The 144179-nt window shown below is 42.5% G+C and overlaps 4 protein-coding genes across 4 annotated transcripts; 2 read left to right on the top strand and 2 right to left on the bottom strand.

Annotated features, from left to right (window-relative positions):
• Window positions 1–43259: 43259 nt before the first annotated feature.
• socs6a (suppressor of cytokine signaling 6a) lies at window positions 43260–48782 on the bottom strand. The gene is made up of 3 exons (XM_076761755.1): window positions 48404–48782; window positions 47872–47941; window positions 43260–46676 (listed from the first exon to the last, which is right to left on the bottom strand). Exon 3 carries the CDS (start codon window positions 46548–46550, stop codon window positions 44940–44942), a length of 1611 nt encoding a protein of 536 aa, XP_076617870.1. The 5' UTR covers window positions 46551–46676; window positions 47872–47941; window positions 48404–48782; the 3' UTR covers window positions 43260–44939.
• Window positions 48783–54706: 5924 nt separating this feature from the next.
• Window positions 54707–84010, top strand: rttn (rotatin). Its single transcript, XM_076721539.1, has 49 exons — window positions 54707–54806; window positions 55140–55327; window positions 55668–55863; window positions 56061–56159; window positions 56245–56335; window positions 56515–56629; window positions 58027–58177; window positions 58610–58775; window positions 59416–59606; window positions 59858–59973; window positions 60900–61067; window positions 61164–61376; window positions 61574–61686; window positions 61799–61925; window positions 62260–62385; window positions 62602–62718; window positions 63266–63405; window positions 64066–64237; window positions 64325–64424; window positions 65099–65184; window positions 65796–65913; window positions 66303–66399; window positions 66490–66555; window positions 66650–66841; window positions 67686–67928; window positions 68484–68640; window positions 69718–69884; window positions 70569–70788; window positions 71788–71916; window positions 72007–72117; window positions 72654–72812; window positions 73096–73173; window positions 73866–74064; window positions 74150–74247; window positions 74331–74418; window positions 74771–74972; window positions 75347–75437; window positions 75808–75958; window positions 76197–76334; window positions 77163–77365; window positions 77487–77592; window positions 77812–77909; window positions 78126–78203; window positions 78646–78772; window positions 81441–81634; window positions 82019–82283; window positions 83355–83458; window positions 83665–83734; window positions 83845–84010. The coding sequence occupies exons 1-49, from the start codon at window positions 54776–54778 to the stop codon at window positions 83922–83924; spliced, it is 6735 nt and encodes a 2244-aa protein (XP_076577654.1). The 5' UTR covers window positions 54707–54775; the 3' UTR covers window positions 83925–84010.
• Window positions 84011–84787: 777 nt separating this feature from the next.
• On the top strand, window positions 84788–89889 carry cd226 (CD226 molecule). The gene is given in 9 exon segments (XM_076761504.1): window positions 84788–84947; window positions 85712–86035; window positions 86212–86595; window positions 87052–87154; window positions 88094–88148; window positions 88629–88734; window positions 89613–89713; window positions 89716–89761; window positions 89764–89889. Coding segments are annotated over 9 exon segments (1293 nt in total). The 5' UTR covers window positions 84788–84883; the 3' UTR covers window positions 89874–89889.
• Window positions 89890–91765: 1876 nt separating this feature from the next.
• On the bottom strand, window positions 91766–137835 carry dok6 (docking protein 6). Its single transcript, XM_076761466.1, has 8 exons — window positions 137476–137835; window positions 112901–113008; window positions 108268–108382; window positions 104764–104883; window positions 101970–102159; window positions 101429–101567; window positions 100245–100350; window positions 91766–93248 (listed from the first exon to the last, which is right to left on the bottom strand). Exons 1-8 carry the CDS (start codon window positions 137539–137541, stop codon window positions 93094–93096), a joined length of 999 nt encoding a protein of 332 aa, XP_076617581.1. The 5' UTR covers window positions 137542–137835; the 3' UTR covers window positions 91766–93093.
• Between the last annotated feature and the right edge of the window lie 6344 nt (window positions 137836–144179).

Below are 144179 nucleotides of genomic sequence, written 5' to 3'. Positions count from 1 at the left end.
AGATGATCTGTACCACCATAAAATGAAGCTAATGTTAGAAGGCTATTAACTTAGCTTGCCATAAGGACTGGAAGCGTGGCTGTACCAACACCTCTAAAACTCACCAACACATTAGAAATTGTTAGTTAAACCTCACAAATTTAGAAGTGAAAAAACAACAAGCTGTGTTTTTGACTTCTGGAGTCTCGTCACCTTAACTTTGCCAGATAACCAGCCAAGACTGAGGTCACTGCGCCCAGCTGCTGCGTGCCAACAACTAGCTACGCCATGCAAGTCCCAGTAAAAACACAACTTGTTGTTATTATGTTTCTATTTGTGTGCAGATTAAACAAGCAAGATGTGTGTTAATTAGTGAGGATTAGTGTGAACCGATATGAGATTGATATTGATACCCTCATCTAATTCCTGGCAGGAAACTGAATAAGCATATTTTCCCTAAATGTCAGACTATTCATTTAAGATAAGCAGCATAGACTGGGCGAGGAGACTGTGTGTGTTTTGCTTATTGTTTCCACGACCCCTGTGGTAGATTGGGTGCCAGGCGGTTGCAGATTGAGCGGCTGCGGTGCTGCTGCCTTTGCGGCCAGTCAAAGCAAGGTGGAGGTGATTCATCAAGGGCTCCGTGGGGCCATCTGTGGAACAGACTGACAAATGTCTCCCTCTTTTGTCATAAGGACACACGTCTCACAAAGCTGGCGATTAATGCTCCTTTTACAACACATTTATTTGTCACCCAGGTATTTATCCCTGTAGTGTCTTGCACTGTATTACCATGGCTGACAAGACCAGGAGCCATTTCCAGGCCGTCCTCCAAGGAGGGCAGTCCATGAGGGACTGTCCCGGACCATTCCTGCAGAATCTTGATGGGCTCTCCTCCTCCCCCCTCCTCTCTCTGGCGTGGGAGGGGGAAAACATCAGAGATGGAGATGAAAATGTTGCCCAAAGACTTCATTCACATTCAGGCATTCATGCATTTAACAAAAGGCAAGGAAGAGGAGGGGGAGGAAGAGGAAAGAGAAAAGGGTGCAACCTGTTGTTTAAACATTCACTCTGACTTGATCACGTGGGGGGAAATCAGAGTGTAGAACAAAGCGCCGGTGGTGCCCTTGCCCTGACAAAGGAGAGCGTGAGCTCGGCATGTCACTGATGAAATCCTTCTTGTTTGCCCTGCATTATGAGCAGGTTGTAGTCGGGATAAGCCGCCATGGGAGCACACACCCTTGTGGATCTGATTGGTTTGTTGTCAAACTATCCATCTCGTTGCAACGGTGGTGATTGCTCCAAATACCATTTGGTAAATATGACGGAGGTGCCATTAGACAAGGTCAGGGCCGCTAAGCTTGTTATCTCATCACATCGGTGTAGTGTTTTCAGTGTGCAGCGCACCAGTCCCTGGCCCCTTCACCTGCTGAAGGAATGATTACAATTTATTTTCAAGATGGACCGCTCCTGAGGGGATCTATGTCTTAACCATTACACCCAAGTAAAAATGACGCAGGAAACATTGCTTATTGTGCCACCAGTTTCTTTTTTTTTGCTGTTTATTCGCTGTATTTTTTTTTTTTTTTTAGTCGAAAAGTGCAAATACTTTGCCTCTGTAAATGTCACCCTGGCAGTTTTGATATCATTACCGTTTTGCCTCCATCTGCAAAACAGACCATCCTGCTGCTACTGTTTTGTGTGAGATGCAGAAAAACGACGTGCACAAAAAGAACAGAGTAAAAGACAGGTGCCTGAGTGTGTGTGTGTGTGTGTGTGTGTGTGTGTGTGTGTGTGTGTGTGTGTGTGCGTGCGTGCGTGCGTGTGCAACAGAGGAAATGAGACAGGGCGGAGGATAGAAAGAAACTAAAATACACACTCCAAAGGACGTCAAGCCTTGCTCACTTTCACAGACTCCGCAGACAGATGAGGGTGAAAATGAAGCTAAAACTCACACTCCAAAGGACTTGCCCTCTGGAGCTGAATATGCACACACCAATACAGAGTCACTTGTTGGTAATGAGGGCCTCAAATCAGAATCAATTATGAATGTTCCATCAGGAGGGTTTGGGGCCATATCAAGGGAGCCAGGTATTAGACAGTAATGAGAAATGGAACACAGAGAAGTACGGCCCTGCAGGCTCTGATGTCTCCAGGCGGCATGTGATCCAGCGGTTTAAATACATTTGCATTCATTCAATTCGCAAGAAGGCCATATTTTATTAAAGTAAAATGCCTTCCTTCATGTGCCTCGAACAATCATGCGGGTAGACAAAGCCTTTGATTCTTGGGTAGATGAAAACCGTGTCTTTTATGACCGATATGGGCTGGCACTGTAGTGCGTAAAGGAAGGAGGAGATAAGAGACAAGAGGGGAGTGAGTTAGTTCTGGCTGAGCTGATTTCAGCCAGTCAACTCACTCTCCGCTGGCCACAGCCTCCTTTGCTCCAGCCTGATGATTGATTCTTGTTTGAGGCTATGCCTATGGGCCTTATTAAATCAAAATGTAAACTCACTCTTATAACAAATTGCAGGGAAAATGCCAGTGGCCAGCTCCCCCTTAAGGGTGGACCTGAATTACTCTGACAAGTTAAGAACCCAATGAGCTTTCCAGAGCTCTCCTCACCTGCTCACACAGCTTATGCATTTCCTCTGAATCCCACGGAAATTGAGGATTTCTTCATCTCTCTTTTTATTTGTCTTCATAATGCCTTATATCATGTGTTCATCTCAGAAATTGATCGCTCCATCTCATCCAAATTGGATGAATTGATCCTCCTAGTAAGTATTATCTATCTAAGTCTTGTCTGTGTGGCCAAAGGCTGATGTACTGGAGTTTATTCCTCTGTGCCTTAAAGCTCCACCGTTGTCCAGAAACTGTTAAAGACACATTAATGAGCCACACTTTCATCACAATGAACATTGTCACTGTACTTTATTGTGAGTCAGTCCTCACTAGCACACCAAATGTGTATTATTGGACGAGAACAATGCTTTGTTAAAAACCTGCAAGGGGCCGCGTTGGTGGGAGTGTGTTGTTTTAAGTGCCAGTGAGACACGACACACAGTCCAGTTTGACTAACAGATCAATTAGTTTGAAGGCCAGATCAGATGCTACAAAACCCCACAGAGGTTTCAAACACTATGAGACAGGATTTTGCAACTTTGGAAAGTCATGACAATGACAGTAATGTTTGCTTTAATTGCGACGTGCATGTATTTGATTGGCAGCGTCTCGCCAGGTCACGCTGTCCTGGCAGAAGTTGACAGATTCTGCAGCCTTGTCTGACAACACTAGATGTTTTTGCAGGAGCACTTTGGTATCATTAAAATGCAGCATTTCTTCCAGCCCTGTCTCCTGGAAATTACATTCATATCGAACTAATTTGCAACAACAAACATGTTTTGAGGGAAACATGCTGACAGAATTACGTTTTCTATTAACATAATGAGGCAATGCTGTTAATTGACACACCTGGCAAGTTGCAAAAATGTAAATATTGAACTTATGTTGACTGATAACGTATTTAAATTGTTTCCTGCAAAACAGGCAATCTTGCAATGCATTATCCATGACTCAGAGTGACTACAGTATCATTGAACCTTTGTATCTTTACATTTAGGCACTGGCAGCGCTTGGATAGTGCCAGGGAAAGATTACAGTCTGTTTTAATACAGAAAAAGTCAGCAGCATTTCTCCAAAATCAGGATCTATCCATAACCTTCACCAAAGTGCTTTTGTTGTCTAAACCCAACCATAGACAGAAGGCAGGATGCAAACCCTGGATTCTGGTGTGACAGTCCTGCACTTTGTACATCCACCATCCATGCACGAAATGATGTCGTCTGCCTGTGAAAGAACAGTTCACATTCACCCATTTACTTTATTGCAAGAGTTAGAGGAAAAGAATGAAACCGCCCTCAATGTGAAGCTACAGCCTGCAGACCTTTAGCTTAGCTTAGCATAATGGCCGGAAACGGGGGGAAACAGCTAGCCAGTAAAGTACACACTTTACACTATTTAATCTCTTTTTGAGTAAAGTTTGCTGAAAAATTTATTTCTCTTTGCTCACTGAAAGTCAGATTTTAAGAGGCGGGTCTACCAGGCGTGACTTGTGACATCACAAGCAGTTTGGGAGATGCTGCTGTGGAAACCTGAAGAACTGACGGTGAGGATGGACTTTTTAGTGAAACAGGACACATCTTATGTCCAGCAGCTAAACTTGTGAAGGATTTTTAACATGGTGATTATGCTCTGTCTTTCTGGAAAAACCATGTCAGACACACAAGACATTTTTATGTATTCCTTAATACATGTGTGGATATATTTATATAATCATGCCTCGTGTCTTATCCTCTGAATAGTGAAGTGATGAGGCACAGTGTTTTGCTACTGTAGATAAAAAAAAAAAATCTACTTACATTTGTTAGAGTAGTTTGCACTCATGCATATGCAGTTGCACATGCAAATACACACACACACACACACACACACACACACACACATACGGGCTGTCACCATCCCTCACTGAGCATAGCAGGGTTCTGAAAGGGCAACTTGGCTGGCCATCTGGCCTGCATATCAGCAGAGGTTATTGTGTCGACATCATCATTACTGAACACATTGCTGTTTAGCAAAGGTTATCCAGAATCTGCACAATTATCTGTTGCAACACATGTAGAAAAAACAGACAACACCATGAAATTGAGATATCACTGAAGGAAAGTGGCCAGTTATTTTGATATTTCACTCACACAGGACTGAAAACAAATCTCATTTTAATGTGCACGGTATTATGTAAAAGCTGCAAGTGGGGTATTATTACAAGTATGAACAAGAAACGTTGTATTTTGTTGTGGGTTTTTTTTGCTGTATTTAGCAAATGGTTTAGACATCCTTATGGATATTTATGTATATCTGTATATTTGAAATAAGGAACCACAACATTCAAAATAGCTTAGCTTTTACATTTGCTAATAGGCAACAGGAAACTAAGATTTATCCCGCTATCTTAAATTCTATTTGCATCATCACACCAAGCTGAATTCAAAGTGACTTTGTCACTGGTGTCCACGCTTTCCACCATGTTCCCCAGGTTGTGATTCATAATTTGGACAATGACACAAATACAGATTTGTAAATGGGCTGTGTTGAGATCCATGGTTAATGATGATTAATGGAAGGAGCTAGATATAGTGTACTTGCTGAGGGGGAAAAACCCTTTTTAACACCAACCTAATTTCATTTCTCCAGCACAAGCATGGAATAATTGTTTGGTTGCTGCTCTCATTTTCAAACTGTCAAAACAACTGCAAACAGCTAATCGGAACATTTACATGATGAGCGACGATGCGTCTGAAGCTGTTTTGCACGCGCATGCACACACACACACACACTTAACAGTACGCACAAGTCCTTACCAGGCTCCACACCTGCCTGTCTTCTCATGGTACCATCATCAGAAATGAAAACCTTCAGGGTTAAACACAGAAGGGGTGATGAGAAGAAGAAGAAGAAGAAGGGAGAGACTCTTTGAGATGTGTTTGATATTCACACTCAGAGGCAGAGCTAAATGTGATTCCTCATTAGACAGCAGCCAAGGCTCTTTCCAGGTACAGGCATGCACTGTTGAGCTGTAGCCACTTAGCACCTGATTAAAACATGGAAACACTCCCTGTGGTGTTATAGGATCTGTGATAAAGCTACTCCCCCGTAATAGCATTAACCATGTTGTAGTGCAAAGTAAAATGTTTCTTGTCTTTGCTATGTTGTTTAATTATTTTATATGAACCAGTGGGGTATCCTTTGCCATATATTTAATTTCAGACTGGTGTAATTACACGTCCTCCATAGAAGAGTTTTTGTTTTCTGTTTGAAGTCTAGCTTTGAATAGGTTTGAAGTTAGGTGAAATGTTCAAGGTCTAACAGAAGCACCTGAATGTTGAAACACCCAAAGCTGAGAGGCCACATTTCTTCCAAATTTTAATAAGTGAGACAGCGAGTGTGCGAACACGACCATCGTGTGCTTCATCATCAGCTCATTGTGGAAGAGGTCATTCCCCTACAGCCCTTAGTGAGTGTGTCAGACCACATTTGGTCACTCTGAATAACACCACCACCAGTGAGAAAGTGCCAATTTTTCAAATGTCACTATGTCAGCCACCATTTCTTCTGCAGCTGTAGGTCCATCACAGTAATGTTCTATCATTGACATGGAGCACTTTTCTACTATACACCAATATTCGACTGAATTCCTGTCAAACCATATTTCTCTCCATGAGACTTATTTATGCCATCCTGCCATTCACTCCTCTCACGCACGCTCACTCATAATCTCCACTGCCACCAGTGTCTAGACTCCATGGGGGGATTTATCTTGCTGCTGCTTAGGGCAGACACCCTTCAATGACAAAATCTCCCTGTAAAGCTTTCTTTCTACACAGCTTAATTATCACATATCATCTGTTACAATAAACAATTCTCTTTACCTCATTCACGTGTCCCTCTTGATCAAACTATTAGTTGGGTTTTGTAGTGATGGCAGACATTCATGATCCTCAGAGGACAGATCCTACTGACCTGAGTCATCCTAGCAAAGGTTGACGTTTCTGGCTTTTAGTGAAATGTCAGAAGGCAGCTTGATGGATTGCGTGATATTTAGTACAGGTATTGTAATGTCCCTGCCTATTCATCCAGTGTGGTGCCATAATCAAAGTTACTAGTCCAGTACTTTGATTTTGAACTAAACACCTACAAAACTACATTCCCATCATACTCAGCTCTTGTTTGTGTTCATATCAAATCAACATTATAATCTGTACCTGGATGAAAAGAAACATATGCTTGTGCATTTGGGTTTTTTCCACTTTACGGAACTCGTATCAAACCATGACTCCTAAACCAGGTTAGGAACCGAACCGTAACATCTGTGCAGGCCATTACACCCCTACTGTAGAAAGGTAGAATGTTTCACATGCAATCACACAAATTCACAGTTAGTTTGTATCAGGACAACTGCACAATAACTTCTATTTTCCTTCTGTCGTTACCCTTCCATCAAAGCAGCCTCCCAGCACCAGCAAGGTGCCGATTTGGCAACACTTTCCCAAGTATAGTGCTAATTAGCTGCTCGGAAAGTTGCTAAAAGTCATGCTTTGCATATGGGAGGGTTGGTCCCCCCCACCACCACCACCTCTTTGGTAAACTTAGAAATTGGCATCAGGGAATGACTACAGTCAAACACAAACTGACCAGAAGGTGGTGCCCATTTGTTTAATCAGCATAAAACTCAGCTCAGCTGAAACCATTCAGTGAGCCTGCAGGGACGATTTCATAACAGCAGGGGGACCCCAAGAGGCCAGAACACTGAGTTCCAGTCCTGAGGATAAAAACTGGTCAATTTTGGTCATTATCATTGTTGGTCGTAAAATGAGCTGCTTTCTGAAAATCAGCACCGGGCATGGCAATAGCTTCTTGGAGCGCTTTTCAAACATGCCTGCCAAATCTTGTGCAGTTTGAACTGAGTGAGGAACTGTAATGACATTTCCAAAAAATTCAAAGACCATATTTAAGATGGTTTTAAGTTCAGTTCACAGTTCTTTTTTGTATTTATTTTCTTTTTGCAATCCTCTATAATGATCCAAAACTGTGGCTGGCAATCACTTGAACTTGAAAAATATTTATCAGTGCTACAAATGGCCCTTCACAATCTTAAACCCCTTTTTTTTTTTCTTTTTTTTTTTTTTTTGCTATTTGCTGTTAAATTCAATCAATGCTTTCACCTCCCTTATCCCAATATTCCCAGTGGACATAGGGATTCTCAGCAATCTGTTTGTTTATAATAGGCCTCTGTTTGGGATCACTGCCCCACTTTTTCCACCCTAAAGTCCCATTACATTGTGAGAGATCACTCTGTGACAGTTGGTGCACCTGCCTCATTTACCTCTCTTTGATTTTGAGAATTCCTACTTTTACCAAAATCCCTTTTGACTCTTAACCTGCGGCTTTCAAACCGATTTCTGATTCTTCTGCGGCAAAATTTTCCCTGTGTGACTGTTGAACATTGGTGTAGACAGAGAGCAAGGAAAGAACACCAGTGATGGTTGAGTTGAAGATTTGAAACCATCAGTGTTTGGCCAAGTATACGCACATTATTTTCATTGAAGTAGTCGTGGAACCAACGTGTGTATTTTTCCAGTGGTGAAGTAGTTATACTTCATCACGCCCACAAGGATCTTAATTAGACAGAACACAGACATAAACCCTGACCTTATCTTTTTGTGTTTGTTTGTTTATCTGATCAGTGACCCGTTTTGATCCTCCAGTGCTCTGAGAGAGAAATAACTACAGAATGGTGATTTCATACTTTAAGCGAACTACCTCAAACCCTGTTCTAGGACACAGCTCCACCTACAGCCACTCTAGGAACTGAGTGGGTAAAGACGTGCATTCATTTGAGTTACAGGAAGGAAATCATCACCGGCAGGTATTCATCGCCCTACACTCATAATATTAACAGGTCTCACTGATGCCCTGTTGCTTATGAACCACCAAACCAGCTTCTCGTGATGAGCAATGGGACCCAACGTTAACGCGGACGTTTTTGTCAAAGTTACACTAGTTTTGATCATTTCACATTCTGTAATTGAGTCTTTGTCCTAGGTTAAGACTTCCTTGTCATAACCAAGGGCCAACATTACCCACAATACAACTCAACCACCAGTCAGATATTCAGGGTTGTTATCCTAGTGGCAGATAATGTAGCCTGGAGTCACAAGCCTCAAACAGAGGTCTGGTAATGTCCCTTCTTTCTGACTATGCCCCTCCAGGTTTATTTCATTTTCAAACTTCAGCCTCAACCGATACTGACTCAAGTGACATCACCAGAGGCATTTTATCACATTTTGCACAGCTGCCTCTGGAGCCACAAAGGGCTTTAGACAACTTTTTTGACATATACAGCAGTACTTTGGTGTGTACAGTTGGTGGAGTTCTCCTTTAAGCTCCAATGCATCTGGTGTCTGGTGTCTGTTCTTCAGATTATCAACCGTTAGCATTGTTGTTGTGAGATTAGTGCATCCAATCTCATGCTGAATGTCCTATACTACCTTCAGTTCAGCATTGGACCATAGCCCTCACACACTTCTTTGCCAATCTGTTTGACCAGATCAAATTAAAAAATAAAAAATAAAAATAAAAAAAATCTTGCCCAGCACTCAAATACTCCAAAAGAAAATATCTAATTCTTATTTGATACACACCTGTACTATGGTCAGTCAATACAGTGTTCATTTTTTCATGTTTTCTGTTCTATATGATTTATGTCAGTCAGTGAAGTTCAGAAAAAGTTCCCTTATTCTGTCTTTATCCTTTAATTAGAGACCGGTGTGGTGATAAAAAATTGATTTAAATTCAACTTCCTGTCTTTTATTAGGAACACAAAGAAACTTGGAACACGAGGCAGATGGAAGTGGCTTATGTCTCCTTGGTTGCACGCTGAGATGAAACCCGGATGGCAGCCAAAACCCAACACACAGAGGCACACACACACAGACACTCACACACAAAATACATTTGCGCACACACATGCACACACATGCACACACGCACACAAACACAGTCAATATTTCACCCCTTGCATCTGCCAATTACGAACTAGATTCGTTTGTGGAGAAAACATACACAAGTCTAAACTTAGCAGTGTTCCATACACATACTGTGAGTCAGTAGTGCACAACACAACGGCAGAGGACCCCCCAGGTGAAATCCCAGAATATCGACTGGATGATTCAACTCTTCAGAGTCGTTAGGCTTTTTCTTTTTTCCATATCTTTTGTAAACACCCAGCGAAAAGCCTTCACTCATACATGCTCCCTTTCTCAGTTGAAATAATCCTCTCTATGATAGCACAAATTCATTGTGCATGGATGATAACAGTCCAGAGTCAATTGAGAAAACCTCAATATCTGATTCCCATCTAGCAAACAGCTTGAGGGTGGCATGGCCTCGAGGCTTTCCTCTGTCCTTCTGTCCAGGTTTGGAGACAGCCTTTTGATCTGAGGAGGGAAGCTACCACATGCTAAGAATGACTCACGCTACGCTAGGTGTACGTTCCTTTCATGCCGGACCAGAGGGAAATTTGATTAGCACTGAATTGTGAGTCTTGGCGCGACCCTGATGTGCTCACTATCCATGTCAGACCATATCCATGTGAGCCTTGTTTTCTTTAAGACTGCAGTGCATTAGATGAAAAACTTTGGGCAGGAAAGACAATGTTTGAGCTGTCATGCCCTCTCCGCTGCCTCAAAGCTGTTTGCTGCCTTTGTTCTTTCCCTTCTGCAGTGAAACACCCAGCAGTTCAAACTTTGCTGAATTCTTGTTTATATTAGAGGCTGCAATATCTTACCCCACTCTGAGAATACATTTGCAGGAAATAATCCAATCATGTTCCATTTCCGTGGTACGTTTTATTGTTATCTTTTGTTTCCTTGTATACAAAACCCATTAATTTCATTTTTTTTCCCTTCCAAGATGATGTCTGGCTTTATTAAAATGATTTTATGAAACTAAGCTGGGGAAGAGGGACAGAGACACTGCTGAAACAGCTTATAAATATGACAATGTGCTCACTGTGATCTTAAAGTTGCACAGTTAGAGGATCTGGTGAAGAGAGACGTTGACAGTGAATGCAATGTGTCACAAAGATGGAGAGGGAGAGGGAATAATGAGGGGCTAAAGAAGTTCAACATAGAGGAGGGGAGAGGGAGTCCAGGGGCTCCAGACAAACTGCTTTCATTAATTCCATTTGTTTCTGTAAAAGGGTGTGATTGTGTGACCTTTGCAGGATCCAACCCAGCTCCATCATTTTTACTCATTATGCATGAGCCGATAAGATCCAGGGTGACACCTGTCTCCTCAGGGAGCGATTAAACAATAAATGAATCCTCTGAAACTTTGCAAACTTGCTATCTGTGTCTTGGTAAGTGAAGAGCAAAAATAAACCAATGGATGGGGGGGTGGGGACTGAAAAGCTAATAGAACTTGAGGGCATTTCAAGAACCCATAAAAGCTGCCATTAGCCTCAATCGTCTGAGCTTCAATTAAGGCAAAAGCAGTACTGTTTGGAGAGAAAAGGGTTTTATTCAGCATTAACCTGGGCTTCAATCCTGCTGTTTTAATAAGGAAAGATGCAGTACATATTATTAAGAGAAGCATTTCCTGAAACTCAGCAGAGCGTATCAGTCCAGTCATTAAGCTTTAACAAAGCCTCTGAGATCTCTGTCTCTGATTGGCAGCTCTTAGGACCAATAGAATTTCGCAAATACGAGCAAAGTCCGTGTGCGAAAAGTTAGCATACGTGTTACATCCCTTTCAAGTCGGAATGGTGCAATGCCTCTTTAAAGATATTTTTCGGCTCACTTCATTAATTCAAGCACTACAGTTAATTAGGCAATAGATTTTTATATGAGAGAGTTTCATGCTGCTGCTGCATGATGCACAAATATTCTGCCATCACTGGTGAATTTTAATCAGCTACGATGCAGCTGTTTTAATACAATTGGCAAACTGAAAGGCTGGATGGTATATAGTGCATGTGATATTTACAGAACCCTTACATCAAACTCATGGCAACCCCACGTGCAGACTTTCCCAATGGGAGAAAAATGAAAGATGTGGCCAGAAAACCCCAGCAAGCCAATTTATATGCTTGAAAGTGAAAGTGAAAAGGCCTGATAGTTTTAAATTATTCTGCCCATTTTGGTAAAATATTCTTTCATGCTTTCTTGCCACGATCATATCTCTCCGGTAAATGTGAAGCTAATAGCTCGAATTAGCCAAAAGAGGAACTGGGAGAAACAATTAGCCTGGCTCTGTCCAAAGGGAACAAAACCCTCTGAAGCTCATGAATTAACATGTTATATCTTGTTTGATTCATAAAAAAGTGCAAAAATGACAACTTATGTCTGTTGCCTATATGCCTGTTTCCTCTGCTTCTTTGTACAAAGCTAAGCTAACCACCTGCAAACTCTTAATTAATATGTAGCTCTATTTTAATATTTATTTCCATAAAAGCGGTCTGTATCAATGTTTTCAACTAACACTCAACAAGAAAGAAAATAAGCTTATTACCCAAAATATCTTGACTCTTTCCAGCTCTGTGTTGCAGAATACTTCAATCGATTTCCTGTTAACTTCTTTGTCTCTGTGAGCTGTTGCTCTGAATTAAAACTAAGGAGTGGAAGCAATGTTCGTACCACTTACACACGGCCCCGCGGGGCTCCCACCCTGTCAGGGCCATCGGAGGCCATGCCACAGCCCTCCTCCAGGCGTCTTGGGCACCACCTTGAAACACATTAACTTTCACATTAGAGCCTAATAAGGGAGAGCAGCGCCAGCGTCTGCACCCTGCCAGTATCTTTCATGTGCCCAATTACTGACAGATCCCCAAAATCATATTCACCTTTTACCACCTTTAATTAGTTCTTTATCACTACTGCTTTTCCTGGATGTCGTCTCCGGGCCCAATATACTCCTGTCAGCGTGCTGCGAGACGACTGCATTAATCAGACGCTGATATCCCTCAAAGATGCATAAGCACTTACAATCTGTGTGGATTCCAGGGGTTTCTGTCACTGTGGGTTATCTGCACTCAGCATTGTCATCACGGGCAAAAGTGCAGTAGATACTGAGGAGTTGAATGGAATAAAGAAACAGACAACAACAGTGAGAACAAGCAATGAATAGCAGAAGAAGAGGTGAATGTCAATAAAAGTCTGTGGAAGGTTGTTTGTTGTGCAAAAGAAGAGCGTCAGGAGGCATCGCGTTTGCTTTCAAATGCATAGTTTGCTACTGTAAAGCAGAATTATCCCAACGTTTAACCCGCTGTGTTTCTTCAGTCGGCATTTGTATGATTTCACATATAATTTTTCCAAAATATTTACAAGAAGGATGATTTATAAAACTCCCTTTTGAATTGTTTACAGCACATCACTTAACACCGCTGCTGAGCATGTTTATTAGAGCGAATCCTGACAGCCGATATGGATTTAAAGGGAGGGGAAACAAGAACATGTGATAGGTCTGACATGTTTTTAATTCCACATTAACGTCCTCCTGGCGGAGCCAAACAGGCTTGCCATTAGACATTCATTATATTGATCGTGCAGCAGCGTCGGGTCTCGTAGGAAAATGAGGTTTCTCTCCTTTTTGTCTGTCAGCTAATTATTGAAAACAAGATTTGCTTCTGATTAAGGGAGCAGATCGTTGTCGCTGCAGACACATTGACATGCACAAAACACCTGAGGTTAGTGGAGGGAGGTGGGTGGATATGGTTGGGGCAAGGTCTTTCCTCCTTAAGCCTATTAAAGAAACAGATGCCAGATTTTACAAGGTTTGCTATAACAAGATGGATTAAATAGCACCATATGTCTGGATTACTTGTCTCCCATTTTAGATGCCGAATTCGTGCAAACATTTATGTAACATTATGGCTTTTTTGCGTTTCCAGCTCTAACCAACAGACAAAGAGCTTGTCTTTGCTTTCTGGGCTTGTTTTGGTGAGAGGAGTTAGAGCTGCAGACACGTATTCCAGCACCAGCCTCTTCTTCACAAACAAAACAATACCATGCAGTACAGACAGCACAGCCCTTTAAAAGAGCCTGATTTGAAAATTCATTAGTTGAATTAAAGAGTGGATGAGGGTCTTTGTGATCTAAAATCAGCCTCACCTTCATTCCTGTGACCTGTCCGGATGTAAATGTCATTCCTCTCCATCAACTCCACTCACCAGAGAAAAACAAGTGACCTTTTCCGGCTCCTACCTGTAATCAGTTGTGTTGTGTGTCAAAATAAAAGAGGAGGGGTAAAAGAAAACAAGAGGGGAGGAAGATCTGGGGCGCACGTTGTAAAAGGATAACCTCCTTCAGAAAATTAAAAATGAAACATTACTAGACATCGAGGGTCAATCAAGTTCATAACCAGGAAACAAGTCCTGGATATATCATGAAGAGCGTTAGCTCTCGGTGGACTAGTCCATATAGTCTTATGATGAATGCCCATGGCCATGTGTAATAACATCACACTGTTCATACAAAGGATTCCCCATCTCATATCAGCCCAAGCTCTATATGATAAATCAGTAATGGAGAGGTTTGATGCTAGTTTACCCTGTGGAGCTTGTCTTCCCCTTTGACCCAGTGTCATAAACGGCCGGCTGTCCCAGGAGGAAGAAAGTAATTGCTCATTTTGTAGATACAGCATCTTGTGACCAAGTCACTGCTTAATTATTTATATGTCATCCTGGTGGGCCTTTCCAATGAATCGTGCAGCGATATTGAAATATGACAGAGAGGTTGAAAAACTCTCCTCTCTACCCCTCCCTGGAAATGCGCAGGAATTTATTTTCCTTTGCATTTTTAAGACAATGAGAGTGAGTAAAGTGGATCCGGGCAGAATGCATATTTTTGTTGCCTGTTGTCGAGAGTGACGGGGTGATTTTGCCGTGATGTAGTGAGGGTAAAGCCCGTAGCTGCAGGTAGAATGCCAGAATGTACAATGTGGAGCTGTGGAGTAATTGATCTGCACTGCTGTCTATTCTCGGTTCCGCTGCAATATTTCTGGATCACGTAGTGTTGTACGAACCCTTGATCAACATGCTGAATCATTACATGTAATTCTCCGGCTGAGTCATAAATCATATTGGGATGGAAGGAGGAGGTGATGTTTTTTTTCTTTCATTTCTCCACACTCCATTTTTAAATTTGACTCCTCGTTGTCGTCATTTCTCCCTCATTGTTATTCAAGTGCATCCTTTTAAAAAGAAAAGGTGGAAAAACATTGGCTGCCTAAGTCAGGCTTTTGGACTTGCTACACATAACTTATTTTGGAAGCGGAAAAAATAGATTCTGGGTACAATATAGTTGCAGACATCCTCACCCAACCCAGAAAAGAGAAAATCAATAAAGCTGATAATAAATTGTTTAGGCGTGCTTTGTCTTCCTTTGCCTTTTTGTGCACGGATGAGCCATCCTGGCACCGCAACCACACTCTTAGATGGCTTTGTGGGGAATATGAATAATGTATTTTTCATTAACATTCCCCCTCATCCTACAGTATGTTAGGGGCATTAAGAGATGGTGGGATGCACAAACACAGAGGTTAGAAATTAGATGATTCCAGAAGGACTGTGCGAAAATGCGGTGCATCTGTTGTTTCTATCAGGCTATATTCTTCTTCAGGCACTAATTCAATCTGTGTGAACGTGGGGATGATTTCAAATGTGAGCAAATGTTCTCATGCCGTGCCGTTCAGGCAGCTAACAAGCGAGGCAATGCAAGGTAGAGAGAGGAGGTGAGTGTGAGAGACAATCCTCGCAGTGTTTATCAAAGTGGTCTAATCAGGTCAGTCGCTCATCTCTGACGTCACCTAATCTCACACTTGTGCGTCCCTCCCGCAGACTGATGACACTTTATGAGCCATTCCTCACTGATAATATTTACCCGGGTGCATTGTTAAATGCATTATGTCATCCGGTAATATTAAATCACATACGGCTGCATCATAAACTAAGTTTGTACCCAAATGTCAGGGGAGATTGGATTCAAAAACAAAGCCTAAATTGCAGGGTGAACGTCTGTGCGGATGAATACGATGGGACAGATAAGGAAACGGAGACTAAGCCAGATGTTGTATTCCTGGGTGTGTCTACGGAGTCTCGGCTCGGTTTCTCCTGGTTGCTGAGCTAAGCTGTTTGAGCAAAGCATCGTGGGAACTGTCATCTCCGCTGAGCAGACAGATGAAATCAGGTGGTCATCGCACAGAGGGGAGGCGAGACTGAAGCGGAGTTTGCCCTAAACACTGAAAACTTTTGTTCTCGTGAACAAAAAAAAAATACCTTGAATAATCTTGCGTGTAAATGCTTCATTTTCTTGCAAAATTAAGACAGTTTTTTTTCTCCCCCTCACTGTTTTTTGTGCAGCCTCGGCAGAATCTCTCTAAACTGAATTATGTAGCAATTTGCTGTGTCTTTGATGTGATAAATTTGAAGCCCTACTGAAATGTACACAGACTAGAGGGTCTGTGAGGAACCATCAATGCTGTTGTGCTATACGAGTGTCCCCCCCCCCCTTCCGTCCTGAAAACAGAAAGATGAGACTGTAGCTGTTGGGCTTTTCTGCTTAAAAGTGCTTCGTTCAGAGTCCGGGGGCTTCCTGATCGGGGCCGATTATACCGCTGTGGCTACAAAAATGATGACTATTCAGGAGCAGAGAAGGATGCTGACTGGTAGTAACCTCAGGAAAAGGACAGTGAAATGAAGGCCGGGGGGGGGGGTCATATTCATTATAATGAGAGGCTGAAATTAATAACATTTATCTGGGATGATGTTTCCTTCGTGAAACGTGAAAAGCAAGTTGTGCCAATTCCCCACTCAGATGTAACACTGTGCTCCAAATCCCAATCTGTTTTTTAGCTCAGTGCAAAGATTGCAAGGATGTAAGGCTTTTGTCCCCCCCCCCCCCCCCCCCCCTCTCATTCCGCCAGAAAAAATGCACAAGGTTCTGTGGTGTTTGTGGATCAATAGTGTTGCTCCATTGGTGAGTTCTTTGGTATGGGTGACACAGCTTCGCAGTTATTTGGAATTGAATTAGGGGGGTTGGGGAGGGAGGCAGAGATGATGAAGAGTATCAATCATTCTGTCTCTTGTGTGAAGTTATTCGTGGGTCGACAGAATCGGCAATAATGAAAGTTCACTTGTTCACCACTGAGGGTTTGTGGGTAAATTTACTTTCCCCGTGACACCAGACCTGGAACAAAGGGAGCGAACCCTCGGCAGAGGAAGCAATGTCACTACAGCCTGAGTGACTGAACAAGTGCTTGTCCTCACTATGTTTCTTATGACATGAGCCTGAGGGGTTTCACCGTGCCACATTGCTGTGTCTGTTCAGTTTTATCTCCTCTATTAACAGCATCATAGTTGCTGTTATGAGTTTTTCTTCATACCTAACTGATGGCTGACACTGTACCTGCTGCATCACCACTTCTCCATGATTGCTGTAACCAAAAACCAAAATAAAAAGCACAGTTCCCTTCGTCTTCTCTTCCCCCCTCACATACAAATCCTCTTTCCCCTCCACTTCCTCTTTATTCTGCAGGAGCGATCACCCCTTCCCCCCCAGAAAAAAGATTTGATAACATTACAGAGGAACTGCCCTCTGTGCAGTCTCAGTATTAGAGCACGTGGTTGCAGTGGAGAACAGTTTAAGTGAGATTGATTGAACCCAGCTGGTCTGGATTCCTAGTGTGTCAGAGTCATTTATGCAGGGATTGGCTCATAACCTGTCAATCAGATGGATGGATGGACAAGGCGGTGTAGCAGAGGGTGGGACTGAGAATGCGGGAGAAGTCGAGTCAGATGACTGAGGCGCTGCAGGACCACCCTGAGCCTGTGTAGCTGCAGGGTCCTTCTGTTTCCTGTTTCTGTCACTGAACATAGAGGAGCTTAGCAGCATTAAGTCCAGTTTCACCTAATTAACATTACTTCTGCATTGAACAAACATGCAAATCCAAGTGTAACCGCATCATATCACCTATATATACTTATAACACCACGTGTGGAGGACAGTAGAGAATAATGAATGTAATCAACTCAGCAGCTACGGTCAATTCACATGAATAAAAGAGTAATTCATTCACACTGAATGGACATTCTGCAGGAAACAGCTATTATGTGAAAAGCAGGTGCCCATAATTGGTCAGTTTTTCAGATACAGAGAAGGATTAAATGCCTGGTTATGGGTTGAAAAGGTTCTCCTATATTCATGAAACTCAACCCCATTTTTTAACTATTTATGGTAGCCATTTGATTTATTTACGTTCAGTGAATGCTTCTATATGTAGTAGTTTTCTTTGTTAGTGGTGGAGTCCGTCTGTTCTGGATACTCGTAGATGGAAAACAGAAGGTAACACATACTCACAGTCAGCAGCACAGTTTTCAAGATAAATGGTAAATAAATCTCATTTTAAAGGGACAGCAGCTCACTTTTATGCATGCATGTATGTGTACAGTATGCATGTTAAACCATGAGTGAGAAGACTGGGCTATGTCTACATAGTTATTCTTAATGCCTGTCTCCAGGTCTGATTAGACAACATGATTTAAGTAGATCGTTAGAGCCTCTGTTTACATTTGCCAGGGCAAAGTTTCACAGTGGGCAGTAAATTGACCAGTTAAAAGGAAGCAGGAGGTCATTTAATGGATGGAGAGAGTTGCAGGATTCAACCCTGATCCAGAACTGTCCCTCTTCCTCCTAGACACTGTGTAAAATGGGGAATGTTGGGAACCAAATCTGTGAGTTGTAGTCGTACAGGTAACCTTGGTGCATGAACGGTACTGAAACAAAGTTTACTTTGCAGAAACAAGGTCCCTGTTCAGATGAGTAATTTGCAGATCCTGCTGTGAACAGTTTTAATTGGATCTATGTCCTATCAGAGATATAGTCCACTGGATTGCAGCAGATGTTTGAGAGGTGGATACCTCAAAAAAGCTCAGCACGTGAAAACTGAAATTATCAGCTAAGGCAATCTGACAAAATAATATTGCACTAACTTTTTTGTGATTTAGGTGAACTGGCCCTTTAGTGTATGATGCCTCATACACCTGAACGTCCTGGGATCCATCTGTGATCCAGTGAAAACAGTTCAAGTAAGGCTATGTTCCTGTAGTGGAACGTGATTTTTCATGCATGATAATTCAAGTAATCTTTCAATAAAGTTTGAATGATGAAACATCATGAGACACAAACTCAGCTCATCAAAAGGGACAAAGATGGAGAAATCCATTCCTTTGAAAAAATAAAAGCATTTTGAAGACAGCAAATGCAGCGAAAATGTTCAGTGGAGACCAAAGTTGTGTGAATATGTACCTCTGCCCATTTAGCCACAAATTAGAGGTTGATTTGCACGGCATACATTATCCGTGCACGTATCGTTGCCGGTAATTGCAGAGCCACCCAACTTCATTATTCTATAGAGGGAAATATCAGAAACAACTAGGTGTTCTTCACGCAGGTAACGCTCTTTACAAAAGAGGTGACAGTAATGACAACATGGGTCCTCAGAACCGAAAGATTTGCATACTGATAGAATGCCGTAAGAACACCTCCAGCGAGGGCTGGACGGTGAAATTTCCCTAATAACTGCCTTTATTTGAATATCAAGAGAATATTGGGAGGGAGGGAGCAGAAATTAGATTATTTGATTTCCCGGCATCCTTTTGTTTTCCACCCATGTTTTCCACCTTTCCTCTCGCTTTCAAATCACAATATCAAAAGCGAAGTGAAGCATTAACATTTCTTAGTAGTATGGATAAAATGCACTGGCGAATCACTTTGAATACTGATGTACACGCGTGAACGACTTCAGACAAATTCGTTTTTTGCCTAAAACGTGCAGAACATCTTGCAGCTGAGTCACACTTATGAATGGGTTTAAAAAAATCTTTGTGTTTATATGTTTATTTAACAGCCAAAGATTTTTTTTGTTTTGTGATAAATTGTGATGACTTTCCAGCAGATTTCATATCCTCATTTGTGTGCTCTGACCAAGTAGCCTGTTGCCAAAAGCCTGTTGCAGGATTGCTGTGGCTTTTCAGAGAATAACTCGAGTACGAGCTGATAAATGAGGTGTCTGACTGTCCGGGCCTCCGTGTTATCTTGGTGCTGCTATGTACAGCCGACTGCTGTGTAGGCGGTGAAGGCAGGTGACAAGAAGGGAGGGAGGAAAAGGAAGGAAGACGGGGGTTTGGAGGGGAGAAAGTGAGCGACAGAGTGACAGACACAGAGACATACAGAGGGTGGAGAAGACAAGAAAAAAACGGCGGTAGGGGTGGAAGCTTATGGGTGCCTGGTCTGTCAGGCATGTGATGTGGCTCTTTTTTTCACCCCCTCCACCCCAGCATACAGTGAGGATGGTATTGTGTCTGTGATGGTGCCACACCCCCATCAGAGGGGAGCGCAGCTGGGTTTGAAGCTAATTAGGTGAACTTTGCTCCTCTGTGAGGTGAAGGAAGGCTTTAAGCGAGCATGTAGTACAGCAGCAGGCTGATTTTAGGATGGATGCATGGACAGAGGTATGAAATAATTATACTTTAGTCAGCTGACTGCTAATAGATAAGTAAACATTTACTGTGTGTTGGAATATAGCTTTACTTCTTTCCTTGCAAGATGCACCGTTATGCAGGATTTCAATAAAGCATGGGCCATCAACTGCCATCTAATGCTTCAGCAATATGGTTTCATTTGGTATGAAAATAGTCTGAGGATGTGGCAGATTCACCCCATTTTCTGTGTTAGTGTGTAGCTGTCAAATAGATTATAATTCATGAGAAGGAAAGATGTGCTACACGTTGCCCACCCCTCACTCATCACAGAATAGCATGGAAAAGAAGAATGAAACTCTCAGGATTCTTGTGAATGAGCCTCTGGCTTCCATTTTCAATTATATTTATGCCTGACTGGGGTTGCCAATCGTTTATTGTGTCTGCAACATGCAAACATAGTGTTGTTCTTGATGCATTGTCTTTCAATAATGCAAATTTTATCATATCATTTACAATGCCGTTCCTGTTTCCTGGAAAGAATTGAAGGGTAGCTTTGAACCGGTGTGTAATAAAAGGAGACGTCTCTCTTTGAAATGTCACCTTTGAATTAAAAATTTAAAAAAAGCAGCCTCTCAGTACAGATCTGAAGTTTGTATAAGTCACACAATCGGGCCAGGATTTACAGACTATTAGGCACAGGCATCTGCTAAGGCATTAAGGGCTTTCATAAAGATATATCACCATAGTGTTTTCCAAACTGTAAATTTTTACCCCAGTGTTTTATTCCCTTTTCACCATTTGTTCTCGGGCTGACAACTACAAATCAGTCAACCATGGAACTCCTGGGTAAACTCTTGAGAATAGCGCATATAGCTGTGAACTAAACACTACTCAGCCTGCTCATTATGAAATGTTATGTAGCCCAGTGATGAAAACCCTAATACTAAAAGGTTCTTCAGTGCATTCAGCTCTCTGTATAAGTGTGGTTTAATAAGGGCTTACTTATTCTATACAATACTGTGTTATATTAATAACTGCAGTGCATCACTTTACTATGCACCGACAAAGAAATATATGTAGGTAAGTGCAGGGAATTTTTCAGCGGCTGCTTACGTCTTATCTGTGATGTATTTTCCTTTCATATTTCTACACAGAACTAGCTCCTTGAGTGTGTGCCAGATTATGTGCGAGATATTAGATGTGGCAAGGGAGGGAGAAAAATAGAAAGGAGCCACGAGAAGCGAATGAAAGGAAGTAAAGCTGGGGGGGGGGGGGTGGATGGTTGTTGCTAGGTAATGAAGACACGCTAAAAGATGAAAAAGAGGAAACGATGAGACAAACCCAGAGTGATATGAGAATGATAGGGACAGTGAGAGAGAAGCAGAGGAAGGTGAGCTGAGGGAGAAAGAGTGTGAGGGTGCAGTGGTTTAACGCACTTCCACTAGCCGATCGCCAGAGAAGCCAATAATCAAATACAGGTAATTGAGTGCAGTGTAAACTAGTCAGTGCTCCTCAAGAGCTTCTTTGTGTTTGAGGAGACCCACTGACCTCTTTCCTCTCTCTTGTCTCCTCTGTGTGTGTGCGTACAGCAGCCTGGATGTGTGTGTTTGAAGTGTGATGCAGGGGGCTGGCAGAGCTCTGAGATACACTCAAGGAGAGAGTGAGTGGGGCGATTCAGGGGCACGCCTGACGCAAGTGAAGGGGCCGATGAGTGGGGAGTCGGGAGCGGCGGTGGGGGGTCAGCTTGCAGATGGGCTCAACAGAGGTGTGTGTGTGTGTGTGTGTGTGTGTGTGTGTGTGTGTGTGTGTGTGTGTGTGTGTGTGTGTGTGTGTGTGTGTGAGAGCCGTGGGAGAGCGGAGCACTCTGAAGCACGGCTCCAGTGTGCCTCAGAGGTAGGGGGCCCACTCACTAGTTGAAATATCAGCGCCCGATGTGCAAATGAGCTTTAGTGAGCAGGCGACGCGGGGAACCAGGCCGCCGCCGCCGCTGTGTGAGAGTGTGGGTGAATGCTCTCGTCAGTGTTTTAAAGAAATAGTGCGACACGGATGAGGACACATGTGTGTGTGTGTGTTGAATATGAAGCTGCAGCCAGCGGCCCATTCGTTTAGCTTAGCTTAGCATAAAGACTGGAAAGGGGGGAAAACAGCTAGCCTTGTTCTGTTCAAAGGTTAAAATGTGCACCTTTAATCAGCACCTCCACAGCTCATTAATTCACACATTATCTCGTACAGATCCATGCTGAAAATGAAGTGTACCACTTCATTGGTTTACACAAAGTAAAATAAATGAAGTCCCCCACGTAACTCCTATAAAACCGTTTTTGTGTGGATTAAACAAAGAATATATAGTGTGTTAATGAGTGAGCGTTATAGGTGCTGGTTTGCACCTTTGGACAGACTCAGGTGAGCTGTTCCCCCCGCTCTCCAGGCTAGTTTAACTACATTTCTCAGTAGCGTAGCAGTAGTATCACTGTTTCCTGAATCAAATGGCATTTCAGTAGCTTCGCTCTTTTAGCGATCATGCGGTGTAGCAGCGTCCAAACAAGCTTCATTTTCCCAAGCAAACTGCTGCAGTCTGAAATAAAACTGCCGAGGATCACTAAGTGCTCGACCGCATAACAGGGACGTGTATGTGTAGCCGAGAGAAGCGCTTCCATGTGACAGTGGCATCACGTAGCAATCCTTGGGCTGATGCCTTCAGCGTCCCTGCTGCAGGGGAACACGGACACGCAAGCTTGAGTTTACTTGATGGAAATAAGGCAGAGCGTGAGGATGGAGAGGAACTGATCCCGAGGGAGTCAGGATTTTTAGTCCTCTTTCTACCGTGGTTTGAGATGAGTTCTTAAATTCTGAGTTAACAGTTTGTCCTGCAAATGTGGCAAAGTCTAAATTGAACATACCTATGCAAGAACAGACACACACACACACACGAACACAGACGAACATACACACACTCTCAGCACCTGCTTTTTGTTATTATGTGCAGCACATTTTTTTTGTTTGTTTTCTTGTTTGTTTTTGTTGCCAAATTGGTTTTGGAGCCGTGAGAGCAGAAAACACAGCTTATTGTTTAATTAGTAATTGCACCTAACATTTTTTGCCTGCCAGTCTCTTTGATTGACAGTGAGAGAGCACGATCTTCATTGTAGTGAGCTGCTTTCGCCATGCCGTCATAGCTTAGCGTGCTACATGTCTCTGAGCGCAGCTTCAGCGTCGTCAAAACCTAATTTACTGTGCTTAGCTCATGACACTTTCCAAGTAGTTTGTCCAACACTGTCTTGATGCTAAGCTATGCTAACCATCATCATAATGAAGACATGAGAGTGGTTCTGATCTTCTTATCTAATGTGCCACAAGTCAGCGATTTAGCGTATTTCTCAAAAAGTACTGCTCAACGTGATTTATTCTGTTAATATTTTGTACGGCATGACTGATAAAATAAGCTACAAATACTTGACATGTATCAGACTACAGATTTAATGGTTGAAGCAGAATCCTCAGACACTGTCAAAAGCATCCACTGCCGCTGGCAACATAATATAACACACGAATTTTCAAGACAACCATTTTGTTTGTGTAAATCTGTGCGTGCTTAGCGTTTAGACTCTCATCGCACGTCCAGTGTTTGTTTGTGTGCATCAGTATGTCCTCATACCACTCTGCCTACAGTACATGTGGGGTAACATCAGTGTGGAGAAGTGGAAAATGTATGCTCTGACATGGTTAGCCTTTCTCCATGCCATCCTCGACCAGGAGGACATCCAGACCGTATTTGCTGTAATGCGAACGACATCTGTCCGTTTCCTTCCTTTGGAGATACAAATGAAGCGCTCAAGGCGAGGTCCCCATCTTTTTTGCTGGTAATAATATGAGACAGCAAAGGTAGGCTTGGCATGATGCCTCATATCTGCAAAGGATCAAGCAAATAATCTGTAAAAAGAGCAAGACAGGAGCAGTCAAAATGAAATGGATGAAGTCATGTAAGCTCAAAAGTGTTTGCACAAAACAAATTGCACAGACTCATCTTCACATTGCCTCGTAAATGTTGGACTCTGTAAAACTGTGTGCTACAAGAAGGAAGAGGATGTCCCTGATCTCTCTTGCTGATGTAGTGCATCTTCCTCCTCTGCTCTACCAACTATTATCTCTTTCATCCCACTCAAACAGATCTGACAAGAACTACATGTTTGTATGTAGTCTAACTGTGTCGCCAGTTTGCCGTCCTCCGCAGATGATCACAGCGGAGCTAGCCAAGGCCGCTTCGCCACGATCGCGACAATCAAACAGAGGCAAATGGTAGAGCCAGAGGAGGGGGGGGCACAGCTAATTGAAAGCCAAACACTCCACAGCCTTCTGGGATCGTCTTTTTGGTACATGGGACGTGCTGAGTGCTCTGTATTTATGGGGAAATATCAGATTCTACAAATGACATGGAGCCCCCTCCAATGGCGCTGAAGCCTCCTCATGCAGCACGGCGCGTGGTGCTGAATGCAGGAGGAACAGCTTGGCGGGTCCCTCAGGAACAGACCTGCCGACTATCTGCAGCTGTGCTGAGAATTGTCATTTTTAAATATTCACATATTTAATCAGCTGAAAGGGCTCTCACAACACACAGACCCGGCGCAAAAAACACACACGCACGCGCTCCTGCACGGACGCACATTACACCGGCAAGTCATCTTCATGGCAAGGCTGTGCTGCAGGGTTTGCTGTTTATATTGTGATTATGGTTTATGATTGTGCGATTTATGAGATTTTGTTAACTATTAGAGTCTTGTTGATCTTGGTCTGAGCAGCTTTTCATTACTTTGTGTAAACATATTTTTCTGCAATACGCACCACTCTGGAAGTGCATTTGGCAGGATTGTGAGCGATCGTGTTTTTATTTCTCTGTAACTGGTTTATCTTTAAAGTAGCAAGGCTATTGCCCGTCTCTTCTCCATTAGCAGTGTTGCCTCAGCGGCATGATCCTGCCATTCTCACGAATCATTAAAAAGGCCCCTTTGAACCTCGACTACAAATACCTTTTTAAAACAGACACCAACTTTTGCAAGCGAGGTTGACATAACTGAAGAACGGGCTGATGTCGACTGCACATACTGCCGCGAGCAAAACAAACTATCGGCTAAACTGGAAGGTTATCAGACATGACAGTGTCACCTAGAAATTAACACATAACACCGAACCTCTGCCGTTGTTTTAAGGCAGATGCTAAATGGAAGTAACTGCTTGACTAAAAGTATCACAACAGAAGTGAATTCTTGAGAATAGCTATGCATGCTAACAGTGTGAAACTGCCAAATGTTTCTGATACTGCGGTGAGATTGTGAGGCAGCATCAATTAGCTGTGTGCATTGCTTTGACCTGTCACTAGGATATCTGAGCACCTTTTATCATTGTGCACAGTGTGGAGTGTGAGAGGCATCATCTTTAATCATGTGTTGTTGTTTTTTTGTTTTTTTTTCTGAGGTAAAAATATGTCCCTACGCCACGCAGAGTCCCCAGACAGCCATGTTGTTTACTGCCGATTAACAAAGGGAAGGGAAGTCAAGACTGTGACACCAGGTAACGTGAATGAGGTGCCACAATACCACAGCAGGAGCACAGGAAGAATTCCAAAGCAGCGAGTGTGAGAGAGAAAGAGCAGGGCACAGAGGAGGTGAGAAAGACAAAGAGAAAGAAATATTGAGAGGGAGGGAGACAAAGAGAAAGCAGAGAAAGACAGAGAGAGAGTGACATACCTCGCTATCAATCTTCACTGCCAAATCCTTCCTAACAGAAACCAAAAAGGCGCGCTTGATGTCGTGCGTTCTTCAATACTGTACAAAATTAGCACATAGAAAAAGACTAGACTGTCAGGTGTTTTTCGCAGACAGGTTTCGATCCACGTCAGACTGCTTGCACTGAATAAACAGTTGCTAATGAACAAATTCAGGTCAAGTGCAAAGACGTGTCTGTTGGGTCAGGCCGCTCATTCAAAATAATTTCATATTCATGGGCTCCAAAAGCCAGATTCTATCCAATTTGATAGCCTCAACTCTATTCAGCTCATTCCATCTGCATTTGATGCATCGAGGCTGCATTCGGTGACTAACTTTTGTCAGGGTTTGCAGCGTTTCACCTGACACACCCCTTCGTTTGAATTAGAGAAGCTGCTGCTGCTACTGTTCTCGGCGGCGAGGATCTACTTTGCATTGGCACAATACAGCACATATCAAGGAAATCGTATCACACAGACAAGGAAGCTGTCAGTGCTGCGGCTAATTGATGCATTATTCAATTAAATCTTTTGTGAGTTTTTATTAAAGTAAGAGTCTATAGCCATGATAGCAGTCAGGTGAGGCTGTATTTAGGTACGGTGGTGCTTTCAGTGCCTTTTATGCAGGTGTAATGTTCATCGTCTTAGCTTAGTGTGTTAGCATGTTACCATTTGCAGTTTATTTAGTGTTAGGCAGAAGGATTGGGCAAAGTCATCCAGCTTCATTGTCTGGGAGCCACTTCCATATAGCCACACTGCTAGCATGACTAAAAAGGTTTCTCTCATCTGGTGTTTAAGAACATCATAAAACCCACAAATTCTTGCATATTTACAGGACAAACTAGCTCAACGTGTAGCCTCTTAATATTGGCCACCCACTGAGGGTGTAACCAGGAAGGTGCCGCACGCAAACAAACAACACAGCTTGACCAAGCAAATCCTTTCCTTGACCCCAAAGCATGTGTTTGACTCTGCAAACATTTTTGGGAGAAACTAATGAGAAGTGACATGACAACTAGCAGAAGCAAGATGACACATCTACCCAGCATTACTGTGGGCAACATCACTTCTACATTTTTCTAATATGCTAAAAATACACTTTAAACAGGATGGGGAGTCTGCCAAAGGATCAAACAGGCACAAGTGGTGCACCAGCTGGTACCGTGGAGAATACCTTGGATTCCTGCGGCACAGAGACTGACGTAGCTCTGCACAGGTCAAAGGATTAGCAGGTTTGTTAGTGACAAAGATGAGTAACAGGAAGGAAGAGGAAGGTAGAAAGTGGTTGCTTTTGTTTGAGGTGCTTTTAGCAGCTCTCCTGCTTGACGTCACAGCTTTCTGGAAACAACTGAAATATCCAGCGTGAAGAAAATAGCTTGTTTTACTGCCTTCTTGAATAAGTAGTAAGTAAATAGTTATTTTCCAACAAATTAAAGCCATACATGCAGTAAATATCCATTACCTAATTGGGTATTTGCTTGGAAGAGCTCTGTCCTAAATATACCTTTCTATAGAAATGAGCTTCCTCGTGAATCATTATTCAATGAGCTTACATATAATAACAGCGTGACATGCTACATCTTCTCCTATATTTAGGTTACTATTTCCTGTCCCCAAAAAGCCCAGTGTCAGTTAGATGAATATGGTTTATTATTTCCCTCCTCTGCTCTCCTCTCACTGGATGTCTATCACAACACCTGAGCAAATAAGAGCACAGCTCTGTGCATATCACTCCTGCCAGGAAACTTATACTGGCACAAAGACACAGTCAGTTGGCCGGGATTCTCCTTAAGCCCCAGTTTAAAATTGAATCGTCTATGTAAAATCCCAGTGTCACTGGGATTGGTCCAGAAAGGAATTCAGGGTGCACCAAAAAGCCAGGTTCATTAAGACGTATGCATGCTTCGAATGCTTCTGTTGTGTCTCTATATCATGACCTTGGAATTATGACGTCGTGTCACATTCTTAAAGGCCAAAGATATGTTTTTATTTTTTTCTTGTTCCTACAGTTCAATGTTTAAGCGTCACTGTGCAAAGTGATGTATGTGCGGAGTTTGACACTAGATGACTGTTTTCACCTTCATGTGCTGAAAGCGTCTCTATGCTCATCGACACTCCAGATTTATGGCATCGCAAAATAATTCCTGGTCTCATATTCAACTTACACAAGTGCGACGTGTAAACGAAGCCTTCAGTGTACAAACGCTGAGAATGGACTTTGAGTGAAACGGGAGACATCTCTGAAGTAGTGAAACCTCTGAAATGACAGATATTTGTATAATCACAGATTCAGGTAGAGGGAGTAGATGCAATTTTAAAGATCTTAACAAGATAATAGAACTTCTTTGTGAAAAAGCGTATCAGAAACAGTTAATTGGTCAAAGTATAGTGGTTTATCTACAACTTTAAACATGCCTGGAGGGGATCTTTGAATGTTTTTTATCAAGTATTTTGCAGAAACAACCTTCTAATACTAAGAACTAATTTTGGGAATTATAGGTTCCATCTGTTGGGAAATAATAAAAAGCAGTGTTTTTCTTATCAGGCAGTCTTTGTTCTAATGCACAAAACAATTAATGAGTTGTGTTTTAATATTTGGGCACAAAAAGAATTTAGGAACATGCTGACTGAAATATTTTCACTGACAGATTTCAACTGGCAACGCAATGAATAAAGTTTTATGATGAATACAACTGAATGCAATGCAAATAATTTTAAAAATGTCTCAACGAATGTCTGCTGATGTCTCTCCATGTTCTACTTTTCCCCCTCCATCTGGTGTTCTTTATTATCTTCCTCTGGTCTCTTTTATACTCCACTTCCATGTTTCAATGAGGCAAGCTGGCCATCATCGTCAGTGACTGAGCCATGGTCTTAGCTCTGTCACTGTCATCACTGTACTGTATGTCTGTGACAGACTGTTACGGCCATGGCTGTACCCCCAGAAGATTTCCTAGCTTTTTTTTAAGTACCCCCCCCCCCGTCTTCCCAGCGCTCCCCTGTCTGTCTCTCTATGTTTTGTTTGTGTGTGTGCTGGCGTAGGCGTGGTCTCCCTTCCTCGCTCTCCTGGCTCCCGGCTCTGCTCATCCTGCACACCTGCCTGCAATCGCCTCATCACCTCTCCCAGTCTGCTACCCTGCTTCTCATCAGCTCCCCCGCCTGCAGTATATTTACCCCGGCTCTCCAACCATTCTACGCCAGATTGTTGTTTCAACCTCAGTGGTAGTTACACTTCAAGTTACACTGACCCGCTTCTCATGTCCCGGGATGATCACCTGTCCGCCCGTCTTCCTGCTTGTCTCCCTGCCTACCAGCCAACTACCACAAGCCACCCCAGCCTGCTGCGCTTCTCCCTCATTCCACACTAAAGCCAACCCCGTCCTCAATTACCATCACTCTTCCCTGCTGCCACTGGATTCCCATTCCCTGCCGTCAGCGCTTCACCCAGATTCTCCTCTAGAATAAAACCTCTTTTCTTACCAACACTAGTCTGTGTCTGTTTTGCATTTGGGTCCCTCCTGTGTTTGTAATATAGACAAGTTAAAAAAACAGCCATGCACGGTAGAGTTAAGAAAATGTGAAGCAACTCGCCGCTGCAAACATGAATTTAGATTTCAAAACATGTAATGACCTTTTGGCTTCTTTAACCTGAGTGAAGGGACATCGCAGGGAGTTGTCTTCGCTTCCAAATTATTTTTGACTAAAAAAAGTCAAATAGAACCTCATAATTCTGATTTATATATAATTTTTATTTAAAAACGCTAATATGTCAGGCTCTCTGTTGTTATGCCAGCAAATACCACATTAACAGATAGCTAGTAGCAGTACACCTGAATTTATCTCAAAATACTGCAAACTAAAAAGTAGTCACAGTAATTCTACAATCTATAATCTAATAACAAGCATTAGCACAAGCTGGTAGCAAGCTAGCAGTGTAATGATAATGATAAAATTTTACATTTCACAAACTGAACAAGGTTTAATAAATGGCCTTTAACTAAGTTGGCACAGGCGATAGTGTCATTCACAGTGTCTCTGATGAAATCACAGATTTTAACCTTTCAAAACATCTAATTGGGCACTTTTGTCGCGCTCCTTTAGCCTCAGTTAGAGCAGCCGGGTGACACTGAACAGCCTGAATTTGATTCATTCTGAACACTGATTGGCTTTGCGTACATAAGCAGAACATTTAATTCTAATGTTTCTGGTAAGTATGCTGTCTCTTGCAGAAAGTAAAAGCATACCTAACACCTTTTGTGCCTGCACTACCATAGCAGGGTGACAGTGGATAGAGAAATGTCCTTAGGCTGGAGAGTCAAGGTTCATGCCCCGCTGTAACCCAAGTGCTGTTGAAGTGTCCCTGAGCAAGACTTTGAATCTTTGCCAGCTCCATGGGCACTGCTGTGTTGCTGACATCGCATTCTGCCCTGCTGTGAGGAAGTCGGCAACCAAAAAGAGAAGCTCCCTACGGGAGATATAGAGGAGACCACGGATGGTTGTAGCGCTGTCAGTTTGACCAGTCGGGAATGAACGATGGTGTTGTGATCAATATTTTACACGCCTGCTTTCTTCTGAAGCTAGCAGGCAAAGTTTGTGTGTACCACACTGAGACAAAAAAGTAGAGAGAAAAAAGATAAACAAGTACACAGTTTGAGGCAAGAAACTAAAATTGAATGTTACATTTGAGTTAAAATTAAATGATTTATATCCATCAATGACTGGTGCTGGTTAAATTTCACCTTGGTTTCAGAGTGTGGACCTTAATACAAATTTTTTTCTAATTGCTATATCACTCAACATTTACTTTTACAATTCTCTCGAGCAACAGGTTGGGTTTTGACAATAAAATAACGTATTGGGGCATAGCTCAGGTAATTGTGATTATTACAACTTTAAAACAGCAATAACTGATTGACCACTTCCATGTTCCATGTTATTTGTTACATATTTGCGGAATGTTACAGTGTATTTGTTATACTGTCGCAGAATGTTCCACATTATTTGTTACATTGTTGCAGAATGTTGCAGTCTATTTGTTACATTGTTGCAGAATGTTGCAGTCTATTTGTTACATTGTTGTGGAATGTTGAGTCTATTTGTTACATTGTTGTGGAATGTTGAGTCTATTTGTTACATTGTTGCAGAATGTTGAGTCTATTTGTTACATTGTTGTGGAATGTTGCAGTCTGTTTGTTACATTGTTGTGAGACAATCGCCTTTTGTGTCCCACACACTAGACCTTTCAAAGGTGACTAGTTGCAGTAGACAAATGAGAATAGCTTGAGTCAAAATTTAAGACATCTGTACAAAACAACTAGAGAATGGCGGATGTTAAAGCCAAACATGCTACACCCTCCTCTGTTTTCTCCCATATCCACTTCTCCATAAGACCACACCTCGTCCATTGGGGAAAATGATTTATGGGTGACTCACTGACGGATATGGAGGTGCGAGTGCGAACTGAGTGGAATGGTTGACACAGGAGGGAGGGGTGGAGGGTGATGGTGGATGAAAGGAGATCTAAGAACCCAGGGCTGGACAAGACTTTGGATGGAGGTGATGTCTGTGGAGCGAGCCATCGCTGCTCCTCCCTGTCCATCATGGCTTTGTAGGGAAGGTGGAGGGAGGAGGAGGAGGGAGAAAAATATCGGGGATGAAAGGGAGCTTGAACTCATACCTCTTTTTCTCCCACTTCTTACTCGTTTTAGCCATTACCCTGATATTTTTATAGTAGCTTTGCTGGAGCACATGGATTTTCTTGCTCAGGCAAGAGGAAGTAATAAGTTATTAAATTATCCTCATTGTTGCTGTATTGTGTCAGTGTCAGTCTTTCTCAGAGAGAATAAAACCTCACTCTGCTCAGTGATGAGGAGAGTGTTATTCTTTCACCAGCTTCTGTAACTACTGCGTTTCAGGACTGCACATTCACCTGAGCCGTACAAGTGAATACTAGGTTATGTTAGCCAGTTCTGAGGAAGAAAGTCTCTGTAACTGCTGCAAAATGAACAATGAAAAGGCTCTTTCCTGTCCTCGTAGGAGTGGCAGGCATTAGTAGTTTTGCAAATCCATACTTTTGGGGTCCTTTTATATTTTTGAAAGCTCAATTTGAATAAGAAGTTAAAAAGTGCTGTTTTCTGGCAGACATTCATAGTATCCATTCTCTCTAAAGTTATGAAGGAAAGGAAACTTAAATGCCTATTAAGGCGATACCACTTAAAACCACTCCTCTTTGCATGAATTAGACACACTGTACGTAAACATACTCCTCTATGAGTCACAGGTGCAGTCACGCTCAATGCAGTGATCATTCTGCGAGGTTAAAAACACGTAAACATGTGTGGAATAATAATCTATCGGTGCGGAGTGGAATCATGTACAGATTCAAGGCTAAACCAAGAAAATTAAGCAGCTTGTCCTCCATTTGCTCTATTTGGATTCATCTCGCAAGAGATAGCTATCAGCTCAGCGATGTAGGTAGGATTTATTTATTTATTTTCACCTTTTATTTATTTATATGTAGTTTTAAATACCACCCACGTCTGCTCCACATTCCTCTTGTCTCTTCACTCGTTAAGATCTAGGCACTGCAGCACCAGAGCTGACAGTCTTTTACCTTTGTGATTCATAGATCCAAAAGCCTTACATACTGCATATTTACTCCTCTAAATGTGGGCATAGACAGACATCATGTGTGTGTGTGTGTGTGTGTGTGTGTGTGTGTGTGTGTGAGAGAGTGAGGGTGAAATGGTTTCTAAATATCTGGGATAAAAACATCTGCAGTGATAAACAAATGGTGCCACAGGTTGTGATATCGTGATCCATGTCAAACCTCCATTTGGCCATTTTTCTTTTCTCATTAGAAACTATTTTTTTTGTCTTTTAGTAATGACTTTGGGCCATTCAAAAAAAACTACTAGAGGCTTGAAGACATTTCCATTTACTCACACCCAATAACACTTCCACAAAGTTTGAAACTGTTGAGAAAGTTCTATTAAAAGACCTCAACGGCACTTTGCTGAGCTGCAGTGAAAATAATGAATAATCATGATAGATAATCATACCTGCAAGTTAAGTCTGTTACAGACAGTCTGGCTTAAAACACAGATACCAGGGATTATGATTAAACATGGTTTTGTTTTCATAATGTGTGAATCAGAGTGAGACATTGACTGCGCTTTCTTGGATCAACTCGTGTCTCAGATGCTGAACCGCAGAAACCTCTGTAGAGGCTACACAGGTTTCTGTGGCTCAGCACTGCGGCTTCCAAAAAGGCTTCCCTCTACAGCTCATCCTTATTTAGACCTGCAAGAAATACACCTAACACAGGAGGAAATCTGGCTAAAGGGCTCACTAATCATATTCATCTAAAATCTTAGGTTTTGGAGAGGGAACAAAGAGAGTCATAAAGAGATGACAACCTTGAAGACATGCGAGTGATATTATGTCAGTAGAGTCTCTTACTGTAGGAAATTGATGTGTTATTTTCATTTGATTCTCTGAAACAGGGGGTAACTTATTTATAGAACAGGATTGGAGCAGAATGACTTGCTGAACAAGGACATCTATGGGTCATATAGGATAATGCAAAAGTCCTGACAGGCTTATTGTGCCTGCGTGTGCTTGATAAATTACTGAGAAAGAGGGATGTGATTTCACTCACACATAAATGCATAATAATATACATTTCTTGTCAATAATGAACACAGATGTAGTTACATTTGCAAAGCCTCTTAATACTATTTATTCATCACATCAATGACCTGGCTGTGACCATCTAATAATGCAAAGGCATGTTCATGATATGTATAATGAATTGTACCCGTCAGAGTAAAAGCTTCCAGGCATATAGGTCACGTCCAACTGTCCCTTCCACTCATGTCCTTATGGCTCACAGCTTGCATGATAGAAATGATTCACATCCTCCAATATAATCTTGCACAGAGTGGAGGAAGCGAGGATAGTGAACATTAACCTTACTTAAGCTGCTGTTTTTCTCGAGGGGATTTGGAAGGATTTTATTACATAAAATTGAATGGCACACTTCAGTAGGAGGAGCGGACATGCATGGGCTAAAGCTACTTAGTCAAACTGACACACTGAACTGAAAAATGCTTTTTGACGTCTTTCATGGAGTTAAGTCGCATAAAGAGCCGAGCGGCTCTGAATTTGCTCGTCTTTGTGCTTGTTTGTTTGTGTTTTGTTTTCCTTTTCTACTCAGAAGTTACATCACACACCACAAAGACCACTTCATGTCTCTGAAAGCTCTCACTCAAACAGGAAACACTGAGGCACCCTGTTCAGGAGCGCTCATTTTCATCATCACGTTCAATCAGTACAAGATTTAGTGGTTTTGATTTTGATTCAAGAGGCTGCTTTGACCTTTGAGACCCGAGCAGAGAGAGATGAAGGGCTTCTAAAGATAACAATATTAAATGTTGGATTAAAAGGTTCAACTTTTTGCCGTTGGGCCATGGAAATAAATTACCCTCTAATTTTTGACTCTAGCTGTATGTGTATTATAATGAAAGAATTTTATACTGAGGTTTTGTATAAGTGTTGAGACATAAATGCCAAAAATAATAAAAAACGCAGTCACTCAGTTTTTCCCTTTTTGCTCAATTATGTAGGTACATAAAAACTTCTGTGAGCTTGCCATTAGCAAATTATGTTTGCTATCAAACCTCACTCAAAGCATTTTCTCTTAATTTGCCCGCTGACGTTAAACAAACTACAAAGTCTTTAGAGCACTTGACAGTTTGTGAGATGAATAAATAAAGGAACATGTTCTTTTATCCGAGCACATCCCCGTAGATCTGTCTAATGACAGCTGTGGATATTCAGCTGTCCTCCTCAAACAGAATTATCTCAGTTCTGCTTGAGCCTGCTCCCAGTCTTCATTACTATTGCATGGCCCATGGCCACTTTTCCTCATCAAGACTGCGTTACATTATTTACAAACTGGAAACAATTGAAGGAGCGCTGTATTACAGGACAGGGAGTCACCCATTAAAACCTAATCCTGAATTATGAATGAGTATTTCATTTAGTATGCCAGGTTACATTAAGCATCTTTATATTGTGAAGGTGTATTTAAGGGACTTGCCTTTCTCTTGGGCGGCTGTTTGTTTTTTTGGAGGAAGAGAAAGGGACAGATTCAGGACAAGAATTCCCTGTTTGACTTGTACTGGGCAGACATCGGGCAAAGAAATACTCACAAAGCCTAATGGGATTGAAGGATTTCAAGCAGAGTCCACATGGCTGCAGGGAGCTCAGAGAAGCATGGATGGGCCGACAGACAGACGGACTCAATAAATGGCGGGCTGGGGACAACGTCAGTAAGATTATCTGATATAACCAGCGAAGAGATCGAGTTAACCCATGCCAAATGACCTGAGCCGTGGTTAGTATTCAGGTAATAAATAGGTCATACTCCACAATTTGATACTGCACAATAAAGCAAAATCCCATGATTTTGCTCTGATGAGCTTTTGTTTGAATCGTGCTGGTATCTGTCCATTAAAGTGCAAATTAATAACCAGATGTGAGATGGAAATAACAAGAAATCAGCTCATGCTGTATACTGTATCTACAAGTGGTAGGCACTGGCCAGTGGTCCTCACAATTCTTTCCGTTTAGATCTAATTTTAAAAGGCTTCCCTCCAGGCCCACTTTCAAGCCGGCTGCCCGTGTGTGCTGGTTCAGATTTACATCAGTGTGAGAGATAGAGGCCGCTCCTCTGATCTTCTCCATCAGAGGGGAGAAAACTGTGTATACAGAGGGTAAACACTGTATTTTACAGGTCTGGTGCAGCCAAGGAAAAAAAACATATTTTTCTCTTGTACCTCTAGTGGTATGTAGGGGATAATAGAACTCACTGTGCACAGTTTTCATTTCATCAAAATAGTAAGTTTAACAAGATTAACAGTCTCCAGCTGTGATAGCATTATGTATTATATATATTTCACACAGTGAGCAAAATGTTCACATCGGCATGCTAACATGCTCACGTAGACAATGCTTACACGCTGATGTTAAGAGAGTGTCATGTTTACCATTTCACCATCGTATCTCGGAGTGTTAGCATGCTAATTAATTTGTACTAAACACAAAGTTCAGCTGAGGCTTTTGGGAATGACACCAACGTGTTAGAAAAACTTACATTTTTACCAAATCATGGCATTAGATGAAAAGTCAGGAGATCGACGTGATTAGAATTCATCCTCTGGGGACAATGAATGTCCCAAATTGCACAGTAATATGTAATCAGAATACCGTCCAATATTTAGCCACGATATTTCCATAAAAAACAAAAATATCAGACTCATCGTGGCGCTAAAGAAAAAGTTGGCGCATCACCCACATCATCGTTTGGGAGCCAGGACTGTCTGTGCACATTTGTGTGCCACTCTGTCCGGTAGGTTTTGAGATACATCTCTGAATAAGTGAAAAGTTTGACCTGCTGCTGGTTCTAGAGTCATTTTAATTTATCCTCCAAGGACTCTGAATATCTGTAGAGTGGATTGCAATGGAATTCGCTACAAGAATTGAATAACTCGCTCTGAACCACAAATGTCAAACTCATGGTAGCATTAGAGGGAAAGATGGGGGAACCAAAGTGTGTCAACCTCTGGAGACCGTGAATGTCTGCATACAATTTCATGGCAATCTAACAATCAACTAGTTGTTGAGACGTTTGATTGACCAACAGACGGGCAATGTCATCTACTAACAGGCTTAAAATATTGTTTGAGTAAACAGTTGAAGTACTGAAATAGAGGTAGGATAGGCTGTTGTAGATATGTTTCAGTGTCGTCTTTCTAAAAGCAACATCAGTACACCAGTAACATCCTGTAGGTAACTGCAAATCGCCTTCACTGGAAACTCGGCCATTTTGGAAATTGTTTTAAAAAAATCTTCCTACTTTAATAGATGGTAGAAGTGAGGAGGGAACAGCAGCAGTACGTCAATTTCTCATCTGATTCAGTCTTTTACTTATCCAAGAAATGTTGCCTTTAACGTACTTGTATGTTGTTTTTCCTGGCACCAGAGATGTTTATGGTAAACAAGCTTGTCAGAATTTCAACCCTTCAGTTTTGGTGCGGTGTGAGAGGAGCTGTCAGTAAATGACACACAAGACGGGAGGGCATCGAACCATAAAGATATGAAAATCTGTACTCGAAGACGTTGTATACACATTTACATAGATTATGAGCAGTTTAGGACACTATAGAGAATGTTGTAATTAAAAGCAAACAACAAAAAATGTGTTCAAGATATAAAAAAAAAAACCTGACACACTCTTAAGAATTTATTTTGCGTCTGATATTTTGATGAATATCAACCACTGATGTAAAGCCGCACAATTAGCATACATCTCAGTGATTAGACTTCATGCAGCTGTCCTGAAGCTGTGACTGAGGAGCCTAAAAGTGAAGAGCAAAAATGATGGATGCCCATTGTACTTGAGCAAATATCATATCTGGCAAGAGAAATTACAGCTCTAGCTTAATTGTCTGGTAAATGTTATCAAATAAAGAACGGATGGCAGCGTGCAAAGGGAATTAAAATGCCTTTCTTGCCGCTACAATAGACTGAGGCTCAATTTGAAAGTCACAAAGCGACAGACAGGTGCCATGTACCAGAGGTGTGCTGGACTGAGAGATTGAGCTCATCATTGCACCAGAGGCTCATAAGACCCTGAGCTTCTGTAGCCGGCACATTAGGGCTGCAGCAGAAAGGCTGGGGGGGGCATATTAGCAGGATATGGCTGCAGAGGAGGGGGTGGGGCCCTGCTGAGTAATGCACACTCAGAGGTGGGGGGAGTTGTTAATTGCCATGCAACATCTCAGCTGAGGGAGCACTTGTGGGACAGTGGCAGTTCAAAGAGTGGGGAGTGTGACTGCAGTTCAATCAAAGCACGAAATGATGGCAGTTTGGCCCTTGACCAAAAGCAGATTGGAGGCAGGTATGTCATTAATTAGACATTCTTCTTCTGTCAGTGCACTTTTTGTTCTTAGCTAATAGCTGTTTCAACCAGCCCTGTACAGAGTGAGCTGTTTGTGGAGAGCTCTCCTGTTTTGGATACAGCGCGAAGCCGATCGAGAGCCGCGAACAGTAGGGCGGGGTTCCTGTTGTGTAGGCGTAGTCCATACCGCTCTATTGGCGGTGCTTTCGCGTGATCTACATTCCTCGTTAAACGACAAACCACCACCTGTTCTCATTTCATCTCTCCCGTCCTCGCTGTGCCTCTTGGACCACTGGTGAAGGGCAGACACCCAGGTACTCCGTGAGGGATGGAGGCAAGTTTCCCATTCAAAACATTCCCCATCCATTTCCTGATGGCCGCCACCTGTTCACCCTCCCCCCCTCCCACCACCACGGCCACATCCACACTCACACACACACACACACTCACACACAGACACGCCTTGCTTCCATGCAAGAGATAGGCAGATTGTTGGGGGATGAGAGTGGATTGTCACTGTCACAGGGGGCAAAGGAGGAAAGAAGGAGCGTATTCTGTGTTACTCGATGGTCCCCGAGTTCCAGATGTCACTCTTTTTAATGACATAATTATGGCCGTCTTACGACTCCCCTTGGCCTTCAGCCTGTACTGGAAGCTGTGCATGCAGCACAAGCACACACATACATAAGCGTACATAATTCCTGCATGTTATTACAATTCAGACGTTTGTATTTCTGAAAGGTAGTTTATAGCTAGCTCAGGTTTCTAATAATATAACAAAAAACAGCAAAATCGCAGAAAATGTGAAGCATGAATGACCCTCACAAAAGGAAGGATTTTCTTGACAGACTATCAATCAAAAATCAAACTGGCCGGCTTCTTCTTTGCTGACACCCTGGAGCTGAGGCCATCTGGATCGGCCATTTTCTGGTCATTAACCATGCTCGCTTCTGAGGAATCTTGAAGTGCTCACTCTTTCCTGAAAGAGCGACTGAGGCTGGCAACTCTGTGCTCACAGTTTGAGCCGCTTTGTTTGCTAAATTCTATCTTTGCTTGGTGTGGCAGAGATGTTGCTGTTGGAAGAGGACCGTGATGAAAGGCGTTTTGATCTGGAGGCGTACAGCACAACAGTGTGAGATGCACAGAGTGGTAGCTACCAAGCTGAACTTCAACAAACATACACTCCACGGATACATAGGAAACTGTGAAGAATGATCACAATGAATACCGCGATGAGCTGTTGTTTCAGTGGGGACCTGATAATGATGAAGGCAGTCCCCTCTCTAACAGGGCTAATTGGGGTTCAGAGGCATCTAATGCATGATAGATGGAGAAGGAGACGGTCTCAGTGGTGTACGGCACTGCTGGCACGAGATCACAAGCATTAATAGAGCTGAACCTTTCACTCTGGGCTGAAAGACATCTGTTGCCAGCAGGTAACCTCGGCTTTATCATTACCAGCTAGACCCACCGATGTTTTCCTGGCATGACAATTTAAAGCGATATATATGTTTGCTGGCTAATTCAAGCTGTCAACATCATCCCTGTTTGTAGGTGAAAAATGGGTGCACCACGCAGCGCACCAGATGGCAGGAATGGATCATCAATCTGAGACAGCAGACATGTGATGGATGGATTCTCCAGAGTAAACAGTTTCCAACTAAGAACCACACTGAGAAGAAATTTGCTCACAAATGAGCACTTTCGTGTCGACATTATGCGCTGAAAGGAATGCAAACGCCGTCTATGACTATTCATGTTTGTGACGTCAGATTTCCAGGCTCGGTGCATGATCCAGTTGGAATTAAAAAGGCCACCAAAAATCCTAGAATAGAATCCACTTTCACTTCTGGACTGAATATAATGAGCGACACAAGTCAGCAAGCAGGTCAATTGTCATCGGTAACATAGCCTTAAAGCAGCTATAATCAATGTCTTCATAACAACGCTTCAAATGACAGCATTAAAACAATCTGACAGGTCGTCAATAGATCGTCTTTGGTTGAGACCAAAGAAAATGCATTATGGTGGGTTTAAAGAAACAGTTTGGCAAATGAGCTTGATGGTTTCCTTTAAATTTTCTTGAAATACATAACGTAAACAGAGATTATGTGCTGGACTGTTTCTTAGTGACTGTGACTGCTCCTGCTCTCACCCAGTAAAATCACAACTTTTGTTATTTCTACACTTTGTTTTTCTATGGATTAAACAAGATATTAAGTGGTAATTAGTGAGCTTTAGAAAGGCTGATGGGAGGATGATGTTACCTTAAAATAGAGGCAGGCAAAATGTTCCCCCGTTTCCAGTCTTTATGCTAAGCTAAGCTAATTGGCTGCAGCTTCGTATCTATCAGACAGTAGCGTGGTATTGATCTTCTCATCTAAATCTCTGAAAGAAAGCCTTTAAGTGTTATTTCCCTGAACAATGACCTAGGATATTCCTGTAAAATCGCACTTCATCTAAAACATATGAACCCAAAACCTTGAGTATATACTTCTGCATATAGTAATCAATGAACATATGTACGTCACAATTAGCCCGAGTCCTTTTCTTGTGCATTTCCTATCTCATGCACATGAATTGTTAATAAGACTTTAACTGTGGGGACAAAAATCTGCTGAAATTTCTGTTGATTTTGTCAAGAATATTTCTTTTTTTTACTCATCATTTTAATGTTTGCTGAAACAGCAACAGATTTGACATCTTGTCAACTGACAGCTTCCCTTCAAAGACAAGAGGAGAACTCCGGGTAAGTATAGGCAACATACTGGATATGAGGTGGCGAAGTGAGCGGGCTGAGTATCACAATGTTTGCAGACAAATCCAAACCCGCTGAGATGGCGTGTCACACCGTGACAAGTTGCACTCTCCAAGCAGAGTAAAACCTCTCCCGCTAAATTCTGAATATAAAAAGCTGCAAATTAAAAAAAAAAAAAAAAAAAAAGTAACAGTAGAAGGCGGAGATGAGTCCTTTTATGATGGAGGCATCTCCATATGACATGTGACCACCAGTGTGTGCAATGAATAAATCATCCTTAAGCGGGCAGGGAGAGTAAACAGTTGTGTATCTTCACCTCAGATGCCTGGAGAGGCCTGTCAGACACAGCAGTTAACAAAGCCTACCTCCTCATCATCATGCAGACCGTGTTTCAGCACATCCAAGTCCAAACCTGACACCATTACCCCCCCCATCCCTCCCCCCCTCTACAATGCAAGAACTTGCTCAGTGTTTCTCTAGAGTCGACTTAAAGTGAAGTTAAAGCAAGGATGGTTGCAATGCTGCTAAGCTTTCCCAAGAGCCTCCGCTTCACTCGGCTGTATTTAAAGACCGCCTGGATTGTCTTTGTAAATTAGGCAACCAGAGCTCTGGGATTAACTGCCGATTTGTACCCAGCGTGAAAAGAAACTCCTCGAGACCTCCATGATTTCATCTATTAACACAACTTCAAGCACAATCGGGCTCTCGTCGAGTGCATCGCTGGCTCCGAGCTACGGTGCGAGTCAAACTCTGAATGCAAGGTGCTTAATGGAGCCGCGAGCCGATGTGAGAGACGCTCCTTTTATATCACTTCATATGAGAATAAGACGAAAAAAGTTAAAGATCTTCCTCTTTTTTTTTTTAGAATATAGTTTTTTATTTATAATTTATAATTGGCAGATACAAAAAACTCTTGAACTGTATCCAAAGTGTGCAATAAAATCACTGTTGATTTTTTTTTTTTTCTCCAAAAGAAAAATACAAAAAGACCATCTACTTTGGAAAGTTGACAGTTGACAACCAATGTAAACTGGAGTGAACTGGTAATTCTACAGAGGGTTTACTAATCGCTACTAATGCTCTTTTAACTGACTACAGTTTGTTAACAAGTTGCAAATCTGCTTTGCTCTCCCAAGATGATAACCAAAGTCATTATGTGTACATACATCTACATTGGTGACATTCTATTTCCCCATTGTTAAATACAAGAAAGGCAATCATATCCATAAGCAGCACAAATGTGTATAACACATTAAAATGAAATAAGAGTTTTCAAATTGTACCAAGATGTTCATGTGAGAGAGGGTAAACAAAAAAAGGTAAAGGGGGGCGCATTTCTAAACATAATGTTGTAAACAATCACCTTCACTCACCGAGATGCACAAAAAAAAAAAAAGAAAGAAAGAAAAACACGTTGGAGCTTGTTAAGTGCTAAACAGCTGTTATTAATTCAAAATGCTTCAGCAGTCTGAACAAGCATCAACCTCTGGAACCAAACGTTGAAGGCAATAATGCTTAATAATAAACTAAATAAGTATTTAGAAAACTCACAGCAGCAACACCACATAAATCTGGTTCCTGCTCGTCAAAGTCGGATGACAGATCGCAAATTTAAATGGAAATACAAGTGAAGGAACATTGTATTTAAAAAAAAAAAAAAAAAAAAAAAAAGACTAACAATTTACTTTCACATTTCAACTGAAACACATACACACACACCCCAAAAAGTAAAATCTAATTTACATCCACATTCTCGCCGTGATCCCATTCCTTGACAGCTCGTGAGCATTAGCGGAGGCTTTGATATGATGCTGGTGCCTTACCCTTTATATCCCACAGATATGACACAAACAATCTCGATTCAATCTAAACAGTTACATGAACACAGAAGGACAAATGTGTGACTACATTGCTTTTTTTTTTTTTTTTTTTAAACCGCCATCTAAAAAGGACAACTCTAGGCAAGAGAGGATCCAAAGCACGTCAATGGAGAATATTCAAGTGCAAAATGTGTCAATGTAGTTTTTATGACGCTCATGCTTTCTGAAACTGGTCCGCAGGCAGATAAAATGGGATACCTCAAACAAGCGTACATTCCTTTTGTACAGCCCCGTTCCCCAGATGGCAAATATCACAAAAAAAAAAAAAACTCACATCAGGATTCTAAAAAGAAAAATACATTTCTTGTACACAGAATGTCCAGCCAATGTTTGTGACAGAAAAAAAAAAAACCATCCCTCTACACTGCCAAACACAACCTAGAGCCTTCATTCCTATGCAACTCAAAGCTTTAAAACGCTAAGTCTTTAAACATGCAACACCATCCAAAGTTCCTATCTAATTTCTGCTGTGCTAGACTCACGGTAACTTCCTCAGACACCAACATTTCCAGCTAACTAAAACTAGAACTACGCGCTAACGACCTACCAAAGTTGTCCGAGAGATCATTTCCCAAATACTTTTAAGGACACTGATGTCAAAAAAGATGCTCATTCATCATGTGAAAACACAATTCCCTGTCAATGTATCCATATAAAGCACTTGCGTAGCATACTGTGTGCTCTTCCCTTTACTGTGGCACAAACAGCCAAGTAGAGACAATCTGTGGGGTAGTGCAGCTCTGGGGGGACAATGTGATGGCAAAAACTGTATATATATATATATATATATATATATATTTTTTTTTTTTTTTTTTTTTTAATGTCCTTGAAACCCATATGACATTAATGATGTAACCATGCTGCTGTGATTCTAGGTTTTGTCATATGCTGAAACCCTGGCATCACTCCAAGCTGGCAAGGAGGACTTAACCCTGGCTTTCCCAAGTCCTTTTTCCTAAGCTCACACCAGGTTTGGGACTTCTTTGATCTGGGTCCAGCTTGTTGCCGGAGTTAAGAGGCTAAAAAAATGGCCATCCCTACATACAGATTCAGGTCAGTTGACTAGAGGTCTGTTTTTCAGTTGGAGGTTAATTGAGGGCAACTTTCTTTACTTACAAACTGCGGAAAGTGAATGCAATTGTGCATCAAACAGCCTTTTACTCAGAGTTGCGCTTAAACAACACAGCCAAAATCTTTCACCCTTTTATCTCCTCTCATTTAGAGGAACTCTATAGTGCCATTAACTGACAGTCTTAAAGCCTTTACTACATGCAGATACAAGCATTACAGATAGTGACAAAGTTGTTAGGCCTGAGCGGCGGTGCAGCTTTTGTAACATTCCTAATGCAGAAAGATTTCACTTTTAATGTTAACATATTTCTAAAAGGTTTATACATCAACTTGAAGCTGTTTCTACAAACAGCGTTAAAATCCAGCATCGTCAGTACCTTTAGGCTTGCACATTATATAATGGCTGTATGCAGCCATACAACTTAAGGCTACTCTCTGACCAAACCATTCAAGGACTCTCACAGACCGGCAAATTTTAGACATCTTTTGCAACAATAAGTTGGAAAAACCTGGTAAACCCTTTTGAATCTGAAAGGGATTTTCATGTTTGTACAGTACAACTGAAAGTAACAAACATGACTAACTAAAAAAATGAAGCCAGCACCAGTCTAAGCATACTGAAGCACAACTGTATTTGTAGTATGTCAGCTAGTACCATGCTGTGACAGAGTTCAAAAATACTCGAGGAAGAAAGAGCATCCGCTGGACAAGTAGTCAAGTGTGAAAATGAGCAAAGATCTGGTTAACATGGAAATCACAGGCTGGCCATCTTCACTTGTTATACAATGAAGCCTTTCTATTTGACTAATTGCATAGTATAAAAGCAGAATGATGTTCTCATTTGCGGTCTGATCATGCTGAAAAAGAGGAGAGGAATGCACAAACTTGACAGGTAATAAAATGCAAAAGATGTTCAAAATTGGTCAGTCTGCAGAGAGCTTCGAATTTGATCTCAAAACTTCATTGTAGCAATACTTGTTCCATCTTTTAAATGTACAATTTAGTGGAGAGAAATTAAAGGAATTTTCTAATTCTGAGTGGAATTTTGTTTTTCTTAATCACAGATGGCAAATTTATGGAAATAAGCTCTACTTGCACAGCTGGATGTCACACTTGACCATACATCACCATGCATGTCTAATGTCTGCACGTCACGTATGCAACTAAGATAACTTGGCTGTATACCTCTGCTGTTTTTTTTTTTGCAGTAGATTATGTGCAGGCCTACGTTTCTGGAAGTGGAGCCTTCTAAGACCAGCGAAAAAACCCAGAACAGTGGAATGGAGGACTTAACAGTGACAGAGTCACCTGGACACAAATCAAGAGCCACCAGAACCAATCATCTCAAAACTGTGGTTGTCTGTAAACCTTGTTTAAATCTCTTAACTGAACACAAAAGTGCAAATTGCTACCACTGTCCTGTCTCTGTGTCCTCAGTAGTGCTTCTCCTGCAGATAATCTTTCATCTTGTTAGGTAAGGGCAGTTTCTGGATCAGGTCTATCCTTGTGTACTGTCTAATGACAAAGCGACAAAGATACTGCAGGGAGCGCACTTGCATAAACCGAGATACTGGGTTGGTTAGTCTGACAGGGTAGGTTGCAGACCCTGGTAAGCGAGACCTGGAATAGCAAAAAGCTCCATTCTCTGAGTCTTTGATAGAGTGTTCGATTAAGTCAACGATGGATGTGTGTCCCTCCACATCAGGCTGCTCATAGAAGCTGAAGCGTCCGTTGGAGTGTTCAATCCGGGTGTGGAGGGTTTTGCTCTGGGACCTGAAACTCAGGCTGAGAAGGTACCTGTCGTCTGAGCTGTCTCTGACCAGGAATGAACCATCAGCTAAGTTCACCAGCTTTTCCTCTGCCTCCCAGCGTGTGATGGGGCCCCAGTACCAGCCCTGCCGTGCCAGCTTCTTCAGCTCCTCTGTCAGACTGGTGACGACCATGGGCCCGCTGCTCTGGACCGAGTCGTAGACCCGACTGACCCCAGGAGCTGAATTCGGGTCAAAGTTGAGGTGGTGTCTTACCCTCTCAGCAACCTGGCTGTCTGAAGAGCTGAACCCTGAAAAAGTCCTGGGAATATGTCCATTACTTGTTATGGGCGGCAGGAGTGGAGAGAGGGGAGGTGGGACCTCTACTCGAGAGCTTTGGAGCATCACACCAGCAGAACCGATGAGAAGACTATTCACTGAGGTTTCCATGAAGAGATCCGGAGGCAGCCCACTAACCAGTTCATGTTCCTCCTGCCCCTGGTCTGTGTGGAGGGATCCATTGTCCGCTTCAGTCACCACCTCCATAGGAGAGGAGCTGTCCAGGCAGAAGGAGTGGGACCCTTCCGGGTACATTCCCTCATCTAAAGGCATTGTGTACTGGATGTAGTCCTGGGGAGTCAACCCCAGCACCACAGGCACGTCATTTTCATCAATATTTAGATGCAGCTCACCGTTTTGTGGCTGCTGGAGATTCTTTAAGGATTCTGCTTGGTCCTGAAAGAGCCCTTCCATCTGGTAATCATGAAATTCCTTCCGGACACCATTTAAGTTGGGACTTGGGCTGGGAGAGTGAACCATGGCTTTAACCTTTACCTCCATCTTGATACACGCCTCATCAGAGTTGACTGACCGCAGAGGCCATGGTGAGGGGCTATAATGGTGACTCCGTAGGGATGCAGATCTTAGGGGTCTCTGGGCTTTCACCTCATTGAAGCTGATGGGCACAGATGAGGATGAGAAGGTGTCGTCGTCATCCACTGAGCCTATGGCAGAGGAGCTGCCTTTCACTTTTGCCTTCTGCTTGGCAGACAGCCTCCTCTTTAGTGATCCCATCAGGCCCTCACTCTTTGAGCGGCCCTTATTCTGGCCTGCTTTGTCCTCTTCACCACCAAGGTCACAGCCAGAAAGCTCTTTGGTGTAGCAGCCCCCAAAAAGTGACTCTTCCTTAGAAAACTCTGTAGTCACCGAGGGCTGCTGGAGCATGACAAAGTCACCCTCCTCTTTGCCCTTTATGCTGAGGGACTTGCGGATGGTCTTAAGGCTTATCTTCTTCATTCTGACAGGCCCTCCAAAGTGGGGGCATGGGATGGCGCTCCTCGTATCCTGATGAAAGTACTATCCACAGTGTCCTCCCATCAGGCCACACGAAACAAGTCATGCATACAGTGGAGCCATCAAACCCTGCAGGGAGAAAAAAACATATTTTATGTTTAGTCTTGCAATGTTTCAGAAAGCAACACACATATCACAGCACACTGAAAATATTTAAACACAGAATACTTTTTGTTGTGTTAACTGTTGAGGCAGCAACTAACAATCCGTTTAGATACAATTAATAACAAAAATAATTTCTCAATTAAACATTTGATCTACAAAACAAGTCAGACATCAAAAACGCTACTTGTAATTTCTTAAAACCTGATATACAGTTATCAAATGTCTCATTTTCTCAGGCAAACAGTCAAAAAGCTCAAGACACAGACAGAGAGAGGCAGTGAATCCTCACGTGAGAAGCTGGACCCTGAAAATGTTCGACATTTTAGCTTGAAAAATGAATCAGATTAGTCAGTTATTAAAATAGATTATTTTTCTGTTGACTGAGTAATCGTTTCAGCTCTAAACTCTGTATTTTCAGCACCACAGATTTAAACAATAACTATGAGATCAAAGTGCTGACTTACAGATGAAATGTAATTTTTCCATCCATGCTGTGTGCAAATTGTGGCCCTTCTACATAACAGTCCCTGACCTTAAGGGGGACAATTTTAATGAGACCAATTACACAAATAAAACACAAAACCATTGGGTTTAATATCTTTTTGCAAATCCTTTGTTTCATTGACTGCTTTAAGTGTATGATCCCCAGTCATCAACAGATGCTTGGTATTTTCCAATGTCATGCTCTGTTAGGCCTGTGCTGCTGCTGCTGCTGCTGCTGCTGTTGTTTATCCTTTTAAACTCCTGGGTTTTTTCAGCCTGTGTGTTTAGGATCACTTTCCTGGTGCATTGTTTACTATGGACTATGTATAAAACTGGCTACAGTTCCTACACTGCTCCCCCAATACAGATGTAAACACCTTCAAAGAGCCATTTAATTGGTAGCCTGCATTTCTACCTCGCAGTCATTATTTCATTTTAAAAACAATGTGTCAAACAACAGAAAATGTGTCACTGCACAAATATTCACTGACCACACTGTATTACAGTCATGATCTTACGAAGTGAATAACAACTGCTGTTCCATCTGTTGGAAAAATAAATAAATAAATAAAGCTTTGGCTAATCAAGACTCTAACAGTATCTTAAGACATGTGCCACTTGAAGCACCTAAATAAAGCTGCTTGATAATCAAGACAGCTGCAATCTGATTACTCACCATTATGTGCAGGAAAATGGTGACTCAGTTGGATGGGTCAAGTTCCACTTCCACCACCTTTCATTTGATGCTATGAAAAACAAAGGCAGCTCGTTTGAGAAGTTCAACACTTCTGATTTGAACAGATGTTGTAAGGGAACAACACGTAGCATGTAGATGTATAATCACCACATGAAACAAACAGTATGTTAATAAAGCCAGCGTTAGCATGGCTTGTCCTGACCTGGCAAGGCCTACGGACACAACAGCATGCCTTTAGCTTAGCTGCGCTTGATAGTGTGTGACTTTGATGGCAATACTGTGAAACTGTCTGCCCCAACTACGATTCAGTTGGTACACTTATAATAATATGGTCATAAGAACCAAAATAAGGTTATTCGACATAAATCCCTCATTTAATAGATGCTGGGTTGCCTGCATGCTAACATGAAATGGCTAACAACCAGTTAGTTTGTTAGCACAGATCTTACTTTCAAAGTAAATCTGTATCTGCGAACATTTTTCTAAATATGCACATTATATTGTCTCTTACCCGGTCACTTCTGCTTGTCTTACTAGGCGAAATAACCCAGAGGTGTTGGCATTTGTCTTGGTCAACACGTTGATGAAACGCTCGCCCCTTAACGATTGTTGGCTAACGTTAGCTCGGCTAATGTTAGCTTACTACCTTAGCCAATCAGCTAGCTTTGTTAACGTTTGTAGAAAACATCACCGTTAGCTTCTCTTCAGTCAGCTTCTGCGCCCAAACCAAAGTACGAAGCGTCGATGTGGCCGGATTTGGTCCTTCTCTAACAGTGCGGGTGGACATTGCCGACTAGAATGACACAATAAGGTGGCATTTTTCTGTCTAGGTTAGCTAACACTTTGTAGCTTACGGCCTCTTCCTTTCTTCCTTTGTTGCCTGTTGAATTGTGCGAGCAGATTCAGATGCAGCGAAGCAGCCACACAGAGCAGCCACAGCAAGTTTTCACATCCCAGAGGCAGAGGCGACCCAAACACTCAGAGATCATGTGCACGTTTTCACGAAATCAATGAAAAAATAGAAACGTACAAAAAAACACACCTAATCTGTGACATATGTTTGCATTTAATGAAAATGAAAAGCATGTTTTGTATTTATTAAATTAGATTAGGAAAAAGGATTTGTTCATTTGGTCACCTTAAGAACAAAATTTTGGGCCAATGAAGTGAATAAATTAACTTAACTGACTCAAGAAATAAATAATGAATACATATATAATGGGACTAGATAATAAATAAAAACATATAGCGTGAGTCAGTGGTTGGTACTATAACACAGCATTTGTTGTATTTCTGTTGAAGCAAAGAGGATGTAAAACTGTTTCAGTGCATGCCAATGCATAAAAATTCAGTACACACAGGTCATTACAAAGGATATGCAGAAATAGACATGAGCGTGTTTCACCACAGAAAAAGAGATTGAACAAGAATAATAGCCAAACCAGGAGAAAGAACTGCAGAAATTTGCAAATTCAGTTCCCTCATAATAGCAGGGGCAAAAACCATCTCCCTGTGTCACATGAAATTATTAGATATGCAGTCCTTGAAATAATTTAGCATTTTTCCGAGTGACTGAGGATTATTTTGGTTATTTTGGCTGTTAAACTCCCCCCAGAGAGTGACTTTAAAATGCATGATCCAAGTTATTTGGAGTTTTCTTTTGGAGACTGTAACATGGGAAGATTGAGTGTGACACACATAATGAAAAGGATTTTTTTTTTTAATTGTCTCTTTCTTATATCCAAGGTGCCAGGTCTTGAATGCTTTTTGTGGAGAAATGTGACACTGAGTTGTGTAGTTCTGTAGCAGTCAGTGTATGAAGACAGCTGCTGCTTATGAAGCATAATTTTTTAGCTCTGGGTTAAAGCAAAGTTTCCTTTTCATTGTTTTCAGCTTGTTTCCGTATGATTCACACCATGCAGTTTAAAGTTTCAAATACAGAATATAACTATCCCTGTGTGCAATAATCAGGATTAAATTTTCCACTACAGATATCAGATCACTGTAGAACTATCAACCGCTACACCACTCCCACCCCCAAAAGCCGTCTGTGCTCAGCCTTTACGCAGGGAGGTCTTTCTAATTTGTATTCCAGAGACATCAAGTTGGCTCACCAAGTATTTTCATGTATTTGATGCGGCAACTAAAACTTGAACTCTGAAATGTTACATTGGTTGCCTAATTAGTGTCAGTATTGTTTTAAACTAGATTGTGTTTACCACTGCCAGGCTAATTTGGTCCATATACTGAACATTACATTGTTTTTTCCACACTGTCAAGTGTATGGCAGTCCTTCGCCAACCTGCTTAGGGCAGCTGTGTGCAGACAGGCTCTATGCAAAGACTCTAATTACCAGGCCCTATTAGGGTTGATCAGGCTGCCTTCACTTGATGTGTTGGCACAGGAGGGGAGGGCTGGTGGAGGGGGAGGGAGGAGGGGTGGCAGCTCTTAGATATAGCACCAAGGACACTGGGAAGCAAGGATGCAATGTTTCTACAAGCTAAATTAGATCTGACAAACAAACTTTAGTGTGGTTGATATTTGTTGCCAGACAGTAAAAACAAGTAAATATTCAGCTGTGGGCATAGCCCAGCCTGTTTTGTCATGCCAGGATAAACAGATCAAATAGTTACCATTAGCGGCCTGTTTAGATTTTACATAAATTAAACTCTAACAGTTTGATAGGAATGCAGTAGCGATCTGCATGATGTTGCCAAACATATGAGGGCATCTGGAACGTCCCTCTCTCTCTCTCTCTCTCAAGATCAATATTTCCAAAAGAATTTGAATTTATGTATAAGCACGACTCAAAGCGGCGAACCTGCAGTCGGGATGGAACATTGTACACACGGAGCGGGCCAAACACTTTAATGAGACGTCTCTACATGTAGCCCCTCATGTTTCATCTTAATTTCAAATGAACACTGAAATCAGCCATAAATTATTTGCACAATATGTCTTGCACTTGCGTCTGTTTGACTCGGTCCTTTGACTTGACTCCTCTGCCGATGGGGGATTGTCAGGGGGTGGGCCCCTCGGTGCCCACCCTCATGTCCTCAACACTTGCAGCGGAGCGGAAGACGGGTACAGCAGGCATGTCAGACAGTGACAGGACCAGTGGGACCACTTGGGTTTTGTTTCAGGAATGACTGTGTGGAATAACATCGCCTCATTTATGGTGAGGATGATGTCCACACCTCTGCCTCATTGTTTCTGCGTCTCACTGTGATTTCAGTGGATTCATTCATCTACTTCTTTTTTTTTTTTTTGCAGTCTTTAAAAATCAAAGAGTGCTCCGTAGCTGAATCAGTCCATCACAACACTTTTTCCCTCCTTACATAAGAGGTCTTCTAAGTTAGTGCATTAATTACTGCTACACCAGGTGCATCCACATACAATGTAATGACTCAGCGAGAGAGACTTGAGCTCCGTCCAAACGGCTGCCTGGTTAAAACAATGAATTAATCGTCTGTGCTTGCTTATGTTCATCAGCTCTGTTCTAACCTCACCCTTAATTTCACATTAGCAATTCCTGAAGTACCTCCTTGCATTTGTCGCCATATGGGGTGCTGAATTTTAGACAATTACAATAATGATATGATTAATTAGCTGATTTGACCTTGTTTTACGCATGAAATGCTATGAGGGCAACATCCCTTCGCCCAGCAGCCCTTCTGAAGCGTAGTGATAGACTCACTGAACATGGCTTAGTTTACTTCAGCTTCCTAATATTTCTTTTTACACTTACTTTTAAAGTCCTTGAATGTGCTGAGAGGGACTGTACGGAAGTTATTAGGGGAAGAGAGGAGGTTAGAAAGGGGGAGGGTTGTGTGTTTTTTCTTTTTATTGGCAGGTAGTTTGTCTTTTTTCGGAGAGCACAGGAGAGTCTTTTAATTTTTACTAAGTCCAAATTTATATTTTGGCCTTCACTTGTGAGGAGACAAAAAATTTTCCATTGTTTGATGGCTTACTTTTTTCATCCCGATTCAACTGGGTAAAAATATCAGTTATGAGAAACACACAATACACATGGTATTTTTATGCATATCAGTGATTAAATCTTATCTCTCTCATTATTACCTCCTTCACTTTAGTGCACATCATAACAGAAAGTTATATGTGCCAATATAATGTTCTTATAATATTCTACTTCTAACGTACACAGTGGCATCACTGGTAGGTATTATGAAAATTATTATTCCATTAATGCATATATTAAGGCTTAAATTACAGTACAACAATTTGTACTAACTGATTACTATTTGTTGAGATATCGTCAAGGCAAGGGTCTAAAGAAAACATTAGTAACACTATAGAGGGCAATGCATTTCAAAAAGAAAAATACAAAATTGAACAACCCCTCCCTATCCCAATATTTTCACACAGTCCCTAATTAGTTGTGATTTTGCTCCATGTTTTAAGCTTGTAGGTGAAAAACCATACAGTCACACTTCTTTTCCAGCTTCTGCATATACAGAATTTAGTCTCTACCAGCTACCTCCAAAATTGAATGTACATCAGCAGCGTAGTGACTTCTGTCCAGGTTGGCCAGTATGGTCAGAGGCAGACGACTCATGATCGGCATTAACCATGGTGAGCATCCAGAGACCGAGATGCTCCTTGAGTAAATCTGCCTTCAAAGTAGTTCAATTGGCATGATATCCACTCAGCGATTGAGCTTAAATTCATTAACAGCCCGAGGTGACATTTAGCATGTGGGTAAGTTAGCCTGATGTAAAGTACATGCATTTGACACAGACGGAAGGTGGAAAGTGCAGAGCGCAAAATACATCTTCAAACTAAATATGTGCTTCTATAGCTTAGAGTAACAAACATGTTTACAGGGAATATGAATGAAAGGATAAGTACAGTTTTTCAGGGAACCTTGTCCAAAACACCTGAAGAGACATCTGGGAGAAAAGCATGCATGTCTGATGGTCAGAAATACAGGGCTGAGTGACATACGCACTGTGTATCTCTTCATTTAAAGTGACATTTGCTTCTTGTCTGCAACCCATGCTAACAAATGATCCAAGACACACTGTGGCTGTCAAACAGAAATGATGTGATGTGGTGTTCAGAGCACACTCAAAAGCTATTGAGAACTCCTAGTCTGACCTAGAGCGATGTATTTCTCCACCAAGTAAAGAAGTCGCCCTCAGCTGTTTGGTTGTCTCTGTCTGTATTCTCATTTAGAATGTCAAACTCAGTCCTATATATGGTATCAGAGGCTGGGGGAACTGGAATACATCTTGTATCCTCCTCAGGTCAATGGACCCCCAATGTGACTCATGTTGTGCAGGCGAGCTCTGTTCCAACCCACAGAACATTATTTTAAATTGTGGTCAAGATGTGATGCAAAGGTTTCCAAACATCACCATGTTAGACACAATTACAGGGATGTGTGAATAAAATACTTTTTATAGTGCGATGGTGCAGGCATATAAAAACAGCATCCTGGATTTGAATATTTGGCTCAGTGTGCAGTAAATATGACATATGAAGCTCTGGGCGTATGATGTTTGCCTAAAAAGACTGTGGGAAAAATGTTGTACCTTAATTTGAAGTAACTTGAGCAGAAACCGGAGTGGAATATTTGTAAAATGTACGTATGTGCTGAAGTAAAACAGTAATGGATTATGAACGCACAAATTATCGTTTTCCTTGTACCCTCTCAAACTCTTCAAAGGTGACAGAATATACAGTATGCAGCCAAATTAATTATGGGCTTAAATCCCTCTTGAATTCTCAAAAGCTGTGTGATTATATTATTATCATATCAAATTATCGTTTGCTAAGTTTGTTAATTATCACCCTGTCTGCTGATCATAGCCACATCACATCTCAAGTGTGAGATCTTGTGCAATTGGATTAACTGACACAGAAAAGAATTCATGCTGCACTTGTGTTAAGAGGCGATGCATATCAACTTTGATTTGTTTGAGAACATCAGTGTTTGAGGAGATTATTTTAATGACAGGATAATGTGGCTGCTGTCAAAACTTCATTCAATATTTAAGCAAAAGCCTTCAGTGATTCTGAAACATGCCTTGAAACACTGATGATCCTGACGAGAAAAATTGCTTCAGCGTGTTTACATAACATTTCAAAAGATCAGGCAAGAGACATGGCACAAATTGAAGCATCGCATGTGTCGGGTCACGACCACGGTTGACGGAAAGGCCACCCACAGACAGGATTTCTCAGGACATCATCTGATCAGCTGCGATCTAAACTTAAGTCCTTGCCCTGAAAAGGTTAAACGGCAGCTGTCAGTGTCATTGTCAGAGGGGTAAAGGTGGGAGACAAAATAACAAACTCATGCAAAGTAACACACCTCAAGTTTTACATCTGGCACTGCTACAAAGGTGGATTGATGTACCAGGATCGGGTTTTCAATTACTTTAATGATCATATCCCTTTTGGCTGGTTTTGTAACTGCTGTTCAGCTTTGTTAGTGCAATTTGTCTGTGTTTGGCAGTTTTTTAATTATATATATAATTTGCAGTCTCTTTGGACCTTTATAGCTGCATGTCGATTTTTAAAATGCTGATTACCAGATTTCTCTGAGAAATATTATTAAGTTATACAAGAACAGTTTTCCTTTAGGTGCTTACATTATTGTATCGACATTATGTAAATGTTTTGTGGAAGCACATCATTATCTCTACAACGTCTCAAGTGATTTATCCTACACAGCTGTGTCCCGTGAACGCACCCCGGCTCTTCGACAGGAAGTGGAGTGACGCTGGCGCGTTTGTTGAAAACAGACGTTGTTGACATGACACTGGCAGACAATCACTCACAGAACTGACAAGCCTCGACCGCTGAGGAAGCCTTTTTACCTCTTTTTTTTTACACAGAGAGACGCAATACATTGAACATGGAGTTATCTCCACTTATAAAGAAAATAGGTAGGCTAACTTACTAGCTGAGCAAATGTAGCTGAGAAGGCTGACTTTACCTGAGCTGTTAACAAAACTCTCTAACTTGCCTAATATTAGCCGCTTGCATGCTAATGTTAGCTAACGATCGAAACCTCTCGCTGGACTCTACTTGTCCTGTAACTTAAGTATGCACAGTTGTAGGAGATAACGTTAGCAAAGTAACCAGAGTCAGTAAAACTTTTCTCCACTTTCACCCAGCGTTAGCTAGCTAGTTAGCAAGTTGCCGACTAGCTAAACAAAACGTCGCTAACTTTGCTGTAATGTCTTTTATCAACACATTGTTTTTCCTGGAAACCTCAGGTCACTCTCTGGTGGAGATAAGAGTTCGGGCTTTGAAGAGCATCATATGCAAGCTGGACCATTCCCTGATTTCCGTCTCTGACATTGTCCAAGAAAAGATGCTGTTTGTGTATCTTCTTGAATGGTTCAACTTCCCCGAGGTGCCAATGCAGGAAGAGGTCCTTGTATTGCTCTCATCGTTATCAAAGGTAACGTTAGATGCATGGCTAGATGGCAGATGCATTAGCGTTACCAGCACAGTCCTCCAGAGGACAGGAGCTAAAGAGGAGCAGTCTACCAACTGTCAAAATATACTGATAAACTTTAAATGTGATTTTGTAATTTCGAGGCTAACCAGAATTTAACCAGTTAATTGAAGTAGGATCAATATTTGCCTTAGCCAGTATATCATAGGATAAAGTTTCATGGCAGGCTTAAGTCTCCTCCACCACACAACGTACTGTATGAAAGAGTTTTTACACTCAACATTTCACCAAACTTTAGCCTTTCCATTTCATGACTGTTTATTTTGTCATTTTGTCTTCCAAGCATCCTAGTGCAGCGCAGATGCTGAGAGACGTTGGGGCGGTGGACTTCCTCACCCAGCTGTCTCCTAATGTGGAACCCAGGCTGCGAGCTGTCATCGATGGAACCCTGGACCAGCTGTTCCAGCTACCTGAGCTACTCCCCAGTCATGCGATGGGCTACTCATGTCTACATGGAGAACGCACCACAGCTCCAACAGGTGTTGCAAGTTAAAGCCAAATAATTGTTTGTTTTGATTCTGTCACCTGCAAACCACTGAATGTTCATAGTGTTATGCAGAGGAGAGGTGGGATGGCGTGGGTTGTTTGTTTACTTTACGCAGATCTTATAACAGGTTCATCAAATGCTTGCAGTATGTGAAGTGGTACTTTAACAAATCTAGTGTCTCTGCTGTAGCGCCTACAATCGTTCCACCTGAAGAGGATTTTCCTAAAATGGGCTATTTCCACAAGAGCATGCCAGACCGTACAGATGTACCACCTCAGAAGATAGCAGGTATCAGTTTTTGAATTACTCGATGTTCATGATTTTTTATAGAAATGACTCTTTTTACATGTTTTATCCCTCTTGTGTTGCACAGTGCATGAGTCTGTGAGGTGTCTGAAGTTTTCTGTGTTTCCATGGCTGACTTTGACAAACACAGACACACACATACTTTCATCCAATGAGAGGTGAGCGATGACACATGTACTGAATATAGAAAAATTCTATATGCCTAATTAAGTTGCAGTGTAAAATTAGCAAAATTATGATTTAATTGCAGGAAGCAATTTATCGAGGAACTCGTTGACCAGACTAAGAATCAGACAAAACAGTGATTATTAAACATATCTACTTTCATTTTAAACAGTTCTCTAAGGAGCAGCAACCCCAACTTGGTGCGGACCACATGTGAACTTCTATGTGATGTCATCATGCAGGACTTTCCCGCTGAAATCTTCCTGCAAAGGCCCAGTATTGTAAAGGTATCCTTGCTTTCAAGAATGTATGATGTTTGTCAGTCTCAATATTCAAAGCCTGTATTTGATGACAATTTACACTTGATTTCTACCCTAAAATCTCCATGCTTGATTCAATGTGGATGTCCAGAGACAATATTACAGAATTCCTGCTTTTCTGGTTCTCAGCCAACTTAGCATTCTTGTTTATTCACATCAGTTCGATGGTTTGTGTTGTTTTGAGTAGCCAGTGTGACCAACTCATAGTGGGATGTAAGGGATGGTCACTGTAGCTACTGTCAAAATAATAACCTGTCAAATAATGTCCTTGAACAAAACAGCAATTTATAATTCAGTGTCCCTGATCTTGGAGGAGGTTGTGGACGCCTCTGGAGGCTTACTTTGCTTGAGCAGGCACTAGATTGCTGTGAGGATGTAGTTTGGTCATGATGTGCGTCTTGAAGGGGTTGAAAGTCCTTGATGGAATGCTCTGCTTCCTTTCTCTGAAAGCATCGCTGAATATCAGAGATTTCTATAAAGCTGGTCCTAGTCTTTGGGGGAGTGTCACCCGTGTTATGTTGCAAATCAGAAGGTGCTTGTGTCAAGTTACTGTGTGCTGAACTGAAATCATATGTGGGCCAGCTGATGCATACGTTCGGTCATAATCCTGAAATCTTCAGTGAAACCCATCTTTATGTATTTATCTTACATTCAAAAGCTGTGCTGACTCCCATTTCTGTAAAAAAGAAAAGAAAGTGGACTGCACTTTTTGACGCGTCTATTGTGTCTGCAACAAAGTGCATCTTTTATCTGAGCTCCTCATTTCATTGGCATAGACAGAGTGTTGGAGGAGACATCATTTTGCCCTGATGAGCCACTGCGAGTGAACATTACTATTTTGTTAATAAAGTGGTGCATTGCATTACATCGGTCTCAAGGCTTGTATTAGCATACTGTCACCCAGCAGTCTCATCATCAAAAAGAAATCATTATGGGAAAGTACTTTTCTTCTTGTGGCTTTACTTGGCCCCCCGTTTGAGTTACTAGAGCTATTAAGCTAAATTAAAAGACTTGGATTTAGAGACATGACATCATTAGCTACAGAGGGCAGGGAATCTGAACTTGGAACAAATTGCTGCTTCAATAATTCAATTCCGCTTGCCCTTTTTATTTAGCAAAGTTTATTACAACTTTTCTATCACTGTCTGGGTTGAGCTCCTGTTTGCACACACAGCCTTTGCACGTTGTCTCAGCTTGGACTCAGTTTTGTCAGTTTGTAAACAGAGCCATAAATCAATATATTTGCTGACTTACAAGGATATCCTAATTGGATAATACTGGTTGTTAATTATGTCCTCAGAAAATATCTCCATGACTCAGCTTCACAGTAACAGCACTGCTCTGATATCCCCTTCTGTCGTCAGAACCTTCTGTCCCTGTTGCGGCTGGGTTCGGGTAAAGGTGAAGCGAGCTACCTGCACTTACAGGCTCTTTCCTGCCTGCGGCAGCTTTGCGTGGGGCTGAGGAGGAGACTGCGCTTTCATCAAGATCCAAGCTTCTACTCTACAAAGCAAGGTAGCATGTCTTAGGAGTTAGCGTGCTGTACAGATCTTTTCATGTGTTCTTAAATGCTGATAGTTTTCAGATGGGGATCAATATTTTCTGCGTGCTTCTTCTCTTTACACACACTCCTTCATTATAAAGCACATTATTAAACGCATATGTATTATGTGATTGTAATGAGGCACTACATCTTGAATAATATACTTCACATGACTGCATTCCTGAAGAGTACCACAGTGATTTATATTTTTCAAGTGTCGATATTCTGAACTATTTAAGTGTAGTTTCAAGAAAACCTTCAGTTTTACATTTTCTTCAAATTCTAATCCCACTGATTAATTTCTTACCACTTCCTTAATCTTCTCTTTGGTTTATCATACAGGGTCTACGTGCAACTAATGTACAAGTATGTTTTTTTTTTCCACTCTTTTTGTGGTCGTGCAGATCCAGTGTCTCAGAACTCGTCCTTTTCCTACTCCCAGGAGGTGCGGACACAGCGTTCCCAGGCCTCGTCCCCGAGGGCAGAGTGCTCTCCTCGTCCCTCTGTGGTGGGACGTACAGGCCAGAGAGCCAGGGGAGATGGCCAAGACGGAGATGCAGCTTCCAACAGGTGTGTGCACGTACGCTCCATATATGTGTTTCTGTGCATTTTATCCAAAGGCTAAATGAAATTATAGTTAGAAAAGAACCGCATCACTTTCAGAACATCAGCTCTTCCTGTCTAAGGTTTTGTTTCTTTGCATGTCTTTAGTGATTGTGCTGGCAGTGGGTGCAGAGCTTTTCTCAGTTTGTCTTCTGTCACGCTTCTGAGGCATAAATGGTATTATGTTAGTCTGTCTTCCTTGCTTGTAGAAATAACTTTTTGATATGATTCAGCATTGTCGTCAATTCTGCTCACCAGACCCTAGACGTAACAAGAGATTGTTATACTTTTCAGAAATTTGTGCACAGTAGGATTTTTTTGTTGTGGCTTTGATAATGACAAAATTGCTACTGACACCGGCAACCCACATATGAAGATAAAACGACGTGAACAAGACTGTGAAGGATTTTCTTCTTAAATATGAATAACACCAGGAGCCCTCTAGCGGCTGGTCTACAGTGCTTAGAAATCTGTTTCTGATTCCCGTGATGGCATGTTCAGTTTTTGTGAATCATCCCTATACAGCTCCTACGTCACTCTTTGTATTTGAGTGGTCCAGATGGTGAATTTACAGTTGTCCTCCGCTCTTTGTCTGTGATTCATTCAGTGGCAGCTCACACAGAGGTGGAGCATCAGTCCAGGCCCCCAGGCAGACACCCCAGTCGCCCGCAGATGTGACCCAGTTGGCACTTCCTGACATGGGTGCAGAAGATGTCCTGGAGCTGCAGTTACAGCAGCTCACTTTGGCTCAGTTCACTGTTGCCACCATGGAACATGCCATACCACTGCTTAAGACAGGTAGGAGTCATTTATGTTAAGGTGGATGGGAGAAAAGATGTTTAAAATTATACTAATCAAGTATCACCATCTGTTTTTCTGTTTGTTTCTCTCTGTTTTTTTTTCTTTTGCTTGAGTAAAGATCAGATATTGCAGATATCCCCTCACCTGTTTCACTGCACCGACTGTATTCTGTCATTGTTTGATCTTGTCAAAAAAAAAAACCTGGCCTTGCTCTCGCTCTGTTTCTCTCCTCCTCTCCTCTTTCTCAGAGGGTTCACATGTGTTCCATCGTGTTCTGGAGCTGCTGTGCGACGCCGTCCTCCTGCTCGGGGACAGTGTTTGTGAGCTGGTCTGGGACGATCGCAGCCTGGTGGGGATGGAGCTGGCAAGTCAAAACACAACTCATGACAGCCTCTTATGTAGATGAATGGATACACTTCACTGAAAAGGGGGGAACTGGGTTGGCCACCAGACAATTTGCCACAGACACACAGGCGTGCGGTACTCAACTGTCAAGGAGAACTGTAGGCATGTGATTGAGCTGAATGAATTATATAAGGTTACAAAGGCTTTCTGCTGGTTACAAAGAGCTCCTCACACATCCAGGCACACCTCTCGCCTGTACCCCTGGGTTTATCCAAGCACAGAATTGTTGTGTTAGTAAATGCCTTCATTTATTATCTGTATTAAGTCCAAACAATGGATTGTGTTAAAGCAGTATGTTTTTTTTTTTGTACTGTGCAGAATCATTTGTTATTCTCCTGACTGTTTAAAGGGTATGTTCCTATACAGGGGGACTTATACACTTGTCAAACCCAGGCCCCTCTGGCCCTCTGCTGTTTAATACATGCCCAGAGTCTTGCAGCCTGAGAACTGTTTTGTCATCTTTATGTGGAGAGCAGCTTTTGTGTGCCAGACCTCTAGGTTTTTCCTATGGGAACGGGCCGAACTGTTCATGCCAGCCCCGGCAATGCACAGGGCATCTACTGCCCCCTGCTGGTGTATGCGTCCTATTGTTCTATTTCTACTCCCAGAACAAAGTGGCTGAGAATAGATTGTTCCAATTTATTCATACTGAGATAGGGTGGATCTGTATCTCGTCCCAAAATAACCCTGAAATCTGATTACATTCAATTCCTAACCCCTGGAACGAACAATTTTTCTCTTGGCTTCCAGCCAGTAGCTGTGCGTCTGTGTGTGTTTGTGTGTGTGTGTGTGCGCGCGCGCCTGTGTGTGTGAACATGTACATGTGTTGCTGTGTTTGTGTGGCATGTGTGCTTTTGTCTACATTTCTGTCTGTGTGTATTTTAGAAGGAGAAGCTGCAAGCCTGCATGGAACAACTGGGGGATATCCTGAGCTACCATGAGGGCTATTCAGCAGACATTCCCCACAGCTCTCAGGTTCATCACAGAATGGCTTACACAGGCACTGCTATATTCACCATTAAACTCCTACAGACCATCCTCCCTCCTGAGAAGGTGTGTGTGCACATGTGTGACCAAATCCCAATCCCAAACTGTGATTACTTTATCTCCAAAACAAGCAATATATTAAGGCTTCTCAACCTCACACAGGCTAGTGACATTCTCCCAGAAAACACAGCAACAGCTATTTTCCACCTATGCTTGGATACGTCATTGGGAGGTTTATTACCCAGCATGCAAGAAACAGCAGTGGCCTACTTGGAGCAGGTAAACTCAGACAGCCATGAACTCTACAGGAGGGTGACCCGTGCAGCTCTCTGGATGGAATCCACTTGCAGCTTCCTCAAGGAAGCACACGCTGAGGTATGAGCCTCTTGTCACATGGTTATAACCAGTAATAGCTCTGCATTCTACAGAGAGGGGGCAGTCAGTTTTTACAGATTTGCATTTCTTCAGTTAAAAACCATGCAACTCATGCCCTCACGCTATAGTAAAGCCTGTTTAGCCTGTCACTCATATCATCATTTTGTGTCCATTCTTTCATTTATTTCTTCATTAAGGGAGAGAAGAACTGGTTGGAGTTGCTGGAGCTGGCAGACCAAGCCATAGACGGCCTCCCGTTTCACCAGCACTTACCCATCATCAAGGAATGTGTTCACATCTGCTCCTACCTGTACGACAAAAGTCATAGCTTCCTGCAATTCAAGCCAGTCATTTATTCTGCTGCGTTTATATATTAAGTGCTTTCACGCTAGTTTAAATTCCTTTTGGTTATCCATCACCAGGTGGAAGTTCGACCAGCCCAGTCCCCTCCTCCAGACAGAGAGCCAGAAACTTTTCCTGAAGCTGCTGTCTCATCCCTTACCGCATGTCAGGACGGAAACATACGAATGCTCTTTAAACCTGGTCAAGGTCAGAGCTTCCTCTGTACACACTCGCTCTTTAAGTGAGAGCGTGCAGGTTCAGGGCTAAAATTATGCCTACTAAAGCTTTAACGTGGGTCTGTTTGGTGGGCCATATGGGTATATGTAAATAAGTATGAAGATGAGATGAATCACAGATCTTTGGCAGTGTGCTGTTAAAAACCCCCGTGACATTTGAAATCTGTCTTCCTTTTCATTTTTGCTAACCACCATCTAGAATACATAGCTACACTTAAAGTGAATTGGAACTCTCGAATGCGCGCACAAGTGAGAGGAAAGTGATAATTTATGATGTGCTTCGGTGTGATTACATCCACCCCTAGGACTGCCTTGGCATCCAGAATGTGTCACGACAGGAACCGGGAGCCTGCGGTGGAGTCAACTTCCTTCTCCACCACAGGGTGCTCTATGAAATAAGCGCTTTTGGACTCCAGGATTCTGCAGAGAGGGTAGGCAAACATGTGTGTGCTTCCCTTATTTATACTAGATTTAGACCTTTGTAGCAAGGTTGTTCTGGCCACTGTTTGAATATAGTTTAGTTAAAGTCATGCTAATCTGTCAGGGCTCACAGGTTTCATGTCATTTCTACATTTAAAAGTCACCTGCTTGTAAATGTTTTTTCAGCAGTGCCTTTGTGAACTCAGCAGTTTACCTGTGATCTATAGGTGAATGTTGCTGCCAAGGATATTCTGCTATTCCTGCTCAAGGGACGATTGATGATGACAGCGTCAACCTGGGACAGATTCAATGACGCGCTTTACCCGGTCATGCCCGTTTTACAGGTGTTGTGCTCTGTGTAGGGGCTGCGTTGTGTTTGTGCTGTGGAGCTCATAAAGCAGCATCATGTGTGGAGCTTATTGCATTATATTTATTGAGCGTGGGGAAGTGGTGTGTGTTCTCCACAAGCAAAACAAGTGTGATCAAAAGTGCAATTTTAGTGCTCTTGGACCACAAAAGACTACATATTGAGCTGCCACTGAGAAAATGTAGTTATTCTCTCATTTACATAGTCTCTGCTATATTGTTTCCTTTTTGGGTGGGAAAAAAAACAGGCTTTTATTAATTGTTCAGTTTCAGGCAACAGAAGCCTGGAAATTCTTCATGAATATACATGAGATTTTGACTAGGCTGTCAAGTGTGATTTAATTCAAGGAGGCCATTCAGAGATGGGCCCGCCATGTCAACAGGAGATGAAATGAAACCACCCGTAATCAAAGCGATGCATATTTTATTTACTGTTTTGTTGCTTAGCTGGAATTCCCCATTGTTCGCTCCATTGTCTGCCAAGGCAGGCTGAGAATTGTGTGTGTGTCTGTGTGTCTGTGGCAGGGTTACGCCGGCACTGAGGAGTCACTGGGAAACTGTGTCCTGCTGATAAGTGACATGTCGGACGTGGCAAGAGACAAGGTGTTTCCAAGCACAGTCAAGCTAAAAGCAGCGCTCCGACTCCTTTTCACCAAACAGCCCACGTGAGTCTGGGCCGGGGTTCTTCCTTTTGTCAGTGTTTGCATTTGTGTGTCCTATGGGTGTTACGTGCCCGCCCAGATGTGTGCGCATATCCAAGATGTGCTTATGTGTGTACTGTATGTTTGTGATGCCCTGTTTCTCCTGTGTGCGTTTGTGTGAAGTTGTTTGCCGTTGGGTTTCAGGGTTTTTTGTGAACCACACAAACTGGAGTCTAAAATATTCCGCTCGTTCACTCATGATGTGACGGACATATTACCACTGCCTGTTGCTGTCAGCTGATGTGCTCATCAAGTCATGTAAATGCTCTGTGAGGCCTGTGTAAAACAACTATCCGGTCCCAGTCTATGAATATTGATAGAGATGGAAATTAACACCAGACACTGGCCAGGAGACAATTCCCTGGTAAATTTTGGCAACAGCTGATAAATTTGTCCACCATGCCAGCCATTTTTTGACAATCAACCATTTGGATGTCGTGTTAGAAAAAAACAAAACAAACATGTTAGGCAGGTAACATATTTAGTTGTGTATTAGTACTGTAATCCCAACAGAGGGCTTGCTTTATCATCGGAATAGAGCTTTTTCATGCAGTTTTCAAACTGTGTGATTCTGAATTAAATATTTAAATCCAAGTTTTGCATAAATTCTGCTCATTATTACAGAGTGAGAATCGCAGCCGTGCAACAAATCCTGCCCCACCTGTGCAGCGAAGACAACGCTAGCACAGCCAGACCTGACCTGGCTGGACAGGTGATCTCCTCGCTCCCCAACCTCTACTGCCTCCGAGCCCCTTTAGACATCACGCTGGACAGCAGCAACAAGTCCGTCCTTAAGGTATAAATCCACATACACAGACTGAAAACACACTCAGATACACCGATAAGATAGGAGCACTTACTGAATGGGCTTAATGGTGGCTAGGTGGAGTCGGTGGAGAAGCTGTTTTGCATCCTGTCCTCAGACACGGTTGACGTCTCCCTGAGAAGATCGGCAGCAGAGCAGCTGTCTGTGGTGCTACAAGGTGTGTGATACAGTATTTCTTCTAAACTATTGTGTTATACTTCCATGCTGAATCTTGACTTTGGTGGGATAATACTCTTAAATCAGCCTTTAAAAGTCTGATTCCGTGTATTAATCTCTGATGGCTGAGACCTTTCCTGTCAGAGTACTCATGTAGAGGCGTATTTTAATGACACACTGTTATATTTTGGGCCCCTTTGAACTCCTTTATTTCCTGTCCCAACGTGTCGCTGCATCAAATTCAGAATAAGCATATATTTCAACTGAGTATATGTCAAAAAGGATTAGACAGCATGCCAATTGCTTTAGCATCCGTGTTATATAAGCAGAATGCCGTTGCTATCCATTCACATCCCTCTAATAGGTGATTTGAGGATGATATAGAGTTTAATATTCCACAATTAAGTAGAAGATGTGCGTGAATTATCAACCACATAAAAACAAGGCTGAAAGGCCTGAACAGAGTTGGGGATGACATTTTGTGCACTTGATGAAAAGTTTGTGTGATAAGTGAGAGCTCTCCCCTTGTGAAAAGCACAATTGAAATGAGTGCAGCAGAGTTGGTGCCTTCCCACCACCATATGTTTTACACAAGCATGAAAAGCAAATAGTTGAGGTTTATGCAAATGTTTATTGTCAGCGTGTATATTGAATTGTTCTCTTACGTCCCTGCAGACACAACAATGCACCCAGTGCTGAAGAATCTTGGAATAACAGACAAAGTCATTTCTTTCATTATGGAGTGTGTAAACGGCAACAAGGTAAAAACAAACCTGCTTTGGCAAAGTGATAAATAGATGTGTGCTCAATGAATTGCTGCTGAAGCCAAATAAAGCAAACCCTGCATTTCGTAAACGCAGCTCCATGTGCTCCCATTCGTATACATGTCCTCATTTATATGTGCTCATATGTGAGTGCATGTATTGCCAGCGGATGTGGAGGAAACCCACTGAGGCGTGCATGATAGAAGGATGAAATGGCCTGTGTTAATAGTGGCAGACAGGGCCTGGTCAGCAGTGATTTTTGCCCTCTAGTTCCTGCAGTCTGCTGTTCATTCCCAGGCCTCGGATCAGAAGCTGCTAACGGGGATAATTGTCCAGCCGGTTTGGCTACATGGAGGTGGAGGAACACGGCCACAGTTAACAAGTGTGTATAAGAGGGATGCCTGCAGGTTGAATTTGTCCCAACGCTGCATTGCCTGCAACCTGTGCAGTCACACCATTTGGGCTTATCTTATGTGAAGAGACAGGAAAGAGGCCCCGTGCTTTTGTATGTGAGAGACACAGAAGCAGGAGGAGACAGAAAGAGAATATGTGTGTTTGTGTTTTCCCTGCAATTAAACACCGAGCGCGTATGTTGCTGTTCTCCCCAGAGCTTCGACTGCCTGCTGGAGCCTTGTGTATGTATCCTGAGGAAGCTGGCGTATGCAGATCCATCTCTGAGGCACAGCCTGGCGCAGCACAACCTCCTGCTCCTCACACTGCTCAGGGGTACGTTCACAAGACAACTCATTAAGTAACAGCTATGCACGTCGTGTTGTGTGGCTCGGGGGCACGTTCTCAAAAAAAAAAGGATGACAAGTCATCCGTTGATGCATAGCTTTTAACCATGTTGTCACACTGCAGTAAGTGGCATATTAGCATGATGCAACTTGTTGCTATAGAGCTCAGCTCAGCACCAGTACCTTGTTCAAAGCTTTATCTGCAATGCTCTTCTGTTTTTGTTGCCTAATTTGTAGCTAAAGTCACTCATTTTAAATCGGGGCAACAATTAATTTAAATTATGACTTCTTGATGTGATTACCTATGTATTTACTCCTGTTTTTGGCAGAACTGAAGGTTTTGGAGTGTAAATTCTGCATGTTGTGTCTACATTATAGCATCCTTGATTTTGAAGGAGAACAAAGGCAGTGGAAATGAGATCGCTGTCCTGATGAGTCTGTTGCTATTTGATGAGATTGCCAGCGTTGAAATATGGTGAGTTTATTGTTCCTCTCACAGAGCTTTCCAGAATAAATGTGCATCCTTTCAAAATTTGTTTGTGCTATCTGGTTTTTGTGTCACCAGGTCGGACAAATCGAACACAGACGTGACCCTCGCACCATTCTCCCTGCCGCTGTCAGTAATACGCAGGTAAACTGAACACTTCTGGTATCTTTAAAGATCCCTTCTCTCTTCCCTTTCACAAGCAACATTAACAACATTAACTCTCCAAATTTCCCCCCAGGTACAGCTTCCCGTTCCGGGCGGTGACCCATCATGCTGTTAGCCCGTACTGCTGTGTCCTGCCCCCATCCTCTGACCTGTTGACCGTGGCACCTGCCCGCCAAGCCCTGCAGGTGGCCTGGAACACTGCATGGCATTCTGGGATAGACAACCTCATTGAAGAGCTGCATGGCACCTCTACTGACATTACTAAGTAAGAACCTTAATCTGTCTCACTCCTGTGCATGCAGTGGGGTGTTAGCACAGTCTATTTGTAGTTGTTTGTTCACATACAGTACATTCATTTATTTATTAGTGTCATGTCTTTGCAAGAAATGAAATGATGCAGAAACTGACCAGAACAATAATTCTATAGGAGGATATTTTTATAATAGAAAACAAACAACAACCTGCTACTCATTCCTCTGTGTTCTCTCCAGTGGAGAATTGCTTAGAAGACGTAGCTTCAGAGGCTAGGCATCTTGTGTTTCATCTGTCTTCATTTACTTCTAACGTGACCTAATTCAAACAGATGAGAATGTCTCTCGCACAGTTTTAACCAGCTTGATTGCACCGCCACAGATGGATCAATCCACCAGAAACGAAATTCCTTACAGTGGTATGATTGAGAGAAGAGTACTTGTTTGGGATGGATTAGTCAATGAAAATTGAGAGGAATCTCAATCAAACTCCTTAACCTCTGATTATATTGTTGTGTCTTATTACAAAGTTCAGAATCTTTTTTTTTTTTTTTTTTCCATACTGTTTTGATGTAATTTTGACAGTTTCCTTGGGTATTGCCGGTGTGATGCTTGGCTCTGCTTCTGCTTGATTCAGTTGCAAGTAATTCTCAGACAGCATCTCTCTTTGGATGACTCATAAATGTCTCATCCCTCCAGATTGGTGATCAAATATGTTTGTTAATGCAGCCATTAGTATGCTTCTGAGGATGCTACTTATGCAACACACTTTTCAGCACATCAATAGTCATGTAATCTGATCTGGAATGGGTTTTTTTTTTTGTTTGTTTTTTAACCATTCGCATTTGTTCCCTGTAGATTTCATCCCAACTTAAAGCTGTCAGGGGCGCAGGTTCTGTCGCTCCGGGCAGTACACCTTCCCGCCGCGCTGCAGGACTGCATCCAGGCCATCGCCACAGCAGCAGGACACAGCTCGGTGACCTCTGCCCTCTCCAGGCTCAGCCTCTATCTACTGATTGACAGGCTGGCCCTCCCTCACATCCCCACCCACAGCTGCAGAGACACCCTTCGCTCCCTCAGTTGGCAGGCAGCAGTGTCCAGGTACATCGCATACAAATTAAAGTACAGATTCATGTACTTTAGGTTCACATGCTGATAAACAAGCCAGTAAATATGTCTCGTTAAGGTTTACGAATTAAGCAAATCATGGGAGGTGTTTTATGACATTTCCGCACAGTATGCCATTAGCATAACTGCTGCTGTTGAATAAGACACTTAATAAGATACTTGTTGTGAACCAAATGTTTTTCCACGGCTCAGTGAGCACAGGTTGGCTTTATCTTTTTCTCTTTGAAGAACTGACATGAATTAATAGTGTTGAATGCTGGCTGAGAGTGAAACATGATGATAAACTTATATCTCTGACAAAAAGTTGATCGTGTTTGTTTTGTTTTTCTGCTTGGCAGTGATTGTCCTCCATTTCTTCCCCCATATGCTGTGATAGCTTATGTCTAATGCTCGTTATTGGTTTGTGCAATTAATATTTCCACTGCACAGTGAAGTTTTTATTCTAGTAAGCGGCCAAACAATGAGCATTAATCAGCATCACTGAGTATTTTTCTTTTAACCACGTCCTCTGTCTCTTCCTCCCTGCAGGTTTCTCCAGGTGCGTCCAGCCAGTGTGGAGGATGAGAGGTTGCTGGTGGGCATTGTTGCATTTCTGAATGCCTACTTCAAACAGATACACACTGACTCTGCATCTGACCTGGAGGACAAGGACCTGCGCTGGATACTGGAGCTGCTTCTCAACCAGGTACGAACACTTTACCCCTTCTGGACAAGCAACAAAGTCAGACCCCACCACAATAGTTGTGTAAGGTTTTGGCTTAAAGGGATAGTTGAGAATGTTTGAACACAAACTGTTGTAAGTTGTCATGTAGTTGTGGTATGGATGCATGGACTCCTGTGTACGACTGTACTGGAGCTCGCCTTTAGCGTGCATCTGCGTGGTTGTAAAATACTGTATGTGTTTGTGCATCTCTGTTAGCTAATAATCTGGTTAGGCTCTCCCCTCGCCAACACAGAGGGTTATATACTCGTAATCAATGCTTGAATAAATCACACGTCATCCGACAAGCCGAACATATTACTCTCTCATAACGACAGGAAAATAGTATCACAGCGTACCACCTCAGACCCGCGGCAGAGATTATTTCCAGAGCTCTTAACACAAAGTTGGAGTCAGATTTGCTCCCGAGGAGAAGAATAACCACACTGTTTTATCGAGGAGAGCTACTTTTAGGATTTAATCAGTCTCACCTTGGCTTTCTCATTAATGTGTGTGTAAACAATAAGCCCTCCCCTGGCAGCCAAAGCAGACTCGGATTGAATGCCTGGTAGGGGTGAGCAGCTCTGCTCTGCTCCGACTTTTCTGTAATTACTGAGCTGTTTCAGGAACATCTGTCGCTCTCTACACTTTCATTAACTATCTACTCCGTGTGTGTGCACTGCTCAATAAGAAATTATGGATGTTTGGCTCGCTTAGATCTCAGTTTTGCAGGGAGAGACGGGTGGTGTTAAGAAGGAGGTGCTCACTCAAATACACCTGTCAGCCTCTTTTACATCTCATCAGTTTGTTTGAATTTGGAAAGGTCAGCAGATAAATCTTATTTTATCATTAATACTACATAATCCACTGAAGTTAATCACCCCCCTGAACAAGGAGATGTACTTTTAAGATGTGCACACAGTTTGGAGAGTGCAAGAAGGCATAAAAAGATATTCATAAATTATTTTCACATTTAAGTGGGGTGAATTCAAAATAATTACACGAAATCCTAAAACGAACCAATAAAAATTGTTGGTGTCAATTCATCCATGAATCATCCAGGAGACAGAATCCCTCCTTAATTTGCTGCTCGGTGTGGAGACCCAGACCTCGACTCAGAGCCCGGGGGAGCCGGAGGAACTCAAGAACCATGTCAGCCAGAGACTGCAGAGAGAGCTCACCAGCTTCTTTAACCTCTTACTCCTCCGACTGACACAAACCACTGACAGGTTGGATGATTTCACACAAAAATCTGTCACAGGACAGGCGATAGACACAGTCCTCTGTTTTTCAGTCTTTTATTTCAATTTAAATATGACATGGAAAGTTTTAAATTAACAAATGTTGTCTTAAGTTGTTTCTAATTATGAATTCCATTTCTTGCATTATAATACTAAAATAGTGAGGAAGTTGGTTACCTAACATACGGTGAAGCACAACTGACCTTGCCAAGACTGTTTTTCTGCTGGCGATGTTCAGCAGTGTTTTCGCATTGAAAATTCTTAATTATAGAATTATAGAATATAAAATTCTTAATGAAAAATAAATGAAAGAACTGTAATTGTTACTCTGTTAGTGCGTCTGAAAGGTGAATGCACTCTCATGTGATGCCGTTCAGCCTTCCTGTGGGGTTAGAAAATCGATTAAAATCACCAGGACGAAAAAAGATACTGAAGTGTTCTTCCACTGTAGGGGAAGTGTTTATTTCAGCTCATTTGTGATGAAAATACCTGCGAGCTTAGTCGTTCAGAACATGAAAATGAATGCCAAACATATAAAAAGCCACAGGCTCATGATAAAGAATCGGTATGCTAATTGTCAAGCTCATATTGTCTTTTTTCTCTGCCTCTTCTCTGCCGTCGTGTCGGCCCGTTTCTCGCTCTTTCTCACTCTGTCCTTTCCTGTCTGTCCAGGCTGTGTCTGGCATTAGCAGGCCCCTTCAAGAGCCAGCTGGCAGTCCGTTTGCTCCAGAGCCTGCGGGTGTCTGACGCCCCGCGTTTCTATGGCCTTCCCAGCCTGGAGAGGACACTGCAGGGCATGGTCAGCCTGACTGCCCAGCCCGGCTGGAGCTCCCACTGCCCTGACCTGGAGCCCGCCTCCCTCTGCTCCAAATATCTCAGTGGGCTATTAGAGGTGTGTGTGTTTGTGTGCGGCATGTGTGTGAAGTTCTGTGCTTGCATAGCTTGTGTGCATGTGTTACAAGAGCATATGCAAGCCTCCTACCCTCTCATCAGAGCTGAGACAGCCTACAGAAATGAATAAAATGAAAAGCTCAGTACTTTCTGAGGAATTAATTAAAATTAAGCAGAATATGGCTACGGGACATGAATTGCAAAAGGTAAAAATCTCATTGATTAGATATGCCACACTGGTAAGATGCTGATGAGATTAATCAACCTTGCCTATTCCATCTGTTCAGTTGTTCAACAGTCCATAAAACAATATTGTAACACAGTGTGGACCAGCTTGTGCAGCAGGCCTCAGCACAGAGGTGTCCAAACTTTTGTTTTTGATTGGGAATGGAGACCCCTGTGGAATAGACTGTTCTACTTACACAGGGCCTGTTCTTTTTCATTTGCTTTGTTTAAATGTGCAGCTTTCATGGACATGAATTAAGATCAGCTGAAGACTGAAGGCTCATCTCCTCTTTCAGCTAAGATCTCAGGTGGCTGCTGTCTCATTGCTACCAGTCAGAGCTCTAACTCGAAAGTCTTCTCAACCCCTCTGACCCACCTCTCACCTGATACTCCTGGCACTGTAGGGCCCTAAAGCTCAGCCGGCCTTGGGCTCCTCTCTCTTCATGTGCTCTTCAGTGCAGTCCCACACTCTGATGCCACATCAAAGCGAAATAATTAGTCTCAGCTGTATTTAGCTTTGGACGCAGTGAGTTGTATGACAAGCATACAGTAATCACCAACTCAGAAACAAGCGCTCTTTGTTTCTTTGCTTTTGGTGTTCACATGACAAATGAAGAGAAACAGAAATGTGATAACACCACTTACACTTAATCACACGCAGTTCTGTCAGCTATGACTTTGCAGGCTGAAAAACACTGGATGGGAGGCAATAAAACACCGATTGCACCGTAGCACTCTATTTCAATATACCAAATAAAATCTGTCCTCTGCGCAGGTGATCTCCTCATTTTATGTGGAGTGGGGAGGCAACTCTTTGTCTTTCATGGGGAAAGGTGTGACCAAGAATGCTATCATCTCGTTGCTTCACCTGTCCCATGAGATGATGGCGGAGAACAAGGACAAGGCAAGTGTCAACAGTGTTTCCACTGCTCTGCTGTGAGGACTTTAGAATGCAACCAAAAGCATGTTTTTCTTTCCATTTTGTCTGCATCAGGACTTTATATCCCAGTGGTCTCTGGGGAACGAGGCAGCTGCAGAGGAGGCTAGTGGCTCTCAGCTCGGTTTGGCGTGGCTCATCCCACTGTGGGTCGACAGAGATCAAGAAGTACGGACAGTCTGCAGCTTCTCGTTTTCTTGATTTCATGATAATTGAAACATATATTCCAACATATGTAAACTATATACAGTACATGACACTCCAGTCTTCAATATTTAGCTGTTCACTTTTCATTATTCAGCTCACACTTCATAAACTCTCTCTGTCATAAGATGAAGCGTCTAGATGCTTGACTTTTGGGACAACATGAAACCCATAAGAGTTGCGCAAGAACTCACAGACAAAAAGAAGCACATGACAGCCAGTCGCACTAAATTCTCTGTCTGTCTCCAAAAATAAAGTTCCCGCACAAGTAAGTCTAAGAAGCTCCCTTGACGAGGTAGACTCTGCCTTTGCCACCGTCAATTTAAATGCCAGTCAGCACGGCCACATTCCAGATTTGATATTACTATACATACTGTAGGTGACCTGAAACATTAACAGCATCCGGGATTTAGTCTGTGGATCTTTATACACCTACGACATCCATTTCTCTGTCTTTCCTCAAACATCGACCCAAATCCGTGTCTCCTCTCTCATGTCAGGTGAGGTTTGCCAGTTTGGGTTTAGGCGCAGCTCTGTCCTCGGTGCCCAGCGGGTGCCAGGCTCTGTGCGCCAGCTGTCAGAACATCAGCGGAGGTCTGTGGGGCACGTTGCTCAACTTCCTCCTGGATCAGCAGGAGAGCAGCATGGTCCGCAGAGAGGTACGATGGCAGAACTGCAACTCTGCTCCGCTGTCTGTACAACATGTTTTCTTTATTGCTGCACTGGAAATAAGTAACTCTCTGTGAGGGTCAAAACACGGAACAGTTCCACACACATATATTAACACAAGTGAGAGAAGAGTAAGGTCAGAAAATGTGGCTGGACTTCTATGTATTACTAGCCAAATACAGGCAGATGGCACTGTTGCTGATGCAGTCTTAACTTGACCCAGAGTGTGTGCGTCTCTCACTTTTTTTTTTTTTTTTTGGCTTGTGTGTCCAGGCTGCATTTATCCTGCAGAACTTGCTGGTGATGCCCATGCCTGCCAACGCAGAGGAGGCCAAGGACTCCCACTGGCAGGTCAGCAGCTCTGCCAGCCAGTTAAAACGCTTTTAGACCGTGAACTGTTTTCTCTCTCCGTCTCTTTCAGTTTCTCTTTGTTTCCATCCCCTCTCCGGTCCTCCCTCCCATTCCTGCCTCCCCTCTTCTTGAGCCCTGCAGGGTGCAGACCAGGGTTGTTGCCAGAATTCAAGCTCTGCTGGGGCACAGGCCTCCAGCACTTACATCCAAAATAATTAAGTTTAAATCTCTGTCAAAACACCCACAGCGTCTTAATTTGGGATGTCATGACGGGATGTCTCCCTTCAAGCTGAAGGGAGCTGTATGTCGGAGGTGAAAACGAAAAGTATTATTTCTTCTCATCTTTTGAAAGCGAGGCTTGTTGCTTACTAAATCTGGTCCTATTTGTAATTGCCAGAAAAATGTAAAACTTAAAAACAGGGCTTTTAGAAGAAAAATACTATGACAAGAAAAAGCTCATGTAAAATATATCACTGCCACAGCTGAATTTAAAGTTGTCTTCAATTTAATATAAAATGTGGAAAACACAGATCCAGTGACCTTCAGTCAAAGTTAAACCCACCTGGATTTTGCCTTCAATCCATCTATTTGCTCCTTTTTCTCACCTCTGTTCCCTTTACCTCGTTACTGATGATGTCTTAGTGCGCTCATCCCTCTGCAGCTGTTCCCACATCAACTCTCTCCTCTTGCAGCACCCGTGTGTCCATGATGAGGTGTCTGGTGTGTCTATGGTGGGTCTCCCGGCGCTCCAGGCTCTGCTTTACCACTGTCAGTACTTTCAGCATGTGGCTCTCTCTGCCTCCAACTGTTACCAAGGCAGGTACACATTCCACCTGCAGCCTCGTGCTGATGCCACCACCGGACCAAGTCCTCAGGAAAACAATTCACTCGGTGGGTTTTATTTTTGTGCGTTTGTGTTTTAGCACTGTTTTTCCAGTCTGAGTGAATGTGTCATCATGTGTGTGTGCTTGACTAGATTCTGAGAATTCTCTGTGGTTTTGGAGAGGCGAGCCACCGGCACCCACGATCAACTCAAGCAGACCTTCCAGCTCCCTCTCCACATCCAGCACCGTGGTCAGCAATGCACCCTCACACATGCACACACACCAAGATGTTGGAAATAAAGCGCTGCATTAAGTTCATGTTGTCCATTGCAGGTAAGAGGTTCAGGGTTGCACACCCCTAAGGGTTCCTCCCCACTGAACATCACCGAGGATACTCCTGCCAGCAGACTGATGGCTCAAGGTACTGTACAGAGGAATAGAGTGTGTGTGTGTCTGTGTCTGTGTGGGCACACGTGCATTCAGTGTAAAAGCAAGGCATCATGGTTCAGTTTTTCCATGCCTCATAAACCGTCACGTTATTTTCCTTTGAAACATCATTGTGGTCGGTGATACATATGAACTAAAGCCATTCCCCATGTTTGTGTATTTGTGTTTTTGTCTTATATATACAAATTAAGAAGTGGAACACTGTCCGCTGGTGTTTTACTCAGTTTGGTGTTTTTGATTATGTGGTCACAGCATCTCTCGCCCCAGACAGTGTGTGAGCCACTGGGGAGGCGTCTCTATTAGCTCTGTATTGATGTGTCTCACAGGCCAGAGTGACACAGACACCAGCGACTCCGTTACCTCCCAACACTCCCGACAGGGCGAGCCCTCGGCAGTGGAGCCCGTTGTCATGGTAACGCCCGACCTCATGACGGCCCACTGTGGCCTGCTGGCTAACCTGCTGGCCATCCTGCCAGATTTCACCCTCACCGCCATCCGACACAACCAGCTCCTCCAAGCACTCGCCGGGTAAGAGGTTCGCACGCCGCATGTCAACACCGCCTCCTTTTATGTGTTAATCATGACTAAAACTGGGAGAGATCGTCGTGCTGTAATCTTTTTTGAAAATATTAAAATGTACATCCAGGAGAAAGTCCTCGCTTGTTATATTCAGCCTGGTGCTGAAGTGTTTCGAGGTAAGTTGATTAAGTGAATCGATTGATGGAAAAGTCATAAAATCAACATATTTTTGTCATTTTTTTTTATCACCATTAAAGATGATCTGAATAAATATGTGTGTATTTCATTCAGTGGAGAATTAATGTTAATTGTAGCCCTCATCCCCTCCAGCTCGTTTCTTCCAAAAACACACACTTCACACCATCTTTTCTATTCCTCCTCAGTCTGGTGGATATTGGGCCCATTGAGAAATGTCTGACTGAGCTGAAGAGACCCAACATCTTACCAGGGGAGAGAGAAGACATCAAGGGGCAGGTGAGGAACACTGTGATCGACAGTTCTGAAGAGTTTTTCAACTTTTTCTTAGTTATTATGACTTACCAAAAAAAAAAGAAAAGAAAAGAAAAACGTGGGTTGTTACAGTACAGTGCCAGCTTCAGTGCAGCGCTGGGTTGTCTGAGGGCACCTCCAGATTTTTAGTGTGGGTGGAATACTCAACAAGCTCAAACTCAAAAAAACATCATTGTTTTTATGGCTCGGAAAATTAGCTTTTAAAAAAGAATAACTTATTCTTAGTACACATGCGTTTCCATCTTCTCCCTAACCTTAGCTGCTCAGTACATTCGTGCAATCTGTTTGTGTGGTTAATCCTCCTTCCTGTATGTGTGTGTGTGCATGTTTCTAGTCTGTCACTCTACTTCAGTTCCTGTCCAGCTTCTGCAAACTGCTGCAGTCGTGTGTCACGGCGAGCCAGGAGCCGATTGGCCAGATGGACTTCCTGAAACAGCTGTTGACTACTCTGGTGGCCGTGCTCACGCTGGACACCAAAGGATTAGGTCAGAGCCTTGTGCTAAATCCAAATGGAAGTCATCGTTCTTAGCAAGTAAAGTTGATAATGATAATCCAAAAAATGCTTCATGTATGTCACCATTATTGATCCGTCTTTGAGAAACCATCAACGACGTTCCAAAGTCTATCCGGCCCTGCCTGCAGTGTGTTCTGCACTGTGATCCGTGTGTGGCTTTGTGGCCGTCTCGTGTCATTAAATTTGTGAGTCACTCTTTCCCTCTTCAGACGCAGGTACCCGAGACGCGGTTTGTGTGTGCTGGGCAGACGTGTTTATGCTCCTGGCTACTCTGGTGAGGAGGGACAGCTCAGCAACGTACCCATCTGTCTCTGCTGCGCTGGGGAGACGCTGGCGGACGTTTGCAGGTACACAGATACTCTGCTCTGTTTGTGTGTGTGTGTGTGTGTGTGCGTGCATTTGCTAAAGTCAGTAAAAGTGACAAAATTAATTCTGGTTTAGGCTGCAGAATCGGTCCTCCAGTCATCTGTTGTGGATCATTTCTCACAATTCACAATCGTAGATTATAGTGTTTTTTGGAAACATTTAGCTGTTTGGTTTGATTTGAATAACCCTCTGAGGTTTACAAGTCAAACCCTTGATTCATGATGAAATTGGGCTGTAAAAGCATTTTTTTCATAATCATAAAAACTGATAATCATGATTAGGGTAATTATGCTCATTGTAGTAACTCACTAAATAATCAGGATTAGCATTTTAGGTCTAATTGTGCCGCTTTAATTCTGGTTCCAAAAAAGAGAAATTGTATCGTATTAACACATTCTTTGCGTCATTACAGAGCGTATTGGCTCCTCTGAACAGATGCTAGGATAGGATAATTGCATCCTGTCCTTACACTACCTCCGTTCCTCCTACACATCTTCTTCTGTGATTAATGGCACAGCAGGGAAATCTGATGAGTCCAGTAAAAGATGAATGCTGAGCCTTTGTGCGTGTATTTATGTCTGTGTGTATATGTTTATGGTATCTGGGTGTCTGCATACACATTCGCATGATTAGTGTGTCCTCCACTGGTGCATGCTGCCTCAGTCATGGACAAATGTCTTGCTGTCAAGGGATTTGAACAATGGATTTGCCTTTTTGTCTCGCCGTGATTCAGTGTGTATTGCTGCGTCATTCATTAAAGGAAAGCTATTCTCCCATCAGCTCTCTGCGTTTTCCCCGTGTGTCTGCAGGAACATTATCAGCGTGTGTGAACGAGAAGCAGGCCGACCCTCTTCTTCACACAGTGGCTCTGCAGTTTCTCTCGACAGTTTTCGCGGAGGAGACAAAGAGTCAGGGTGTCGAGGTCACAGCCTCAAAGTCTAAACATGCTCCTGCTTTGTGTGACATTGTGAATGGTCCCTCAGCCAGCCAGCTGTGTGAACTGTTACTGCAGGTAGGTGGAGGTGGTGAGGGGGCACGCGGGGGTCTGTCTAGACCATCATGTGTGTGCGCTCATGGTGAAGTTTCTTTCAAGAGTGTGTTATTGTGCATTCCTCTTTGATTTCTCATGCCAGAGTTTGGAGAAGAGGACCTTTCAGGACCCTTCAAAAAAGCTGACAGCCAGAGCTCTGATGACACTGCTCGCCTGCAGTCCCACAGCTCAAAACCATGCAGCCAGAGGTAACTCCCCAAACCTCAGGCCGTCAACTGTTAGGTACTCTTTGAACATTTAAAACGAGTCACTAGCTTGTTGTCTGGGGATCCCCAGAACCCTGGAAAAGTCAAATATCATCAGAAGTCCATCACTGAGAGCTTTTTTTCTGTCTGTTATGGTGGATATCTTCATATAAATCATCGTTTAATGTGAGGCTCCCATTCTGAACTTTTTTTTTTTTCTAGCTGGTCTAATTGACAGCTGTGTGGAGCAAATGAAGCAAACTCACTCCCAGCTCCACCTGGAGTCGGTCCGACCCGGCAAGGCTTCCCACCGCAAAAAGGTGAGCAGAGACCGGCTGGAAATTTCCAGCGTCGGCCTGTGTTTTGTTTTTTTCCACCCATTGGATATAATAACAATCTGAATCCAACATGAATGAGTTTTTGGATAAATATTATGAAAATCTGTCGTAGTTCTCAGCAGTTTGCTGTTATGGAGCAGTAAAGACGCAGTAGCTTTTAACCATATTGGTCTTTGTTTTGTCTTTCTACACTATCAGGAAGAGGCCCATTTAAAGGAAGTCAAGCTGACTGTGGAGATCCTGCGGAGTGCTCTTTACCGCAACGATGAATGCAAAGTGAGCCTCTGTGTCTGCCTTTTAATTTCCCACTGCTAATTGGTTTTTAATGGAACCTCAGAGTACCAATGCTGTGCCTGTAAATGGGATTCCGCTAAATGTGCATGGTCCTGCTAACATCTCAGCAAGTTTAGCTTCTTAAGCCCTGTAATGGCATTACTTATGAAGCATATTAGCTGGTTTTCATTTTCTAAGTGGCCTTTCTGTCACTGGTGGTTACCTTGGACTAAATAGCCAGGGAGGCTGCACTGCAGTGTTTACCCTGCCATTATTCTCCTCCCCGTGTGTTTCTCCTGCTTGGAAAATATTGAAGCATTTTATGTTGATTACTGCCATCTGTGTTTCTGCAGTGACATAAATCATGTACATGCCTGTATATGGGTCTATGCCTATGCAAGTGCGTGTGTGTGTGTGTGTGATCCATTTGTATTTGTGTGTGTAGGTGGTGGCCACAGATGCTCGCCTAACACTGGCACTCTATGCTCTTTGGCCTTGGCTCCTATTGGACGACCCCACCATGGAGGCGGCACTGGAGCTCCTGTGTGTCTACACGGCCAATTGCGCCACAGGTCTGTTTGTGTGCGCGCGTCTGTCTGTATGTCTTATGTGTTTGTGCAGGCACTGTGCCTGGCCCGTGCCAGCCCATCGCCTCTGTCTGCGGTCAGCAATCTGACTGAGTCACACACGCTTTGCACTAAGGGCCCCATTGTACTCTCCAGTGACCACTGAACAACATTGTGTCTCACTGTATAAGACCAGTGCCTGCTTGCCTGCCAGTCACAATGGGGCACAGTGTCGGGATGTAGGGATCAGGCTGCATGGCTGTCTCACTGTATGTATGGCAACGGGTTTCAGACCAGTTGGAGATGATGTGGCGAAGCACAGAGCGTCTCTGTGTTGCCTGAGATTCAGGCATTCCATCATGCAAATGTAAGAATTGTGTCTGTGAAAATCAGAGCAGCAATAGCTTTTTGAACAGAGGAAAGGCAAGAATCATGGGGAGGAAACAGTGGGGAAATTTTACTTTGATAAACGGCTCGTGGTGCCTTTGATGAGTTTGTGTGTGTGCACGCACGTGTGCGTCTGCGGCTTGTGTAGCTGTGCAATGGAAATCAGTTTCATCAGTGAAGGAAAGGAAGTTTCATGTGCAACACTTATGAACGTTTGTGTGTGTGTGTGTGTCTTTATGTGTATCTCTGTTTGATTGGCACCTGTTCCTCAGTGGGTGCGTTCGCTCTGATCTAAACTCACTCGCTTTAGACCTCTCATATGCTCAAGCTGTGAAGCACCAGAAATCAGTGAAGTCGGGCACAGTATCTCCCTAAAGGTTAACCGAACAGCAGGTTGTGTTCAGGCTGCATGCAGCCAGGCTTAGTATTACACCATCCACCCTCAGGCTAGCATTTTGTCTCCTGAGACTGCTACATTTCTACTGAATGTTTCATCTCCAGTGTTCCTCCTTCATCCAAGGCTTTGTTTGCACTGCTAGTTCAAGTCAGATTGTTGTTTTCATCTGTGCCACACATATTTCCACAGATATTTTTGTAGCAGCCCTAAAACTTGCTCCCTCAGACAGACAGAAAGTTAAAAAAAAAAAAAAAAAAAAAAAAAAAACTCTTTTTTCTACACTTCTATGAAATGATCAATTCTATATGGTTGCAAAAAAAAAAAAAAAATTCATGAGATTTGTAGCAGCAGTGAGGGATGCCTTTCACTCACATCAGTGAAGTAGATCCATTATAAAGCAAAGCTCCCTTGTCAATTCTGTGATAGACCAGCTTTCTTGACAGGTATTGAGATAACCTCAGGCTAACATCAGCATACGCCTGTTGCTGTATGTTAACATTCCAGCATTAGTATAACCAACAAGCTGTCATGTTCTCCGATAACCAACATCAATCAGTGTCAGGCTATATCTTGTCAATGCTCTCTGTCCTCAGTTATCTAATTTCTGGATTTCGTATCTAATCTGCAGCTGCAGCAATTAGTCGTGTTAGTTATACTGATGTGAATGTGGTGCCAAAAGAGAGATGTTTTTATTCGTATCACTTATTACTATGTTATCTGTTTGTGTTTACATTTCTGAATGGCCCTGTAGTCGAATAAATTGTGGCCAGAGCCTAGGGCTAAATCATTTCCCTCCCTCCCAGAAGATGGTGTTTTTCATCATCAGTCAGAGTGTTTTCATGGTGAATGAAGATTAAAAGCCAGTTAAAAGATTTTAGAAAAGACAACTTTCATTGATGCTTTAAAGCTGTCTGAGTCTACATGTGAAACTTTGATGCCACAAAACTCCGTTCATCGTAAACACTGTTTTAGGATGACTGGGTCGTGTCTCTCTGCGTCTGTGTCGTCCCCACTACGATGCGGTTTATTTTGTCTCTGCACAAGAGCTCCACTCTCCATCGTTTTCAACATTTTGGCCAAACAAGCTATGCATGCACCCGTGCAGCCGTGTTTTGGTATCGCGGGCAGACAGCCGTGCAGCCCGACGGGTCAGTCTTTATTTTTGCGGCCGCCGGTGCCGCCGTCTGGGCAGAGAGCTAGCTTTAAGATAAACAGAAAGAAGCAACCAGTGCCATCAATAAGAAGAGAGCATTTCGCTGAGTGTCGCACTGTGTTTGCACTGGACTCATCTTGGTGATAAAAGTGGCTCGCAAAACTACAGTCTGACACAGAGCAATTACAGAAATGTGACTGTTTTGATTGATACTTTTAGCTTAATCGACTGCAGCCGCTGTTTGCTTATTGGTCGTAGTCTATCATAAGGTTAAAGCCACATTAGCTGCTCCCACAGTCCACTGCTCAGAGTGTGACCATTGCCCTCAGTGGATTAGGATGGAACAGTTGTTGTTTTTGATGTCGGCACAACCGTGTCAATCAGCGCTACCCTTGACTGGCTGCCTCGGGGGCAGCGAGCAAGGCTTGTGGAATTTGCATCGTGCATTGATTATTGCTCTTTCCATTAAAGACACATGGTTAAGGTTGGAAAATGATGTTTCTTTGAAACAGACCTCTATCGTTTTTCTGCTGTGCTTTATGATTACTGCGCACAACGGGCTCCTGCCTACTCACATTTCACAGCGTGTATGGTACATGTCTGCATGTGTGTCTGCTGGTATGTGAGAGATGTACACGCTTCAATGACTCACACAGAGACACAATATTTGTGAAACAGATTTTGATAAAACCAGAAAAGTACTCATGAATGTTTTTTGTTTTTTTTTTTCATTTCAGCATGCAGTTCGCTTTGTGGCAGCGGCCCTGGTGGTGCACCAGGATCTAAATGCACACTAAGCAACTCTCTGATGCACTCTGTCATGAAGCTGGCCTCAGGGGTCGCCCCAGATAACAGCCCAATCCAGAAGCTGGCCTTCTCTCTCTTGGCTAACCTCGCCATGTCACGTGACTGCAGAGGCCTCCTGCAAAAGGTACAGGCCTGGTACACAGGTGGACATAAAGTTGAAGACATTAAAACCTGATTGTCAGAGTGAGATTTTATCCAGTAATGCTTCAATTTTTGCTCGAAATGAGGATTAGTTTGAATGTGTCTTTTCAAATGAGCCGATTCAACAGTTTTCTTAAGTTCCTTTTCACTGACTGTAAAAAACAAATTCACAAGTCAAATTCATTTAATAGAAGTGTGATATGCAGTGTTATGGAATTAAAAAGAATTCATAGCACTGACTGTAAATGACAGAAGCTTCTCTCGCACTCACACCACGCTCCCTGGGGAGCAGCTCTTACTGATCTGTTCACAAGACCCAAAACCTCTTCTCACCTCTCTTGTCTGCTTCCTTCACTGTCATTCTCAGAATAATTTCCTGCAAGCCTTCCTGTCCGTGCCAATGCCCAAGGCGGGTGGTGTTAAAACCACGTCTGCAGGTTGCAGCCTCATGGGCCTGTGGCTGAGGCTGCTGGTCAATCTCTCGTTCACAGAGGACGGCCAGCAGAGTATCCTTAGGGTGACCGGAGCCCTGGAGCTGCTGGCAGACCTGGCAGAACACCGGCGCCACGCGCTGCTCGCCCTTCACAACCTGTGCTTCTGCCCTGCCAACAAGCCGCACGTCATTGCCAACGGTATGGACGGGAAGTGGGTTAAACTTCACGTCTCGCACAAGATATGAAAGTGTTAAAACAGCTGAGTATAGATGAGGAGAAGAGGAAGCTTTCATGTCTCCATTATAGACTAAATGAATGTAAGCAAGTAAACAAGAGTATTTTCCAAAATGTCAAACTATACTCATTTTGGTTCCACAAGTGAACTTTGCATTTTCCTTTTTTTTTTTTTTTTTTATTAAAAATCCTTCCATATAAATTCAGCCTTTTCCAGCTCGTACAAGCCCAGACAAGCTGGACATACGCTGTCTGCCGAGCATGAAACGGCAGAGGTACGTAAGCAAGCAAAGCAAACAAGTGGTCGGTGAAGAAAGGCAAGCGTCCAGCAAGCTTGGAGTCTAAGAGTAGTATTTTTTGTAAGGAGCACCAGCTCGAGCCAAACGGGGTGAATAAGACTAACATTCAGCAGGTGGCCAGAAAAACAAGTGCAACAGGATGACCGTGTTGTTCTGTATCTGCCGGCTGAGCTCAAGAAATGTGCAAATCTTCAGTGAGACATAGAAATTCTCAGTACAGTGAAAGTTTAGCATCTATCATTCAATAAATTAGGAAGAAAGCATCAAGTGTATGAAGATTCTAAGACACGTAGGTGAAGAAGAAAAGTGAGGAAGCCGCAGAGACGGCAAAAAAAAAATATATAGTACCCCCCCCCCCCCCCCCCCCCCCCATACAGTGCAAGCTGCAGGTGGGAGTTGTAGGACCAGATGGGTGAAATCATGTGACTATTTTTGTTTCCTGTGGAAAGATCACATTTCCTGCGTGTGTGTGTTGTGTGCATACAATATCTCAGTCAGGGGTGATGAGTGATAGGACCACATCGCCTTTGTCATGTTTCTGCAAGAATAAGTAAAAGTGCAAAACAAATGTCGCCGTGAGGTACCAGGAAATGACCCAGATAAAGACAGTGTGGTGACATTTTGCACCTAAAAATAGCAGTATGTTGTGTTTTCCAGGGAAAGGTTTTACTGTATGCTCGTATGTCATGTGTATTTTAATAAGTTGAATCTCATTATCTTCATGTCTTTGCTCCAGACAAAGCCATGAAGGCATTGCTGCGCTGTCTGGACCGTGAGGACATGGAGACCCGCTGCATGGGAGCGTCTGCACTTTGGGCGTTGCTCCATAACAACCAGAGGGTACAAACACACACGTGCATCCTCGCATTAAAACTTTATTTTAGTGACTGGCTCGTGTTGGAGTTTATTGGTGGTACATGTCCAATTAAATCCCTCTTCGTCCTGAAAGCTTCCATTGTCCTCTCACATACGGACCAGATGATCAACCTTTTTATCTCTGATGAAAACAGCTCGTCCTAATCTATCTTTCTGCTTTCCCCTCAAAGGCCAAGACTACTTTGAAGTGTCCCTCGGTCCGATTGAGAATCGAGGAGGCGCATGCCGTCTCTAAGAAGGGTATGCATTTATTCACTTTGATGACGCACGCGTATCAGCACCTGTCATGGCGCTCCGCATTTGCATGTCCAAGTGTTTACGAATGTGCTTTTTTTTCCTCTGAACGGCAGATGCAGAGAGCAGTCAGGAGCCTGTGAGTGCCTACCTGTTGAAGTGCCTTGAAAACCTTTCCCAGCTGCTGAATAACTGAATGTATTTATATTCTTTGTTTTGTATCATGTTTTCTACTGAACAAATCTGAATTAATTTTGATATTAAAATGCCAAGTGGCAGATTTAGCTGCTGTCTCGCATCGCCTGATTTCACTCAAACAAATTGTGCCAACTCGAGTCATACTTTGCGGCCGTGTTCATTTTTCACAGAGTGCACCACCACCACTCTTGTGGTTGTGGTTGAGTCTGTTGTCCCACCCATACCACCATGGGTTAGTCGGTGATTGCAACAGAACTTTCTCATAGACACTGAAAATTGAAACAACATAATTAAGAGTTTAGGGCAGGGCTGACCAAAGTGCGGCTCATGGACCAAAGCTGACCCACCATAAGGTTTTTATTTTATTTATTTAAAGAAAAATATATTTAAAAAAAAAATGCTGTTTCTGTTGTTTTATTATTATTTTTTTTAATGACCAGATGATGGTGCCAAGTGAAAGCAAATAATCATCAGAAAAAACTATCAACCTCATGGTGGTGCTAGAGGAAAAGTCAGGGGATCACCAGAGTCTGTAGCGTCCATCCTCTGGGGACCATGAATACCTACATCACATTTCATAGAAAACCATCCAAGAGTTGTCGAGATTTACACCCTTAAAAATGATATTACTGTGTGTTTTTCTAAAAAAATCCTCAGGATTGTATACAGTATAGAAACCATCTGTAGATTGCAGGATTTCAGGTAGCTGAGTTGCATTTTTAGAAAATGTCAGTATGGGTCGCAGCATGCAGCTTTATGCCATAAGCTTGCCTCCCATTCCCAGCCCTACTGATAAAGTGCCCCTCTGTGTGGAATGAGCTAACAGTGGGCTACCATGAAGTGTGTCCCAGTAGCTCAAGTGTGTCTCTGTAGCCAGAGAGCTAGCAGGAAGTGCAGCTCGGGTGCCTCTCCACTCGTCTCATCAATGCAGCGTTCATTCTCCCTCGGCGGGGCAAGATGGAAGCTGTACAAAAGGACCACTGGTACTTCGTGGTACTTATCTTTCTTCCTTTTCTTAAAGGTATGGACTTGATATATGTTTTGAAAAGTTTTTAGGAGAGTTTATGGTTCATGAAAGGCAAAGATTTTGATTGAGTGTTGAAACTGGCGTTGGCTGTTGTCTGTGAGTCTACTGAAATATTTTTTCATATAGTTTCATCATCTTATAATCTTTAATTCAGAATCAGAAATTAAAACTAAACATCGCTTTATTCCACAGTTTCTGTTTAGTTACACTGTCCGCTAAGATGTTAGAAAAGCTTGTTTATTGTTAGTTTTGCAAGACATCATTATTCTAAACTTGCCAGAGCTCTCCCAGGGGCATCACTGGACTTGAAATCAGTTATCATTCAGCTTGGATAAAAGGCTTTGAAAACTTGGAAGCTTGATCACCAGCTATTGTCAGCTGTGTATATGTGTACTGGCTCAAATTAGCCTAATTACCATTACCCAAGGGATGGCCTCAAAGCTGTGAATAGCTGAGGTAATCTTCAACTGGAGGAGATTTAGGGAAAATCTTTTTTTTTTTTTTTTTTTTTTAATTTGCCATGTGGCATTAGGCCTAAACAATTCTTTACAAGTTCAGGATTTTGAACTGATACGTGGAAAATATGACAATATAATCACTTATAATACTACAAAAATGATTATTCTTGTATGTAATTTAGATTTACTGGTTTCATTTCCTGATTTATCAGCTTGTATCTTTCTAGAAGTCATAATTTCCAGATTTTTTTTGTCAAGCTTCCGATGAGTTGAATGAACAGAAACATGCCCTCTGTCCAGTTGCTGTCCAGCAGAAGGAGATTGTCACAGTTCGCCTGGAGGAAGGGATGGTCCTCGAGTGTTTGTGCCCCTGGTACGGCAACCTCAGCATGGTGTCCTGGACCAAAATACCAGACAAGAATCCAGTAGCCATTTTCCACCCAGAGTACGGGGTGGCCTTCTCTCACCATTACCGAGAGAGGATAGAGTTCCTGAGGACCACTCCGATGGACGGGAGTATTTCCATGAGGAATGTCACTCATCAGGATATCGGGCTTTACCACTGCTCCGTTCAGACCTTCCCTCAAGGCCCCTGGACAAGGAACATTCAGGTGGAAGATTTAGGTAAAAGATATGACTGAGGTGGGAACTCTGAGCTCTTAAATCACTGGGCCCCCCGAAAACCAAGAGTTGATGCTGAAAATGAAACTTTACAGACTTCATTTCCATCGCACGTTCAGATTTCTGTCTCCCTTTGATGAGCAATTTCCTGTTTGTCCTCCACCTTCTTCTGTTTCCAGACGAGCCCCCGGAGGAAGACGAAGACAGCACGGAGCCCCCCACCCCAGAGGTGATCGAGGCGGACGCGGAGCTGGTGGCAGAGCAGAACGACAACCTGACCATCAGCTGTAACCACGAGCGCAACGCCACCGTGTACCAGGTCATTTTGGAGAGGATGCCGCACAGCCAGCCCTGGGGCATCATCGGGGTGTGTAAGAAGGTGGAGGGGGGCCTGGTGGGCGAGGACTACAGCGACAGGGGCAGGGTCAGCTGCACAGACAGTTTGGATGTCAGTCTGCACCTGACAGGTGTGGTGCAGGAAGATGGTGGTTTCTACCGCTGCACCTTCAGCACAGATGCAGGAGTGCAGACCACCACGGTGCTGCTCACTGTGCCCCCTCCAGGTACAAAGACAGACCGCGTGCATTTGTTCTCATACACATATGTGTGTCTATGTATATGTATGACCTCATGCCTGGATGATTGAATTGATTCTCATGCTTATTATTTATGGATGCAATTATTTATGCAGTTCAGTGGTTGATGAAACATAAACACTGAAACGCCTGTGATGATAATCTGAAACAGTTTAGCAGACTCCTACTCACATCTGCTGAAACCACAACATCCTGTGACAGGTCTGACTGGCAAGCTGTGTGTGTGTATTGTGTGTGTGCTCACTATATACACGGCATGCTTTAATGTCATGTTGCATCAGTGAGTCATGAGCCTTAAACATACATATCAGTCACCACAAACACAAATAAAACCGCACCGTTCTGGCACATGTTTATTGAAAACGCTCGCTTTCAGGTGGCTTTGGTGTTTATTTTCATTATTTTCTCTAATTTCATATCCAGGTGGATTCAGCCTATCTGTGTACATGATGTATATTTACATCGGGGCTGGAGCTTCTGGGCTTATTCTACTCATTGTCATCATCATACTAGCAGTGAGGCGCAGGTAAGATCCCACAGTGTGTTTTCATATATCTTCAGCAAACAAAAATCCATGAAATATGGGTCCCTCTATTGACTTTGAGTCACATTGCTCAGATTCTTGCGGTTTGGAATAAATGGTGAAGTGACATAATCAAATATAACTGAGTATCAACAAGCGTCGACAGCAGCCCCACAGTGGCTCCGCTTCGAGCTGAATGCCAATGTCAACATGCCGACATGCTGATGTTTAGCAGTTTACCGTGTTCACATCTCAATTTAGCATGTTAGCATGTTAATACTTGCTGAAGTGGGTACAATCTTAATTTATGGCCCAGCTTATTCCCCTAACCTTCACCATTACCCTAACAGCACTGATGCAGCATCGTGAGGTCGTTTGTAATTCTGAAAGCAAATTTTTGATTTTTCAATATTCCAAAAGCTGCATTTTATTTGAAGTAAAGCAACAAAGCAGGTAGGCCACTGGCAATATTTTCCTAGGATGGCAAGGGCATGACCCTCCCTACTCTGCCCCCTGATTGGCTTAACCTGATATTTTACCCTAATCCAAACTGAACATCACTCCTCCAGCCTGAACAGTCTGAAAAAAGAGTTTTGTCCAGCAGAAATATGTTTCCGCTTTCCTTTATTTTACAACCACTTGAGGAGTTTGGAACCACTGCACTGGATGAAAAGTCAGGGGATCACCAGGATCATGAGGGTCCATCCTCCAGGGAGCGTGAATGTCTATAAATTTCATGGCAGTCCATCTAATGGTTGACATATTTCAGTACGGGCCAAAGAGGAACTAACCGCTAGCATGGCTTAAAATGTGCCACTGTTCTTTGATTATTGCTGCTTTCAGAAGAAACTTATCCCTAAGAAATGTGTAAGGTTGCATTTGAAATTCCCACTTATGGAAAATCCTTTTCCTCTGTTTACTTTGGTTCACTAATCACCACAGGAAGAAGAACAAGAGAGAGGAATACAGAGTCAAACTGCACCCATCTCAGAGACAGGTGAGCCTCACGTTATTCATCATATCTACTTTTGTTTTGACCCTTGACACTTTTACAGCGCTCCCTTATCTTCTCATCAGACATGCACTTAATTACAAAGCCGTTCCACTTTCCTCTTGATCTTGTTTGATACAGCACAGTTATGCTAACTTAACTAATGCTGCTTGGCAGTAACTGACAGTGGCATGGCCTTTGGATAATGTATAAGAGCAGCTTGCCAAATATTTTATTATTATACGTTATATTCTTATTTCCTTATGTATAGGCCATCCTGTTATTAACTGAAATATTTAATAGGATATTTTACAATTGTAGTATTTTTGGTGTATTAACAGCTGTGTAATGTAATCACAGAATTTAAGAGACCATTTAAAGGGACATTTCATGACTTTTTGCCAAGCATCAGCCATTACTTTACCATCTGTCACATGTCCTCGTCTAACACCTCATGTACTAATAAAATCTATCACATATTCACAGCCAAACTTCTATGAGAATATATCCATGTGTCCCCGGAAGAAGTCCAGGCAGATACGAAATTGTCCGATCTATGCCAACCTGCAGACTGTACGATACAAAACCAGCCGTCAGCTTCATGATCACTGAACACATGTAAATACGATGCACTATGTAATTTGGATGTGTAGTCTTCATCTGTCGCAGCTGTCAACGGGCCCTCTGCTTTTCTCAGATTGATATAAATATGAGCAAAACTGAACCCATAATGACAAGCTCTGATTATTTATTTGAGTTTTTAGTACGATGCAGGGATCACTCTGACGCTGATTAATATTCAAACTGTGATCTGAAATGAGTTGACAAGCTGCTGCTGTACGTCTCAGGAAGCTGTTTGAGTCAAGCCCTTCTCCCACTAATTAAATGTAGTATGTACTTCATAATTACTGTTGAGGAAATATTTGTTTTGGGCAAAACAGTATTTGACAGTAGCCGTCATGCACGAGGAGCAGACAAAGGCCTGTATAATCATTCTTTTCACTTCTCTAACCCCTGAGTAAAACGATTGACAAAAGCCTGTGTAATTGCTCTCCTTTTACTTCCATCCCTCCTGGTTTCCATTCAAAGCTTGACAATAGTGTCTAATCATCTAACGGAAAAGAAAAGCAGTCACTCAGCACTGTACCATCGCTTGAGACTGTTGCTTTCCCCCAAAGGGCTCTCCGTCGAGGATGGCTGCATTCTAGTTACAGCACGCTCTTATTATGAAAGCTAAAGTCTAATTAGCTAATCCTGTGCTTTAGTTTATACCGTAGCTCCTTATACGTTGTCTATCTACTGTTTATTGATGAGTGTTTTATTTTTTCACAAGTTTTCCCTGATGTATTTATTATGTTTTATGATTCCTAAGCTTGCCTATTAGCTTTTGTAAATTAATATTTAAGGTTTGTGTTCGCACTGTTAAGCTGTGTGTTGTTTAAGTGTAATCTGATTCGTTTATCTCCATAGACATGGAGGCAGTGGCAGAGGCAGTAATGGATATGCAGGCTATCCTGCTAGGACACGAGACAAATGTGGACAAGCTAGAAAAGTGGAACATAATGGGACAATATATAGTTCTAAATCACAAGTTTTCGCCTTCATTCTCTCATCTCGCTGCAAAACAGCAGAAGCTGAAACTGTGCATTTGACTGTGACTGTGTGTGGGTGACCAGCAAAACTGAAACTGGTGCGTGTGAGACTGCAAATGGCTCTATGTGGTATAAATAAAAGCGTCATAGCCACTAACTCACCGCGTTGATTTCCTGTGATTGAGTGCTTGAGAGTGACGAGGGAACGGAAAGAATCACTGACTGAGAACTTCAAGGAAGCCAGGTGATTTGCTGTGAAAAGGTTATCACGTAGCATAAAGACTAGAAACACGGAAATGGCCATCTTAGCTGTCTGAAGGTAACAGCACCACTAAAGCTCATTAATTAACGTGATACAGCTCTTTAATATGTACGCAAACCAAAGTGTTAAAAAAAAAAAAACGACAACTTGTGGTTTTATAGAAGGTTTTTATGGACTAACTACATGGACTCTTGCTGTCACCATAAGGTTGCCATACAGGAAGTTACTGTATCTGGCCAAAAAATATTCAGCACGAAACCCTCCATAAAACATTACTTTTTCTACATATTTATGGAACATTAAAGGTGCTGGTTGACAGATTTGGTTACCTTAGAAAAGAGCTATGCTAGCTACTTAGCTAATACTAGACTTATGCTAAAGCTAAGCTAACCAGCTGCTGGCCTGGCAAGAGCTACATGTCAGTGCTGTCAGTCTTTTCATCTAACTCTTTGCAAGAAAGTGAATAAGTGTTATTTCCTCAAAAAAAAAAGCTGTTACATGATAGAACATTCAATTTATTACCTTTTTATCATCAAAAACATTACATATGTACATTTAGTGAAAACTGTAGTCCTACACTCAATGTATTCAAAGTGCTATTAACATATAATCCGACGGGAGTGGAACACAAAACATGGTGGACACAAACACAATCATATAGTAACAGTAACAGAAATCGTGACGACACATCGTACCTACAAACAGGTGAACGGCTACAATAAACAACAGAAACTGCAAATGATAAACACGGTCGACTAGAACTTCCTCCAGCCTTCTCTTTAATGGTCCAGATGGAGTGGAACTATTAATACAGATATTTATTAACCACACTTGAGCTACAACTAGGGCAGAAATGTGGCTGGATATGTCTACAACTGTCTTTGAACTATGGGCTCTGCGATGCAGACGCGTTTGAAGATGGGCACTTTGAGACTCAAATTAATACGAAGGTTGAGCTCTTTTAAATATGATACATAAAATAAAGTGACTGACTGCGACGTTTAACCAACGCAAAATAAGTGCTTCTGCCTGTAGCTCCTGTGCAAGAGGATTTCTAAACAAAATAAGTGATTAGGTTTGACATTAAAGGACTGCTTTGCTGCTTCGAACTGTCACTGGAAACCCTTTTCATCTCAGTGCTGCTGCAGTTTCTGGATTTGAGAGATCTTTTCTTTAACATGAGCATGTAACAGAAACCATTTTTACCACAAAAAGAGATGAATAAGTGTCTGCTGACAGCCACCAACAGGTAACAAGTGGTATTCTCGGCTTTGTCAGAGAGCTCTTGTTTGGTTAGGGTTAGAAGTACTTCAGGTATAACACAGCATTTCGCAGCTGCTGTATTTACGAGAAACTTAAGACTTTTCTGAATGTTTTGAAGGTACAAAGCTAAATTCACACAATGGTAAACTCAAAGCCCAAAGACGATGCTTTGGTTCGGTCTCACGCTCTGCGGTCTGCGTCGAAGGCACTTCTTACTCGATGAGGACAATGCAGAGAACGTTTTCGTCACAGCAGTCGTGTACTTCGTGACAAACTTCAAAAACTACATGCTATAGAAAGGATTTACTGATTTAGGCTTTACTGAGAATGACCACTAATACTTCTTGTTCGTACTTGGATGGATGGAAAACAAGACTGTATAAGGTGTCTGACACTAAAAATAAGGTAGCTGTCAGGCTGCTTTATCTTTATTATTATTTTAGGACATTTTTATTAGTTTTTAAAGGACTAGTCTCACATCTCTGGCACTTTTTTGTTTTCTTGACGGGAGTTAAGACGAGGAGATTGATACTACTCTTGTGTCTGCATGCTAAATATGAAGCTATCACAAACAGCTAACTAGCTTAACTAGTTTAGCACAAAGACTGGAAAGGAAGGAAACAGTTAGATGAGATATGGTTAAAAAAAAAATCTAGTAATCTATCAGCACCTCTAAAGCTTGCTAATTAATATGATATATCTCATTCGTGTAAAAACAAGCTGTGCAAGAGGGTGGGTTTTGTTAGCACTGCACACAGCCAGGCGAGCTGTTTCCCCATTCAGGCTTTGTGCAAAGCTAAGCTAACTGCTTGCTGTAGGATCATATCTATCATACAGACATGACAGCGGTATCAATCTTCTCATCTAGGACACAAATAAGTGTGTTTCCCAAAATGCTGAACTATTCCTTTAATGACTTTTGCTTGTTTTTCAGCATTTTACCGAGCACAGATTTGCTCATAAAGATAAAGCTACATTTTTCTAAACTTTAATCCTGTACGCGCATAACACTTTACCTCCATCTTGCATAACTGGCCCCATCAGGTCACAAACATCTCGCTTCTCTCCTTTTGCTAATGAACCAGTGGTATCATGCACCGTACATGGTGCTGGAGAGGAGCTAGGAAGCTATTAAAACCAAATTGCTCTGCTAGCGTAATGCAGGGTTGGCAGTTTAAAGTACAGGCTGCGAGAAGGTTGCATTCTATCATTTCCGACATGACAGTCGACACTCCTCGAAGCACATTTCTGAATGTCTTTTTCCCGTTGCTGGTTGTAACCGATTAAAGGCTTTAGCTGATTCATCACTGCCATCAAAGTCAAGCGCTTTTTGTGTAAGGCATTGATCAATTTCACATTCTTGAGAGGGGGCGAAGCGCAGTAAGTATGGGAGGATTATGTGTCAAAAATGGTGGCGTCTCTCCGGAAATGGTTGCTGAGGCGGCACATTGTTGGAATGAGCCCGGTGTGATTTCATCATTTTCAGAACAAAAGTCTGTTTTGTTTTTTTTTAACATTGTTTTATGATGGAACTTGGTGTATTAGTGCCTCTAAGTCCTGCTATCTTAAACAGCATAATGACAACATAAAACACTGTAAAACTACACTTAGAGGATTTTTGGTGCAATCTTTGAAGCTACCGCTGCTGTCACACAACATACAAAATAAAAAAAAAAAAATCATCCCTCTCAGGATCCTTTTCTTGTTCCACTCGCTCTACAGTTGACACTATCGTTCACCAGGAAATGATATATTACACATGTCACTATACATATTTCTACATCCTTTCTACAGCAGTGGGTAAAGTGTCCAGTTTTGGTGGAGCAATTCTCTGTCATTGAAGGGGTCTCAGGCTGCAACTGGATTCACAGCCACTAGAGGGCGACGGTGCCTCTTCCTGGTGCTGGCTCTCCTCCCGTTCTGGCTCGTCAGACAGAAAGCTGGGGAACGTCTGTGCTCGAGGGATGAAAGTCATTGTCAGGCCACTTCCTGTTGTAAGGGGGGAAAAAAGTGGAGAAAGAATCAATGGAGTCCTTCTTTTCAACCACATAAATTAAGTTTCATTTCACCGGACCTCACATCAAAAACACAAGTCCTATCTTTCTCTTCAACTGTTGCTTAGCTACTGTCTGTGGTGATATCTTTATACACAAATGAAGACTGCAAGAATAATCCTGGCATTTGTAAAGGCCTCTGATGTAGGTGGTTCTCACATAATACATAAATATAAACCCCAAGTTGTATAATAGTAACAAACATGATGGAAAATCAATCTTTTACACCTCAAATAAGCATTTCAGACCGATGTACTCTGTCTCATTTTTTTGGCCTGTCTCCTCTCTTTCCCTCTCCACATTAATTTAAATTAATTGGGCCAATTTGTTCGGCAGTTCATATTGGTTAACGGCACAGAGAGGGAGTAATGGATACTTGTGGGTGGAGGGCTGTTCTGTGCAACTGTCAGACCATTAATAATTTATTAGAATGCTGTTTGGAGATGTGCACGGTGAGGTAGGTTGAGGATAAAGTGGCTGGCATCGTGCTGATCATGCACCAAACAAGGAAGAAGTGGCCACTGATGAATATTTCAGGAGGTGCAACACTGTAATCAACTCTAACCTACAGCACACTGTATATGGTTCCTGCTAACACAGGCGAGGAGAAATGGCTGCACGTCAATACATTTCATACATTTCAAATCAATTTACCTCCAGAGGTTAATTGAAATTTGATTAACAAATTAAACTTTGAATTTGTTGTCTGTAAGCTTACACAGCCACCCTGACAAAATCGACAAAAAGATCATTTTCTCTTGTGCCGGCGGTCCTGAAGTGCTTATTAACAGTTATGATTTTAAAGTTGTGTGAATCATTCATAACACAGCGAACACACGCAGCCTTTTCTGTGTGTGTGTGTGTAGCCAGCAGCACCAGTCATGCTGCCACCAAAGGGAATCAGGGCTCAGACCGCAAGACACGCTGCCAACTCAACAACACAACACATGAACATGGCAATCAATGTCAAAGTGGCTGCGTGACGGATGAGCCCGGTTAAAAGCAGAAATGTGTGTGAAGAGAGGAGACGGGAGGAGAGGAGGACAACGAAGAGGAAAGACACAAGAAAAAGCTCTTTCCTGTGTGAGTTGAGGGAACAGCTTGCAGGAGGAAGCACACAGGGGCTGGTGTGGGTGTGAGGATGAGACAGTACCAGCCATAACAGGTGAGTCATACACACACACACACACACACACACACACCTCTGTCCACTAGCCTTTCCTTTCCTCCACTCCCTGAAATAAAGAAAAATGAGATAAGGCTCCAGCGTACAGTTTTAAACGCAGCTTATTGCATGTTCTAGAAAAAAAAAAAAAAACACTGCAGGTTAAAAAAAAAGGGGGGGACACTTTCTCGCCCCTCCCCCCTGTACTTAATAGATTGCTGAGACGACTGGTGCGCAACCAGGCATATCCTTTTCACATCTTTGCCAAGACAATCCCTCCCCTCAACCAAGGCCAATTTAGGCTGGAAAAAAAGAGAGAGAGGCAGGGAGCCCAGCGCAGACTGAGAGGGCGAAGCAGATCTCATCATCTACTCGGTCATAAACAGCGGCGTTTGTTGTGTGATGCCAAACCCCTGACGAGAGCCGCGCTGTTGGACAGGAGGCACGAATGCAGACACACTGGTGCAAAAAAAAAAAAAAAAAAAAAGTCGTAAAAACACAGAGAGAAGACGTTGTCAGCATCCCTCCTCCTCCTCTGCTATCCCTATGAGAAGCAGACAGTGATTTGTCAGTGCCTTTTCATTACCAGGGAAGGTCATGTCATCCTATCTGGCCTGGGGTGGCAGCTGCTGGGCCGGAGCAGACAGGACAGGCAGGGAGGAGAGAGAGAGAGAGAGAGAGAGAGACACACACACACACACACACACACACGCTGACAGATACAATGGCGGACCATGCTATTCACGCATGTACACACACACACACACACACACACACACACACACACACACACACACACACACACACACACACACACACACACACACACCTGTCTGCACCTTCCTCCCTCACTGTGCGATCACCCAGGTGGCATCCTAGTAACAGCTGTAACCAGAGAAAGAGAAGCTGCGTGGACCACAACCTCCAGATTATGCAACGCTGCTGACATCCCGCTTTGTGCCTTTTGTGTAGCAAACACAGGAGCAACAATACGATGGAACCGATAAAAGATCAATCCAGCGCGGCCTAAAGATCGGCTCAGTTAATTTCACTCTGGATTCAAATAACGCTGATGACTGAGATTAAAAAGCACCCACCAGGAGGAGACCAAAACAGCTGAACTCAGTTTTACCTGGCTGTAATGAATTTTTCATGGGATTCAGCTTTTTTTTTTTTTGCATGTACATCTACTATATTCCTTGTCGCCTGTTGCAGATAAGATAGCGTTATCTTCCTGTTCTCCTATCATCTTGTCCCCATGCCTTTGATACTTGCTCCCTCTCTGTAAAATCCCCTCGTATCACTCCCAGCCGATCAAACTAAGAACAGTGCTCCATCCCATTAGAATTGCTAATGCTAAGGCACTAAACTGTGGAGAACAATGAAATGCAGAGAGAAAGCGTGTGTGTGTGTGTGTGTGTGTGTGAAAAATGCAAAAAACATAAAAATGGGTCCAAGAAAAAATACAAGCATTCTTGTCCCTTTTCCATTCCACTATTACAGTTGGTAATTGAACCATTTCCGACAGGCATGGCGCCTTGCTTTCTCAACTCCAAAACTTTAAAGTGCACTTATTTGTATGCATCAGCAAACTCGGAGAACACAGCAGTTTCAGTGAAATGCAAAAGAGTGAATAACATTAGGAGAGTAGAGTTGGAGCGCAGTAGAAAGTAGATGCATTGTCTTAGGGTATAGTTTCTGGAGATTAAACCATCTATCTTAGGTTTTAGTGAAAATAGGTGGGGGGGGGGGCTTAATTTTGTTTTGTACTGTGTTGCACGATGATCAAGGTTGCTCTTTTTTTCCTCCACCAAATCCCTCAGTTTCGTCTAAACAAAACACATTTGACAATTATTACTTTCAATTACGGCAAACAAGGCTTGTGGGATGTATTTTGGAGACACTTCCAGCTAAATAAAAGGCAAATGTGAAATCTATTAAAATAATACAGTTACTGTACTTCACTGCCAGGTCCCCCGTTAACTGAGGCAAAGAAATAAACAAATAGGTGAATAAACCTCAACGGGACAGCAAACTGTGTTCCTTAATTATTCCCCCGGACCCGCAGGGTATTTGAAAGCAACCGGAGCATGACTCAGCAAATTGACTGTGCTGATTGGATATTCATCATGCACGCAGCGATACAGCCAAGGAGCAAAAGCAGCCAGCCATCAGGGTCCACATTCACGATTTCTTACCTCTATTTGCACCCAAATCATTTTGGCTTATAATATCACTATTACAGGAAAATAAACTGATGTATCAATGCATTTAGAAACTGGAAACATGAGGTGTCCAATCAAGATGTAGTTCCTTGAGGACACTTGCTAGAACTCCACTACTTTTGGCTATTTTAAACAGTTAACCTGCAGCTGTGACCACTGTATACTAAATATGGACATGCAGCTAAAGACTAAAGGTTTAGTTCCCTAAAAAATCAGTTTTATGTATTTAGTATAGATTTGTGGCAGAAGTTGTAAGAAATCCTCCACATTTATGTCTATTTCTTTTCTTTTTTTTAACTGTGTTGAACAGTTCAACATTTTTTAACCATGTTCTGAAATTAATCAAATAGTCTAATAATAATAAATAGTAGAAACAGAACAGATGATTTTAACAGCAGGAAATTACAGTAAGTCAGATCTGCTGTGGGCTATGTTGGATGATTTTGTATATAATAGTATGCATATAATAATGTAAAGCTGGTCTGAAGTATCTGTGAAAACAATGAGAAAGCAAACAATCTGAAAAGCTCTTCTGCCATTTTGGATGCACTTTTGAGATGGTCCCTAACTTCAGCTCACACTAAGGCTTCGATATCGGATCATGACGTAAAAATAGCACCTGTGCAACATCAGTCAGCTTCATCCCGCACTGTGCAACACAACTCCAAACATTTACACCTCAGTGGTTTTTAGCCGGTCGCCTCGTTATTTATCTTTTACAAAATGTGCGTCATCAGAGTCGCTCTGTTTTGGCTACTTCCTGGTCACAGTGTACAGGCAGTGATCACCTGGGTTGTTGATACTGAAGACAAAGCCTGAATCTGATGAGTGTGAGTAAAAAGTGTCCATTTTTTTATTATTTCCAAAAGGATTTATGGACACTTATCCTTTATGGATGCTGAAGATCCTGGTATCAGCGTAAAGACTGAGCTAACAGTGTGTGTATGACGTCTGTGTGTTTTCATTTGACTGAATTATGACTCTGAGAAGACGTTGTGTGATGCTTGTGGGAGATTGTGTCAATTTTGTGGGCGACAAATATATGAAAATCATTCACATCCCTGCTAAAGATGCAAACTGTCGCAACAACAACAAGGTTAACTCTAAGAGCTCTCTGCTGCAGCGCAGACAGCAGAGGATGCAAAACAGCTGCAGGGAGGTGGAGACCTTCTGCCAATGAGGAATCAATGCAATTACTGTATGTGGCCATCCTCATCTACGACTGCTTGCAGCCATGTTAAGGAGCACCAGCAGCTGACGTGTGGGAGGTTCTCCCGACATGCCTTCCACAGTCCAAACATCCAGTGTCACAACGGGAGTCAAACTACCATCACTCCCCAGAATCCCCTCGCCATCCTCCTTGTCTGACTCCACCTTTTCACCATGTCCTCAAACACACTGATGCATTCAATTTATTCATGGGGAAAGGAGGGGAGATAATGGTTGTGCTGAATGTGTATGAGCAGGAGAAGGTGGAGGCTGGTTGTGAATCGGACAGACACACGGAGGAAAGTGTGGGAGGACCAGTGGAGATGCCAGGGTGATGGATGAGAGAGAAGCTCCTCTGCTCAGCAGAGTTTGGAGAGGAAGAGTCTAAAAAGGAGAGTTTACAGAGACTGGGCCTATAAATAATGACCCTGAGGTGGAAGCTTCTCTGTTTAGCTGGAAATAAAAAATAAAAAACTTGTCGGTGTTTGGAATGGAAGACTCATATTTTGCTTTTAAGCTTATCAGACCACAATTAAATGATAATGAAAAAAAAACAAAAAACAAAATCCGGCCTGAGCTTTTCAAAAGAAAACGATGACGTCAGAGCGACTTTCATCTTTGCCTGGCTTTCTGTTTTGCTCTATCAGTGGAAGCCAAAAGGCCCATAATCCTCAGATAAGTCTACTAATCAACTAATACCATAGACAGAGCGTAATCTCATCAGCTCACTAATCACCTTTCTGCCTCTGGTCTACATCGAGACAACACACACACACACACACACACACACAAACACACACACCTTTTCTATGTGTACATTAAGGGGACGTACAGTGCTGAGCCTGAAGGCTACAGAGCACCTGCTGCTGCATTCATGCATTTGGAGTGACATTTATCTCCTTCACACACACACACAGACATGAACTCGTTTACTTTCAAGAACACACACAAATGTTCTTTGTTTGTCTCTCATAATCTGGTTCAGACAACGGGTGTGCTTGTGCTTTTGCGTGTTGTTGTGGCTTCTTCTTGTCATTTCCCACTTCGATATGATGAGTGTGCACTTCACACGGGACACATTTGCAGACACACAGCTAAAAGAATGTGGCCATACGCAGCGCAGACCGCCTCTGAATGTGGTCTGAGCAATCATATCTCAGAGCATCCTGCACTTAGACTGGTCCGCCTGTGATCGGATCACCCAGGACGCATGATAACACCAGGTGTAAACCTTAAAAAAAATCCAGATCTGAAGACTTAAAATGAAAAATCTGGAAAGAAAAAAGGTTGAATAGCTCATGCAAATCATGTCATTTTTATCAACAACAGCAGTTCAAATTAGGTGGAGTGGAGTTCCGTATCAGCTATCAAGATTTTACCTCCTTTGATTGACTTGATTGCTTGTTGCAGCTTGTGGCTCAAGTACTAAGATGTTTCAAATTGCAAATCAGATTCCTAACGAAGGTCGACGATTTAAAGATTCAAGGATTTCAAGTTTAACTGGTTACATACACAAGCGGTATGTGTAGAAATGCGATGTGGCATGACTTGTAAGGATGGTGTGAAAAATAAGGATTAGAATAAAGAAATCCAAGATAAAGGTATATAAATATTTGTAAAGAAAAAAAAAAAAAAAAAAACGAGAAATGTATTTTTCTGCCAAGTTTAAACATGCAAATGTGCAGGGCCGTCGCTGCAGACAAGGCCGAGGATATACAAATGTCAGAGAACAGAGGTCACATCACACAAGGCTTAGTTTGCAGGCCAAACACGAAGAAAGTCCCATTAGTCAGAGACGACAAGAGACCTTTTCTAAGGCTTGGTGATAGAAAATTTGTCATTCTGTTGTAAAAAAGGAAAAAACAGACACATATTTGGAAAGATGGAATCAGTTCAATGTCTGACAAATAAGTCATTTGTATTAAAAGTCATTGTTATTTATGGGAAATAACTTCCTGATGATGAAATCATGCTTGATGTAAAGTTGATGACTGAGATATGAGAAATGGAGTCCCACAGCTCTGTTATGCTGACAGTTAGATGATAATGAAAGTATGTTCCATGTTCAGTTATATTGTGTATGACCTTTATTTTGTTCATATTGACAAAATGAGGCATTAACTTTGGATTCTGACAGTAACTAAGAGATATTTGCTGGCATGTAAAGTGAAAATCCCTCCATGCCCGAGTACAACAATCCCTCTGTCTTCCTGTTTCTCCACCTGTCTTTCCATCACCTCATCCCTCACTGCTCCACACATTACCACTGACACGAGCAGGTGAAGAAATAGCAACACTGTGCGTATGATAATTAGTAGCTTCATGCCTGTACCTTGGTAACTGTAGAGATCTCCCACGCTGTTCTGACGCGTGATGTGCTGCCAGTAGGCGCTGCGTGGCAGGGAGATGGACTTGGTTAGCGTCTCTCTGGAGTTGATCTGAAACAGAGAGAGAAAGCTTAGAGTGTCTCTCGCTTTCTGTCACTCTCCGTCACTCACTCACAGCAGGGGAAATTGCTCTGGGTATGTCAGTAAACAAAGGGCGGGCGTAGTATGGCACACTGCTGGTTGAATGGCGTGTTTCCACTCTGAATGGCTGTTTTGCAGCAGGATTCACTTGGGATTATGGTGTTGGTGTGCCACTGGATGGCGGGTTTTAGAGTTTTTATTTGCAGTGTGAAACTACAGGCTTCATGTTAGAGACAGACTGCGACTTGAAACATATGAAATATGTTCAGATTTTATTGAAAAAAACTGCATTTGCTCACTAGTAAACATGCTAATTCACCCATTCTGGAACTTTTGTGTAGCTATCCGCGTGATTTATAGAGCTGAGGGTAAATGCCGCATTTGGAAATGTTCCCAAATGGTGGGGTCCAAGAGCATGGCCATATGGTCAAGGCTCATCAAACACTAGGCAGGCCTACATAAATAAAGAATACAGATGATCACGGGGAGGAGGGGAGGAAGGAAGGAGGGAGGAAGGAAGGAATGGAGGGGTGTTGTGATGGAAGAAGGGAGCGGAGGCCAAAACCGTGGGGTGTCAGAGGGCTCCTGGTCCAAGGCAGCGCTTTGGGGAGCAAACAGGCAGCAGTACCTCAGAGACGACTGCGTGTTTGTGTGAACATCTTGTGTGAAAATGAAGATGTATTAGCTTTGTGTTCACAGGTTTCTAAAAATAATTCCGTGAACAGCCTCAATTGATCAGCATAAATCAAGCACAGTGAAGAAACCCAGATTTTTAAAAATATATGTTTTGTGTGTGTGTGTGTGTTTGTGTGTGTGCGTATGTGTTCAGTCTTTGTACAAATGACTCTTGCTCAGTGCTTCTTTTAGCAAAAGGTGCAACAGGATAAATTAGGATTGTATGAAAGTGACGCACACCAAGCACGCAATAAATAAGTATTCCTGACACTTGCACTCATTATTAGCTGTTTGTAATGTTGGCAGCACTAGAATAAAGCTGCTGGCCTCGTTTGTGAGCTGCTGCAGGTATCAGATGAATGTAAAAATGTACCTGAGAGCTCTTCTCCATCTCCTCCATCATCCTCTCATGCTGCTGGGCAATGGCCAGCGTGGCCGAGTGGACCCGCTGGTAGATCATCTCCCCCTCCCGCGTCTGGAACGTGAACAAACCCTCTCCTGTGTCACACATCCTGCGCCAGGAACACACACACAGAGACAGAGAGAAGTGCACACACTTTGATCGTGCTCACTCTTGGATTGCTGATTTACAAATATGCATGGTTGAATGTGCACTTACAGAGAGGCGCATTGATATAACAGCCCACTGAAGTCAAACACACACACGCAAACACACACACATGCGAGTGGGTACAGTACACAAACAAAGACACACATTCACAGCGGCACCTGTCACATCAATGCCTGAAGGGCTCTGCGGCAAACGTTGATATCCTGGGATGTTTTGGATATCCAAAGTTGCTTTGTTGAAGTTTTTATGACACTTCCAAAAGTTTTTTTTTTTCCTCTTCCCAAACTCCAACATTTCAATCACGCACAAGACAATACAAGCACTTATCTTCATGCACACACACCTTCCAGACTCAAAAGTGAACCAGGTGGAGTCTCGTCCGTATCTGCGCAGGGAGCTGAGAGGCCACATGACGAGTTTGAGGCGAGCGTTGTGAATGTCCCACAGGTAGATGTTCTCGTGGGTGATCTGCATGGTGCATTCCCCGTAGATGTCCAGGTTAGGAGTGGGCATCAGGTACACGTTGAAACGTTCTGAAAAGATCCACAGAAAGCTCATTTAAATTATGAACCTAAAAGAGCGCAGTAGGTGCAGTGCAGATCTCCATCAGGCGTGTCTGAAGCTGGGAGTGCAGGGCTGGCTGTGTGTGCGGTGTGTCTGCATGAGAGGAGCATGAAGGGGAGACAATATGCAGGTTCCAACCCACCAGGGATGTAAAAAGTCAATTTAAAATCAAACAGTCTGCCAGCGTGACTGCCATGTATGTTGACCCTAATGAAGAGATTCCAAAGTGAAGCAGTCGTTGGTCACATGTGCATCTTTCCGGTGTGAGGAGTCAGCGGTCAATGGCGGTATAAAACAGAGCAGTCAATAAAATAGTCCAGAAGTGTTTAAGATTAGCTCCAGACAGAGACACACATAGAGACACGGACACACACACACACACACACACACACACACACACACACACACACACACACACACACACACACACACACACACACACACACACACACGCAGGATCCCCACCAGGCTTACACCTGGTGCAGATAAAAACATATTTCCTCACTTACATCTGGTGGTATCTGCTGTAGCCACGCAGACAGTTTTGGATTCGTCCACGTTTCAAGATGTCTGCCTCCATCCCGAATTTCATTTGTGGTGCTCACAGCATTAAAAAGTGACATTTAAAAGATTGAAAAGCAACATCCTTTTTCCATTCTTCAGCACCTTGTAGTTTCAGTGGCAGAGGCTAGCCGAGTTCAGTTCAAAGGTTAAATAAAAAACTGCCTCATAGATCCTCTGAAGCTTACAAAGTAACAGTTATATCTTTCTCACTTGTTTCATTAAGGTTGCAAATAAGTGTATTTCCTAAAATGTCAAACTATTCCTTGAAGCTTAAATAGACAGAATTTCAGATTTTTAAGAGCATCCAATTCTCTGCATTTCTTATTTTTGAAAATATCTAAAACATAGAGATTCTTCTTCCCTCACGATTCCTTATTGTTGCTGTAATTTATCAGATGTTATCTACTGAAAACACAATAGTAACCAGAAGCCTTCACAGCTTGCAGAAGCAGGGCAGGACAGGATAAAAGTTAACCTAAATTGGATAGTTGGGGGTGTAGTTTTGTTCAGATCTTAAAAAGGGGTTGCAGAAGGGCCTGATTAAGATAATGGATCAGTTCTTATCCAGTGATGGATTATTCTTCACTCTCTGCAGTGTGAATGCAGAAGATACGGAGTATTAGAGGGATGAGGAGGTTGGTTTCTACTCAGTAAAGGCTGAGGCTGGGTGCATGAAACGCATGGCTACTAATACACTGAGTTTTTGCTATTTGTATGCAAAAGTAGAGTAAAACCACCACTCAGAAAGGGACTTTAAATAGCGCTTTACCTGACTTCACCTACAGGGGTCGCTCAGCTGTATTGCGATCATGGAGGCAAATCTGCCCGCTCACATTAAACTAACTCTCTGAGGCAGACAGAGGGAGGACGACAGACAGTGAGGGAGAGAGTTCTCCATAATCTAAATTAGTTCTCACTAATTACACTTAATGATTCAAAATAAGCCATGTGTCTGCAGTGGATAGAAAATGGCAATGTCATAGTGTGGCGTATTTTTAGGGACAGTGAAAATGAACTCTGATCTAATCACCGGCCCCTGCTGTTTGGGGAGGGCTACTAATTGAAACATGGTTGCAGGCCTGAGCAGCTTGCTTCGTTCACTCGTACGGGCGGCAGTGAGACGCTGGCTCAGCTCGCCTCCACAACACGCTGCTGCAAACTTCTGTACGAGCTGCAAACAGCAGGACCGCCGCCACAAGAGGAGGGTGAGGAATTGTGTTGTTACACTTCAGTTCACATCGCAGCACAGTCAAAAACTTGCGTATTGATATCTTTAATAAATGGGGCCAAGTTATGTTGAAGAATACAATTTCACTTTACGGCTACAGTGAAATGAAATGGGCTGAAATGACGGCAGATTCTTTTCAATTACTCGCCTTTTTACAACTTTAAACTGCTCTTCTTTGCCTGTTGCCTTTTCAATTTCCTCTGCGAGTTTACAAATTACACAGAGAATGAGCTCCACTGTGATAGCAGCGCCCTGTTGTCCCCTCTCTTTTCCATTTCCATTTCCTGTGAGTGGAATATGTGGGGAAGCACATTTATTTCACATGGCTTTAGGAGCCATAATCTCATCCATCTCTGTGACAAGCTTCATTATGAGGGAAGCCAGTGATGCACAGCACTTCTCATTAGGCCTGGAACAGAGCCCCGACCACAGCCTGTGACCTGTGCTCTAACTCACGCATGCACAGCTTCCTTCAACACACACACACACACACACACACACACACACACACACACTTACTTCTGAAGTTGAACCAATACGTGCTTATGTAAGTAAAGACTGTTACAGGGGACTTTGGATCAGGTATTGACAAAAAAAATGGTGCTTATTAGCCAGGCCTAATTGGACAGTGGCTGTTCTGCTCCCCTAACCCTCTGAGGGCTCAGTTGCATTAACACATACGGGCCCGGACTGCAACCGGTAACTGCTTGGTGGCGGGCGGAGTGAGGGAGATTGACCCTGAATGGCTGGCTGTGTTAGCATGGACTAATTGGGCACTCACCGTTCTGCTCCCGCTGCACCCCCGCTGCTAACAGGTCTGGCTCTCCCAGGCTGATGTCGTTGAGACGGCTGCCCAGGCACTCCACGCACAGCAGCTTACACCATTCCTCTGCATCCAGCTCTGCACACAGCCACATGGCGGCACAGTGTTAAGGCACGTCCACCATCAAACACACACACCTCCTCCATATCCAACCTTGCAAACATAATAAAACATACTGTGCAGATAATGCTGCCACTTTCCTGAGTGTGTTTGCACATGCATATACACATAAATCAGCCAGTTCAGAGGAAAATACTGCATGTACAGGACATGAGTACAGCTAACAGTGGGGGAGAAAAATCTATGAGATCGATTCGGGGGAGATTAAAAGAGGAGGCCAGCGACAGATGAATGCTAGCTTTCTCCTCCTTCCTTTGCCAATACTCAGCTCCAAGTCTGTTCAACATAAGTAGCTCTGCTACAACAAAATGACCACAGTCACATCTGAAGCTGGTGATCATCTATTCAGACAATCAATAAGCTATTTTCCAAATTGAAGAAGGCCTTTAAGCTCTAGCCTGTTAATTGGAAAGGAAATGGTATGCATGAGACAAAATAAAGGATATTTCAACAGAATGAGACGGTTAAAGGGACAAGTATACTTATTTGCACTCTTATTTTTACTTGTCGAGAGTCAGATCATTAACACTCTCATATCTGTGCATTAAATATGGAGCTAGTGCCAGCAGCCCGTTAGCTTAGCTTAGCACAAAGACAGGAAACAGGGTGAAACAGGGAGCCAGGCTCTTTCCAGCAGCAACAAATCTGCCTACCAGCTCACTAATTAACAAGTCTTTTGTTCAATCACTAAAACCAAAGCTCAAAACATTGGGGTTTTAGCTAAGTCTGTTGATGTTAGCTATATATGTAGCATACAGACATTCTCTGCAAGAAAGCAAATAAAGCCATGTTGAACTATTTCTTTAAGGGTTTGCTTTCATAGTTATTTTTGGAATAAATCAGGAGAATTAGGATTATTGACTCTTGTTAAAGCAGCCGTCGTGGTTTTAGCTCTGAGCTGAGCCCTGTGCAGGAAGCAGCTTCTACAACATGTGACAGCTGGCATTTAAAGGAGGGAGGGCATTCATTGTAAGACCGAGTTTCTTTAATTGGAAGCTAAGTGGAGACAAACGATTCCACGAATCAAATCTGGAAGTCTGCGTGGCAGTCTGTTGTTTGTGAATACCAATTTCCCTTCCTGTTAAAGTCAGAAAAAAGAATAGTGTTTACAATGCAGAAGATTTCCCATTGTCTTATGCGAGCTTTTGCTGAGAGTTACTGAGGTATGAAATGAGGCAAATGCCGGAGTTGGTTATCTTTCTGAAGCTCCTTAACTCCGGGCCCTGTGGAATTCTGGGATATGAAACTATAGCCAGTGATGTAAGAGCGGGAACACCACAATGTCTCCGTGTCTATTAATCAAAAGTCAACCCATGCTTGTGTAATGTGTGCGCGGAGGTAATTTCACTTCATTCACTTCAAACTAGCTTGTGTAATAGCTGACAGCCTGTTTGTCAGATCAACTCTGGTGTCCAATGGCACAGATCTGCACAACTCTGTAGGGTGAGGGAAAGGTCTGCTGCAGCCTGGAGCACTTCATTCACACACAACTGAAAGCAGTAATACAGACTCGTGCACGCACACACACATAGTCAAAGGCAGCAGCTCTGCACTTTAGCTCATGCCTCCCCAGATTCAGCTTTTCTCATTCAGAGTTACTATGGCCTTTAAGTGCATCAGAACTCCCACACTTCAGGGCTACTGAGTGGAAAATCATCTAAACAAACACTTCATCAGCACAGAGGCAGCCTTGCTAGTCTATGTGCCTTGCATGGAGAAATATGGTGGGAGGATGTGGGTACGTGTGTGGAGGTGTAGGTGTGTGATGGAAGAGGATGGAGAAGCGATCTGTGGATGAGGCTGGAGAGAAAGAATACGTCAGGATTTCAGCTGTGGGCTGTGGTTATACACACTAACACAACAGATTATATTATATGCACATTTCTTTAGACCTGATTTCGCTGTGGAACATCAAGGAGTTGACGCATTATCCAATCTGCAGGTCACACACACTGTCTTTATCTCTTTATGGTGCATATTTGACAGATGCACTCAAAGCACATGACTGTCAGAACACATAAGATGTGCTCCCGTCTCTTTTGTTCGGCTCCGTGTTTCGCTGACAGCACACAGAACAACATGGCACTGCTTGGGTGGAGGCATCAAAAGGTTATTTTTAAAAATATCAGGCGATCATCAGGAGGCCTAATTACTTTTTTTTTCTCCTTCCTTTTAGAAAACAGTCAACGTTTCAAAATGATCTGGCTTCTTTGGATGGCGGCCCTCAAATAAGTTTGATGCCTGCTTTCCGACTGCCAGGTTCAGTTTCCGGATCCAAACTCCCATTGACATCGCGCTGTCGTGGAAAGGCTGCATGCCAAACTAGTGTCCGATGTAGGTAAGCTCTCATGTAAACTGACCCAGCTGGTCCTGGCAAATTCAGCTCTGGAATACATTCTTTTAATCATACAACACATTTCATTACTTACAACTGATGCCAATGTCCTTCCCTGACTTAAATGACTTGAAAAGTAACTCTAATAAAAAAGGTCACACATGAAAAAATCATTGATATCATGTATTTCTCTACATGTGGTCATCACGTGAATGTGAGTGAGGGGTGTAAATGTAAGGGGGTTCCAGGAAGTGAAGGACTATGGGAGGTCAGTGGACACACAGTGATAGAGACATCCATATGGTGGTGTAAGGGGGGAAGGCTCTGGGCATGGAAATGAGCCAAGAAAGAAAGAGAGGGGGGAGAAAGAGTGAGTGATGATGGGAAACGGAGCAAAGGCAAGAGAGAGTTCACCGCTCTAAGTTCAATAGTATTTCCCCTGAGGTTTACTGCTACTCTTCATCAACAGATATTTGATCATTACACACAAGCACACATGCTTCCACCAGGCTGGAGCTAGGATTGAGTTCATCCCTGTCCGTTTAGCACGAGCACATTAAGGTGCATCCACCTTATCCGGCCCCTGGCTTCCTCCTCACCCAGCTCCATTTATTTGCTACTAAAGAGCGACCATGTGCAGATCACGCGCCTCTTTGGCTTCCTGTCCACGTATTAGAGGCAATCTCTATTGTTACAGTCCATAATAGGGTTGAAACACACTGCAAACGATGCCCAATATCGTTTTTCATACCTGCAGTATGAAAATCAATATTTCGGAACAGATCCTCCCACTTCTTAATATAGCGGCAAATGAGCATCACTTGGCTAAGCTCCAATTCTCGCCTCTCTCTTTTCTCTTTCTGCCACTCAGTTCTGATTCTTCCTCCGCTCCCTGCAAAACTTTTTCGCAAACCAGCCCTCCAACTTCTCATCCGGCTCACGATCACGTCTTTGCATGCAAAAAATAAAAACAATGGGAGGGAATGGGATGAGGTCAGGTCACCTACCTGATTCACAGGAAAACGTCTTGGATGTGTCGTCGCAGAAGATGATGGCCACGGCGTGCTTTTTTGTCTCCCGCGGCATCCGGGTGATGTTCTTGATGTTCTGGAGCTCAGTGATCTAAAGAGGAAGGAGCGAGTGGCACATTACCTTGAATGAACACAACCAGCAGCAGAAGCAGCAGCCAGTCTTAATTGTCATCCTGCACTGCTCCACTGCAAGTGCAATAGCAGTTGGAGGCTTAGTATATAAAGGATGGCAAAGTAAAATAGAAATGTGGGTGATCTTAAGGGGTAAATAAATAAGAGCCGTTTTCCTGCTGATTATGAAGAGCTCTTTTCACAAAGCAAGAAATCATCCATAGTGTCAGCTTCTCAGCGGCGTGGTGGCTGCTGCATTGTAGTGTGTAGCATGTAATGTATTGCTATTTATTTTAAAAGCACTTTATGAGTAAATGCAACCTGACGTTCATTCTGTGCACACTGTGCATCCTCCGTTCAAGTGCCTCTCCTTGAAACGGCTTTTTCACTCAATAGGGAGGAGCACGATCAAAAGCATCTAAATCACTTTACCAGGAGATTGATCGCAAATGAAAAAAAAAGAGAAGATTACGTTTAATTGAATATCACCCGCATTTACAGGCCATTTTGTTCAACAGTCTTCTGTGTGTTCACTCTGCCTGGGAGATAAGGCCCATTACATTATTGTAGTCCATTGTGTGCTAACTGTGGGCCCTTTGCCAGACTGTTGGGAATGAATTAGCTGGGCTCACTGCCCGTATAGTAAAGCTCGACTGTTTAAGGTTAAAAGACCAGACCTAATAACACATACAACATATGCGGACTACAGATTTCTTTGCTTGATAACATTGCAAATAATAAATCCCTCCCTTCTAGTGTCAGACATCCCCTGCTCAGCATTCAAGTTACACAGGAAGACAAAAAAAATTTCAACAACGAAGCGAGGAGATAGAAAAAAGAGGGAAGGGAGGGGAGGCTATGGATATTGAAAGATAGCAGATATTTTTCATTTGTTATTTTTTATCCATCTCAAAGATAGTATCTAAATATTTTATATGAGATGAGGTGATTTTTCTTCCCCTGTGAAGATACAGTACGTATTTGTCCTCGGGCAGGCTGTTCATACATATAACTAACTGCCACAAAGCAAGCACCAACAGTGGGGATTTCTGAGCCGTGAATTCCACCAGCCTCTCATCTCTTTCTCCGTTTGTGCTCAGTGTGTAACTGTGCATGTTTTAGTCTCTCTTCCCGTGTGTGTGTGTATGTGTGAAGCTGCGTTTCTAAGGGAGAGGTTTGGGTGCATTCCCAGCCTAAGGCGCTAGAGTCCGAGTAAAGTGAATCATTTGTGATGAGACCTATTCCTCATCTCCCCTCTTCTTCTTTCTTCTCCTTTATTCAAAGGTGGAAGTTAAAGCTCGTGTTAAGAAGTCTAAGAGTCAGCAGCCACGCTAGTGTTACGATAGTCATTACAGAGACTACGACACATTTCTCTGTAGTACACATTTTCTTTTTTAACAAATTAAGCTCAATACATCATGGATCATTAACACGTTATCAATAAAAGACGAAGGAAATATCTTCCTCCAACAATAAAAATTTCTGACTATAACCATTAACTCATGATACTTTCAATACTTTTAAATCAACTTCTATCTCTATAACAATTGTATTTCTTTTCAACAACAATCAGAAATATGATTTACTGAAATCATGTCATAATACCTTTAAATTAAATCCAGTTTCTATAACATGAAATAATATTAATGTGAATACCTTTAAATCAGCTTCAGTTTCTAAAACAATCCATTTTACTATATTTACACACCAATCGTCTGTCTAACTCTGAAATAATAACAGCAAAACATCAGCTCTTAGCTGTGGTTGTCTACTGTTTCAGCATATAAAGCATTAACAAGTACATAAAACACATTATAACATTATCTCCCACATTCAGTTGCGTTTGGTATGCTCGGCTACACAGGAATATCTCAACCCTGCGTTGTCTAACAGAACGTAGCTCGACCAATATCACGTGATACAGAGGGCGCTAGCTTACAGACACCGAAAACAGCTAGCATAACTTTGCTTAAAGTAAATTTAAGTATTTCAACCAACTCCCGCTGCATGTAATTGTGATTTCCACGAGCTTAATAATATATATATAAACTATCCAGAATCACAAACAGTGCTTTTCAACACGTTCTTACCTGTAAAGGGACAGATAATCATTACAGACACTACCATGCGTTGCTGCTTTCAGATAGCTCTGTATTGAATGAGCCCAGCATACATCGGCCCGCACAGGAAGCTCTAGCTCCTTCAAAACAAAGCAACTCCTTCAAAATAAAGCTACATAAACTGATAAATTAATATGTCAATAACTGTCTACTTCACTAGTGGCTCTGTGAGGCAGTGCTTAAGAGTTGTGTGCTAACATCAGCTTGGTAAGATGCTCATAATGACTATGCTAACAATGCTAACATGTTTATGTTTATCAAACAGTGCTTACCAAGCTCTTTCTCTTCAGCATCTTTCACACATTGTTCCCTCCTGGTAAATTACCGGATAACTTTCATTCAGCGCTAGTGATTTTCACTATTCACACATACAGCAGATGGCAGGAATGCATGTCAACCTACTGGTGGACCACTAAAGTTATTGAGATTCATCCTCTGGGGACCATTAATGTCAGCACAAAATTGATTCAGCCTCTCACATATTGAGAGGCTAAATCCCATAACTCCTCTTTGCTGGTTATTTCCACTTTCATATGCACATGCTGTATTTAGGCATTTAAAAACAGCTCCATCTTTCCACTTTAGCTGCCACTGTCAGGAGCTAAGGAGAGCTCCAGAAATGTAGCACACAGAAAAACAACTTTTCACAGGGCCAAATATATTGCTAAAAATATTCAGGGATTGTTTTACTGTGCGGACCAGCACTTCTCTGACAGAGAAAAAGGCACAGGGAAGGAGAGAAAGAGGGAGAGAGTGGGAGTAGAGGGGATATGGACAGAGAGAGAGAGGGAGAGAGGGAGAGAGAAAAGTGAGAAAGAAAGCCAATCCCCTTTGTGTTGATTCTGTAAATCAGCCACCAGTGCAGCCTATTTCCTCCCAAAGCACTGCAGCGTTGAATGAAGCCCTCAGACGGGACCTTTCTTGATCTTCGTGGCGATGCATTACCAGGTGCACTGGTGCATGTGTGCACTCATCGCTCACTCCAGCGCTGGGTGTCTGGGATGCCTCTGGGAGGGGGGGGGGGGTTACAGCCACACAGGATGCCCCGAGTGACAGCATGATGCAGTGGGCAGAGAGACGCTTCATTCACAATACATGGCTGATAGTGTTGCAGCGAGGGATGCTAACAAAGTGGATCAAAACCTCTACCTACTGTAGCTTGTGCTTGTATGCAAAAATGTGAAGTTCCAGTGTTTGAGAAATCCCCGTTTTAATTCGTAATTACATGGCAGCCTGTTACAGACTCCTAAATCAGCTCTCAAACTGCTGCCAAGTAGGAAACCTGGTGTCAAAGTCCCCTATCATCTGCTGTTATATCCTCTCATTACTATAAAACACTATTCGTGGTACCACTCCTTTAACATCATCTCCCCTTGCCATGATAATGAGCCATAATTGGAATATTTCAAAGAGCTTAAGAGGTGGGGAGAGAGATATTATACCGTGGATTATTACTTTCAAAAGGGAGGGAAAAGGCCCCAGAGGAGAAGATAAAGTTGCAAAATGTGTCTTAATGGCTACTTAACTCCATCATCTGTGGCCAATGGACAGAACTTTTTATATGAAGATGAAAACAAGGTTCTCAGTAGAAGTTTGCAGCTGAGTGCAGTGATAGCGTTTATTCCATAGATTTCATTTCTTTTTTAACACCCATCTTTAGTAACTTTTACAATAAGCACTGTATTAAAAAAATGTTCTTTCTCTTGATTTAAGAGAATACATCTTACGCCTAAATACAATCCCAGCTCCTCATTTTTGGTGGCTGACCGTTGGTGTCAGATTTTCATCAGCTAAAGCTAATTAATTCCACCAGTTGTCCAAATTGCAAAATGAAACCCTTGGCTGTTGTGTGACGAATGTGCTCTGCATGCCGATGTAGCAGTAGCATTTAGACTCGGCCAGAGACTGTTCCCTGGGGGAGCGACACACCAGGTTTAATCTCCTTTTGGAATTCAAAAGGACAAAAGACAAACTTTAACATTCCTGATCCTCTGAGGACCATGAATGTCTGCAGGAGATCAGAGTTTCGTTTGTCAAACAGGAATGGCTGTCCGATGGTGGCGTTCTCTGGACGTTATGAATACTGATTCATAATTTCATGGCAATCTGGTCCTTGCATGTTGCATTATCTTGATGAGGCTGACTGACAACGGGCCTCATGCTAGCAACAAAAATGCAAATTTAAACCCTTGCTTAGTGAAATACATATCCATAAACACACATGAAGCTCCATTTCAGATTATTTCAGCTCTAATATTCTCGCAGCTCTACTGCAGTACAGTCTTAAAAAAAGGTAAATCAATAGATTGAGATAAAGCGACTGAAAATCAGATCGATCAGAATGTAATTTATAATGCATATCAGTGGTGTGTGTTTACCTTGTGGAAGCTCCTGAAGTACGCTGCCTTCTCGTCTGGGTACTTCTCTAACCGCCGGGGTCCTTTACTGGAGGCCTTCTTGAACACCAGCCAACACCTCCGGAAGATCTGACAACAGAGAACGATGGCAGCCCTGTTAGTGAAGCACAACTCTCCCGGAGCAAAGAAATGCATTAAGGTAACAGCAGATAGAGACTACAGAGAAACACAAACCGACTGTCCAGAGAGGTCGATTCCTGCTAACCACAAAATAATAAACCAGGAAAAACTCAACCTGACATCATATTAACGGGACAGACAGATCAACTCCTGCTGTACCAGAGAGGAGAACAGAGGAATCGCTGCCAGCTACCAACCGGGAATTCAAGCTTAACCGCTACGAATGCACCTCGGCAAAATCTCCAAACATCAAAGCAGTTGAACACTTTAAAGTAGCTGTGAATGTGTTTCCATATATCAAATATAGATCGGCCTTAGGGTTCATTCATGTTGTTTATCACTGGACAGCACTGTCATAAAATACATCAGTGAATTGATTCTTTCCCTGATTTTAAACCATGGTCTGGGTGAATACTCGATTCTGATTGGCTGCAGGGTGCCCTGATAATGGACACCTACTAGGTAGTTCCATTGAAACAGTGCTGGGTACTACCAGAAATGAGTAAGCAGTACAACAACGTTCTGCAACATGCTAACAAGCTAACGTCTATCCTTTGTTCGTGAAAATCTTGATACTGATTTGGTGATAATGAGATGCTACATAGCAAGCTTTTGTTGTTGTTAACATACTGTCAAATCATATTTACTGTTGGTCAACCATACACAGTGTTACTGGCTGAATCTTGCTAGCATCATATTAGCTTTCAGAGCTGAACAAAGGGTTCTATGTTTCCATTGTGTAAGAACCTTATGGGACTTTAATGATTGTTTCAGGTATTAGTCAAACTTTCAGGTGTTACCACAGAAACTGAGCTGTAGCTTGTGAAAATATGTGAAAATATTGATTGATGGTCATTTTTTTTCTTTGGCCAGTGACCATGGTATAAGCAGGATGATGCCCTTTGAAGTGTCCATTATCAGGAATTAATGGACATTGCGGAGACAACTGTTCAGGCCTCCCTGCTGTCCATTCATTCTTTACAATGGACATCTTATTGGGAATTATTCCTTGCATATCCTTGAGCAAGCTGATGTCATGATGAGAGTAAAGGCACCAAACACAAGACTTGGAGAAAGGAAATGAAACGATTATGCCAAATGAATCAAACATCAAATGTTCCAATCTTATTATTAATGCATTTAGATAAGACACTGGTGTGTCTTTTGGACTCAGTAAATGCTTTCATTTTAGTCAGTAGCAACTCCAATTACTTTTCCCTTGATTGTATGCACAGGGTTGGTAATGCTGAAGTATTATAAGGTCACAGGCCATTCAAACATTGCATCTACTACAGCATATTAAAGAATCTGTTATTCTCAGCCCTCTAACAAATGAGTTTGAGAAGATGAATGATGAGGAAAAACACTTAATTCATTGTGTTTACGTCAAAGTTCTCAGGGTTGTTAGTCTTTTCCAGAAATCATTGTCCAACTTCACAGCAAATGAAAGAAGTAGGATACCATAGAGAGACAGTAAGGGGTACTTGCATGTGTCTGACACAGCACTTTGCCACATGACGTCACACTGCACTGGGACAAAAGCTGATCCAGGTTCAGCTGCACTTCTGCACACAGGGCTAGCTTTAAATCTCATTCTGAACAAGGCCTCACATGTCTACCTCTCAAGCTGAATGGCAATGGCAATGAATCATGGATTTACACCAACAAATTCTCAGTGAAAATGCAAATACCAATGACCAAATTTGCCACGTCCACTTGCAGCATATGCTAAAAATAACAAGAAAGGGAAATTTCATTTAATTTAAATGAGGGAATTTAATTTGTTACAATATTTTGCTAGACGGAATGTAGGTTAGCAAGAAATCCATTTGATTTATTCACAGATGTTTTTTGTTAATAATTAATATCCTAAATTCTGGATATTTTATTGATTCTTTGATAAATTTATGCATTTATTTCCCAGTGTCCCTGTGAATTTATTGGTTAATTTAACAGCGATATGGCAGATATGGGCTGGAACTGCAATCATTAAACTGCATTTGAGAATACGTGCAGACAGAAACAAACAAATACTGCTTCAGAACTGAAATTAGAGCAGTTCAAATTCACCAAATAACTTGTGTTCAGAGAGATTTGCCCAAACTGTGCTCCTCTGTACAAGCTTAATAACTTTATAACTTAGTTTCAACCTGGAGTAATGTGCTTCCTTTTATGAAGGGCTGCAGATCACACACTCTGTTTCTGTGTGTTGCCACCCAGTGTGAACGCAGTCACAGACAAACTCTAGCTCTCTCTCTGGTGCAGCAGATTACAGTACTGTATTGATCACTGGACCACAGTCTGGCCCACCCACTGGCTGAACAAGACACAAATGGAGTGTGCTGTATACTGGACTACTTCAAGGTCAAATCATGAGAAGGGACGCATACAAATACACACAAAAACGTAGTTATGCGCACTCACAAAACCACTACAAAATACAACATTTTTTGGTTCTTATCACGGATAGGCTGCACACAAAAACACATACATGGACACACAAGTTTGAACATGTCCATCTGTCACTGTAATCCCATATATTTTGGCAGTCATGTGTAAACCATTTAGCCATCATGAGCTGAGAAAAACTGCCCCGTTCTCTGCTTTGATACAATGCAATTTTCAAATCCAATGGGTTTTCAGACAGTTTACTTGGCTTAATAAATAGGAGAATTTTCTCAATTCACAAAGAAACACTTCATCCCTCCATATTTGGAAATACATGATACTCTTTGAACAGTGATGTCTCTGAGGATCAGTAAAAAGAGCTGGTATCATTACTCTATCTGATCCACTGCATCGCCCCACACAAAAACCTGTAAACCATTTGCAATGCCTCCTCTTTACAAAGCCAGTGTCAAGGTGTAAAAAGTCAATACAGACAGAATGGAGAGGCAGAATAAGTGTGATGGCTAACAGCTTATGAGTCCTATGTGGTTGCCTATCTTTAAAAGTGGGACCCTTCTATTTCCTGGTGAAGACAGCCGCTATCACTCTGCCTGATGTATGATTGCCCTGGGCTGCATGCTTGTGTTGGGGAACCATGGATATACGATTAATTTGTTTACTCAGCTGGTGTACTTCATAAAAGGCCCACTGAGTTGAACTTGGCACTTTGCAGTAATTGACTAGAGTGGATCCCTAGGTCCTTATCGGTCTGGCTTGATGGGCCTCCATTCTAGTTAAGTGTTGCCCAGGCCCATTATAAACAGCAAACAACACAAAATAGTGCACTACACATTCTCTAATGCACTGTGGATCATTCTCTACACCGTCCATAAAAGGCTTTAAGGAAGTAAGGAAAAACAAAGGGGCGATAAAATCTCACTCAAAATTGAACATACTGTATTTATTTCCATAATAATGCTTGTGAAAATAAAGCAAAAGTGCAACTTTGACAGAAACACAACCACAGATGTGAATCCCTTTTGACAATGGCCATTATCACATTTGTGACTTTTAAACAGTAAAATTAAAGCCAGCCTATATTCCCCTTTGGGAGCTTGAATCAAAGCAATGCTGCCTGCTTGCCGCACACAAAGTAATTCACCCTAGGAGTGCTCAGATTAAGTAATTATACCAGCACAAAAGCAAGCTCAGTGAGATAGCTTGTGCATAATAAGAACTAGGGGGTATGAATGGAGAGGGCTTAATTTTGCCTGTTCCACAGTTGTCAATGCTTTGTCAAGGCAGTCCTATTCTCGAGCTGCTGGTGGTTCTTATTCAGAGACACTCTTACACTGATTGTAATTACACAGACGTGAATGAGACTCTCTGCTGGTTTGGTGCAACTCATTTAATGCCAGAAGAGTGCAGAACACACTGCCTGGCACTGAAAACCAACTCACTAGTTCCAGACAAAAACAAAGTAATGATGAAGAGGACCTTCCTGGTGACAATAAAATCATCCTAGTTTTTGCTTTGTCTTATCGTCTGATTACTATTGTGTGAAAGCAGTTCCTCCCCTGCCCACCCTGTGTTTCGTTTGACCCTCTCGGTTAATTACACAAAGTAAGCATGGCAAAGCTTTGACTACACAGGGCTTGGAAAAGAAATATCCCACGCATAAAGTAAACTACAAGGAACTTGAATTTGGTGTGTTTACATGGATAAATTGGCAGGCTTATGGCCAAAAGATTTTATTCACTTCCATTATATCATACTACTTTTTCAGAAGTCCTGAGTATTTCAACAATTACTCACAAGAATGTAGATAAATAAAGATACTTTGCTATTGACCCTGTCAGGGGTGTAGTGATTCATTGACACGGATCGATGTATCAGTTCAGTGAACAATCCAATATCATTGATGCAAAGTGACTTTAAGATGCGCCTTTATTTAGAAAATTCCCACGTCTGTGTCAACTGCACCTCCCTCCTGAACATTCAAACAGCACTAGCAACAGACAGGTAACGACAAGCAGCCAAGAAAAAGACTGTGAGAACATTTACTCCCTTCTCTGGAATAAATCAGCAGCATGGGTCAACACACAAAACACCTGCCATGTGCAAACAATACCGTTAAAAGACAAAATACTCAGGAAATATGATGAACCTGGCAAAAGAAGTATAAATAATAATACATTTAACATGCTTAACTAATTTATGCAATGTAAAATATCATAGGCTTAAGATACTCATGGTGATTAGCAAAAACATGTTTGTCTGTGAAGTTATTATTGAGCTGAAGTTTAGTCTTCTGTTATATATTCTTGTTGTTAAGCCATGTTTTGAGTGTGTCCGTGGAGTCAATTTAAAGTAAACTTTACTGCTCTTACATTCTTGCTAAACTTATTTATATGTTGTTTCTTTCACTTATGGCAGAAAAGGATGGAATGGGAGACACAGACTCATAAAGTAGTGTGTCATCAGCATATGGACAGAGACACCATGTCTCCTGATGACACTACCAGGGGATAGTGGCCTGGAGTCACAGTGACTCTGCTTATATTTGCTCAGTAATTCTGAATAAATCCATTTAACTACAGTCAGCAACAGGTCCAGACATCATGCGTCTTTTCTACCTGAAGTAAGCGTCTTCTCAGCAGGGATCCTCTTCAGCCATATTTCCACCAAACACAATACATTTGGCCCATACCCAAACAAAAATGTACCAATACCTTCAATCTGTTTTGAATTTCTACTGCAGACGGTACTCTTAAATGTAAGCGGGGTTGTTATTGGGGCTTTGGAGGCTAACCTCTTTCACTTTCCCAGTAGTTGGGAAACAACAAACAAGACTTTTCTTGGTCTTGAGAAGCTGCAGCATTTATTAATTGACGCACTCTAACCTATACTGTACATTTCCTGACAGACTGACAACTTACTGCTAACCTTTTCCTCTGCTCCACTGGCATTGACTTTTTGCTGCTTACTCTTTCTCACTCGCTCAACCACACACTCACAACGCACACACATTTTGTGTTCTTTTTCCTCAGTATGTGGTTGCTTATTACAACAAGGAAACTGCTTAAAAATGGAGTACAGTGTTTCTAGCTTCACCTTTAAGTCCTGGATCAGTGTGCTTGGGCCCTCAGCAGAGGGATAACAGGAAGGAATGGAAAGCTTCTATTGGGGCCGTCCATAACATTTGACAAAGGAAACACAAAAATATCCGTTAGAATGGGTAACGAACTGAAATGACTACTTGGTGGAAATGAGGCTCTAAAGACTAAATCTGAACTCTGAAGTCTGCACTTAAATACCAAGTCTCAATCTGAAGCTATGAAGTCATCACAGTGTGATTAATAAGTGAAAGGCTTGTCATTAAAAATTAGTCTGAGAAGGCACCTCACCTCCACACACACATACACACACCCGTCACTCAGCGTGTGCTTAGAAACATACATGCACACATAATTACCACCATCTCAACACTTGTCCTCAATGGTGGTTCAAATATAGTCTCAATATGTAACTCTTTTGAAAACATAATCATTAATTTAATCCACCAATCGAAATGGTGCTTTCAATGACCAGCAAAGCTCTTAAGACTCTTGCAAAGACTTACATGAAGATTTGAAGAAGTAATATGACTGTGGACTAACTTATTGTGTACTCATTTAAATTCTGGGAGGTGGGATGAACCCACAGGGCCGCTGGAACCCAAACGAGATTGGGTCATTAAAATTTAACACTTCATTAACACAATCTTAGAATGATTTATTAAAGAAAATTATTTTTTCAACACAAGTTGCCAACCACGATGTGGGTGGTATGTATGTGTGTGTGTGTGTGTGTGTGTGTGTGTGTGTGTGTGTGTGTGTGTGCGTGCGTGTGTGTGTGTGTGTGTGTGTGCATGTGTGTTTCTGTCCTCTTCATTAATAAGTAAACAGACCAAAAACAGAAATGAAAGTGAGAAAAACAAATAAAAATCCTTCACCTACACTTTGTGATTTAAAGTGGCCTCTATGTTTGTGTGTATGTACATTTGATTATGAAATAATGAAGCAATATATATATACATATATATATATACATATATGTGAAGTTTATTATCATGTATGTATCACCTTATTCCAACTTTCACTGACAAATTTAACAAATTCATTTTAAAAACCTTGCATTTACTGTAAAAATAGGCCTTTCCAAAACCTTTGAAATGTCTGTCTGCTGTCTCCATGATTTGGATTTAATTTGTTCAGCTGATTGAGCTTAACTGAGAAGGAAACGCATTTTTATGAATCATGACAGTGAAGGTCAAATGCATGTTGCACATGCGTACATCTGTGCCAGCAAATTGTATTAGCATTGTCAACCAGGGCAGGTGTGACACTTTGCTTTTGCAAAACCAGATTATGGTGAGCGTCTCCAGCCACAATATACTGACAAGTGTGTGTAGATTTCTCTGTTTTACAATATTCTACTAGCATACACATGAACATCCTAAGTTTATTTAATATTACTTTAATAATACAACTCTGGCTGTCCCTAGGAAGGGTGTAAAAATATATATACTATTGAAAGGCCATAAACTCACAATGCCTTAGAGAACTTAAAACAAATGTCATCCGAGTGGCCTTTGGGTTTGCTGACCATGTAATCACAATGTCTCTGATGTGAGTCTGGCTGGGCTCCTTTTGTCTACTAAAGGGGAAAAAAAATCCCCCTCAATTATTAATATCCCTACAACAATTGTCCCAAACTGAGCAGTCAAACAATTAAGACCTTGAAATTTTTCATTTGTATTTATTAATTACATTTGCTGCATTGGGTGGAGTTGGTAGCTGGACCTTATTTAGTCAAGCACAAGTCAAATTCAGGCTGATATGTATGAGTAAGCAGGAAGAAGCCTTCTGAAAAAAGGCACGACAACATGCCAAGAGTTTGCAAAAAAGGCACGTGAAGGATTCCTTAAGCAAAATATTCTGAGGTCAGATGAAACAAAGGCCGAACACTTCAGTTCTCATGCAAAACTCTGTATCTATAAAAAGCGAAGCTAAGCCCATAATCCATGTAAGCTCTCTTCCATGAAGAACAGTGGTAGGGACATCAGTTGTCGAAACTGGAGGACTTGCAAGGATACAGGAGAGAATGAACGGAGTCGAATGCAAACGGTTGATGAGAACCTGCTTCAGAGTGCTCAAGAGCTTTGATTACAATGACTCCCAGCATCAAGTGAAATCAACACTGAAATGGCACTAGAGTGGCCCAGCCAAAGACAAAAACTGCTTTAAAAGCAGTTCACTAGCACTACACATTTAATTTGACTGACCTTGAGCAAATGTGTAAATTTGATTGGGAAGAATACCAAAACCTCCACAGGCATGCTTTCTCTTTGTCACCATGTTGTATTTTGTGTAGACTGTTCCTAAAAATGTAAGACATCAATTTTGCACTCAACCTGCAGCACAGGTTGAATACATTATGAAAACATTGTGGATATGAATAAGATACTCTGAAATGCATCTCCGTGTGATCCTGCACAATCAAAAAACAACGAGTACATCGCCACACGTCGCAGGGTGGTGTGTAAAATCGGCGCCAGCAAAAGCAACGAGCTGGAGGGAACATTTCAAGGGCAATCCCTTCACTTTTAGGGAGGTCTGTCTGTGGCAAGGAAAACACTTCAGGAGGCACTTGGCAAGGTGCAGCGAGTTCATCAACACCAGCTCTACTACGGCAACCACACTGAGACTGCTGTTCGAGGGGACCGGAAGAGGGATTAGAGCCAAAGATGATCCCAGACAGACAGATGGAAGCAGACTGTCTGATGGGCTCTTATAAAAGGCTCAAAAGGAAGCTGGGAACACATTTGTGTGCGTGTAAAATAACATTGCTTTATGGCGTGTTGACATTTAACGCAACAATAAATGCCTTGAAGTTAAACTCGGGTTCCTATGAGGTAGTATTGTCAGAGGAAAGAGTGTGTAAAACCATAACGGAGCGGTCTGGCAGAGAATTTAGGAAGTCAGACACTTGGTGGACCTCAGTAATGAGCCATCTTTTGAAGCCTTAGTCATTTTCTGTAAGTGGCCATTCACTTCACGGAGCATTATCAAACTTCTGGCATTATTAAAGAACTGTCTCGCCTCTCAATAAAATATGAGCCCTATTTCCCCTGCAGGCAAAATCACTTGTCATTTGGATGAACTGAGGAACTGTCCAAAGACATGAAAATGATTTCCAATGACAGCCTGCTTCAGGTAAATGACTAATCACATGGCAGAATAAAAATAGCCGCCTGTTAGATTCTCAGGAGCACTAGTGAATATTGAAACACAATCGCAATACCTCAGAGGCGCAAATGCATTTATTATTCCTCGGATATTTCATTAAAAAGGGAGAAATGTAGGATGGGTTGTACCCTCTCTATGATTCATGTGTCCTACAAACTATGATTTAAAGATGATTACTGCTGCACTTACTGGCAATACAAGACATGAGAGCACTTCAATCAAGGTAGCCCTGCAACACTCAGACATGATGATAACAGACCGGATTTAGCTGGTACTTAGCATGTAGAATACTGAGCCATGTTTCAACGGGATTCTGAACAAAAGAAATTAATTAAAAAACAACCATCTAATACGGCACATTTGTTTCATTCTGTCAAACGCGTAGCAGTTGGAAGTCTTCCTCCTCATTCAGCTCTGCATACGGTTTAGTGTTCCCCTGGTGATAATGACGCCTGATGGACTATGACAGACCAGGCCCGGCAATATCAGCTCCTGGTGCTGGCAATCAATTTCAGACGGCGGCGGGGTCTGTGCCACGGTGTCCATCTTTATAATTAGATTTGTTATCAGGTCGGACAGTTGTTACAGCAATCATTGCAGCGATCGCTCTGCCAGCCACGACCCCAGCCTCCCCTCCCCAAATCCTCCAAGGACTGTTCCAGCATTTCAACAATGCTTTGCCAAATGCGAGGACTACAAAAGTTTGCCTTAATTGCACCATTGCTCCCACTGTCACTCACTTCCCTGGCCGCCGGCTATCACCTTTGACTTGATACATAACTCACCCCCCCACCCACCCATTCACCCCCTGTACCGAAATATATTTCCCGCTGCATCTAAAATGTTTGGACATCCCATAATTTTATAATTCGCCCCTGACTACAGCTGTTGGCAGGGTGGCGAGCCAGCCGCGCCCCAGTTAATCATAGATTACTTTATCTGGGCCATTCCAAATCCTCATGTGTAATGCAGTGCTACCTCAGCAGCAAGTAATCACTGCCCCCCACTCCATCCCACACACACACACACACACACACACACACACACACACACACACACACACACACACACACACACACCCTCCTCACTTTCTCTCCGAGCCTGATTCGTCTCTGTCTCTCCTCCTGCCCTTCTGTCTTCGCCCTCTCCTAAATTTCTCCTCTCCCATTCCTCATCTCTTTCTTGTGTCTATGCATGATTGGACATTCTCATCAAACATTCATGAGCCAAACTGGTCCCGAAATGTAATATCATAGTATTAGTAGCTCTTATTATTATTTTCACTTGTTAAGGCCTTGGCTGTGACTGGGTGGCAGTGCACAGCTGAAAACTGGATCCCAGTCACAACGTGGCATGAAATATGAAAGACAAGGCTCCAGCTGATTCCTCGACACCCCCGCCCCGAAAAGCAAAGGGTCCATCTAACCAATATGACGAAGAATGCAAGGGGAGGTGGCATCAAAATGAGCGTGTAAGAGACAGAAATAAAAATGTCCATCCAGAGAATGAGTTTTGGAATAGGCCAGAGCCGTAAAGACAGTGGAATGCAGCCCTCCATTAAGATTCATGATAGATTATGCTTTTAAAAAGGACTTGTGGTCAGATGGTGATGACTGCTTTCTGCTATATTGTCCAAAGATCCCTCTTCCCTTTACCCCAAATTTCAGGCATAACAACATACAGCCTGTTTAAACCCAGCATTAACGTTGGTCCTGGGTGATCCGATCAAGTGGACAGCTCTAAGTACATCTGTTTATCTTTCCATTTGGAAAGATGTGTTGCTGCTTTTAACTGGCGACAGTACTTACCCAACTCGCTGGGACAAACAGACGCGATTTTTACACAAACAGAGAAGTAACTTAATGCATAACATTTGCCAAATTTACAAGAAGGCCAAGGTAATTAAGAATTTGTCATGGGCAGTGTTTCACAAAGTTCCAAAGTTTCTCCTAATGCAACAACTCACAAAACTGCATGATTTCTTAAGGGAGTCTGGGGATATTGAGGTTGCTAGTTCAGTGGTGAAACCAGTTGAAACAGACAGTGTGTTCACAAACTTCTGCTGCTTATTTTTGGCAGGTGAGAGACTCCAAACACATAAGTGATATTACAGTGAAACAAAAGGAAATCGGACAGTGCAGAGGACGTCCATTGAGCGGGCGTACCAAATGTGGTCTGAGCGATGCGTGCATTCACACCTGTCCACTTGTGACTGAACCACCCAGGACACGTTGTTCAAACCTTGAAAAGCTACAAGAGTTTTTGTGCCACCCCTGCTTCCTGTTCTCATGGAACTAACGCTGTTGAGCGCAGGGAGAAGTGTTGCAACTGTTGTTTCTCATTACCGCAGGAGAGACAGGGGAGATGTTTAACCCATGCAGGGCAGCGCAGCCTTGAGCAGGAAAACATCCGTAAAAATGTCACACTGTGCAGATCCAGCCATCGCGGCTACTGTAGCTGAGCATCTTTTTTAAGCACGGCACAATATAGGGCAATATTGAGCATTTTCTCTCAGGTGACAGGGAGCGAAGAGGATTTTTTTACGGTGTAAACAGGGCGGCATCTTGCTGGCGTCAGCTTAGAGTATGTTGTTTTCTACCCTGGGGTATTGGGCATGGCCAGAGTCAAACTGACAAAGGCCAGGAAAACACTCTTCTTTTGCAGCAGAGCAGAGGACAAAGGATTACACTGTAACCATAATCTCATAATCTACCAATACAGTTTTACAATGTTGCTTACTTCAGTGTAGCTAAGTTATTCCACTGTGTATTTTAGACACAATCGATTCAAGTGACACTGAGGTTGGCGAGCGCTGCTGCCTGCAGTATACAAGGCACCGGTGGATTCGCAGGCATGTGTAAAACATTTTTACAGTGGGGCAATATTGCTTCAAGCCATGATTATGACAATTGCCTGCTCTTTAAACCATCCCTCATCCAAACCTCTTTATGTACTACAGCTGCAGTCAGCAATCTTTTGCACACACACATACACACACACACAGAGCAATTTCCACTTAATCCATGTACAAGGCTGAAGCGTTCACAGACAATAAGACAGACAAAGATGGATTTGGCTATGGCAGAATACCCTCACTGACAAGCAAGCTGAGACCACCATAGACAGAAGGCAACAATACAGAGCAGTGTTCTTTTCCTTATAAGACTGGAATGAGTTGTCCACCACTGTGTCCTCTAGCTGGGCTGAATGTTAAACTGAACTAAATCCATAAATGAAGAGGAATATGGCCTGAATGCACAAAGCACAGAGCTCCATGTAGGTCTAGCTGTAAGCAAGGCAAAGCTTTATTTTTTACTTTAGCATGTTGGTGCTCGCACTGCTTCCAGCGGAATTAGCATGTAGGCCAACAGGTGAGAGGCTGCTACAAAGGCACCAAATGCGGTGGTCTCAGAAGTGACCGACTAGCCTCTGTGGGAAGAGAATATAAAGTAAGAGGATGAAAGGAGAGCTGTGACGCAACCCCATCAATTGACTAGCTTAATTACCATTAGTTGACCACTTGATTATCATATCAATAAAGACTGTGAAATTGAATGAGGCACAGACCACTGTTCGCTGTTCCGACAAATACTTGCATGTTTAGCAGGACATTATGAAACGCAGAGTGTTTTCCAGGACACTTTGTGCAAGCGTTTGTTATTTGAATTTCATCAGAAGCCCTAAAAGCAGTAATCCTCATGCATTGGTGCAGTCACCGCCGCCTCCCCCCCTCCACCATAGCCCGAGGATTAATTCTAAAGAGGTACTCGCTCACTGATGTTCGGGCTGCTTCTCTGATACGGTTAGCTGGGAAAGCAGCGGGCTCTGTGTCTGCAACAACTATTCCCTCACAACCAGAGAGCGGAGATTTGTGCTCGCTGGAACGAACTTGACTCAGCCGCATTTGGTCTGCAAATCAAAGAGGCGGCTGGGGAGTAAACACGTGTGTTTGTGTGCAAAGGAGAGGGGACGTGAGGGCGCGCTTCTATGTCAGAGAACAGGGTCCGACGGAGGTGGTCATATTGTTTTTGTCTCATTCCTCCCAAAGAACACACTCCCTTGGTATAAGTGGGCCGTGAATCGGTGTCGCCGTGTGTGTCTCAGCATGAAATCATTGAGGAATGCAATTATCACTTTGTCCAACCGACATGTCTCTGAAATGCGAGCGAATAACTGGGAACATAAGAGGGGAGTGAGAGAGAGGGCTGTGTGTGTGTGTGTGTGTGTGTGTGTGTGTGTGTGTGTGTGTGTGTGTGTGTGTGTGTGAGCGGGGTAACACCAGCTAATGTTGACCCTAATGTGTGCTCTCAACTGCAAAACTTCCTTTTGTCAAATTAGATAAATCCCAAACTACTGGCATACTTGCGATTCATGATGGGTCAAAAGTTTGCTGTATTAACTCCTCTTTTCTTCTGTTATATTATCACTCCAACACTGAGTCCAATAACCATGTTTTCAATTGTTTTATGAGTCTTAAGAGCCATTATTTCCTCCATTATGACCTTTAAATGATCCGCTCAAAGTGCCACTGCCAAGGCTACTGTTGTGTGCTCCATATCCCTTGGCAGACCTTATCCAAAATTCATTCCCTGAACAATAATTCTTGGGGAAATATTAAAAGCTGTTTAATAGAAAGGGGATCAGATTGCCGTGGCGTGCACTCGAGGTCATTTCGGCTCATTAGGACAGAGCGCGAATGTAAAAAGCGGGCAGCTTCGGGTGCAACGTGAGTCAGCCGGAGCATCTCATGCAGCGCCGGGCAGGTACCAAACTGTCACCCCAGTGCTCAGCGAGAGGTAAACTGTCACCTCCTTACTATTAAAAGAAGTCCCCTGAGAGAGAGCGAGGGAGGGAAGGAGAGTGGAGTGTACAAACTCATCTCCAAACAAACAGAAACAAACAGCGCGCCCACACTGACGGGTGACATGAACTGCCTGCTTTTTCTTTTCTTTTTTTTTTTTTTACCTACTTGCACAAGGCTCCAAGGTCAAGGTTTTTTTTAACAGCACATTAATAATACAGCGCCGAACAATTAGTGGCACATTAAACAGCCTTGCTTAGCCGACAGCTTGGGCAAATGTACATTATTCAGCAAGGCTATTTGCTTGCATTCAAAGCAGATCAGGAGTAATATTTTCAGATTTTTTTCAGCAAGGCCGTAATAGTGTTTACCCATGCTCCGCACTGAGTGAATTAAGAACACAGACACAAAGACAAGGCCCTTAACACACACAGACACGCAGCTGAGGCTATCTTTGGCTGCACACTGTACTGAATGTGCTTGGCAAGCAGGCTGATGAAAGGTAACAGCAGGAGAGGAACTCATTATAGATCGTGATTCAAATATAAAAGGTAGGTGGGACTCTTCTTTTTCTAAGAATAACTTCCTCTGGCCCCCCTCTCAAACAGTATTAGAAATCTCAATGATCTCATAATGACTCAATTGAATCTGGAAACAGTTTGAGAAGGACGACTTTTCTAATGAGACGCAGTGAAAATGACATCTGAGGGAATCTCTGATAGGTCCTGGTTTTCTCTCAGATTTTTTGTGCTTATTTAATGGAAGACATTCACGTAAGAAAGAAATTGCTCTGGAAACTGGACATTTTCACATATCTACACCAGGGTGGTGCCATATCAACATGACAGAATGGGCTAATTCTGAACAGGAGACTCGGGCCTAAAAGATGGCCGACTTCTGTTGCATGGACATGGTTTGGGTACGAAAAGTCTGACCAGAAAACAGTACGTTGCAAATTATGCCGCAGACTATAATTAATAGAAATGATTTTATAATATAAAAATAGATACAGGCCTCTCCTTGTGGTCATTCAATATAAACTACTCATCAGATTCACAGAAAATCTTCTGTATCATGATTTCCATCATCATCTGGATATGAAATGACGGGTATCTGGATATGAGATTGGTCATATCGCACAGCTCTAATCTGCACACACTGACGCATGAAAGCTCCCGTGCATGTACACATATGCAAATACCCATAAACACAACGCCCGCACACACACACACACAAAACAGAGACACGCAAAGTGAGAGTGAGCGTAGCTGCAGAGTACAGCCCTGAGGGCTGGTCTGTTGATTAATGAGGGGAGGAAGGCGAGGAGAGGAGGATGAAGCAGAAGTGTTAATGGAGCTATGATAGATTCCTCTAGGCCTGGTGTTTTATAGGTGAGTCTCCAGTGTATCTGCACAATGTAGCAATAGAGTACCAGAGAGAGCCGTAAAGGCTGAGCTCGGCGTGGGAGGTGAAATATGTGGATCAGATGGACTTGAATATGGAGCAATATACATTCACCCTTCAAAATCACGCAGCTTACATAATTAAAGGAATGAATTTGACTGTGAGTGAACATTATTAGAATACTGTAGTTTGTTTTCTTTCAGCCACAAGACAGAGAATCAACTTCCAAATATAATTATTGGAAAAAATCTTTACCAAAACTCCTGAAAGCTGCAAATTCCCTTTTAAAACACTTCTGAGCGGCAGATCCTGGACAAAGCAACTTTGAGACAACAGTGACAGCACTCAGAGCGATTGTACAGGAACATCCAATTTGTTCATGACTGTCACATCGCGGAAATTGAAGATTTAACAGCTTGAATAAATATTCTGAGTCAACAGTCTGTCATCAGTTCATTGTCAGAGAAGCAGGTGGAGGAAATCTCTCAGCGACATCACATTACAGATTGAAATAGTGATGAACAGAAACAGTCTCGGCCTTTCATTAATAACTACTCTCTGGCGTGAATGGAAGTGGTAATACTGGGCTAAAATGAAGTTTTGGCTAAAATAGAAAATGTATTGATGAAGGAAGGTGCGTTTGAATCTTCACAAATGAATACCACTTTTAAGATTTTTGAACCTTCAATGCAATGGCCAGAAGTAAAAGGCTAAAGCTAGGCTATAAACACTTCAGGTATCTGACCAAAAACCTATTCAAAAAGCCCATTGACTGAATTTCCAGCTTTTACTGTAACAACATCACCACAGCTGCTTTAAACTGCATGTCCGGTTATGTTTTATACACTTAATAACTCAACTTGAATGACCCAAAGACAGAAAAATGGAACAAAAATTGAAATGTGGCTGGATAATATTGTTGTTCTCTCTACTTTTGTTTAAATTCACGGTGTTGAATCAAGTGTTTAGTCTGTTGTCAGGGGTGCAGGGTCTGCAGGGGATTGGAAAGATTAAACATCCATGAAGAGAGTCCTCTTCTACTGAGCTGTGACTTCTCCCCCAATGGGATTAGAGAACTTTGCACTTTACAAAGCAGCTCATCAGAAAACATTGGCAACACAAAGCTGTTATGGACAGTGCCAGCTCGGTGTAACATGTGTTTGTGGACGGATTTTAGGCAGAGAGACAGAAACAAGACAGAAGGGAGGAAAAAAAGAGAGAGAAAGTGGCTGGAACTGAAGGAAGAATCCCGTCTGGTATTTTGAGAGCATGACACTGAGTGGGGGCAAGAAAAGGTTGTTGATAGAATGGCACATCATTCTTTTATGGATTTTCAGAGATTACTACATATTAATAACAACATTTGTCCCTGTTCAAAACAAAAAAGCTTTTTTGATAATTAGGAGCAACGGGAATCAATGATGTGAAATGTTCAAGTGAGGTCCGGGCAGAGATTTATTTACGCAAGCAACTATATAATAGAAGCACATTTCTCACCGTGAATAACGACTGTTGGGCTGTTGTTCCCATATGCCGCTAGAGATGCAATTCATCAGGGCCAATAAGAGCTGGTAATTTGTCTTCAGGTCTTTGTCTGATGGAGGAAGCTGATGAAAACCAAAGGAAATGACCACACAATGTATAGCCCTGCATATCTGTGAATTAATGCACCGAGTCCAAAAGCATCCATCACAAGAAGAGCTAAAAGTAGGCTACACGCAGCCACAAGGCACAAATAAAATCATAAACAAAACCAGGCGTATTAGAAATCCTCTATCTGCTTCAGTTTCAGTTTGGCAATCAGCAAGATGGAGCGGAGAACACGGCTAATTGTGGCCACTGGATGTAAGACTCTGATGATTTGCTAATTGATATAATCTGATTTCTTTGCACAAGCCCAGTCACATTTATCCATGTTGTTAAGAAGTCTCCAATGCTACAAGTTTAACACAGCTGACTGTGTCTTTTCTACGCTCCACTGACAAGTACAGTTCCTGGGGTGAAAAATCTCCTGACATCCACCATTCTGGACGGCCTGTCATTGTTAATAGTGAGTGCACGGAAGTGGCAAGATCCTATCTTAAATGGCTGTGCCATCTTGGACAATAGACACATTGTTCTCCACTTCTTTGCCTCAGCTCTGGTGGTTGCTTGCGCGCCAACGAGGGAGGGAACATACCCTCACACCACAATGCCTGCGGTCCACGTAAAGGCCACTGGTCACTGAACACAAATACCCGCTTGTAGGTCAAAAACAGCTGAGTGAGACAAAAGAGGGATAAAACAATTAATAACTGTTTTATCTGTAGACAGAGATGGGAGGGGAGCACCACTGGGTCCAGAAAAGTACTTTACGAGTAATAACTCTTGATTTTGTCTTCATATTTAATGGCTAGAAAATGCTTCATTTGCACCCTTAATGTCTTTTTCTGCGTGCACTGTAAACTGCAAGCTTAGCATCAGACTTGGGTATTAAAGGTCTCCAAAGCCTAACATTTTGAGATTTTTATTATCTTTTTCCATAGAGGAAAAGTTTGGAAATAGTTGGAGTCCAAGTTGAGGCAACCTTACTGCAAAGTAAGTGTGAAGTATTGGATTTTGTTCAGTGGTGGATTACCTTTTAATAGAAGTGGAAGTCTTGAAAGCTGTTTACTGTAGTTGCTTGAAACTGATTGCAAGTGGACAAGCCTGCATGTGCCTGCAGGTACATGCATCAACAATTTAAAACAGTCACGTAAAGTAAACTGGAACCACAATGAACTTAGGGCTGCGACTACTTTCATTGTTGATTAATATGTAGATTATTTTCTCAATTAATCGATTCACTGTTTTGACTAATTAACAACCCAAAATCCAGACATATTCACCATAAAATTATATAAAACAGCAACAGCAGATTTTCTGTCAATCAACGAATCCATTAAATGGACCTGTTCTTCGACTGCAGGTTTCACGTACTTCATTTCATCCCCAGTACAGCACAGATGGGAAGATACATGAATTTGACATTTATCTCATGAGTAAACATCCATAATTAGTGTCTAACCACAGAGTCAGTGTAACTGGTAGGAGTATTACACCATGTAATTAGATGTGCTCAGTCATAATAAACTACCAGTATTCCTTATAGTCAGTTTCTGCTGCGCTGTGGCATGGGCCACTGTAACAAAAGCACTGTGGACTGAACCTTCTGTCCCACATTAAACTTCCCTCCCTTCAGGAGTCGTCGCTTGTGTTTTCAGTCCTTAAATTACAGAGGGGTGTTTGCCCTAAAACAAACTGTATGCATGCCCGAGATTGTGAAATGGTTCACTCGTAAAAAAGTAATTTTAAAACCCCAAATCACTTCTGTAAATCTATAAACAGGAGAGTAACCCATCTTTTTTGCAAATGATATCCTTGTGTTTGGATGATGAATAACTTACACTCTGGGTCTGCGGCCACGATTATTGGTTTACTGATTATTTGTTTACATCCATACTTTCAGCTGATTGTATTTTCACTCCTCCTCATTCTGGACCAGATGTAATGCATTTTTAATGTGTTTTCTGCTTTGACATTTTCGGGCTTGACCAAGGCACTCTCATAAAGAAACTGCGTTGACGGCAGCAGAGTAAAACTTTGTCCCTTTCAAATTTATTCTTGCTACTACGAATTACATTGGCAGTCTATTATACATTACAGTATATGTCTTCTTAAGATCTAAGTTAGTTTGTTGGTTTCAATTTAAAGGAGATCAGACAAAGGTTAGACCAAGTGTGCAGTCCAGCACAATGAAGGTACACTCCCTGACTTTAAGATGTCCAACAGCACCTCAGAATCTCAAAAATGTATTCCAGCTCACTGTTGATGTTTTAAAAAAATCAACAGAGCCCACAGTCAAGTCCCAAATATCAACTGGTAAAGGGATTTGGGGATTACTATTGGGCACCAAAACAGAATCCAAGAAAGTACAAGGTAAGGTGATCTGACTTTGGAAAATATGACTGCCGTTGTGTTTTTTAAAGTGGCTATAAGCAATATCTTTATAATAACAACTGATCAAGTGACTGTAATGTAAAAGGAGTCACATGACACCCATCGAGAACTATTGCCAAACTCTCAGGTGGCCCTCACCTGTACAGAGTTTAATTAGCTATTAGATAATTTACAACTCAGGCAGGCAAAGTAAGCAGGAGCATATAACCGAAAAAGAGATATTTCACTGATTTCTTCATGGATCTCTAAAACAGATTTGAAGGAAAGAGACTGAAGATTGACCTTACGTGCTAATGTTTCTCTGCATATGCTGAATGTGTAAAAAAGGTAGCTACATGCTAACGCGGTCACCATATCGGCAACATAAGCATTCATTTGCATCCCCAGCTCACTCTCCTTTTAGCTCAGATTTTGGTCTCTAACAACTCCTGAGTGAAAAATACGAATCCCGAGTAGGTAAATCTTCCACTTTCATCACTAGTTAAATGCTAACTTTGCCAGTCTGCTGTTTCATGCTGGACAGGCAGTGCGCAGTTGGGTTTTTGGAGCTTTTTGCCGAAACAGCTGCTGCTTAGTCTGAAAACAGCATTGAGACCTGTGACAGTGAAGCCAAACAGCAAGATAACACCCTGTAAAACCCAGAACAACGAGCCAAAATCTGCTACAGGTGCAATAGCCATGCTTATTCCTTGTGGGTTTGTCACTACATGCGACCTAGAGGTGTGTCATATCATATTGTTTCCAATAATATCGGTATGATTGATCGCTACCAGCTCCATGGTGGATGTTGAAATGTTGATTACAGCCAATCTGGAATCAAGCAAAATTAAAATCATCTGGTCCTATCATTACTGCACATTTGTTTGTGTGTAAAACGAGTTAAAGTTGAGTTTATTGCAGCTTCTATTTCTTTTGGTGAAAATATCATGGTGTCACTGTGCTGGGAAATAAAATTTTATCTATGTGTGAAGCTTAAAATATTACATATCTACCTCCGGGCTGACATCTGATCTACAGCTCCTTTGAAGTGTCAAAACATGTTTGTGAATGGGCTGACTGAATGGCAGACGGACTCACCCGCAGCAAACTTAAATTGACCGTTTTTGGTCAAGGCTCGAAGAAAAGTTGGCCAGACGGGGGAGGGGGAAATATTCAACAGCTGACCTTTTCTATTTACCACGGTGATCCTTAACCCGGCAAACATGTACCTGGACTGAGACTGACACACGAATTACTCAAAGGTCGTGTTATTCAGCTCGTCAAGAGGAGTCCATCCCACTGATGGCATCAGCCGTTCTTCACTGAAAGGGAGACAGAAACAGCTACATGGATGACTGCAAAGCTGTTTCTTAGACAAGGCAAGATTTTATGTTTTTCTCTGTGTGACACTTGTCTTGTTTTTGGCTCTTGCGCACATTTAGTTTGTCTTCATGTAGTAAAAAAAACTGTATGGTACAAAGCCACAGGATTAAAATTAATTGAGAATCCACACACTGTTCTCTGGCAGCAGATTGTTTACTTGTTTGTCGGGTGCATGTGTGTGCCAATTCCTCAATGTTGAACCAAGCGAATTTGTGTCTATGTGTGTGTGTGTGCGTGTGTGTGATTTTGCATTGTGTCAGGGGGGAATAGCCTGTTGGGGTTATGGAGGGTGCAGTGTGGGGTGATGAATAGGATGCTTTTGTGCTCAGTCCCTCAGCTGTCTGCAAACCAGTGAAGGAGAGAAAGGTGAGAGAGAAAGGGGCATGAGGTGAGGGAGATAGCTCGATAAAGGGGAAGAAAAGAGGAAGAGAGATAAAATAGGGGAGATGAGATGAGAAAGACACTGTGAAGTGTGGGGAGTACAGGTGAGACGTTCGGGAGGGGGGGTGTACGTGAGGTGAGAGGATGGGTGGATAGGTGAGGAAGAGGAGAGGAGTGTGAGAAAGGAAAGGAGAGAGAGAGAGCCTACTTTTGCATTCAAGAACACTGCACCGTTGTCTCCACAGCCAACAAAGAGACAAAGAAGTTGGCTAATGTAGGAAATCGTTGCCATTCATGTCAGTGGGAGAAGAAAACAAATGTCCCGGGAAAAAGAGGGGGAAAAAAACAGAAGAGAAAGTGCCCCGGCTGGTAATTTTGATCACTCGGCAGAACACAGACCTGACCTCATGGCCTCAACCTTCACACATGATGGGGTTTGGAAATGAGCCAATCATACTGACGGATGCTGATGAGTTGAGCCGCAGCCGTTGGTGTTGGTGTGGCCACTTTAATACATATCGCATAAAGAGAACCATTCGACTGTACTACTCGCTAATGAAAAATAATGTATAATACATTTTAAAAAGGCACAGCACTACAATAGAGACAGAGGTGGGAGCATTAGAAGGTCAACTGTGATGCAAAGTCTTGATATGTGATATTTGAGAGACCTTTAAAGAACTGAAAAAAAACATTAGAAAAGCCATCACATGAGGAGGAAAAACACCCAGGACCTTTCTGGCCTAAAACTGCAGCTGAGAAGGTGCATCCAGTCGCTCTGACAGGCGGGGCTGGGCTCAAACTTCAGCGCTGCTACGATGAAAAACTGACAAAAAACTGAAAACTGGCATTTAAAGATGAAAAAAGTAGTTGATTAAGTGACGACCGGTTAATGGTTTTAGTCATTTTTCAAGCAGAAATGCCAAACATTGTCTGGATCCAGCCTCTCTATTATGGAGACTTGGTGCTTTTCTTTATCTCCTGTGTAGTAAATTGAATATCTCTGGGTGATTTGAAGACGCCGCACTGGGTTTTAGGAAATTGTGCCAGTGAAAAACAAACAAACTGTGATTTCTCACTATTTTCAGACAGTTTCTAAAACAAACAATGAATCAATTAATCATGAGAAGAATCAGAAGATTCATGAGTAATGATCATTACTTACAGCTCAAAGCATCAAATGTTTGGAGAGATTTATGATCTTGTTTACTCATCCTTTGAAGAGATGGAGCTTCTTATATGAATCAAACTCATTTTGCCGGTTTTACACTGCTTTTGATTTAAGGCTGCTTGTGTTTCACATTCGAGAGCTTTGGTTTTAGAGCTGAACGGATTAGTCAATAAGTTGATTGGTAGATTGATGGAAAAATGCCTAAAATACACTGAATCCAGCTCGCCAAATGTGAGGCCGTATATAAGACTAATGTTTTCTTATTTGGGCTTAATTTTTACTATTTTGGGGTATTTGACTGTTTGTTTGAAGTAGTCTGGGCTTTTTTTTTTTCGGACATTTTATAGACCAAACAGTTAATCAAGCAATTAAAAAGTAATCAGTAGATTAACGTGACTCTATTTGGTTCATTTTGTCAAAGGAGAAACAAGAATTTGTCAAAAAATTCTCAAAGACAGGTGTCAGAACAGAAATGAAACTCATATCAGAGAGTACTGAAAGATTTCAAACCATGGCCAGCCCTGGAGACAGGATGGACTGTTGGATGGAGGTATGTTTCACTTCTGGCAGCATTTTAGAGATGAGGAATCCTATGAAGCAAAGAGGCCAGTGCATCTGCCTGCCCATGTTACTAAATCTGACTCTGGGTCTGCATGTATCCAGCATCCTTCTGCTCTGACTCTCTGTGCAGCAAATCTGCATAATGATGCTTCAAGTCTCTGTTGAGTCAACAATAACGGCAAGAAATTAGACCAAAATAAAAATCGGATGTTTGAGACCATGCCGCTAAATAACACTTCTTTGGATTTTAGCCAGCGCTAAATATCACCCACCTCCGTCCAGATGTGCATCTTTGCAGTCCGCCCACGCGTGCGTGTATGTGTCACACATTTGGATTTTCATCTCTCTTAAAACACAACACAAAACACTTGAAATTATGCCATTTAGCACTGATGAGGTCCCCCCACAGCAAAACATCACAGAGATGCGTACTGTACCAGTGCCTGTTGATTCAGGCTTACAAATACCTACCGCTGCTCCATTTCAGCTGTTTTTTTTTTCCTCCTCTCTGATTCAGAATGAGAATAGGCCTGGAATAACTAACCCCAGCGTGGACAGATAAATACTTTCTATCTACCCACACCAAGGTCCTCTGAGGCCATCGCAGCATGGCTTTTCTATGATGAAACAGCAGCGAGCAGTGGAGGGCTGAGGGAGTGGGCGATCAGGACACAAACTGTTTTTCTCCACAAACAGCAGGATGAGATGTGGAGCTGGCAGAGATATGGCATCCATACCTCGAGCACAGCCAACACAGCGTGCGCCCTCACTTGCTTTGCAAAGTCATAGGCTCTCCACACACACACACACAGACACACACACACACACAGTCCCTCTTTTTCTGAGTGCATCTTGCTGATAGCATATGCAAGAAGTAAATAAACTGAGGCAGCTGTATGTGAGCAAGCTTATTTGCATGTTAGCAACAACAAATGTCTTGCACTTTCATTTGTTATATCAGGCCCACGTTGTGCAAGCACTTTCCGAGCAGAAGAGGCATCTCTTACTCAACAAATTACTCTTTAAGAGTGATCAAAGATGGCCTCAATAGCAGCAAACAACAGTGGATATAGTGTTGATGAAGCCAGGTGATGATGTGAGGAGGCAGACATCATTAGCCTCCATCATCACACTTCATCAGAGGAGAGGGAGTGTGCCCGCTCTGTTAGCGTAATGAGCTGGAAGTATGAACAAAAGCAGATGGCTTTATGAGTCAGACAATAAGGCGCTCATAATTGAATATATATCATTCATTTCCATTTAAGCTCTGGAGCCATTTTTCCTCTTGCTGTATCCTCAATGGAAATCCATTATCAAGGCATTGAAGAGCTGCCATCGCACAGAATCAGCTTTCAATACTGGGAATAATTCCTCATGTACAGGACTGATAATAGGCTGATGACAATTTGCACAGCGATAAACAGCATTCCCAGTTTTCCGGTCATGCCGTCCATCCTGGAATCCATAAAACATGGTGTTAATTTGCACTGATACAGAGACTTACAGCATGTGGTGCTCAATTATGAGTGACCTTATTTGATTTCACATGTTATGGTGTGCTCAATGTGTCAGTCAAAGGTGAGAGTATTAGCTTTTTCACTAGTATTCAGACTGCTAATGAGCATTTCCCCTCCTTTGTGTCCTCTATAACTTCAGTTCTGGCTGTAAAAAGTGTGCTATCTGACTAAAGTTTTTGCAACCCAGCAGACAGACAACCAGATGCAGCCTAACTTTGTGAATGAAGCTGAAAACAAAGCGGGGATGTGATCTCCAACTCCATCCGCACGACACCAGCTGTCAATCACGTAGACTTTGCCGACATCTCAGTATGTGCAGAAGTAATTTTGCAGCATGCATTGAGAGAAACTTGGCCGCTGTTCGTGCTGCTCTAATCTGTTTTTCCTCTTGAAGAGCTCACAGCAGGACGGCTGCCTATGGAGCAATTAAAGCCTCTTTCTTAATCCAACCGCCCCCTTGAAACAACTGGAACTCCTCTTCCTCCTCCTCCTCCTCCTCCTCCTCCATCACAGCCTCCTCCTTCTCCTCCACCGCGCTAGGCAGCAAGTGCAACAGTACTCACCCCCAGTTTCTTACTCCGTATCCTCACGTATCCCTGTTTGACTATGTCGTTGAAGTTGGAAGCCATGGTGAGGGGAAGCGGGTAGCTTCCTGCCCGAGGTGGAAAAATCAGTAAAGTCGCCTCTTCTCTAAGGTGGCGGAAGCTTTTGCTTGAGGGTCGGTCGATGTGACATCCGGCAGCGGGAGAGCGAGCGGTGGGCAACCTGCTCCTGTGTCAGCGCTCAGGCTGCCCGGCTTCAGCGGCGCGATCCATCCGGGAGAGCAGGGAGATACCATTCGTCAGCTGATTTCACATGAGCCGGAGAGGAGAGGAGGAGAGCGGAGAAGAGGCGCGCTTCCTGGACCACACCATCCGCGAAACAGCGAGGGGGGTGGGGGATGACTGCTGCGGAGGGGCGGAGGGGGTAGCTTTCATTCAGGGGAGGAGGGCGGGAGGGATTTAAATTTTATTTTATTTTATTTTTTTTTAAATCAAGCCACCACTCGACACAAAATTATCGTGTCATTTGGATAATTTTTTCGCTTTTGTTATTAGTCTTAAATACTGTGTGGTGATTCATATCCCCACACAATTAGCAGGAAACTCCAATTAGGGTTTCCTGGAGTGGATGAGGCAACATTAGTCATCATGGTTGACTACCTTAAAAGCTTAAAAGCTGCATTTTTTTATCATATTAATGAAGAAATGACAAACTTCTTCCTCTCACAGACGAAAAGCTGTATTCATATGCAAAAGCAACATTTTAACACCCTCAGGGGCTTTGATTTTGGGGGGTCTGGTATGACAGGTTGCTAATGGTGGCTAACGTTAGCTAATTCTAGCCATTTTTACATTGAAATTGCCAGTGGTGGTAAAAGTATTCCACTCCTGTAGCAGACTACTAATACAACATTGTAAAAATACTCCATTTTAGGTGAAAGTCCTTCATTCATAAAGTATGTAAGCAAAATTGAAAGTATCGAGTGAAAGTACTCGTTCTGCAGAGAAATGATCCCTGTTAGATTTTTGTGCTTTTCAATTTAAAGCCTGCGACTGGTGCACAAGGTTGTATTGATTTTAATTACTTCAGATATTGTTGGGTAATTTAATATAAAGCGATGCCTCATTTTCTATAAGGTCATTTTATATGTGTAGCATCGGTGCTCTATGAGAAAAATGCATCTCTAATAAGTCAGCTTTACATGAAGAGTTGTTTTCAGCTGTATGATGATGCATTTTCCAGCTAACCCAAGAGACTTTTTAAATTGTTTATTTTAGTTTAAGAAGTAGTAGTTTTTCAACCCATAAAGGAAAATAAAAGCAAAGTAAAATGGCAAAAAAAAGTGCAAATAAAGAGCAACATCCATGTATACATCCATATAAATTCACACAAACATACCAACACACAGCACACAGTGCCCAAAGCGATTCAGAGTGCTTCACGTAGAAACAAAACAGCAAAATGTGCTTTTAAGCAAAGACATCTGTGCATATCTACACATAAAATACACATAAAGATACACACGCGCAATCACACATACTGTATAAATACAGTGCATTAATTTAAGACAATGCTCGACAGAAAAGGTCTTTGGTTTTTAAAGAACACGGTGCTGGACTTAGTCTGAGATCAGCAGGCAGACTGCTCCATTCCTTAGGTGCATAAATGCTGAATGCCGTCTCACCAGGCTTTGAAAATGCCCTACAGCACATGGAGATTTCCACTTTGTGACCAAAGAGATCTGCTGGGATTGTAAACTGACAGCTTGTCTAAAATGTATGGTGGAGACCAGAAAGTGCTTCAGAAACTAAGAAGAGGATTTTGAATTGGATTCTGGAAATGAGGTCACAGGTAAAGTACAAGTACCTAGAATTTATACATAAGTGCAGTGCTTGAGTAAATGTGGAAAGTTAAAGTCCACCACTGGATCTTGCTGTATATCTGACTTTCTGACTCATATGCTACTGTGAAGCCATGCTTAGCATTTAGCATTATCCCATAATCATCACCATGGTGGCCACAGCGGCTGCTGTTCAATAACAGGTTTGGCTTTTTAACTTTGTGAAAGATCTCTTATTTGCCTGCATTCATCTGAGTGACCAAAACACAGATTTAAGACAGAAATTATATTGATTTCTTGGTTTTGACAAATAGGTTGGAGAAATTCTGAGCTCAAACAATTAGTCGGGCAGCACAGATCATGTATGGCACTCAGCGTGTTTAATAAGACTACTTTTAGTGAATTTTGATTCAAATTCTGGCCTCCCCCTTCCCCCTAACAATATGTTCAAAGGCAGTATGCAAATGTACAGCAGACTTACTGTTTAAACTAATTTGCAGCACACTTTGTACCGTGCTTTCTGGTTATTACCTGCCTGAGCACGAATATCATTTCCATATATTTTTCGCCAGACAGCCTGCTAATAAGGAAATATGATTTGAGATTGCCAGTGTGTGAGCGTTTGTCATTATTAGGTGGCCTTGAATTGATGTTGTTTGATTTGGTGAATAATTAAAACCAGACGGTCCAGTGGCCTATTAAAGGATCAAATAAATTGTAAGCGAAGCAGACTATGCATGGCGTGCAACCACTGCCTGCAGCCTGTATGGTGCACATACAAAGCTGCGGATTGGCAATCAAAACGGTCTGAAAATAAAAGCACAGAAACAAATTCTGATCCCTGCCAAAGCTGTAATCCTGATCGGGATGTAGTGAGAGGCGTTGTGCAATCGCAGAGAGTGAAATCCTTGGTATTAGGGAGCAGATGGCTCAGGTATATTGATATGAGGGGCTGCCATTACTTACATTGATTAAAATGTGGAGAGGAGAGATGGCTTATGTAAGAGAGTTATATAAACAACAATATGATTAAGTCAAGATCGGTCTTTCACTTCCTCTTCACAGATTCCTTTATTTTACCCCTCTCAATCTAACAATGAGAGACAACCACGGATTAATGTGGCTGTATCAGAAAACAGATTTCCTTTTATAAATGAGGACACAAATATTCCAGAGCAGCCAGTCTCTGCACAATTATCCTATTGCGCACACTAATTTATTTATTTGTTGTGTTGCACTAAAAGAAAATGTCCTCTGCAGAGGAAAGGGCTGCCGCTTTGTTCGACGCACGTTAGATGGCTGCCACTTTGAGAAGTGCTTTTCTGTCAAGTGTCAGCTTTTGAATCCGGAGGTAGAAACTCAATATCTGTATTTTCTGTCCCGCTCACCACTGCCACAAGGGTGCACAAAACAGCAAGCTGCCACCCCTCCAACAAACAGCTTGACTTTGATAGTCCTCATGTCTCCCTGGAAGTGTCCTCAAATTTCAGACTTGTCAAAGTTGTTTTGTCTTTATAATCCTCTTTGTACAACATGGCCCTGTTCCATTCCCACCGCCTCGTCATCCTCTCTCTAAGAAAACAATGCTGACAGCAACAATGTCTTTTCATCGCACTAAATATTGTGCTCTGGTGACTGTTATTACCAAGAACTGTCCTAGTTTTTGGGGAAGTAATTGCCTGCTGTGATACAAGACCGACAACCAGTTTGGCCTCAGTTGGTCGCAGGTAGAAAGTGCTCAGCATGCTCAGCGTGCAGGCCGCCACACAAACCAACATATGGCCCTGACATACATGAACGGCTGCCAGCAGGGTCAGATGTGTTGAGAGTCGCTGAAGAGCAGAGAAACCTTCATCAAGGTCAAGAGCAAAGCGGCCGATGCTGAGCTGTACACAACAACTCGATGATGATTAATACTGGGTAGGCTCACAGAGAAACCATGCCATCCATTAAAGCTCTTAAGAACCGTTAAAAAGTACCCCTGAATTGTTTATTTAGTCACAGCTGAGGCAAAGCAAACTTCAGATGGGTTTGATGGTCTGGTGAAATATTAAAACCTGCCTTTGCATTAGATGCTTAGTTTTTCTCAGTGCAATTTGGCAAACATTCCCAAGCACAAACAGCTAAATAATTAACACATTCTAAAAAGATAAGCAGGGGTGAATGAGTGGAAGAGGGGGGAAAGAGAGAGAGAGAAATGCCTCTCCATGCTTAGTTGTTTGCCAGGTAAGCATTTTTACATGTGGGCGGAGGAGAGAAAATAGAGATCACACAGGCAGAGTTATGGTAATGTTCTGCTCCGGGTTCCTGTGCTCAAGCTTTTTACAGCAACCCGTATCAGCCTGATATGTTAATAGGCACAATGGGATTTGGGTTTGATTAAATGTCAATGCCTGGAGGAAAAAAAGGCTAGTGTGGAGAGAGAGAGTGGAAAAAAATGCAGATTTCTCAGAATAAGAGATGTGGGCTGCTCTGAGCTCAGTGGGTCCAAGGAGGACAATGGTTAGTCACATATAATAGAGGACAGCAAAGGTTGTGTGCAGTCCCAGAGGATCAGGCCATGACATGTTTGTGATTTACTCCATAACAGTTAGAAGTCAAAGTGGTTGGAGGGCCTCTCTGTCCTTCTCCAGAAGGTGAGTCGTGAGAGTGGGCGATTGGAGAGGGTCCTTTACTTCAATCGCGGATGAGTGTATGAGTAGAGCGTTTAAGCCTATTACAAGGGTTCCTGACATTACCGAATTAACCAAAAATGTTATCAGAAGAGCTGAGGATAAGATTTAATTTGCGGCAGCATGTCTGCTTGTGCAAATTCATTTTTCAAGGCAATCTAGCAGACGCACCTTTCGAGATTGTCTTGTCGCTTTAAATTCTGGCCATCTAAAGTGAGATAAAGTGTACATTAGCATTCAGAGAAGATTTATAATTGTAATTGTAAATGAGCGCATGAGTCAGAAAAAGAACTTTAGAAGTTAACTATGTAGGTACACTAATGATCATTATGGTAATGGAGGGGGGGATGAAAGGTGAGGAAAGTGAATGAGTGGGGGAGGTGGGAGGTGGGAGGAAAGAGATGCAGAGAGATGAGGGTGAAGCAGAGGGGAAAAATACAAAAATAGGAAGAAGAGAGGCAAGAGCATCAATGAATAGAAAAGGAATGGATCGTTCTCAGGCAAAGACTGTGCCTCCTGCTGCTCTGACCCAGTCTTTGTGTCCTAAATTGGGGTCCGTCTTGTGTCACAGTGAGGCTGAACCCTGGGCGGGATCTCTGGAGACGTGAGCTGTTCTGCTGCTGTGGCGTTCCTCTTAGAAAACGAACGGGTGAATCCACACTTCATCACATTCAGCTCCCCGAGGAAGATAGAGGAGTAAAAGAGGTGCCACCCTCCACTCCAGAGTGATGGGATGTCTGTTTTTCTTCTTCTTCTTCTTCTTCTTCTCCTCCTCCTCCTCCACCTCCTCCTGCTTTTCATGCCACGCAGCTAATTTGGAGACCAGAGACTGAATTCATCAACTTTCTAACTGATGGACTGGCTGGTTTTGGCTCACTGACCAGGTCCTTCATGTGACCAACTCATTCATCTCCTGTCATGCTCAGAGACATTTGATGAATTAGAGCCCTGGCATTTATTCATCTGAGTCCTCTTGTTGCTGCTCTGATAAGCCTCAATAATGTTTTTTTTTTTTTTTTAAATACAATTTCACATTATTAAAACATTATTTTGTAGTCAACACATTAATTTGAGGTTATAAGACCTGCATCATATTGTATGTAGATGTCCTTACTCAACTCTTTTAAACACGACTTTAGACTTGTTAATGTTCTCACTGTCTTTATTTCTCTTTGTCTTGCAGCCTCAGTGAGGTCAAAAGTCAGGGTCAACTACAGAAGACTGGACACGAAGCTGGAATGGATTCATGCTACACACCAGCAAGGCAGATGCTAAATATCAAAAGGGTGTAATCCAGGGTCTTGGAAGCCATGGCCTCACTGTGCCACCCTACAACCCCTGATCCTCAAGCTCTCTCAACACTGTATAATTATTCATTCATCAACACATGTGGTGCTGTGTTTCTTTAACCCATCACAGCCAAAAAAAAAAAAAGAGAGTGGAGACAGACAAGCGTGACTAATATGTATGCCCTGTAGAGGGCAATATTGTCTGCTGTCAGGAGGAGTACTTTGAAAGGGTTGTTTAAATGTCTTCATGCTTCTACTGTATGATAATCAGATCTGTACTTGCTCAAGGTGATGAATGAGCAACGCATAAGCCGTGTGGCAGAAGGTTCATCTTGCTGCAAGAAAACAAAACTCCGTCAGCTGCAATACAAGTGATTTGTCGCATCATTTTAAATGTTGCATTACCCCAAATAGAAACCAAGATGCTCTGTGGTTTGCTGTTGCTTGAGATACAGAAGAAAGCACATTTTTCACTGTGCATCTCATTTAATGTGCGTGAGACGGTCACGTGCAGATTCATTAATTTCTTCAAATGCCTGTGCTGTGCCTCAACTCAGTTTGAAAACAGCTTTAACAAGTATGATCAGAGAAGAAGAGGGTCAAAGTTGGCTAAAACTGCACATTGAGAGCTGCAGGTTATTGGCTTTCCTTATTTAATCTGACAGATTTAATATAAAACAGGTGATGCTTGTGCTTGTTTCAATGGCCCTGGCTTGTGGGCCCTTCTTCGGGATTGGCAGAAGCACATGACTACAGTGCTCACCGTCCAGGTTGGGACAAAGCTACTCTTTTACCTCCAGGGCCCGCTTCACAACGGCTCATGTGTGAGCATGGAAAAAGAGTGGAAATCAAACCTCCTCTGTAAATACACGAAAGGTCAGTTATGACGTCAGAGTCCAGGGACAGCCTCCACCATGCTTTTG

The sequence above is a fragment of the Chaetodon auriga genome, chromosome 21 (genome assembly GCF_051107435.1).
Source record: "Chaetodon auriga isolate fChaAug3 chromosome 21, fChaAug3.hap1, whole genome shotgun sequence".
Lineage (NCBI taxonomy): Eukaryota > Metazoa > Chordata > Actinopteri > Chaetodontiformes > Chaetodontidae > Chaetodon > Chaetodon auriga.
The sequence above is the reverse complement of the archived record's forward strand: the minus strand, read 5'-3'. Positions and strand labels throughout refer to the sequence as shown.

Coding starts and splice junctions, on each gene's coding strand:
- socs6a (XM_076761755.1), bottom strand. CDS start 46,550: ATGAAGAAGATAAGCCTTAAGACCATCCGCAAGTCCCTCAGCATAAAG.
- rttn (XM_076721539.1), top strand. CDS start 54,776: ATGGAGTTATCTCCACTTATAAAGAAAATAG. Junction 59,607..59,857: donor CATACCACTGCTTAAGACAG/GTAGGAGTCATT, acceptor CCTCTTTCTCAG/AGGGTTCACATGTGTTCCAT. Junction 61,377..61,573: donor TCAAGGAAGCACACGCTGAG/GTATGAGCCTCT, acceptor TTCTTCATTAAG/GGAGAGAAGAACTGGTTGGA.
- dok6 (XM_076761466.1), bottom strand. CDS start 137,541: ATGGCTTCCAACTTCAACGACATAGTCAAACAGGGATACGTGAGGATA. Junction 108,383..112,900: donor ACTTCAGGAGCTTCCACAAG/GTAAACACACAC, acceptor CTTCCTCTTTAG/ATCACTGAGCTCCAGAACAT. Junction 100,351..101,428: donor AGATGGAGAAGAGCTCTCAG/GTACATTTTTAC, acceptor TCTCTGTTTCAG/ATCAACTCCAGAGAGACGCT.